Source organism: Doryrhamphus excisus, linkage group LG19 (assembly GCF_037039965.1).
Source record: "Doryrhamphus excisus strain RoL-2023G ecotype Guam linkage group LG19, RoL_Dexc_Guam_v1.1, whole genome shotgun sequence".
Classification (NCBI taxonomy): Eukaryota; Metazoa; Chordata; class Actinopteri; order Syngnathiformes; family Syngnathidae; genus Doryrhamphus; species Doryrhamphus excisus.
This window is the reverse complement of record NC_136375.1, coordinates 15,834,928-15,979,106: the sequence shown is the minus strand read 5'-3', so window position 1 is coordinate 15,979,106 and position 144,179 is coordinate 15,834,928. Positions and strand designations below refer to the sequence as shown.

The 144,179-nt window shown below is 39.4% G+C and overlaps 7 protein-coding genes across 11 annotated transcripts in view; 5 read left to right on the top strand and 2 right to left on the bottom strand.

Annotated features, from left to right (window-relative positions):
• Positions 1-2,420, top strand: part of flcn (folliculin) — a 10,098-nt gene extending 7,678 nt beyond the window's left edge. For both annotated transcript variants that reach the window (XM_058056278.2, XM_058056277.2), the window contains exons 9-12: positions 1-37; positions 98-220; positions 421-523; positions 1,887-2,420. The exon at positions 1-37 is cut by the window's left edge and continues 87 nt beyond it. In XM_058056278.2, coding sequence (XP_057912261.2) covers positions 1-37; positions 98-220; positions 421-523; positions 1,887-2,094 — 471 coding nt within the window. In that variant the 3' untranslated portion in view covers positions 2,095-2,420. The remainder of the gene's footprint in view (positions 38-97; positions 221-420; positions 524-1,886) is intronic.
• A 3,707-nt stretch (positions 2,421-6,127) lies between these two features.
• LOC131106836 (uncharacterized) lies at positions 6,128-13,482 on the top strand. Its single transcript, XM_058056287.2, has 5 exons — positions 6,128-6,484; positions 8,626-8,732; positions 8,839-8,910; positions 9,004-9,150; positions 11,601-13,482. The coding sequence occupies exons 1-5, from the start codon at positions 6,472-6,474 to the stop codon at positions 11,958-11,960; spliced, it is 699 nt and encodes a 232-aa protein (XP_057912270.2). The 5' UTR covers positions 6,128-6,471; the 3' UTR covers positions 11,961-13,482.
• Positions 13,483-18,164: 4,682 nt separating this feature from the next.
• grwd1 (glutamate-rich WD repeat containing 1) lies at positions 18,165-24,497 on the top strand. The gene is made up of 7 exons (XM_058056281.2): positions 18,165-18,415; positions 18,482-18,599; positions 20,049-20,223; positions 20,298-20,508; positions 21,605-21,750; positions 21,832-22,023; positions 23,271-24,497. The coding sequence occupies exons 1-7, from the start codon at positions 18,202-18,204 to the stop codon at positions 23,577-23,579; spliced, it is 1,365 nt and encodes a 454-aa protein (XP_057912264.2). The 5' UTR covers positions 18,165-18,201; the 3' UTR covers positions 23,580-24,497.
• Positions 23,653-27,017, bottom strand: cdc42ep5 (CDC42 effector protein (Rho GTPase binding) 5). Of its 2 annotated transcripts, none has more exons than XM_058056285.2 (2): positions 26,699-27,017; positions 23,653-25,939 (listed from the first exon to the last, which is right to left on the bottom strand). In XM_058056285.2, exon 2 carries the CDS (start codon positions 25,932-25,934, stop codon positions 25,113-25,115), a length of 822 nt encoding a protein of 273 aa, XP_057912268.2. In that variant the 5' UTR covers positions 25,935-25,939; positions 26,699-27,017; the 3' UTR covers positions 23,653-25,112. The 2 variants fall into 2 exon arrangements, with proteins under 2 accessions (XP_057912268.2, XP_057912269.2); XM_058056286.2 differs by having other exon boundaries at positions 23,653-25,936.
• Positions 27,018-47,515: 20,498 nt separating this feature from the next.
• LOC131106834 (T-cell leukemia homeobox protein 1-like) lies at positions 47,516-52,447 on the top strand. The gene is made up of 3 exons (XM_058056284.2): positions 47,516-47,918; positions 51,477-51,714; positions 52,179-52,447. The coding sequence occupies exons 1-3, from the start codon at positions 47,516-47,518 to the stop codon at positions 52,387-52,389; spliced, it is 852 nt and encodes a 283-aa protein (XP_057912267.2). The 3' UTR covers positions 52,390-52,447.
• A 1,678-nt stretch (positions 52,448-54,125) lies between these two features.
• gbf1 (golgi brefeldin A resistant guanine nucleotide exchange factor 1) lies at positions 54,126-121,001 on the bottom strand. 3 transcript variants are annotated; one of them, XM_058056269.2, is made up of 40 exons: positions 120,559-121,001; positions 118,442-118,545; positions 118,102-118,168; positions 91,674-91,805; positions 85,941-86,059; positions 85,724-85,832; positions 85,580-85,640; positions 84,401-84,455; positions 83,613-83,745; positions 82,651-82,850; positions 81,919-82,078; positions 81,571-81,782; positions 80,001-80,099; positions 79,731-79,925; positions 79,442-79,637; positions 78,462-78,599; positions 78,012-78,100; positions 77,376-77,578; positions 77,194-77,317; positions 74,994-75,119; positions 71,934-72,016; positions 70,557-70,793; positions 68,924-69,017; positions 67,912-68,088; positions 67,733-67,797; positions 66,511-66,634; positions 66,322-66,393; positions 66,162-66,256; positions 65,940-66,093; positions 63,743-63,968; positions 62,072-62,229; positions 61,725-61,974; positions 61,279-61,499; positions 58,469-58,619; positions 56,289-56,419; positions 56,111-56,212; positions 55,796-55,909; positions 55,528-55,705; positions 55,212-55,391; positions 54,126-55,102 (listed from the first exon to the last, which is right to left on the bottom strand). In XM_058056269.2, the coding sequence occupies exons 2-40, from the start codon at positions 118,535-118,537 to the stop codon at positions 54,825-54,827; spliced, it is 5,604 nt and encodes a 1,867-aa protein (XP_057912252.2). In that variant the 5' UTR covers positions 118,538-118,545; positions 120,559-121,001; the 3' UTR covers positions 54,126-54,824. The 3 variants fall into 3 exon arrangements, with proteins under 3 accessions (XP_057912252.2, XP_057912253.2, XP_078655021.1); XM_058056270.2 differs by having other exon boundaries at positions 61,291-61,499; positions 120,559-121,000; XM_078798895.1 differs by lacking the exon at positions 120,559-121,001 and adding an exon at positions 120,451-120,472.
• A 3,263-nt stretch (positions 121,002-124,264) lies between these two features.
• Positions 124,265-142,345, top strand: pitx3 (paired-like homeodomain 3). Its single transcript, XM_058056685.2, has 4 exons — positions 124,265-124,593; positions 134,612-134,729; positions 139,486-139,691; positions 141,037-142,345. Exons 2-4 carry the CDS (start codon positions 134,621-134,623, stop codon positions 141,589-141,591), a joined length of 870 nt encoding a protein of 289 aa, XP_057912668.2. The 5' UTR covers positions 124,265-124,593; positions 134,612-134,620; the 3' UTR covers positions 141,592-142,345.
• The last annotated feature ends 1,834 nt before the right edge of the window (positions 142,346-144,179 follow it).

The window sequence follows — 144,179 nt, the reverse complement described above, 5'->3', positions numbered from 1 at the left end:
CCAGACGTGGCCGTTCCACCCCACGTCAGCTCCTCGGGTAAGACGCCAGCACGGAGGTCCACACTGGGATCCATCTCATCGTCCTTTCGTGCCGCAGAGTTTTCGGTGCTGGTGGACGTCAGCTCGGAGCCGAGCGGTCAAAGTGCATCCTCGGAAGACAACATCTGCTCGCTTTATCAGTTCAGCATCAGCAGTGCCAACACACAACCCACGGACAGAGGTAAGCACAATTAGATATTCATAAAAATGTGCGATATATAAGATAAAAATGTGAGGAATGTACATTTGGCACTGTTGGATCTTCAGGAGGGGTCCCAAAACAAGAAATGGGAGTGAAACAAAACAAGGAATTCCTATTTCCTTTCAAGGCTTCTTTGTTTACTGTAAATGTCACATGATCATCTGGCCTTGCTCCTCCAGGTCCCACGTTACTCAACAAGCTGGAGGTGGCCCTGTCCAATGAGAACTTATCTGTGGATGTGGTGTCCCATTGTCTTCTGTGTTTGAAGGAGGAGTGGATGAAGTGAGCCATTTTTTTTTTTTTTTTAAGCAAAGGTGCCAAAGTGTGTCGTAGCTTTTACCTTATTGACGTTACATGTTACAGCATTTTTGCTGAATTCAAGACCTTTATTTTAAGATGTGTAGCAAAGCCTTTGTATGTGTGTAGCCCGAGCGATAGCAATAGAACTATTCATTTTCTACCACGGAGGGGGGGGGGGGGTGCTGGAGCCTATCCCAGCTGTCTTCGGGCACAAGAGGCGGGGTACACCCTGGACTGGTGGCCAGCCAATCACAGGGCACATATAGACAAACAACCATTCACACTCACATTCATACCTATGGACAATTTTGGAGTCGCTAATTAACCTAGCATGTTTTTTTTTTTTACTTCTAAGAGCCAGTGGCGTTATTAGGCCTATTTTAAAATATTCTTAAGCCCCCCCTAAATAATTTGATATTTTTTATTTTTTTTATTTTTTTTTAATATTTTTTTTACAAAAAAATATCTGACAAATTGTACATAATAGGGCAAAAGCAGGCTAATACTAGCCTACTACTAGTAGTAGTACTAATAATCATTCATTCATTTTCTACCGCTTGTCTTCGGGCACAAGAGGCGGGGTACACCCTGGACTGGTGGCCAGCCAATCACAGGGCACATATAGACAAACAACCATTCACACTCACATTCATACCTATGGACAATTTGGAGTGGCTAATTAACCTAGCATGTTTTTGGAATGTGGGAGGAAACCGGAGTACCCGGAGAAAACTCCCAAGAGAACATGCAAACTCCACACAGAGATGGCCGAGGGTGGGATTGAACTCGGGTCTCCTAGCTGCGCGAACCACTCATCCACCGTGCAGTGCAGGGAACTATGTTTATTATTATTTATGATTACAAAGGATGTTACAGATCTCAAAACAAATTCAATGTCGGCCATTTTGTTTTACACCGGCCATTTTAGAACCAAATCAGGGGTGGTCTAGGGACTTTGAAGACAAATGAAAGCGACGGATACTGGACGAATTGGGAAGCGTTAGCATTATGATGTGGGCGGGGCTTGGCCACACGCTCCACACGGGAACGGGTGGGTTCACCCTGAAGTTCTGTGCGGTTCCTCACAGCGCCATCCAGTGGGAGCTGAAGAAAAAGTTTAGTTTCATTTTTGTAGAAATGTGTCGACGTTTCAGAGGCGTTATCTCTCGTGGAGATAACGTTTCCAGAAGTGGGGGGCAGCGAGAGGGGGGGGGTGATAGATTTTAGTCATGTTTGGTGCTCATGAACAGTTTGGCTGTAGGGTCAACATATTAACCCTAATACGTACCTAATACTCCATACGTGTCTCTCCACCAACCTACACCACCTTCTCACCCTCTTGCAGTAAAGTCAAAGTGCTGTTCAAGTTCTCCAAAGTGGACGGGCGGGGCAGGGACGACACGCAGAAGGTCCTAGCATTGCTCGGCGCTACGGGGCCCGGCGAGGAGGACAACGTGCGGCTGCTCAAGTTCTGGATGACGGGACTCAGTAAAACCTACAAGAGCCATCTGATGAGTGCCCTGCGGGGGGGGGAGAGGAGTCCCAGCCAGTGACAAAGACCGAAAGGGAAAGTGAAAGCAGGAAAGCATGGGACTTTCTATCCAATTGAACGAAGGGATGACGCGAGTTGAAAGGACTTGAACACACGTCTTAAGATATAAAAAGACGCGACAAGGCAATGTCAGCTTGCATGTGAAGCACATTGTCGTTATTCTTATGAACACTGTTACGCCCAAGAACTACGTTACCGGGGTAGTGACACCTCGCCACAGGCTAGCCACTAGCTTCAGCACACACCGGCCCCCGATGCCTCATGCCAGTGTTCCTTTCTGTGTTGTTGTGTGAAACAAACGCACCCAGGAAGGAATTTCTAAAGTTAATTAATAAAGTATTCCTATGTTATTTTGTGAGGGTTTTTTTTATCACTAAAAATATCTCTTGCCAGAGTCCGGCAGAGTCATCCAGGATGCCCTGCCATTGTTAATTGGTCAACAACTCGAGCAGAAGAAATACGCTTGTTCATCTTACCGAAAAAAAACAAATTAGCCGCCGTCAATGGCGCAGGCGAATGCAACAAACGTGAAATGGACACCGTTAGTATCGTACTCGGCACACTTCTAGCATAATAGTTTTGATACGATATATCTCTGTGGCAATCACTGCCAGCAAAACATTCCGCTTTGCCCATCCATCCATCTTCTACTTAATATCATCTCCGACCCGGACTACATCCAACAGTAGAGTTCAAAAGTATTTTTCTTCTAAATGAATAATTAATTTCATTAATAAATGAATTCAATGTTATGTATTCCTGACGCTATTTTATTAAAGAAATTTACCACAAGACACATTAGGTGAATTTGCATAAAGTATTCGCTTGAGTTGTACTGAGTATACATGACTAGTTCCGGGTATGACGTCACAGCCAAGATGGCGACTGTTCAGAAAGTCGTCCAAATCGCCACTTCATTTACTAGTAGTTTATGTCTCTATGACATCAGGGTTTTATTAAAGTTAAATTTTATTAAGCTATCTTCTAAACTTGATTAAAATTTACATGAGTTAATGTATATTTTCTGTTGGAATTGAGGAATATATTAATTTTTATTCCACAACTAGTGCCCTCTTGTGGCGAGGAGGGGGAAGAGGAATGCACATCCCACTCATTTTTTGTAACCGTGATCAGGCCGAGATGAGAACAGAAAAACTTTTTGGAAACTTGCTTGGAAACATGTTTACTATTTCCTACACAATAACCCCCAGCAGCATGCGTGGGGGGGGGGGTGTCACATTAACGAGGCTTTTTATGCTGACGTTTGCGCATTCCGTCAATAAAAAATAAGTCAAAACATACGAGAGTAGAAAATAGAAGAGAATGTGTTTCTACTTAAGAGGAGGAAGTGCTGCGTGTTTGCACGCATGCTTTGAACGCAGCCAAGGTACAAAGGTCTCAATTCATCATTCCTCAGGGGAACTTTGCTTTGTGTTTTCATGTTCAGTAAATACACAGCCAGGATTGCGCAGACCCAATACTTGAACGTTTGGTTCATTGACGTGATAAATTAATTCCAACGACATATTCATCAATGCTAATAAATTGAATGTTTTTGTCGTTATAGCAGACACGTTTCTTAATACGCCTTTTAACATTACATGAGACATGAAACAACACGCCAATAGTCACTATTACACTCCCATTACCCTTTGTTTACATCACACTGTTCAGGCTACGGGAACACTGAAGGGACAAAACAAATAATAGTCGCTAGCATAGCGAGCCAACGAGCTAACTTATTAACAATGTACTTCTTGTAAAAATAAAGTGTTTCAAATTGAGCGGGGAATGATACGACACACTTACCACACAACAGTGCCTTTATTGTGAACGTATAAAAAAGCAGAAACAAAAATTGGGACGTTTTTATCACTCACTAACAACTCTTTCAACTTGCTGCGTTTATGTATGCTCGGAAATCCCGCAAAGTAGGTCTACACTCAAAACAGTCAAATCAACTTGACGAGGTGACTGTGAATGCAACCCTTCATGGCTCATAACAACGCAGATAAAGTTTGATTGAAAGGCTGTGCTACTATTAAAGACTGCATAGGCAAATACTATACGTGTTCAGACATGTGTGCTATTGATTTCTACTTCCTGTTTATTTGAAGCTATTCATATATTCAATTTTCAATATCAATTTTGTACATTTATGTCTTTATGCTTCGCTGATGATGCATTTTTGGTCAAGTGTTGAGTTTCCCCACTTTATTGGGCAAACTCCACACAGATGGCCGAGGGTGGAATTGAACCCTGGTCTCCTAGCTGTGTGGCCTAAATCTTTGTTCTACATTTATTTTATCTACAGTACATATTTAGATTGCTATTGTTAGAATGCTAACACCTAGCGTAGAAGTGATAAATCTAGCCATACAAACTGATAAAAATGCTACAATGTCAATGTTAACATTCTAGCAATGCTAACATGCTAATATTAGCATACCAACACCTTGCATGATAGTGCTAAATCTTTATATGTGCTTTGTATGTGTACCTATGAAAATGGCTAAAATACAACTATGCTAATGTCAACATGCTAGCAATGCTAACATGTTCTCATTGGCATAACACCTAGCATGATACTGTTTTTATATATGTGTCTCCCAATGAAAACACCTAAAAATGCTAGTAACGCTATCATGCTAATATTAGCATACCAACACTTAGCATGACAATGATGAATCTTTAGATGTCTACATATGAAAATGGCTAAAAATGCAACTATGCTAATGTTAACATGCTAACAATGCTAACATTGGCATACTAACGCCTAGCATGACAGTGCTAAGTGTTTATATGTGTCTCACCAAGAAAAATGGTGCTAGCATGCTAATATTAGCATACTAACACGTAGCATGATAGTGCTAAATCTTTATCTATCTACGAAAATGAATAAAAATGCAACTATGCTAATGCTAGCAAAAAACGCCTAGCATGATAGTGTTAAATCTTTATATGTCTACTTATAAAAAGTATGATAAAAAATATGATAAATAATAAAAATACAACTATGCTAATGTTAACATGCTAACAATGCTAACATCGGCATACTATCACCTAGCATGATAGTGTTTATATATGTCTCCCCCCCATGAAAAATGCTAGTCATGCTAACATGCTAATGTTAGCATGCTAACACCTAGGCTAAATGTCCGAAATGAGTTGAGAATTTGACCTTTATTTGCTGCATTTGCGCTTGTATTCGGAGCGCAAAGCTTGCTAACTATGCTATTGTTAGCATACCAACACCTAGCATGATAGTGTTAAATCTTTATATGTCTACTTATGAAAAGTATGATAAAATATATGATAAATAATAACCTAGCATGTTTTTGGAAAGTGGGAGGAAACCCGGAAAAAAACCCACGCATGCACGGGGAGAACATGCAAACTCCACACAGAGATTGCAGAGAGTGGAATCGAACCCTGGTCTCTTAGCTGTGAGGTCTGTGTGCTAACCACTCGATCACCATGCAGCCTTTAATGATAATGGCAATAATCATTTCTCTTATAATATTAGCAATTGATTGGGGATGCAAGGTTTTTTTTTTTTGGGAAGGGGTGGGGGTCACGTGACTTCCTGAAGGGTGTGAGACGAGTGCGTGTTTTTGGATAAATATCCAGGCTGAGATCAGCGGATCATGTGAGGATGATGAAGCAGGAAGACAGGCCTGGAAATGGTTGGAATGGTGGTGGTGTGGGGGGGGGGGGGGGGGGGGGTGAAGGGGGGGTCCAAATGAAAACCATACGCTCCAACAGTATGACTAAGCCTCACTGAGGATGGCGGGAGGGAGGGGGCCGGGGGAGGGGGGAGGGGGACCGGGTCAGTCAATAGCGAGGTAAAGCGTGCGGCGGCGGCGGCGGCGGCGGCAAGCAAGGGTGGGAGGGGCGGCCACTTAAAGGGAGCAGACAGCCAGCCCAGCGAAGCACTTTCACTTTTTGCCTTGTGTGAGGGAGGATGGCGCGAGGAGGCCTCGCTGTCATCCATTAAAAAAAAAAAAAAAAAAAAAAGGACACGCGCTCCACGCGCTCACGCTGGAAGCTTCTAGGTCAGCCCTTTCAAAACAAAAGCTTGTCTTGCAAGGTTTGTGGTGGTGGTGGTTGGGGGGGTGAGACCAAGCCAAGCCAAGCCAAGCCAAAGCAAAGCAAAGCAGGATGGCGTGAGAGAGGATCCACGCTGGAAAGTACCGCCACCAGGAACAGGCTTCTACTTTCCACTGGGAGGACGCCAGCAGCGCTCCGTGTGTCAAAGACCCCGGGAAGTTTGCCTCTCCCAGACTGACACAGACTGAAAGGCCTGTTGTCTGCGTGGACGCGGGATCGCTGGCAAGCACAGAAATGGAGACGTGTCCTTTTTTAGAAAGATAAAAGGATGTCACTGCCAGGTGAGGACATTTACGTCTTCTTCTTTCGCTAAGTTGCACAGTTAATAATCGTGGTCAACATTTCTTTAAACGACAACCTGCTAACTCATCACAACTCTAAACTTTCCACACATTAATACGTGCGTGGGTTTTCTCCAGGTACTCCGGTTTCCTCCCACATTCCAAAAGCATGCACGTTAGCTTCAATGCTTCAAACCCTAAATCATCCATAGCTGTGAGTGTGTTTGTCCATACCTGCCCTGTGATTGGCTGGCTGGCCACCAGGACAGGGCGGGCTCCGCCTCTCATCCAAGTCAGCTGGGATAGGCTCCAGCACCCCCCCCCCATAGTGAAAATAAGCCGCATAGAACCTACTGTTTCTTACTGTCAACAAGTGAAGTATTATTGTAGTATTATTGTAGTATTATGAGGGGAAACACCCCCCCAAAAAATATGAAGCAACGTCTGCGAAAATATTTCATATTCATTCATGGTCGTGTTCATCATCTTTGGTCATCATATCAGGTGTTTACAGGAACAGCCACCTTCAGGTCCTTCCGTCCTAACAACCCCCCCACCCCCCCCAAAAAATAAATAGGCAAAAAATACTCAGATAAATCATCCTGAAAATAAATACATCGATAAATAAATAAATCCTACCACTACTAAACTAAATAAAAAATAGACCGTCCCAAATTCTACCTCTTCTAAAAAAAATCTTGAACTTTCTAAATAAAAAACAATCAAATAAAAAATAAAAATGTCCTAATCCTCTTAATAAAAAAATGGAAACAATAAAATACAAATAAACCCTACACCTTTATAAATTAAAAAAATGAAAAAAATCTGACCATTTCTAAATAAAAATACATTAAAAAAATAAACCCATTTAAAAACTCCTACCCTTTCTAAATAAAATATAATACTATAAATACAAACAATAGAATAACACTTCTAACTTCTAAATAAAAACTAATAAAAATAAAAATACATTAAAAAATGTAAAAAAATTAAATACAAATACAAACAATAAAACAAACAAAAATAAATCCTGTTACCTTTAAATAAAAAATAAGTACATTTAACCTACCCCTTCTAAATAAAAAAAATACATGCAATAAAATAAATACTACTTCTAAATAAAAACAAATAAAAATAATAAATGTATTTAAAAACTCCTTTCTTTTCTAAATAAAAAAATACAAACAGTAAAATAAACAAAAATAAATCCTGCCACCTCAAAATAAAACATGACAAAAAATCCTACCCCTTCTAAATATGAAAATACAAGCAATAAAATAAATAAAACGTCTAACTTCTAAATAAAAACAAATAAAAAATAAATGTAAAAACTCCTACCCATTCTAAATAAAAAAATATTAATAACAAATAAAAATAAACGCTATATCTTCTTAAAAAAATCCTACCCCTTCTAAATGAGAAATACAAGCCATAAAATAAATAAATAAAAACAAATAAAAAATAAATGTAAAAACTCCTACCCATTCTAAATAAAATATATAAATAATAACATAAATAAAAATAAACCCTATATCTTCTAAAAAAATCCTACCCCTTCTAAATGAAAAATACAAGCCATAAAATAAATAAAAACAAATGAAAAATAAATGTAAAAACTCCTACCCATTCTAAATAAAAAATATAAATAATAACATAAATAAAAATAAACCCTATATCTTCTAAAAAAAATCCTACCCCTTCTAAATGAGAAATACAAGCCATAAAATAAATAAAAACAAATAAAAAATAAATGTAAAAACTCCTACCCATTCTAAATAAAAAATATAAATAATAACATAAATAAAAATAAACCCTATATCTTCTAAAAAAAATCCTACCCCTTCTAAATGAGAAATACAAGCCATAAAATAAATAAATAAAAACAAATACATAAAAAATGAATAAAAACATTCATAAAAAAGAAGAAAATAAGAAAAAAGTAGATCCTCCCCTTGTGCTTTCCTGAGAATGAATGACAGTCGGTGGGTTTGTCATAAATGGCGAGCTCATTGAATGAAGAAGTTGCAAATGAACGAATGAAGTGCAAACAAGCAAACCCAGATAAACAAACCAAATGACCAAAATGTGTTTTGCCAGCGGGTCAAAGCCCAGAAGAATGACTTTTTCTCTCCTTTGGCCAGTTTTGCTTTTGCTATCACTCTTGACTGTCCAATGCGGTGGATGTGACTTCGACTGGGAGGTGGTGAAGAACGTGAAAACGACCATTGACGCAAACCCGACCGGATTTGTGAGTTTGTTTGTGTGCGCCATGGGAGGAACGTGTCATCGATCGGCCGTGATGTAACCCACAGCAACACATGTCGCATGTTTGTGTCTCTCTTTCCTCTCTGCAGCGGACAGTGTTTCCCAAAAATTACTATGTGTCCCACCGCTACACAAAGAGCATGCTCTGTGACACGGACCCGGTGAGTGGAACGCGTCGCGTGCTACGTAGGATGGAATACAAGATGTACGTAGACTGTACGCGGGGCGTCATTTGTCTCCTTCCCCCCCCGCAGTGTTGTGTGTTCCCTGCTGCAATCATCCTCCTGGAGTCCTGGAATGTTCTTCTAAGCAACCTCTGGGACCAACACCTCAACCGCTCCTTGGTCTTTGACCTCAAGCACACACTGGAGAGAATCATCAGAAAGAATAAAAACACAGAGGCAAGACTCCATCTTCTTCTACGAGTGGGCAAGCTTTGCTCTCCGAATACAAACACAAATGCAGCAAATAAAGGTCAAATTCTCAACTCATTTCGGACATTTAGCCTAGGTGTTAGCATGCTAACGTTAGCATGTTAGCATGCTAACGTTAGCATGACTAGCATTTTTCATTGGGCGAGACATATATAAACACCAACATGCTAGGTGATAGTATGCCGATGTTAGCATGTTAACATTAGCATAGTTGCATTTTTATTAGATTTTCATCATACTTTTCATAAGTAGACATATAAAGATTTAGCACTATCATGCTAGGTGTCGGTATGCTAACATTAGCATAGTTAGCAAGCTTTGCTCTCCGAATACAAACACAAATGCAGCAAATAAAGGTCAAATTCTCAACTCATTTCGGACATTTAGCCTAGGTGTTAGCATGCTAACGTTAGCATGTTAGCATGCTAACGTTAGCATGACTAGCATTTTTCATTGGGCGAGACATATATAAACACCAACATGCTAGGTGATAGTATGCCGATGTTAGCATTGTTAGCATGTTAACATTAGCATAGTTGCATTTTTATTAGATTTTCATCATACTTTTCATAAGTAGACATATAAAGATTTAGCACTATCATGCTAGGTGTCGGTATGCTAACATTAGCATAGTTAGCAAGCTTTGCTCTCCGAATACAAACACAAATGCAGCAAATAAACGTCAAATTCTCAACTCATTTCGGACATTTAGCCTAGGTGTTAGTATGCTAATGTTAGCATGACTAGCATTTTTCATTGGGCGAGACATATATAAACACCAACATGCTAGGTGATAGTATGCCGATGTTAGCATTGTTAGCATGTTAACATTAGCATAGTTGCATTTTTATTAGATTTTCATCATACTTTTCATAAGTAGACATATAAAGATTTAGCACTATCATGCTAGGTGTCGGTATGCTAACATTAGCATAGTTAGCAAGCTTTGCTCTCCGAATACAAACACAAATGCAGCAAATAAACGTCAAATTCTCAACTCATTTCGGACATTTAGCCTAGGTGTTAGTATGCTAATGTTAGCATGACTAGCATTTTTCATTGGGCGAGACATATATAAACACCAACATGCTAGGTGATAGTATGCCGATGTTAGCATTGTTAGCATGTTAACATTAGCATAGTTGCATTTTTATTAGATTTTCATCATACTTTTCATAAGTAGACATATAAAGATTTAGCACTATCATGCTAGGTGTCGGTATGCTAACATTAGCATAGTTAGCAAGCTTTGCTCTCCGAATACAAACACAAATGCAGCAAATAAACGTCAAATTCTCAACTCATTTCGGACATTTAGCCTAGGTGTTAGTATGCTAATGTTAGCATGACTAGCATTTTTCATTGGGCGAGACATATATAAACACCAACATGCTAGGTGATAGTATGCCGATGTTAGCATGTTAACATTAGCATAGTTGCATTTTTATTAGATTTTCATCATATTTTTCATAAGTAGACATATAAAGATTTAGCATTATCATGCTAGGTGTCGGTATGCTAACATTAGCATAGTTGCATTTTTAGCCATTTTCATCGGTAGACATGTAAAGATTTAGCACTATCATGCTAGGTGTTAGTATGCTAATATTAGCATGCTAGCATTACTATAATTTTTCATGGTGAGACACTTAGCACTGTCATGCTAGGTGTTAGTATGCCAATGTTAGCATTGTTAGCATGTTAACATTAGCATAGTTGCATTTTTATTATATTTTTATCATACTTTTCATAAGTAGACATATAAAGATTTAGCACTATCATGCTAGGTGTCGGTATGCTAACATGAGCATAGTTGCATTTTTAGTCATTTTCATCAGTAGACATAAAGATTTAGCACTATCATGCTAGGTGTTAGTATGCTAATATTAGCATGCTAGCATTACTATAATTTTTCATGGTGAGACACTTAGCACTGTCATGCTAGGTGTTAGTATGCCAATGTTAGCATTGTTAGCATGTTAACATTAGCATAGTTGTATTTTTAGCCATTTTCATACGAGATAAGATAAGATTCATCATTGTCATGCTAAGTGTTGGTATGCTAATATTAGCATGATAGCGTTACTTGCATTTTTTGGTGTTTTCATGGGGAGACACATATATAAAAACAGTATCATGCTGGGTGTTGTGCCAATGAGAGAATGTTAGCATTGCTAGCATGTTGACATTAGCATAGTTGTATTTTAGCCATTTTCATAGGTACACATACAAAGCACATATAAAGATTTAGCACTATCAAGGTGTTGGTATGCTAATATTAGCATGTTAGCATTGCTAGGATGTTAACATTAGCATTGTAGCATTTTTATCAGTTTGTATGGCTAGACTTATCACTTCTACGCTAAAATGAATGAATGATTTGATAATAATGCGACGACTTGTGTGTGACGTTGCAGAGGTTCCAGGAGGAGATGGACGCGTCCCAGCTCTCCCCGCTGTTGTCATCCCCAGAGGATCTGCTGAAGCTGACGTCGGAGGTGTTCCAGCGTTGGTTGGAGGTGGGATGCTCGCCGTCCATCCAAGTGTGCGACATCCCCACCCTGCCACCCCCCATGGAGAGGGCATTGCTGCGTCCGGCCAGGGCGAGGCTGATCACCACGCGAGCCATCAGCAGCAGCATGGAGGAGGGCGAGCGGGCCTCCATGATCGATGTTACGCCGCCTTCGTCCGGTGGCGCGGCCGCCTCGCTTTCGGTGCGTCCTGCCTCCGCAAGGAGCCTCATTCTGCTGGGACTCTACTGGTGGTTGTTGCCATAGCAACCTGAAAAGGATGCGAGACATTTGCTGGCACTGAATGTTTTCTTGATTTGTCTTGTTGATATGAAGTGACATGCGCAGGTTGCATTTAAATTGTTGTTGTGCTGCTGTTAGCCTCTGACACCACACTTGCTAGCATAGTCTACTCATAGCCTTCCTCAGCTAGCTTGACATGCTAGCATAGTCCACTCATAGCCTTCCCTGGCTAGCTCAACATGCTAGCATAGTCCACTCATAGCCTTCCTCAGCTAGCTCGACACGCTAGCATAGTCCACTCATAACCTTCTTCAGCTAGCTCAACATGCTAGCATAGTCCACTCATAGCCTTCCTCGGCTAGCTCAACGTGCTAGCATAGTCCACTCATAGCCTTCCTCGGCTAGCTCAACATGCTAGCATAGTCCACTTATAGCCTTCCTCGGCTAGCTCAACATGCTAGCATAGTCCACTCATAGCCTTCCTCGTCTAGCTCAACATGCTAGCATAGTTTACTCATAGCCTTCCTCGGCTAGCTCAACATGCTAGCATAGTCCACTCATAGCCTTCCTCGGCTAGCTCAACATGCTAGCATAGTCCACTCATAACCTTCCTCAGCTAGCTCAACATGCTAGCATAGTCCACTCATAGCCTTCCTCGGCTAGCTCAACGTGCTAGCATAGTCCACTCATAACCTTCCCCCGCTAGCTCAACATGCTAGCATAGTTTACTCATAGCCTTCCTCCGCTAGCGCAATGTGCTAGCATAGTCCACTCATAGTCTTCCTCAGCTAGCTCGACACGCTAGCATAGTCCACTCATAGCCTTCCTCGGCTAGCTCAACATGCTAGCATAGTCCACTTATAGCCTTCCTTTGCTAGCTCAACATGCTAGCAAAGCCACTCATAGCCTTCCTCCGCTAGCTCAACGTGCTAGCATAGTCCACTCATAACCTTCCTCAGATAGCTCGACACGCTAGCATAGTCCACTCATAACCTTCCTCAGCTAGCTCAACGTGCTAGCATAGTCCACTCATAGCCTTCCTCGGCTAGCTCAACATGCTAGCATAGTCCACTCATAACCTTCCTCCGCTAGCTCAACATGCTAGCATAGTTTACTCATAGCCTTCCTCCGCTAGCGCAATGTGCTAGCATAGTCCACTCATAGTCTTCCTCAGCTAGCTCGACACGCTAGCATAGTCCACTCATAGCCTTCCTCGGCTAGCTCAACGTGCTAGCATAGTCCACTCATAGCCTTCCTCGGCTAGCTCAACGTGCTAGCATAGTCCACTCATAACCTTCCCCCGCTAGCTCAACATGCTAGCATAGTTTACTCATAGCCTTCCTCCGCTAGCGCAATGTGCTAGCATAGTCCACTCATAGTCTTCCTCAGCTAGCTCGACACGCTAGCATAGTCCACTCATAGCCTTCCTCAGCTAGCTCAACGTGCTAGCATAGTCCACTCATAGCCTTCCTCGGCTAGCTCAACGTGCTAGCATAGCCCACTCATAGCCTTCCTCGGCTAGCTCAACGTGCTAGCATAGTCCACTCATAGCCTTCCTCAGCCAGCTCAACGTGCAAGCATAGTCCACTCATAGCCTTCCTCAGCTAGCTCAACATGCTAGCATAGCCCACTCATAACCTTCCTCGGCTAGCTCAACGTGCTAGCATAGCCCACTCATAGCCTTCCTCCGCTAGCTCAACGTGCTAGCATAGTTTACTCATAGCCTTTCTCCGCTAGATCAACATGCTAGCATAGTCCACTTATAGCCTTCCTTCGCTAGCTCAACATGCTAGCATAGTCCACTCAACCTTCCTCAGCTAGCTCGACACGCTAGCATAGTCCACTCATAGCCTTCCTCCGCTAGCGCAATGTGCTAGCATAGTCCACTCATAGTCTTCCTCAGCTAGCTCGACACGCTAGCATAGTCCACTCATAGCCTTCCTCGGCTAGCTCAACGTGCTAGCATAGTCCACTCATAGCCTTCCTCGGCTAGCTCAACATGCTAGCATAGTCCACTCATAGCCTTCCTCCGCTAGCGCAATGTGCTAGCATAGTCCACTCATAGCCTTCCTCAGCTAGCTAAGCTCTCTTCCTGCTAACACCAGTACACACAAACTAAATCATTCTTTTCCTAATCTTACTTTTGGATGAAAATGGAAATTAAATACAATTAGACACATTTGCTCCACTTGTTTTAGCAGGTGAATGTTCCTCATTTTATGCACTTATACCTTGGTTAGCGTACGCCCTGCTTAGCGTTTTGTCTGGTTTGCATACATTGTCATTTAGACTGAACTTCCCAGGCACACGGAATATTGTGTTCTACGGCTAAATAAGCACGGAACGTACCAAGAGAAAGATGAAAATATTGTCTACCTTTTCCTGTTCTTCAGTAATCAGCAGTAAAACATAGGTAAGTTTCAGGAAAATATCAGTTCCCCACTAAAAGAAATATTTGTGAAAAGGCTAAATGCATGAACTATGATTCCTTTGGGGGACCTTAGCACTGATTTGGTCCCACATGATAAGCATAGCGTATTTTCCATACACATTATGGAAATTATGCCTTTCCTATGAATACTTGGTAAACCATGCATGTATGTAGATATGAATCATAGATCATAAGGATCAACAATTATGACAGCAGCTTTGTTGTTTCCATTTCTGGTTGATTTGTATGCCGGCTATGATTAAATGTTCCTTTGTTGCTTCACGGAGGAATTCATAAAGACAGCAGGTGGAATACAGGAAGTGCATACCGCCACCTAGCGGTGGGAATCATTCATGGACAAAAACACTGACTGGCCCACTTCCCTTCTCCACAAAACAATCAATACTTGTTCAAAATCATACCCACCTTTATGAAATATGACATAGGTTGAAAAAATCCTAAAAAAAAATTAAATAAATATACAAAATAAATAAATAAAAATACACCTAAGTAAAAAATAGCATTAAAAAAGTAAAAATAAATATAAAAATATAATAAATAATAATAAATAAAAAGAAGAAACAAACCTCTTCTAAAAAAAAAATATTGAAAAATACTAATCAAATAATAAATACAAATTCCCACACCTTCAAAGTAAAAACAAATCTGTAAAGAAATAAAAAAAATACTTCTAAATAAAAAAACTGAAATTGGAAAAAATACTTAACTACTTAAAATGAAACGATGAATAATGAATAGAAACATAAACGTACATTGAAAAAAATAAATAAAGTGTAAAAAGAAAATAATAATTAATGATAAATAAAAATATACCTCTTCTAAATATAAAAAACATACATTGAAAAATATCCTTAAAAAATAAATAATAATGAATAAAACTGCCTACACTTTCTCAGTAAAAATAAAAAATAATTACAAAAATAATCACAAAATCCTACTGCTGAATAAAAATTAAAATACATTGAAAATATGTCAAAAAAGGAAAAAAATAAAATAAAATAAATAAAAATTCCTACACATTCTAAATGAAAATAAATAAAATAAATAAATACAGGTCCTTCTCAATAAATAACAAAAAAATATATATTTCTTCTCAATAAACAAATTGCAAAAAATAAGGAAATAATAAAATAATGATGAAATAATAATAATGAAAAAATAGGTCTCCTCAAAATAAAAACAAAATAAATAAAAACAATCCATAATAAAACTTATTGAATGAACAATCCCAGCCCTGATGAGCATGTTATGTTTTACACACTGAGATCTTCCACATCCACTCGTGTCCAAGATGCCAAGATGTCTGCTTTTATTACCCAGAAGTCACCACCAGCAGGGAGGAATGTGCTCTTGTCTTCTCGCCGGCGTCCTGATGTTGACGTGAGCGCTGCTGCTCGCAAACGCCCACGCGTGTCCTCTGCACGGTTTTGTCCTAGCAAGACCCTTCCTGTTGTTTGGCTGAGACACAACACGCGTTGCCATGGCAGCAACCTTCCAAGACTTTCACCATGCAACGAGGACGACCGTCTTGGAAGCGTTGGACCCAACAAAGCGGACACAAGTTGGAGAAACCAGAAGATGAGGATTTGCCTTGGCATCCACGGGCTCCGGGACCGGCTGACTTCCCGTAAAGGAGGGTTGGGGGAGGGGGGCAAGAAAGAGTGGGTGTGAAACCCAAAGGGGGGGGGGGGGTACTTTTTCTTTTTCCAAGCTTCTGCTCTTTTGTCTCATATTCTACATCTGGCAAAGCTGATGTACTACTTTCACGCGTGCTCATGTGTACTTGTTGGGTATACTCTATATCAGGGGTCTCAAACACGCGGCCCGCAGGACACTAGTTTGAGGCCCACTAGTTTGTGGCTCAAAAAACTTTGAAAAACACTACATTAGGCAACACGCTCATCCCTCCTTAATCGCCCATAATTGCTTCCACATCTTGTCCTTATTGACAGATGGAATACTTTCATACTTAGGCCATACAGAGCCTCTTTACCACACGTGAAATAACACCCCTACAGTCACATGTACACTCCTATTACCCAATATAGTAGACATAATAAAAGAAACTTAATAACAGAAAGTAAGACGTATGTATAAGACATGAAATGAGAAAAAAAGACATGAAATACTTGTTTGCCACCTTCTAATTATGCTTTTTAACACAATTAGAGCCCTCTAGACATAAAATAATACCCCTATAGTCACATTTACCATTGTATTACCCAATATAATAGACATCATAAGAGAAAATTAGACAAATAAAACATAAAAAACCTGAGTACACTTTCTAACATGATTAGAGCTCTCTAGACATGGAATAACACCCCTATAGTCACATTTACAGCCCTATTACGCAGTATAGTAGACATAATAAGAGAAAATAAGATATGAAATACTTGTTTACCACCTTTTATGTATGCTTTTTAACAAGATTAGAGGCCTCTACATATGAGGTAACACCCCTATAGTCACCTTTACACTTGCATTACCCAACATACTAGACATAATAAGAAAAAGTAAGACATATGTATAAGACATATGTTTGCCACCTTCTAATTATGCTTTTTTAAACACAATTAGAGCCCTCTTGACGTGAAATAACACCCCTATAGTCACATTTACAACTCCTATTACCCAATATAGTAGACATAAGTAAAAATTAGACAAATAAGACATAAAAAACCTGTTTAACACCATCTGAGTACACTTTCTAACATGATTAGAGCTCTCTAGACATGAAATAACACCCCTATAGTCACCTTTACAGCCCTGTTACTCAGTATAGTAGACATAATAAGAGAAAATAAGATGTGAAATACTTGAGAAAGTAAGACATATGCATAAGACATGAAATACCCGTTTTAAGTATGCTTTTTAACACAATTAGAGCCCTCTTGATGTGAAATAACACCCCTATAGTCACATTTACAACTCCTATTACCCAATATAATATACATCATAAGAAAAAATTTGACAAATAAGTCATAAAAACCTGTTTAACACCGTCTGAGTACACTTTCTAACATGATTAGAGCTCTCTAGACATGAAATAACACCCCTATAGTCACCTTTACAGCCCTATTACTCAGTATAGTAGACATAATAAGAGAAAATAAGATGTGAAATACTTGAGAAAGTAAGACATATGCATAAGACATGAAATACCCGTTCTAAGTATGCTTTTTAACACAATTAGAGCCCTCTTGATGTGAAATAACACCCCTATAGTCATATTTACAACTGCTATTACCCAATATGTTAAACATCACAAGAGAACATTTCTGTACAGTACTTCCTGTGGTGTTTATTACCTCATCCATGTACTGTAACATTAGTGACATCTAGTGAGCAGTGAAGAAACTACAGCTGATTAGTAATCTATGATTGCCATATGGTATTTTTTTAATGTATATTTATATTTATATATTTAAGCACTTTATGTTGATGCTAAATACAAGGAAGAATAGCCTTGAACATGTCATATTATGTTCATCACTATTATTATTATTATTCATAACTATACTGTCTTATTGTTCCTACTATATTGGGTAATAGCAGCATGAAAAAGTGACCATAGGGATGTTATTCCATGTCTAAATGACTCTAATCATGTTTTAGATGGTTTTATAAAGTTGGAGTTTGTAAAGAATATAAAAATAAAACAATTTCAACAACGTGACATCAAGAAAACATACCGAAGTGTGCAATATCAATCTTATAGAGGCCTCGGTATCGACATAGCTGATATTTGGATCAACCCGCCCACTCGCTTCCTTTCAAACACGTGACCGGAAGTATAGCTCCTCCACCAAGATGTCCGCCTCCGATGAAGACACGTTTGCGGAGCACGACGACGGCATGGAGGAGCAAGAAGATGACGACGAGGGAGTCGAGATGGAAGCCGAGGAAGGTGCAGACGAAGACGGGGACAAGGAGGTGTACGTGCCCGGGATGGAGCCGCTTAAGCCGGGGGAACAGCTGGAGATGGACCACTCCGCCTACCGCATGTATCACGAGTGTCAAACAGGCGAGTGGCGGCTAAACTCCACTGTCACGTGCTCGAGCTTGTAGTTACATGGTGGTTTATGTGTAGGTGCGCCATGTTTGAGCTTCGACGTCCTGACGGACAACAATGGCGACGACAGGAATGACTTTCCTCTCTCTATGTTGTTATGCGCGGGCACACAGGCGGACAGGGCGATGGCTAACAGGTTGGTCTTTTCCTCTCCACAAACACATAAACACACGCTCACACCGGAAGCAATATGGCTGACCGCTTCCGGCTATGGTGCGATGATCCAATGTTATCATCATTGGCGGCAACATGTTAGCAGTATGTCAAAAACTCGAAACGGCAAATAAATATCCCTAAAAGTACAATTGAAATATAATTTCAATGATTTCACATCATTCACAAGGCTGGTTTGAATCCTGGAGAGTCTGGTAAGAGGAGTGATAGATATTACACCACATTTCCTCCATTAAACTGCTCCTTTTCTTATTTCAGTTATGCAGTGCAGTCATCTCTTGTGATATCAAAATTATGATATCGCTCCCTGAAATCATAATTCATGAATAAATGATGGCTGTTTGGTTTTTGACTCGACACAATCTTAGATTACATTACCTTTCATGCTGCATGGAGACCAGCTGACATGCCGTGGCCCGGGGCGGGCGTGCCGTGGCCCGGGGCGGGCATATCATGCTTAATGATTCAGCTAATAACTATTTAACTAATCATCAACTGAGAAGAACCATGCAGAATTCTATGCAATTCCCAAAAGATTCCCAGTGAAATGCATGGCATTTTCATGCATGGAGCCCAGCTGACATGCCGTGGCCCGGGGCGGGCATGCCGTGGCCCGAGGCGGGCATGCCGTGGCCCGGGGCGGGCATGGCATGCTTAATGATTCAGCTAATAACTATTTAACTAATCATCAACTGAGAAGAACCATGCAGAATTCTATGTCATTCCCTAAAGATTCCCATTGAAATGAATGGCATTTTCATGCATGGAGCCCAGCTGACGTGCCGTGGCCCGGGGCGGGCATGCCGTGGCCCGAGGCGGGCATGGCATGCTTAATGATTCAGCTAATAACTATTTAACTAATCATCAACTGAGAAGAACCACGCAGAATTCTATGTCATTCCCAAAAGATTCCCATTGAAATGAGCCCAGCTGACATGCCGTGGCTTGGGGCGGGCGTGCCCTTGCCCCGGGACAGGCATGGCATGCTTAACGATTCAGCTAATAACTGAGAAGAACCACGCAGAATTCTTTGTCATTCCCTAAAGATTCCCATTGAAATGAATGGCATTTTCCCGCATGATTGGAAACATTTGGACTAACAACATTCCAAATGTCCACTTTTCCAGAAATTGCACATTACAGGTAAAACTTACCAACACTATTTGACATTTCAAAGATTCCTGGAATTCCATATTTTTGGCACCAAAATTCCCTTTCAAATGATGGGTGGGTCCATTTCTCAACTCGTTATCAAAACATTCAGGCTCGAGTTTTCCCGGAATTTGCCAGTTTCCGTAGTTCCTTCTAGTTGTGCTCGTCATCCCTCCTGGCTTGGCGAGGAAGGAAAGGCAGGAAAGGACACCAAGGTGGTTTGCAACGTTGTCCAACCGGCTTGCTGACCTGCTTGCAGGCTGCTCCTCCTGCGCATGCACAACCTTCACGGAACACGGACAGGAAAGGAGGAAGAGGAGGACAGCAGCGATGAAGACAGTGAGGAGGAGGAAGAGAAGGAGGAGGATGAGGATAGGAAACCGCAGATGGAGCTGGCCATGATGCCTCATTTCGGAGCCATTAACAGAGTCCGAGTACGTTGACTCTTCTCCGCCACGGAGCTCGTCTGTGGCGGAAAGCGTCTGATGTTTTGCTTTTCGTCTGGCAGGTGACGCGATGCGATGATCGTACGCTGGCCGCCGTCTGGTCGGAGAAGGGGCAGGTTGAGATATTCGACCTGCGACCCCAGCTGGAGGCCGTGCACAGTTCCACCGCCATGGCGGCTTTTGTGCGGCAGCAGAAGGAAGCGGCCGCGCTCTTCAGCTTCTCGGGTCACATGACTGAAGGCTACGCCATTGATTGGTCGCCTGTGGTACCTGGTAGGTGATTGGGTAACAGTGTGACCGATGGCACACATTTTTCCTCTCACAGGAAGTGGAAATTGTCTGTTTGTACGACCAGCTAATGTGGCTATCAGTGAAAACCAATGTAAAATGGGTTTAATCCAAATCTGATTCAAATTGTGCATTTGGCACTAGTTGAACGTACTAAAATAAAATCCAGCGATCTTGTTCAAAGTCCGGAACAGAATCGGTTGTCTGTATGCAAGGTGTAATGTTGTAACATCAAACCAGATTTACTCCAGATCTGATCCAGATTGTGTCTGCGAGTGGAATTGAATGGTCAAATATTTGAACGCTCCTGATGTGTACACAGGGACAGATGATGTAATGTCTAACCAAGTTGAATCCAGATCTTGTTTAAAGTCTGGAACAGAATCGGTTGTCGGTATGCAAGGTGTAGTGTTGTAACGTCAAACCAGATTTACTCCAGATCTGATCCAGATTGTGTCTGCGAGTGGAATTGAATGGTCAAATATTTGAACGCTCCTGATGTGTACACAGGGACAGATGATGTAATGTCTAACCAAGTTGAATCCAGATCGGATCCAGATTGAGCCTGTGACTCAAATTCAATGTTTGTACGTATGTATGCGGGGACTGCCGTGATTCAAGTTCAATTCCGATCTGATCTAGATGGAACATTTGCTGGTAATGCGGAACTATTGTATGCAAGGTTTAAAGTTGGAATGTCAAATCAGGTTCAATCCAGATTGAGTCGTGGACTGGAATTGAACGTTGAAACGCTTGAATAGAATTTTATAGTGTGGGTTCAGGGACTGAAGTTGTAATGTCAAACCAACTTTAATCTAGATCTGATCCAGATGAACATAGGAACTATTGTATGAGGTTTCCATATGTGTCAAACCAGGTTTGCTCCAGATTTAGCCTTAGGCTTCAGTTTAACCTAGAAAATGTCATTTGTTGTGCCCAATGCATATGAAGGGACAGAAGCCGCCACGTCAAACTGAATTCAATCTAGATTTGATCCAAAATCTGCATCTGGCGGCAACTAAGCAATGAGAATCCACTTAAACTCGGCGTTAGACTTAGCATGTTCCACTGGTGCTCGCAGGTCGTCTTGTCAGCGGCGACTGCAAGAAGAACATCCACGTGTGGGAGCCTCAGGAGGGCGGAGCTTCGTGGCGCATAGACCAGCGGCCATTCAGCTCTCACGGCAAATCCGTGGAGGACCTGCAGTGGTCGCCCACTGAAGCTACGGTGCTTTTTCCCCTTCACATCGCGTCAGCGCCGGCACGTCGTCCCCGATGTAACGCTCAGCCTCGGTGCCTTTTGTTCCAGGTTTTTGCATCGTGCTCGGTCGATCAGTCCATCCGCGTTTGGGACATCCGGGCCCCGCCCGCCTCCATGCTGTCGGCCGACCAAGCGCACGCGTCGGACATCAACGTCATCAGCTGGAACAGAACCGAACCGTTCCTCCTGTCTGGTGGGGATGACGGCCTCCTCAAAGTGTGGGACCTGCGACAGTTTAAGGTAACGGCACACTTCCCTCCGGTTTCAATCCAGTTTTCATCTGGATTTACACACGGCAGCAGTTTCACACCGAAAATCCTATTCAACATATACTCAGACGCCTGGACAATGTGTGTATACCTGGTTCTAAACTGTCATGTGAAATCACATTTAATCCAGATCGGATCCAGATTGTACATTGGACAGTCATGTAACAAGGCTGACTTGATGACTCAACAACTTGAATGAAATGTTTGCTCAAACGGAACCTGCTATGTCAACGCACATTTAATCCAGATTTAATCCAGACTACACATTTGGCAGTAATGTGCAAAGACAACCTGATTTTAACACGTTCAACGAACCTGAGCAAAATTTGCTGTTTTTGCACAAACTCGATTAAATTATTTAAAAAATTAAATCCAGATCTGATCCAGATTACATTTGGCCTGTCATGTATCGAGGACGACTCGATTTGAAAATATTCAACCACCTGAATGAAATTTGTTGTTTGCTCAAGCCGAACCTGTAATGTCAAAGCACATTTAATCTAGATCTGATCCAGATTATACATCTGGCCTGTCATGTATCGAGGACGACTCAATTTGAAAGTATTCAACTACCTGAACAAAATTTGCTGTGTTAGCACAAGTGGGAACTGTATCTCAAAGCATATTAAATCCAGATCTGATCCAGATTATACATTTGGCCTGTCGTGTATCGAGGACGACTCGATTTGAAAATATTCAACTACCTGAACGGAATTTGTTGTTTGCTCAAGCCGAACCTGTAATGTCAAAGCACATTTGATCCAGATCTGATCCAGATTATACATTGGACAGTCATGTAACAAGGATGACTTGATGACTCAACAACTTGAATGAAATGTTTGCTCAAACGGAACCTGCTATGTCAACGCACATTTAATCCAGATTGAATCCAGACTACACATTTGGCAGTCATGTGCAAAGACAACCTGATTTGAACACGTTCAACTAACCTGAGCAAAATTTGCTGTGTTTGCACAAACGTCAAAAACATTTGTGTCAAAACATATTAAATCCAGATCGGATCCAGATTATACATTTGGCCTGTCATTTCGTTCATGTACCTGAAGGAAATTTGTTGTTTGCTCAAGCCGAACCTGTAATGTCAAAGCACATTTAATCCAGATGTGATCCAGATTTGTCAGTCAACTGGATTAAAGATGTTCGAGTCCCTGATGATATCTGATGCCTGTACGCCGATGCCGTGTTTATTCCGAGCAGACGGGTCGTCCTGTGGCCAACTTCAAACAGCACAGCGCCCCCATCACCTCGGTGGAGTGGAACCCGGCGGACTCGAGCGTGTTCGCCGCGTCGGGGGCGGACGACGTGGTCAGCCAGTGGGATCTTTCCGTGGAGTCGTGCGACGCGGGCGCCAGGGCGGAGGCCGTGAAGGACCTGCCCCCCCAGCTGCTCTTCCTTCACCAGGGCCAGTCGGAAATCAAGGAGATCCACTGGCACCCGCAAATTCCCGGCGTCTTGATCTCCACGGCGCTGTCGGGATTCAACGTGTTCAGGACGATATCCGTGTAGCCCTGCTCGCTTCGGAGTATCGTAACGGTTTTTGACCTTTTCTGACTAATGAAACCAAAACTTGGATTATCCCAAACAGCTTTTTTTTTTTTATTGACTGTAAACCACAGGACAGTAACTGCATTCAACCCAGCAAGTTCAACATTGATATTTCATTGTCTCAGCATTTGTAGTACTTTTCCCAGCCAAAAAAAAGCTTTGGTAGTGTATGAAAAACATGCAAAACAATAAAAACAATAATAATAATAATAATACAAAGTGGATCCGATCCAGAGAAGCTCACATTGTCAAGACATGGAATGAGACAGGATGGAGATGTAAACATGCAATACGAGAAGGTCCAAAATATTCCAATAATAATCATTCATGTACATAAGGCACTTAAAATAGTGGAATGATGCAGTTAGGAATGAATGAGAAAAATACGCTCTTTTGCGTCAACGACCTGTTTATGCCCACGCACCCTGGGACGACACAATTGGCCGTCGACAGCATCGGAACTGAAACTGGGCAGAATGGGTTCACGATCAACGGCGTTTTTATTTTTCCATTGTAATTATTTTATTTTATACCAGAGGTGTTCAAAGTGCGGCCTGGGGCACATAAGTAGAAATACAACCCAGCAAAAATGGAACAACAGGGCTGTCAACATAAGCGGGTTCCACTGTAAAAGGTACAGCGCCAGGGGTGTCACCGGACACTTGAGATTTTTGAACATTACTTAAAAAAAATATGACTGCATATAGTATTAATATATTGCAATCTATTTGTTTCATTTCTCCTAAAGACTGTATGACTATACAAAAGGGCTCACTCCCACCTTGCCGTTGTTCTATGGAACCAACACTACAATACATTGACTTTTAAACATTCATATTGTATTTTGTTACCAATTAAAGGCCAGCATGTAAGAAAAATCATACTCATAAAAAATATTTTAAAAAGTATTTGCAATGTGTATGATTAGGGCTTGAGATGGCTACCCATTTTTCTTTATATTAGCAATGTAACGTTAGGATTGTTATTTAATGCTAAAGGACACTTAGCTTTCCAGGTAGATAGCGCTATCATGCTAAGCATAGTAGCCTTTTAGACGTTTTTACAGTACAAACTTACAGAAAGTTTAGTGCTATCGTGTAAAGTGTTAGCATAGTGACATTTTAGCTCTTTTCATGAGTAAAACCCTACATAAACGCTAAGTGCTGTTCTGTTAGCATGTTAGCTACATTGGAATTGTAGCATTTTTGGTGAAATTTGATACACATGCACATGGCAATATATTGAGCCCGGCAAAATGATCCATTTAATTCTCACTGTGATTAATTAATAAGTGTAATATGGTCCCAGGCCTCCTGGCCACCAGAGGGTTTATTTCCGAATGAGACCTTGTGACACCCCTATGCAGTGGCATATCTGTCACCATTGTCGATAAAACAGTGTTTTTTCCCCCAGCAGAAGCAACGTGGTCTTCACATGTTACAGCAAGTTTGGATCCGGTCACGTGACTGTTTGAAAGCATCCGCGCCGCCGCCCTTAGAGGCCAATCTCATCGTCAAACTCGTCTTCAAACGTGTAGCCCCGCCCTACTTCCTCCTCTTCTTCCGAGTCAGTCTCCGAGTGGCTGTTGCCCACCCTCCTCCTGTCCAGGGCGCTCACACCTTCAAAGTCGGAGCTATGGGACGAGGCGGGGCTGGGTGGCAGATCCCTATGGGTGGAGGCAGACTCCCCTCTCGTCGGAGTCTCCATCGGGTCCTCCTCTTGGAAGTCAAACCCTTGCCCCTCTTCCTCCTCGGAAGCCTGGCGGATGATCTCCTCCCGTTTGTCGCTGAATCTCACCTTGGGTCGCACCCCCTTGGGCTTGGGCCCATCTGAGATTCTGCCGTCTCCCATCTGGTTCCCGTCCAGCCCGGCCGAGGTCTTCCCATTCAGCATATTCCCTTGCTTTGTGTCCACTGGGGACACGCCTCCTTTAGGCCCAAATGCGTCTTCCACATTGGAGTCTAGTCCCAATCCGTCCATCACGCCGAGAACGTCCCCCAGCATGGAAGGACCCAGATCTAGATCCAAGTCCAAGGTGAACGACGACACCGACTCAGAGTGCTCCGGCTCGTGGTTTTGTGGGGGTTCTTGATAGAGATCGTTGTGGTTTACCGACGCCTGATAGTCCACCGACGACGACCCTGGACTCCCCGGGTCCGAGCCGGGCGGGCTGGGACCCAGCGTGGACAGAAAGGAGGTGTCCCCGAAGGCATCGCCTCCTCTGCCGATGTGCATCGTGTGACGGAAGTCGCCCAGAGGGGCTGAGATCATGGTGGGGTCCAAGCGAGACGCCCGGGTGGATTTGTGGAGCGGCATGACTGCTAAAAACATCAGTAAAAAAATGGCAGTCAGGATTTAACACGGAAAAACACTCGTAGGACCAAATATGTAAAATATATATATATTGTAATATTTGAAAACATTTCCACTTGAAAACATCTTGCATGTTGCTTAACTTTAAATTATTTGTACAAATTACTGTTTACGCTGTACATTGTTGTTCATATTTGCTAACAGATCAATGATCAATCAATTATCTATCTTCTTACTATTTGAAATACACTTTAGCATTGCTAACATTAGCACAGTAGCATTAGCAGTACTAGCATTAACACTTTGCTATCATATCATGCGTCATCGTTATTGCTTTTCCTCGTCATTTCACGACGTTCAATATTCAAATTGCAACTTTTTCTCACTCAACAAATGACTTTATTCAACAAGTTTTCCGGTGAAATGATGTTTTTAGACGGGGGTTCAAAAAGGCGTGTGAACGCCATGATGAGATAGAGCAGAAGAAGAAGAAGTCGTGCTGGGGCTTGTAGTCCTACCTTGCAATGCCAGCACATACTTTTGTCAGCCCTGGGGGGGGTGGGGGGGGGGCATGTGGATAAAAACAAGTAACTCAAATGTAATAAAGTTTTTTCCCCGTTCCTGGTCACTTATGTGTGCCCACATGAAGAAGTAAATGAGTTCCAACTTTATTAACAGTGAAAGATGTATCATGTTTACCGTGTTAGCCCCTAGCAACTTCACTTTCCATGCCCGTGTGTGTGTAAGCGAACGCAACATAAACTTACTTGAAGGGATATTATTCTTCTGTGTGGCTCTCTTTCGTCCGTATATTCCACTTTTACATCTGGATCATTGCTTATGGACTTTTCCCTCCGTTCTTTTTCCTCCGTGGACTTTTTTTTTCTTCCAAAGGGATGGGCGCGATCCGAGGAAGTGACGCGACGTGCGGAGTTGGATATCTACTTAAAAAGAAAAATAATAAACTTCCACGAGTATGATTTAAACACGTTTCACTTGACGGATCTCCCGTTTCACGCAGGATAAAAAAAATAATGTACATTTATGTCGCTTCGCGTTCCTTTATGGAATGATGTCACTCATCCTGGCTCGAGGAGTGGGCGGATCGATTCCAAGATCGATTGTGTCGATACCAACGGCAGTTGCGAGGGTTGTTGAATAGATTGTACAGGCATGCACCCAGTATCGCGAGACTAGCAACTGCTTAAACAACGCCAGAGCCTGGGCTGCCCGCCAATTGATTAGCATTACAGCATAAGCAGAGCATTAGCAATGCTAGTTAGCTAGTTACCAGGAAAGATTTTCAACACACCAGCAAAACATACGTAAGTTTTTGCCATCTCTTTGATCTTATTTATGATATATTGTGTAAAACTAAGACAGAAACAACATCAACCTAAAAAAAAAAGAGAAAAGGCTACAAACGTAGCATAGTTGTTTATCTGTGCAGTCTGAGACAGCTTACATGGTGCCTTCAGGGCATCCATTGAGCATTGAGCATCCGAAAAGTGTGATTTGTGTGTATTATTTTTTGAAAAAAATAATGACATTCATAATTATCTACGTAAAATTTAATATAGTATTTTCAGTTCTGTTGATTGAGGGCTGTATAAATAAACTTGACCTTTCTACTATAATATATATTGCAAACATTATGTATGTATTTACAACTGTGATAGTCATATAAAGTGACTATTTAGAATATTAGAATAGAATAATAGAATAGTGAAGGTTTTAAAACAACATATAGACATAGGACGGTTAACAAGAGGAAGGGAGGGTTATATTATATTATATATATAGATATATATAATATATATATATACATACATTGCAAAATATCATATATATATTATATATAATGTATACATATGTATATATTGCAATGTACACATTTTTGCTACATTGCAAAATATTATATATGTACATGTATAATATTTTGCAATGTAAAATAAGGACTTGAAAACATTAATATTGCAAAATATTATATATTAATATATGTATAAATATATTAATAATATATATTAATATATATATATTAGTAATATATATATAAATATATATAATATTTTGCAATGTAGTGGAAAATATATATATATATATTTTGCAATGTAGCGAAAATGCGACAAAACATGGCAAAATGTTGGGAGAAACAGCTACAAGATACCCAGCATGCCTTGTGGCGGGGATATATCTGGTGTTTTTTTTTTGGCATTGGTATTGCTCTTTAATATCTTTGATATCTCGTATGAGTCGTGGCAATGACGATGTAAGTGAAAGGTATCTTTGAGGTCTTGGAATGACTTTGTGACATAAATACGACACGTTTGCTAACAAGCTGTGCTTGGAGCGTCCATTTTGAGTGCTGCTCGTTACTCGTACGCCACTTTGGACACAACAGGTAAGAACTCCGAGCTCTTATGAATATATATATACTCTTAGTCGCTTTTTCATTCACAACTCAACATGCTTGTGGGTGTGACATGCTAAAATGTGTGAGATGTCCAAGTACTCCCCATGCTTATTGGATTATTTTTGGTATGTGCTTTGTTTGTTTGCTTGCTGTGTGTCACTACATGATCCATACCGGAAACACCATGGGCTCCATGCATGCGCTGTTTGATGTTGTTTATTGATATTATACATGGCCAGATGTGTCACATGTACGCCTGCTTTATGTAACATGGCTTACATAAAGAACTCATATTGCTTCTAAGGGAGATGTCAAGGGACACAAACATTGATATTTTGTAATATGCTTGAAAGTTATTTATTCATTCATTCATCCTCACGAGGATCGCTGGAGTCTATCCCAGCTGTTTTGGGGCGAGAGGCGGGGTACACCCCGGACTGGTGGCCAGCCAATCACAGGGCACATATAGACAAACAACCATTCACACTCACATTCATACCTATGGACAATTTGGAGTGGCTAATTAACCTAGCATGTTTTTTTTGGAATGTGGGAGGAAACCGGAGTACCCGGAGAAAACCCACGCATGCACGGGGAGAACATGGAAACTCCACACAGAGATGACTGAGGGTGGAATTGAACTCGGGTCTCCTAGCTGTGAGGCCTCGTCAACCGCGCAGCCCCGAAGTTATTTATATTCATTCATTTTCTACTGCTTATCCTCACTAGGGTCGCGGGGGGGGTGCTGGAGCCTATCCCAGCTGTCTTGGGGCGAGAGGCGGGGTACACCCCGGACTGGTGGCCAGCCAATCACAGGGCACATATAGACAACCAACCATTCACACTCACATTCATACCTATGGACAATTTTTTTTTTCCGATTGTAATGTTTTCATATAATTTATACCAGAGGTGTCCAAAGTGCGGCCTGGGGCACATAAGTAGAAATACAACCTAGCAAAAATGGAACAACAGGGCTGTCAATGCAAACTCCACACAGAGATGGCCATGGGTGGAATTGAACTTGTGTCTCCTAGCTGTGAGGCCTGTGTGAAAACAAATTTAAAAGGAGAAAACGTCAAATTAAATATGAAGAAATGTTGAGGAAGCTAAGCTGACATGCTTAAGAATTGAACCCGGGTCTCCTAGCTGTGAGGCCTGCGTGAAAACCACTTGCCAACCGCGCAGTTATTTATATTTTAAGAAATAAAAATGTATCTCATGTTTCATGAAAGCGAATTTAAAAGGAGAAAACGTCAAATTAAATATGAAGAAATGTTGAGGAAGCTAAGCTAACCAAGTGTCCTCCTCCATCTTCTCAAGTACAGGCAGACTCCCATCACACAAGAACTTGCAACATGCAGAGCAAGATAGACATACCGGGCAACATGCAGAGCAAGGTAGACATCCCGGCCAAGAAGCCTTCAAAGACCTTCATCCTCCTGGTGGCCGTCATGCTCTTGGTCTTCATCATTGGACTCGTCTTCATCTTCATGACATCAGCGGGACCAGTGAACATCGAGGTAAAAGCGAATGTAATGTTAATGCTGATGTACTTGTTCCTGATCCTATCCATCCTGGTCACTCCTAATGAGAACCTCATTTTGGTCCGCTGCCCTCTGCTGTCTCCTCGCAGAGCTGCTGAGGACTCCTCCAGCCGGGTGTGGGGGGTCATCTGGCCAGCACACCTGGAGCCGATCTTCAATCAGGCTAACTTAGCCTTAGCCTCTGTCAGATGGTCCTCTCAACTTCCCTGCAGAGTAACATAGTACGTAATAAAAGTCTTACTGTATGTACTATTTATAAAATCATGGCGACTTATGGTGTGCATCATCACCACCTTTCTGGTAAGGAGTGTGGCTCAAGATGCTAATGAAACAAGAATCAAAAATTATTTCAGGGCTGCACAGCGATCGTGTGGTTAGCGCGCAGACCTCACAGCTGGGAGACCCAGGTTCAATTCCACCCTCGGCTGTCTCTGTGTGGAGTTTGCATGTTCTCCCCGTGCATGCGTGGGTTTTCTCCGGGTACTCCGGTTAGAGAGCTAGCGACCTAAACGGTAGCCTTTCAAGTTATTTCCTTTAAACTTAAATAGCCAAACACTTACCACTTCCACACGGATAGGGAGGATAACTATTAAGTTATTTAACCTTTAATATGAACATTAATCAAACGTAATAATTTTTTCTGGGTACATGATACCATACAGCATCCATATAAACTTTCATATCAAGGCGGGGGCCTCAAACTAGTGTCCTGCGGGCCACATTTGGCCCGCGGGCCGTGTGTTTGAGACCCCTGCTGTATATAAAATCATAATATCAATAATGTCCAGTAAGGGCAGGTGGTGAAAAATAGGAAGATATAAAATATTAACATAAGGCACATATAGACAAACAACCTAATGGTAGAATGTATAGTGAAAATAAGGTAGGTCTAAGGATGGAACCTTGGGGCACACCAGAACAGAGGGGAGCGGTTTTGGAGGAAACATTATTGATCATTATGAAAAACCCTGTTAGTGAACCATTGGAGTACAAAGCAGCGTAGACCAACGCAGTATCCAAGACAGGAGATGAGTACTGAGTGGTCCACGGTATCGCCGGAAGACAGCTAGGATAGGCTCCGGCACCCCCCCCCCCCCCCCCCCAGACTCGGGCACTTACCCGTCAGTGTGCCAGAACACGTGATGGAGAAGAAGTTAAACAACATCTCGAGGCGATGCTGTGTAGACTTTGAGGCACTACCCGAAATAAAAATTCAAATGGTTTCATTCTGATGACGTTCCTTCTGTTTGCTTAGTTGGCATTCTTGTTTACACACTCAAACCTCCAATTCCACGGTAGTTTTGGGAGACATCCACCCTTTTTCCTGCAGCGCTTTATCACAATGTGTCCAACCAGACCCTAGTCTGCATGCAACGCAGTGATTAATCTAACAACATGATTAATACGTAAACGGGAATTGAACCAAGTACCTCTGGGTTGGAAAGCACATACTTTATCAATCCATGCCATCACTGTTGAAGCCACAAAGTGATTCAGTAATACAAAATACAAGTGACTTACAAGGACGCCATTTAAATTAGCCATTCATTTCTAATGGGAACATTTTCACAGGAAATATGAAATTACACTAAATGTGGTAATATTTTTTTTAATTTGAATAGGTGCCACAAATGGCCTGAGTGAGCTGAATATTTTGAAATTGGATTTGTCTGAATTGGTTAAGAAATGGAGTAGTTAATGAGGTTAGCAACACAATGAAGAAAGGTGTAGTATAACATTTGGTCGCTAGATGGCAGCATAAGACAACAAATCGTAAAGGCAACGGCAACGCGTTCTGTGCGTGTTATTCAGCTAATACTTCCTAGCACCCTATATAACGCGATTTGGACTGCGTGCGTGATTGTGTGTGACACTTTCACTTTCATCATCTTAGGCTACAATATAATAGTCACACAACGGTAAGCATGCAGAAATATTGTGGTAAAATCATGAATGTATTCATTTTATCAATCGTGTTTGTGTGTGTGCTAGCATGAGTGTATTTAGCACTGTACTGTACTGTACTGTGTACAAAACTACAGTAATACATGTCATAGATTGTTACAGTTCAGATGAAACGATCATATGACAATAATTTCTAGAGTTTATGGCTTTATCAGATATCAGATTTCTGTTTCACATCTGTTTTTTCTCTGTCAAACTACAACAGCCCGCTCATAACGTTCTATTCTTTAACCACCAGAGGGCGCCATTTTACTGTGTTCAGGGGCATGGCGCATTTTCTTGTACTTCACCTGGAAAGATGCTGAGTCTCACTGATATTGTACAAGTAAGTCCAAAACTTCATTTAGCTCAGTGAATACTTAAAGAAAAATACTTTTGTCCCATCAACAACACACACGTTTTCTGTTTTCTGTGTGTTCTAAACATTAGAGATGTCAGATATTGCTAGCAGATATGCCGATATTGTATAACTGTCAATTTTAAATTCCGATATCAATCGATACAGATGTGTAACATCACATATATTTTTCTTTGGTAAAATTGTTGTAAAGCAGTGTTTTCAATTTTCTGGTGGTGAAATATAACATGGATGTATAAATGACAACTAGCATGATAGCATTAAGTGTTAATAAAAGATTATGCTTGTGAAAACTGCTAAAATGCTATTACGCTAACATTAGCATTCTAACAATGCTACCTGGAATGGCAAAAAATGGCAAAAAAAACCCGCTATGCTAATGTTAGCATGCTAACGATGCTACCATGCCGACTGCTTGCATGTTGACATGGAGCATGTTAGCAAAAGATTATGCTTGTGAAAACAACTAAAATGCTACTATGCTAACATTAGCATTCTAACAATGCTACCTGGAATAGGAAAAAAATGGCAAGAATAATACTACTATGCTAATGTTAGCATGCTAGCAATGCTACCATATTGACTGCTTGCATGTTGACATGGAGTATGTTTACAAAACATTATGCTTGTGAAAACAGCTAAAATGCTATTACGCTAACATTAGCATTCTAACAATGCTACCTGGAATGGGGAAAAAAATGGCAAAAAGAATACCGAGATGCTAATGTTAGCATGCTAGCGATGCTACCATACCGACTGCTTGCATGTTGACATGTAGCATGATAGCACAGTGTATCAGGAATGTTAAAAACAGGAAGCCTGTATGTGTTGAACACGTTGGAATGGCTCGAATGGAGTTGGGAAATTTAGCAGTAAAAACATTTGATATGTTTAAAGTTATTAATTATTAATCCTGTTTGATTTGCCAAAGAAAATTGATGTATGGATTTATGCAGTGATATCTTGGCATACGAGTGTCCCGACTTTTTTTGTCTTCTTCATTAAAATGTTTTGCGCTCCAAAATGAGCTTACTGACTATTTGATTATTATCCGATAATATTATCCAATAATAATTATCCAGCATCGTGATAATTCAATAATAATCCAAAATGGATGGGTCACAGGTCCCTGACCCCGGCGCCCAACTGAAGCTATTCCTTATTAGGAATATTATTGCAAAGCAGTAGTGCTTCTAGGAATGTATGTTGGCTTTACGTTTACCAACCCAAATATGCCGACATGATTTATTGTCCACTCCAGATGGATGTATGCGCTGCCTGTTTGGGTGGAACACTCGTGTACACTTACCGTGGAATAAACTCAACTCCACATGCGGTCTGATTTATTGGCTTTTATCCAAACCATGGCTGTATTTACTCGGACTGTGTACACTGTGTACACTGTAACCATGGAAGTACGCTAAGCTAAGCTAAGCTATGGCTTACGTGGTGAATGCCGGTGTGCGTATTCAAAACTCACTCTGAGACTGACGTCCGTCTTGTTTCTTTGCAGGACAAGAGCCATAAATAAATGTCTTGGGGGAAGCTATGTGTAGTATTTTTTTTTTTACAAATGGTTGTGATTGGCTGGCCACCAGTCCTGGGTGTACCCCGCCTCTCGCCCCAAGACAGCCGGGATAGGCTCCAGCACCCCCTGCGAACCTCGTGAGGATAAGCGGTAGAAAATGAATGAATGATTATTAGTACTACAAGTAGTAGTAGGCTAGTATTAGCCTGCTTATTAGCCTGCTTTTTCCCTATTATATAACATTTGTCAGACATTTTTTTGTAAAGAAAAATATATATTTTTTTAAATCAATAAAAAATATCAAATTATTTAGTGGGGCTTAAGAACATTTTAAAATAGGCCTAATGACGCCACTGGCTCTTAGAAGTAAAAAAAAAAACAAAACGCTAGGTTAATTAGTGACTCCAAATTGTCCATAGGTATGAATGTGAGTGTGAATGGTTGTTTGTCTATATGTGCCCTGTGATTGGCTGGCCACCAGTCCAGGGTGTACCCCGCCTCTCGCCCCAAGACAGCTGGGATAGGCTCCAGCACCCCCTTCGACCCTCGTGAGGACAAGCGGTAGAAAATGAATGAATGATTATTATTATTTCTACTAGTAGTAGTAGGTTAGTATTAGCCTGCTTATTAGCTTGCTTATTAGCCTGCTTTTGCCCTATTATATGAAATTTGTCAGAGATTTTTTTTTGTAAAAAAAAAAAATTAAATTAAATTAAAAAAAATCAATAAAAATTATTAAATTATTTTGGGGGGTCTTAAGAATATTTTAAAATAGGCCTAAAGACGCCACTGGCTCTTAGAAGTGAAAAAAAAAACATGCTAGGTTAATTCGCCAGTCCAAATTGTCCATAGGTATGAATGTGAGTGTGAATGGTTGTTTGTCTATATGTGCCCTGTGATTGGCTGGCCACCAGTCCAGGGTGTACCCCACCCCGCCTCTCGCCTGAAGACAGCTGGGATAGGCTCCAGCACCCCATATGACCCTTGTGAGGATGAGCGGTAGAAAATGAAAAAGTTGCTTTTGTAACAATACTCATGCTACTTCCTGTAGTTTTTTTTTTTTGTATATTATTGATAGTTTACATGATTATGATACTAGTTATGATATTAAGAAGAAGATCGGATCGCTTAAATTGCCCCTCCACTGGAGGTCCGGGCAGCAATAGAAGCCCATGATTGCTGCTCACTAAAGAAAACTAATGATCATAACGAACATAAGAAAGATGTTTTATTAAGTTTCCAGTAATGGTCCAGAAACAAACACAGCCATTATGAGATTAAAAACTAAAAGTACTCGTAAAAGCGAGTGTGTGTGTGTGTGTGTGTGTGTGTGTGTGTGTGGTGGGGCCCGCTGGTGAGAGTGTCCAGCTTGAGAGGGTAATCCATCTCCATCACTTAAATGATTATCCCCATTAATCTGCTGTAAACTAATAAAGTAAACATCATTCCCTCCTCCTGGTTGCTCCGGCGTGGGAGCCGCATCATTAAGTCTTTAGTGCATGAATTTGTCTTCATGCCCCCACCAGCCCTCTCACAAGGGGCCCGGGCTCCCCCGAGGCCGCGTTTAGTCCCAATGCTGCTTTTGGATTGTAAAGGGAAGAATGATGAAGATGTGTGTGTGTGTGTGTTTATGTGTGTGTGTTGACGTGAAAGAAAGAGGAAGCGTGTCACTTCATGGAGGATTTAATTTTGCGTGTGGGGCCTCAGATGGCCCGGGCGGTTGGCACGGTAATTTGCCTGATCAGGTTAGAGAGACGGTGCCTGTTGGTGATCAATCATCCAGATTGTCACGGCAACCGGGGGCTGGTCGGCATGGGGCCTTTTGTAATTGGTGTTAGATTGATGCGTCAATGTTTCCCTCGCTTGTTGACGGAAAGTTTGGACAATTAGATGGTGACATTATAACACTTTCAACACACACACACACACACACACACACACACACACACAGCGCTGACATCTATATGTGTGTATGCTGACTGACAGGGACCACATATTAATATACTACCTGCAGTATATATATTAGTATTAGGGATGCTCCCATGAGAGGTTTATTCTGACGATTCCGATACCGATCATCCATGCGTGAGATGGGCTGATCCAGATACCGATCACATGAATAGTGATAACGTATTTATGACGAGCGATACAGGCCAGGGCTTATTATTAAAAATAAGTACTACCAAAAATGAGTACTACCAATACGTGGTGTATCCATTTTACAATCATTTCCTTCTGAGTTCAATATCACCAATATCAATATCAAAACCAATATCAATATCACCTTGTACTTTGGTAAATAAAAATAAATAAATAAATAAATAAATAAAATGAATAAATAAATAAAAACTTCAATTTTATTAGGAAAGCAGGAAGTGAACAAATGTAACAGTTACTGATTGTAAAAGTACCAGATGGAGGGGTAGGATTTAATATATCCTTATTATATATGATTATTATTATATATTTTTTAAATTATAATAAAATAAATAAATAAATAACCTATACTATGAAAGCAGGAAGTGAACAACTTTAACAGTTACTGATTGTAAAAGAACCAGATGGAGGGGAACTGATTATGAGATGCACTCAATTGTAATCTGATAAAAAAATAAAAAAATAAAAATAAAAATAAAAATAAAAATAAAAATAAAAATAAAAATAAAAATAAAAATAAAAATAAAAATAAAAATAAAAATAAAAATAAAAATAAAAATAAATAAAAATACATTCAAACAAAAAACAAAACTTAATTATATTATGGAAAGCAGGAAGTGAACAAATGTAAGAATATAAGAGTTAGTGATTGTAAAAGTACCAGATGGAGGGGTAGGATTTAATAAGCTTTGCTTCTTCCTACTCCTTTTGGACATGTGGAACTGGGAACTGATTATGGGATGCACTCAATTGGAATCTGATGCATGTTCAAATGAAATGAAACCATTACCATTACCAATATAGAATCAATGAATGTAAATACATGAAAGCTGTCAATCAATTAAAATATTTAATCGTGGTGAATCACATTCATCCACAGTTAACTCAGAATTAATGGCAGATTAAAACACGTTTTTATTAAACGCTGTCAACTGATTAAAATATTTGATTGCAATTAAATCGCATTTTGTTCATGGTTAACTCACAATTAATCACATTTAATCACAGATCTTATCATAAGTAGGGTCAATTTATTTGTGGTAAACAATGATATGTAATTACATCAAATTTTATGTAAAAGGATATCAATTTGGGAATAATTTAAATTTAAAACAATACAGTCAGCAAGCATATTTTTGAATGAGTATTTTTCTTTAAGCTGAGGAACGTAAACATCCTGTGCATTTTAAGTTTGTCGTGAAAAAGGTATAGCCGCTCATAAATAAAGGTAGGTGTGGCAGGCTTTAGAGGCAGGGAGTCAAGAGCTTTCGAGCAGCTCCAGGAAGCTGCAAAGGAACACTCAAGCAGGAGTTATGAAGCTTTCTAACCCCCACGTTGACCTGGAAATGACCCTCAACAAACGTTCATCTTTGCCTTACTGATCACCTCCAAACACGTACTGTATCTGTCCGCTGGAGGAAGAAGCACCAAGTACCAAGTATGGGACTATAGTCTTCAAAGGTTTCTTTAAAGGGGACCTATTATGCTTTTTCCACTTTTCTGACCTATAAACGTTGTTGGAATATTGTATTCACGTGTTAAAGTTTCAGATGATGAGGTTTGCAAGTATTTGGAAATGGGCCTTGAAAACGTTTTTGATGGCTTTGCATGCTCGGTTTCAGAGAGTTTCTTCTAACTCCGGCTCTTTGTGATGTCACTGAGCACAACCTGTAGGCCCCGCCCCCCACTGAAACACCCGTGTAGTCACATTTACACACTTATTAGCCAATATAGTAGACATAATAACAGAAAATAAGACATAAAAACTGTTTACCACCTTCTAAATATACCTTTTAACAGGATTAGAGCCCTCTAGACATGAAATAACACCCCTATAGTCACCTTTACACTCCTATTACCCAATATAGTGGACATAATAAGAGAAAATAAGACATAAAAACAGTTTACCACCTTCTAAATACACTTTAACATGATTAGAGCCCTCCAGGCATGAAATAACACCCCTATAGTCACATTTACACTCTTATTACCCAATCTGGAAGATATAATAAGAGAAAATAAGACATAGAAAAACTTGTTTACCACCTTCTAAATACACTTTTTAACCTGAATAGAGCCCTCTATAGATGGAATAACACCCCTATATTCTCCTTTACACTCATGTTACCCAACATAGTAGACATAATAAGAGGAAAATAAGACATTGAAAACCTGTTTACCACCTGCTAAATACACTTTTTAACATGATTAGAGCCCTCCCGGCATGAAATAACACCCCTAGAGTCACCTTTAAACTATTACCCAATATAGTAGACATAATAAGAGAAAATAAGACATTGAAATCCTGTTTACCACCTGCTAAATACACTTTTTAACATTATTAGAGCCCTCCCGGCATGAAATAACACCCCTATAGTCACCTTTAAACTATTACCCAATATAATAGACAGACATAATAATAATAAGAGAAAATAAAACATAGAAAAACTTGTTTACCACCTTTTAGATACAGTTTTTAACATGATTAGAGTCATCTGGACATGAAATAACACCCCTATATCACTATAGTATCATCTTTTTATTGTTGCTATTTTTCTTGGATCACAGCAGCATTTTAGTATCTTTTCTGCGTGCACTACTGCAGGCACCACACACCGCTACACCTAGCCTCCACGTTTACGCAATGAAAACCACCAAGTAACGTTAGCTTATTTGATCATATACAGCATCTTCTCTTTTCTAGCACAGCAGGGTTTCCTAGGTTAGACGTAGCATTATTTGAAAGATGATCCTGAATGCTAAGATGTGTGGACCAGCTCCAACTATGTACACACACACACACACACTTTGTGTAGACCGTCTGGTGCCTATGAGGCCCCAGGGATTTGTGTTGCTTCGTAAAGACTAAACATGCTGCCCTCTCTTTACTGCTTTTCTTCTTATGCAGTACATTCTGATGTAGTACAGTACAAGTAAGCCTTATAGACAGAGTTTTCTTTATTGGTTGGCTGGCTGTTAAGTGGTAAGGGTTTCTACTCATGACAACAGCCAAAATGCTACTATGCTAATATTAGCATGTTAGCACTAATGTGACATGATAGCAGTAAGTGTTTCTACTCATCAAAACAGCCAAAATGCTACTATGCTAATATTAGCATTTTAGCACTAATGTGACATGATAGCAGTAAGTGTTTCTACTCATCAAAACAGCCGAAATGCTACTATGCTAATATTAGCATGTTAGCACTAATGTGACATGATAGCAGTAAGTGTTTCTACTCATCAAAACAGCCAAAATGCTACTATGTTAATATTAGCCCATTAGCACTAGCGTGACATTATAGCAGCAAGGGATTCTACTCACGACAACAGCCAAAATGCTACTATGCTAATATTAGCATGTTAGCACTAGCATGACATGATAGCAGTAAGTGTTTCTACTCATCAAAACAGCCAAAATGCTGCTATGCTAATATTAGCATGTTAGCACTAGCATGACATTATAGCAGCAAGGGATTCTACTCATGACAACAGCCAAAATGCTACTATGCTAATATTAGCATGTTAGCACTAATGTGACATGATAGCAGTAAGTGTTTCTACTCATCAAAACAGCCAAAATGCTACTATGCTAATATTAGCATTTTAGCACTAATGTGGCATGATAGCAGTAAGTGTTTCTACTCATCACAACAGCCAAAATGCTACTATGCTAATATTAGCATGTTAGCACTAATGTGACATGATAGTAGTAAGTGTTTCTACTCATCATAACAGTCAAAATGTATGCTAATAGTAGCATGTTAGCACTAATGTGACATGATAGCAGTGTTTCTACTCATCAAAACAGCCAAAATGCTACTATGCTAATATTAACATGTTAGCACTAGCGTGACATGATAGCGGTAAGTGTTGACAACAGCTAAAATGCTGCTATGCTAATATTAGCATGTTAGCACGAGCTGGACATGATAGCAGTAAGTGTTTCTACTCACGACAATGGTTAAAATGCTACTATGCTAATATTAGCATGTTAGCACTAGCGTGACATGATAGCAGTAAGTGTTTCTACTCATGACAAAAGCTAAAATGCTACTATGCTAATATTAGCATGTCTAGCTTGACATGATAGCAGCAAGGGATTCTACTCACGACAACAGCTGAAATGCTACTATGCTAATATTGGCATGTTAGCGCTAGCGTAACATTATAGCAGTGTTTATACTCACGACAACAGCTAAAATGCTACTATGCCGATAATAGCATGTTAGCACGAGTGTGACACGATAGCAGTAAGTGTTGACAACAGCTAAAATGCTACTATGCTAATATTAGCATGTTAGCACGAGTGTGACACGATAGCAGTAAGTGTTGACAACAGCTAAAATGCTACTATGCTAATATTAGCATGTTAGCACGAGTGTGACACGATAGCAGTAAGTGTTGACAACAGCTAAAATGCTACTATGCTAATATTAGCATGTTAGCACGAGTGTGACACGATAGCAGTAAGTGTTGACAACAGCTAAAATGCTACTATGCTAATATTAGCATGTTAGCACGAGTGTGACACGATAACAGTAAGTGTTGACAACAGCTAAAATGCTACTATGCTAATATTAGCATGTTAGCACGAGTGCGACACGATAGCAGTGTTGACAACAGCTAAAATGCTACTATGCTAATATTAGCATGTTAGCACGAGTGTGACACGATAGCAGTAAGTGTTGACAACAGCTAAAATGCTACTATGCTAATATTAGCATGTTAGCACGAGTGTGACACGATAGCAGTTAGTGTTGACAACAGCTAAAATGCTAGTATGCTAATATTAGCATGTTAGCACGAGTGTGACACGATAGCAGTAAGTGTTGACAACAGCTAAAATGCTACTATGCTAATATTAGCATGTTAGCACGAGTGTGACACGATAGCAGTAAGTGTTGACAACAGCTAAAATGCTACTATGCTAATATTAGCATGTTAGCACGAGTGTGACACGATAGCAGTTAGTGTTGACAACAGCTAAAATGCTACTATGCTAATATTAGCATGTTAGCACGAGTGTGACACGATAGCAGTAAGTGTTGACAACAGCTAAAATGCTACTATGCTAATATTAGCATGTTAGCACGAGTGTGACACGATAGCAGTAAGTGTTGACAACAGCAAAAATGCTACTATGCTAATATTAGCATGTTAGCACGAGTGTGACACGATAGCAGTAAGTGTTGACAACAGCTAAAATGCTACTATGCTAATATTAGCATGTTAGCACGAGTGTGACACGATAGCAGATAGTGTTGACAACAGCTAAAATGCTACTATGCTAATATTAGCATGTTAGCACGAGTGTGACACGATAGCAGTAAGTGTTGACAACAGCTAAAATGCTACTATGCTACTGTCAGAAGTTAATGTTGAAAATGAAGGAGTTGGGGGGAAAAAACACTTCCTGAAACACTTCCTGAAACACTTCTTCACTGACTTCTTCACTGACTCGAAAAAACAAGCATTACTGCCCTCTTGCTGCATGCACCCTGAATTACAGGCCAGGAGTCGCAACTGGGGGATTCTTCAAAGGAAATTCCCACGTGGTGCAGACCAAAAATGTTAGCAAAATGAATTGTAGCGTTCTGCCTGAATCAGTTGCGGAATGTGAGGAACACGGAACTTGGAAAAAAAAACATTCATTTCAACGGGAATAGCGTCTCACCAGCCATGATGCTGTATGTACGCTATACACACGTCCATTCTCTTTAAGTCTTAGACTCAGAAAGAAGAAACACACAACAACAGATTCAAAGAGGAGAATGTGTGTGTGTGTGTGTGTGTGTGTGTGCACAACTATAACATGTGTTTGTCTACTCTCATTTCTCAAAGGTGAAAGGTCAGCTCTAATTGGCTTAATGGATTGTGTCGAGCAACAACAAGCAGATCCCGAATCTGTCAAGATCTGACAGAAAGCCAAACAGATCAACAAGTCAGCCGAAGAACAGACAAGTACTAGACACAACACACACACACACACACACACACATGATCAAGTTTTGTGCAGTTGTGTGACCCATAGCCACCGTTTCAAGACACGTAGTTTGATGTTTACACTTTGGATGTGCGTTGATGCTGTGATATATGATGCTGCACCTGCATCATAACATCCATACCAGCCTGGTTATTATATTACTCGGCACGTAGATGAGGTGGCTAATAGCATAATAGCGTGGTGTTTACACAGACGCATGACTGCCGAGGCTTTTATTTTGACAGAGTAATGGATGGTCCAGAGATTGGTCTACAGTATCAGAGCACCGCTGTTGTGTCTACAAGGTCGTCTCTAACAGCACATGCTACTTTCATTGCTCAAGCCAACCGATGACAGACTGAGTGCTCACTTAGGTCTGATTTAGGGCCCCCGTGGTTTCCAACTCCACCCCATCACGGAATTGGACAATGAAAACTGAAATGGCTGCTAAATGTGAGAGGAATGAACTTCCGTCATCCCGTGGAAAAGGAACTCAAAGTCACTCGACTAAATATGTCAAAAAGTTGTCGAGAAACCTCGAACACACCTCTCTTAGGGTAGCTTAGTTTAGCAGAGCATGCTTGTACCACTCAGGTCACCAGACTAGTCAAGAGTTCTACTATTTGTGTGAATTACATCATCCATCCATCTGTTTTATGGCAGTTACAGATCCTAAACAATGTCTGCTACCCATTTAAAATATACATCACAAACCCCCACTCCCAAAAGATAAGATATCCCTCTATTAGTCCATCCCGCAGCAAAACTAAACAATGGTCATGGTAATGGTAATGGTAATGGTAATGGTAATGGTTTAATTTCATTTGAACATGCATCAGATTACAATTGAGTGCATCACATAATCAGTTCATACAATCCGTAACGGTTCCATTTGTTCACTTCCTGCTTTCCTAATATAATTTATTTTTATTTTTATTTTTGTTTTTGTTTTTGTTTTTTGTTTTTGTTTTCGTTTTCGTTTTCGTTTTCGTTTTCGTTTTCGTTTTTATTTTTATTTTTATTTTTATTTTTATTTTTATTTTTATTTTTATTTTTATTTTTATTTTTATTTTTATTTTTATTTTTATTTTTATTTTTATTTTTATTTTTATTTTTATTTTTATTTTTATTTTTTATCAGATTACAATTGAGTGCATCCCATAATCAGTTCCCCTCCATCTGGTACTTTTACAATCGGTAACTGTTAAATTTGTTCATTTCCTGCTTTCGTAGTATAGTTTATTTATTTATGTATTTATTTTATTATAATTAAAAAATATATAATAATTATATATAATAATAATAAAAAATAACTATTTAATTGATTTTTATTTTTATTTAAATCAATCCAATGCCATAATGGGTACCATAGTAAGTGTCAATATAGTGATATATACCCAGCATGCCTTGCAGGCATTTGGAAATCTATTGTATTGTGTATCAGAATAGAAGTTGGTGCTCGTGGTAGAGCAGGAACAGAAAGCACGCATGGAGGCGAGGGGTTTTTCATCCCACTCATTCTACCCCAACACCAAAGCCGTCACCAGCGACTAAAGTGCTCTCAGGTGCTGACAGGACTGGCGCCAGAGATACGGAGGTCAAGGGTCAAGTACCGCGCAGGTAGAAAGGCACACGCTCTTTCAGGAGAAGACCAAACAGGACCTAGACTCACTCCCAAAACATCTCTCAGTCCACTACACTGCCTGGTTATCACTGTCCATTTCATAGCAGCAGATCCTTTCACATGTTCAAGGATGCCATCTTTATCCTTTATGACGGTCTCCGCATTGCAGCGCTTTGGGGGGGGGGGGGGGGGGGGGGGGCATGACGTTCCTTTTCTTTGACGTGCTTCCATCACAACACTCATGCTTGGGATACCGCAAATTTTAGAAAACTTAATTTTTTTTAACATTTTAAATAATTTTTTTTAAAAAAGTTTGATTTTTTTACATTTAAAATAATTTTTTTTAGAAAAGTTTGATTTTTTTTACATTTTAAATAAACATTTTAGAAAAGTTTGATATTTTTTTACATTTTAAATATACATTTTAGAAAACTTATTTTTTTTTACATTTTAAATAAACATTTTAGAAAACTTTTTTTAATTTTAAATAAACATTTTAGAAAACTTTTTTAATTTTAAATAAACATTTTAGAAAACTTTTTTTAATTTTAAATAAACATTTTAGAAAACTTTGATTTTTTTATATTTTAACTAAACATTTTAGAAAACTTTGATTTTTTACATTTTAAATAAACATTTTAGAAAACTTTGATTTTTTTACATTTTAAATAAACATTTTAGAAAACTTTGATTTTTTTACATTTTAAATAAACATTTTAGAAAACTTTGATTTTTTACATTTTAAATAAACATTTTAGAAAACTTAGATTTTTTTACATTTTATATAAACATTTTAGAAAACTTTGATTTTTTTACATTTTATATAAACATTTTAGAAAACTTTGATTTTTTTACATTTTAAATACAAATTTTAGAAAACTTTGATTTTTTTACATTTTAAATAAACATTTTAGAAAACTTTGATTTTTTTACATTTTAAATAAACATTTTAGAAAACTTTAATTTTTTTTACATTTTTAATAAACAATTTTGAAAACTTTAATTTTTTTACATTTTAAATACAAATTTTAGAAAAAGTGATCTTGTTACTAGAATAACGTCAAAATATTATGGAAATAAAATCATAATTACTAGGAGAAAAATGACAGGATTTCGATTAGAAAAAACAGCAGAAATTCTTGCCACAAGAAAAAAAAACTATTATAAGACAAAAAAAAACCAAGAAAAAAACTCCTATCGTTATGAGAAATGATAAGTTTTGACCCCTAAAGCTAATAAGTGGTTGGGTCACCCTTAGCAACAACAAGTGTAACTTACAATGGCTCTCACTGTGGTTGGCTGGAGTCCTAAAGTTTCAGTAATGGCTTTACTTTTACTGATGGATCTCCTTTTCACACGGGGCCGTGTAGCGTTGAATTTTTGGAGTAATATTTTTCAAGTGGAGTAATATTTATATTTGTTTTGATGACCTTTATGATCATGAGGGACAACTGGACAACTGGACACCTCGGCAGCGTTGCTGGAGGTTTGGTGAAGGAAGCCATTTTGCTTTGTTGACACGGCACCGCTATCAGCTCCACACAATGAGCGTCGCGTTCACGTACGTCGGCTCATTCGGCCGCTAATCATCATTACGGGCCGCATTTGCCGGCGCTGCCGCAACGCTGTGGCATTAAAATTTGATGGCGGAGACTTGGCCAATGAGAAGGCTTGAAAAGACATGAAATATTAATCATGTAATAGTCTATGTTAAGTAATGAAGTCCCAGTGGAGGGTACCGCCAGACAAGATCAATGGGCGTGTGTTATTTCCTCTAGTACACTTCCATCATGGCTGTGGATGTACTCTATACATGTACTGCGTACTGGCTGCTTGAAAGTAACTCCGTGTTTCTATTCCTGAACTCCAATTCCTCCAAGACAGGAACATGAGGAGAACGTGTTTGATTCCCAGTTGGATACGGGCGCCATGCACTGGCCACCAGTTTGTGGGAGGGGCGTATACTTGCATATACTCTACCTATTATATACTCTACCTGTTATATACTACTGATTATACGGCGATACACACTCATATATACTCTACTCACTGGGCCAATGTTTTGACTGGCGGGCCGCATTGCTATCCCTAAAAGTACGAGGGTATATACGTATACTATATATTGTACACGGGACAGTCCATCTGGATTGGAAAAGTATTCTATCTGGAAAAGTGTTGTGTCCCTTTTTTCAAGAGCGCTGCCCTGGATGTGGCCCCCAGGCCGTAGTTTGCCCACCCCTGCTCTAGAGTATATCATAGTACTAGAGTATATAATAATAATAACAATAATAATGATTATTATATTTATATGTACTTGGGCAGTATTTGGTATGTAGTTAGGCAATATTTGGGATGTATTTAGGAAGTATTTGTAATGTCTTCAGGCAGTATTTGGTATGTATTTAGGCAGTATTTGGTATGTATTTAGGCAGTATTTGGTATGTATTTAGGCAGTATTTGTGATGTATTCAGGCAGTATTTGGTATGTATTTAGGCAGTATTTGTGATGTATTCAGGCAGTATTTGGTATGTATTTAGGCAATATTTGGTATGTATATAGGCAGTATTTGGTATGTATTTAGGCAATATTTGGTATGTATTTAGGAAGTATTTGTAATGTATTTAGGCAGTATTTGTGATGTATTCAGGCAGTATTTGGTATGTATTTAGGCAATATTTGGGATGTATTTAGGAAGTATTTGGTATGTATTTAGGCAATATTTGGGATGTATTTAGGAAGTATTTGGGATGTATTGAGGCAATATTTGTAATGTATTTAGGCAGTATTTGGCATGTACTTGGGCAATATTTGGTATGTAGTTAGGCAATATTTGGGATGTATTTAGGAAGTATTTGTAATGTATTTAGGCAGTATTTGGTATGTATTTAGGCAGTATTTGTAATGTCTTCAGGCAGTATTTGGTATGTATTTAGGCAGCATTTGGAATGTATTTTGGCAGTATTTGTGATGTAGTCAGGCAGTATTTGGTATGTATCCAGGCAGTATTTGTAATGTCTTTAGGCAGTATTTGGTATGTATTTAGGCAGTATTTGTAATGTGTTCAGGCAGTATTTGGTATGTATCCAGGCAGTATTTGTAATGTCTTTAGGCAGTATTTGGTATGTATTTAGGCAGTATTTGTAATGTGTTCAGGCAGTATTTGGTATGTATTTAGGCAGTATTTGTAATGTGTTCAGGCAGTATTTGGTATGTATTTAGGCAGTATTTGTAATGTGTTCAGGCAGTATTTGGTATGTATCCAGGCAGTATTTGTAATGTGTTCAGGCAGTATTTGGTATGTATTTAGGCAGTATTTGTGATGTATTTAGGCAGTATTTGGTATGTATTTAGGCAGTATTTGTAATGTGTTCAGGCAGCATTTGGTATGTATTTTGGCAGTATTTATGATGTAGTCAGGCAGTATTTGGTATGTATCCAGGCAGTATTTGTAATGTCTTTAGGCAGTATTTGGTATGTATTTAGGCAGTATTTGTAATGTGTTCAGGCAGTATTTGGTATGTATTTAGGCAGTATTTGTAATGTGTTCAGGCAGTATTTGGTATGTATCCAGGCAGTATTTGTAATGTCTTTAGGCAGTATTTGGTATGTATTTAGGCAGTATTTGTGATGTATTTCGGCAGTATTTGGTATGTATTTAGGCAGTATTTGTGATGTATTTCGGCAGTACTGATGGTATAGCAATGGTGTAGTTATTATGAGTTCTTATTAGAGGTTGGATGATACATGAAGGTGGTTATTGGGGGCCATCCTGATTGATGCCATGAAGAAGGGGGGGCGGGGGGGGGGCGTGTGGCGGGAAGGGGGTGTGTTGCCGGGTGAAGGCATCCAGGGCGGATGTCGCCGGCTCGCATCACGCCTCGCACGCTCACACGCTCACACGCTCACACGCACGGGCGGTTGATCACGGCGGGAGTGTTTTTTTTCCCGTCCTCCGGGATCCGCGCTCGGATGGACGCGTGTTCGTGGCGCGGGTGCGCGGAGGTCATGGACCACGCGGGGCACCTCCAGCAGCACACGCACACGCACGCGCAGGAGCCCATCACCTTCGGCATCGAGCACATCTTGAGCGCCGGCGAGCACATGCTGGGCACGAGGATGCACGAGCCGGATTACGCTCACCTGTACACGTGCGGCGGCGGCGGCGGCCTCGGCCTCGGCGACGCCGGCGGCGGCTTCCCGAGCGCTCACGGCAACCCTTACCACGTGGGCACGGGCGTCTGCGCCAACGGGGCCGACGTCAACCCCGCGGGGGTCATCCGCGTGCCCGCGCACAGACCCGTGAGCGGCGGGAGTTTGCCGCCCGTGACCGGAAGCGTCAACAACCTTGGCGCGCTCACCTTCCCGTGGATGGAAACCAACAGAAGATACACCAAAGACACCTTCACGGGTAGGAAAAATACACAGTACCTACAAGTACCTCCAAGTACACGCTACTCTACTTCATCTAGCCCTAGATGTACTATTTGCATGCAGTGATTAATATCAATGTCTTCAAATACAGAAATATTACTTCTTCATGTAGGATTTCTTAGGATGTAAAAATACTACCAGGAAATCTCATGTTACTATGAAATATTATTCATGTTCCTGCCCACCTTCAGCAAGTCACGTGTTTGCAATATTTTCACCTCATCATTTGACTAGTTTGGCAAAAGGTCAAATACATATTTCATATAAAAATACCCACAGACGTTTATTTGATATTTCACACCGTATGCCCAAATAATATTGCACTCCATATTCCTCCTCTTCCTCCTCCTCATCATCATCGGCCTCACACATCATCACAAGTTAGTATGTGGGTACTTGAATAAATATATAACATAAATATTCATAAATATCAACATAAAAGCAAACACGAGCGCCAATACAGACAGATCCCAACATAGAAGTACACCTCCTAGAGTGGACATGTCTGCTGGCACAAACAAAAAACACTAAAAACTCAAATACTGGACAAATACTGCCTATACACATAGCAAATACTTCCTAAATACATACCAAATACACAATTATTGCCTTAATACATCACAAATATTGCCTTAATACATCACAAATACTGCCTGAATACATACCAAAATTCTACCTAAATACATGACAAATACTGCCTAAATACATTAAAAATACTGCCTAAGTACATACCAAATACTGCCTAAATACATCACAAATACTGCCTGAATACATAGCAAAATTCTACCTAAATACATGATAAATACTGCCTAAGTACATACCAAATATTGCCTTAATACATCACAAATACTGCCTGAATACATACCAAAATTCTACCTAAATACATGACAAATACTGCCTAAATACATTAAAAATACTGCCTAAGTACATACCAAATACTGCCTAAATACATCACAAATACTGCCTGAATACATAGCAAAATTCTACCTAAATACATGATAAATACTGCCTAAGTACATACCAAATATTGCCTTAATACATCACAAATACTGCCTGAATACATAGCAAAATTCTACCTAAATACATGACAAATACTGCCTAAGTACATACCAAATATTGCCTTAATACATCACAAATACTGCCTGAATACATACCAAAATTCTACCTAAATACATGACAAATACTGCCTAAATACATTAAAAATACTGCCTAAGTACATACCAAATACTGCCTAAATACATCACAAATACTGCCTGAATACATAGCAAAATTCTACCTAAATACATGACAAATACTGCCTAAGTACATACCAAATACTGCCCAAATACATCACAAATACTGCCTGAATACATACCAAACACTGCATATACATACCAAATAGAGTATATCATAGGTATATCATTAGTAGAGTATATAATCAGTAGAGTATATAAAGGTATACATACCAAATACTGCCTGAATACATACCAAACATTGCCTAAATACATCACAAATACTGCCTGAATACATAGCAAAATTCCACTTAAATACATGACAAATACTGCCTAAATACATTACAAATACTGCCTAAGTACATACCAAATACTGCCTAAACACATCACAAATACTGCCTGAATACATACCAAAATTCTGCCTAAATACATTACAAATACTGCCTAAGTACATACCAAATACTGCCTAAATACATCACAAATACTGCCTGAATACATATCAAACACTGCATATACATACCAAATAGAGTATATCATAGGTATATCATTAGTAGAGTATACTCTACCTGTTATATACTCTACTGATTACATACTCTACTTATGATATACTGTACTTATGATATACTCTACTTACTATATACGTATGTATACCCTAGAGCAGGGGTGGGCCAATGTTTTGACTGGCGGGCCGCATTGCTTTCCCAAAAAGTATGGGGGTATATACGTATACTATATATTGTACACGGAACAGTCCATCTGGATTGGAAAAGTATTCTATCTGGAAAAGTGTTGTGTCCCTTTTTTTCAGGAGTACTTAGTAAAGAGCAGAGCATGTACACCAAAGAAGGACCTTGATGAAGCAGATACTTCATCCATATATGAAGATACTTCATCCATCTAAGGTTGGCCAAGCCATGACGCCATCCATAGGTTCACTTCAAATACAACGAAATACTGGGGAAACAACACTTGGCCGGCTGGATGTGGCCCCCAGGCCGTAGTTTGCCCACCCCTGCTCTAGAGTAGAGTATATAATATTCATATTCAGGCAGTATCTCTGATGTATTCAGGCAGTATTTGGTATGTATTCAGGCAGTATTTGTGATGCATTTAGGCAATATTTGGGATGTATTCAGGCAGTATTTGGTATGTATACCTTTATATACTCTACTGATTATAGTAGAGTATATAATTAGTAGAGTATATAAAGGTAGAGTATATCATAAGTAGAGTATATAATAGGTAGAGTATATAAATCATAAGTATATATCATAAGTAGAGTATATAATAGGTAGAATATATAAATCATAAGTAGAGTATATCATAAGTAGAGTATATAATAGGTAGAGTATATAAATCATACGTATATATCATAAGTATATATCATAAGTAGAGTATATAATAGGTAGAATATATAAAGGTAGAGTATATAAATCATAAGTATATCATAAGTAGAGTATATAATAGGTAGAGTATATAAATCATAGGTATATATCATAAGTAGAGTATATAATAGGTAGAGTATATAAATCATACGTATATATCATAAGTATATATCATAAGTAGAGTATATAATAGGTAGAATATATAAAGGTAGAGTATATAAATCATAAGTATATCATAAGTAGAGTATATAATAGGTAGAGTATATAAATCATAGGTATATATCATAAGTAGAGTATATAATAAGTAGAGTATATAAATCATAAGTAGAGTATATAATAGGTAGAGTATATAAATCATGAGTATATAATAAGTAGAGTATATAAATCATAAGTAGAGTATATCATAAGTAGAGTATATAATAGGTAGAGTATATAAATCATAAGTAGAGTATATAAATCATAAGTAGAGTATATCATAAGTAGAGTATATAATAGGTAGAGTATATAAATCATAAGTAGAGTATATAATAGGTAGAGTATATAAATCATAAGTAGAGTATATAATAAGTAGAGTATATAATCATAAGTAGAGTGTATATAATAGGTAGAGTATATAAATCATAAGTAGAGTATATAATAAGTAGAGTATATAAATCACAAGTAGAGTGTATATAATAGGTAGAGTATATAAATTATAAGTCGAGTATATAATAAATAAGGTAGAAGATATTTTGCTTTTAAGTGTTTGTGTTTTCTGGATTGTGGTTGTAAAATGAAAATATTCTTATCTATATTGGTATCTTCTTATCTATATCTACTTATTATCTATCTACACGAAAGTGTGAAAAGAAGCACGAGCCACTTATTTATGATTATGAAGGATGATCGCTTCCCTTGCAAGTCACGTGGTCATCGCTGTGTGTCGCGTGTCGTGTCCAGTGTGCGTGTCGCCTCGCGCGGCCCCGCGTCGCGTGGGCCATCCGTACCAGAACCGGACTCCGGCCAAGAAGAAGAAGCCTCGGACTTCGTTCAGTCGGCTGCAGATCTGCGAGCTGGAGAAACGCTTCCACCGCCAGAAGTACCTGTCCTCCGCCGAGAGGAGCGTCCTGGCCAAAGCCCTCAAGATGAGCGACGCTCAGGTCAAGACCTGGTTCCAGAACAGACGCACCAAGTGGAGGTCGGCTCACGATGATTATTATTATTCATTATTATTATTATTATTGGAATATTTTAACTTCATTTTTTCGCTAAGAAATTCTTCAATGAACATCTTAATATTCACCTTCATTTCATCCAACTGTACTCATCATACCATAAATATTATACACAATAATAATAATAATAATTACATCAAATAATGCCAAATCCACCATTAACCCAAAATAACAACAACAACAATATCAATGCCATAAAAACAAATACGATAAATATTATCAAAATTATATAAGAAATATGATGAATGTTTCAATTAGAACTGGGAATTCCCGGAGAACGTGAATGTGTCAAAAACACAATTGAGAGGTTAAGATGCTGCAGAACACACCCGAATAGAATAATAACATTAAAAAAAAATTATTATATTATAATAACGTTATTGTGATTGAAGGAATGCTCCATATTTTGTTGTTACCGTGCGTGTAGGAGGCAGACGGCGGAGGAGAGAGAGGCCGAGAGGCAGCAGGCCAACCGCATCCTGATGCAGCTTCAGCAGGAAGCCTTCCAGAAGTCCGTCAAGCAGCCGCTGACCCCAGATCGGCTGTGCCTGCAGAACACGTCCCTGTTCGCCCTGCACAACCTGCAGCCTTGGAGCGAAAGCACCGGCAAGATGAGCGGCGTGTCGGCCTGCGAGTAGCGACACAAACGCGGCCTGCTCGGCCGGTACCGGCTCATCTGGCTCGGAAGGCCGTCCGCTACGCTCCGCTACGCTCCGCTACGCTCCGGTACGCTGCGGTCCTTCTTATGTTGGTCGAGTCGTGGACTTGTAGATAGTTTGTCATTCCAAACGCGAACAAATGACGTTTGGATAAAAAAAATATCCGACAAAACAAGGAAGATGACATCCCAACTTTCACCTGTCAGCATATTGGCAGACTAAAATGAATAATATGGTTATTATATTTACCATTTGGCTTTTACCATGTTTCCGATTCAAAAATAATAAATCTATAATAACCATAACAGTCTTTTTTTTTAACCATGAATTGTATTTTAAGCATTCAAACTACATTTATTGAAGAGCTGATTTTTTTAAATAAAAAAACATCCATTTGTTATGTACAGGCGACAGTAGGTTGCTGTATTATTATGATGTGTAAAAATGACAGGTGTTACACAGTGTATGATATACAGTATAAATAAATGAGTGGTCAAGTTTATTTTCATTTCTGGGTCTTTGTCGACATCTAGTGGATAATTGATGGAACTACAAGTCAGTAATGTCCGGCTACCGAGAGACAAATAACTCTCTCCTTACTTCAAAAATACATGAAATGAAAATGATTGAATGCAGCTTGGTATTGGTCAGAAATATGCATATTCAAGTACAAATTGTCGTCATTCAAGTATTATTTGTACTTTGTCAGCAATATGTACTTTGCCTAAATTCAAGCATAAAAATGTCTATAAAACAAAAGGCATCCACAAGACTCATTGAAAGAGGTTGTGATGATGTGCAGTATTGTACACTGGCCACTAGGTGGCAGTTGTGTTACTGTCATGTTGGCTGAGACACACAAGCACCAGACTTGATGTTTTTTTTTTTTTTTTTTATCGCAGCTTTGAATCATCTCACAACAGACACGATCGTGCCTAACATGGCCTACGTAGGGGCTGTAACCCCCACCTAGCTAAAATTACACTTTGATCCCCCCCCCCCCGCCCCCCACTTAGCTCCTCTTGCACTGGAACAAATTTACAGCAACACACATGTTATGTCATGTGTAGAGGTCTCTAATAGTGTATTTAGAAGGTGGCAAATAGGTTTTCTGTCTTATTTGATCTTACTGTGTATACTGGTTTTCTGTCTTATTTTCTCTTATGTCTACTATATTGGCTAAAAGGGTTGTAGGAGTGACTGTAGGGTTGTTATTTCACATGTAGAGGTCTCTAATAGTGTATTTAGAAGGTGGCAAATAGGTTTTTTTGTCTTATTTGATCTTACTGTGTATACTGGTTTTCTGTCTTATTTTCTCTTATGTCTACTATATTGGCTAAAAGGGTTGTAGGGGTGACTGTACGGTTGTTATTTCACGTGTAGAGGTCTCTAATAGTGTATTTAGAAGGTGGCAAATAGGTTTTCTGTCTTATTTGATCTTACTGTGTATACTGGTTTTCTGTCTTATTTTCTCTTATGTCTACTATATTGGCTAAAAGGATTGTAGGGGTGACTGTAGGGTTGTTATTTCATGTGTAGACGTCTCTAATAGTGTATTTAGAAGGTGGTAAATAGGTTTTCTGTCTTATTTTATCTTACTGTGTATACTATATTGGCTAATAGGAGTGTAAAAGTGACTAACGGGTGTTATTTCCCATTATTATGATTAAGATTATTTGGATTCAAAGTTAGCTTACCAGCAATAAGACAAGACAAAGCTGCTTTAGGTGATATTTATTACACTGTAAAAAGTACACCTTTCATTTCTATATTATGTACACAAGACATAAATCTGACTTCCTGCTGAAGCTACGCTCATCTCCCCATCCACGGCAAAATGAAGCGGTTTGCGGTGTGAGGGAGACTTTGGTCATAAGAATAAATAAAATAAAAGCAGCCAACAAGCAAGCGGTCGTTCCTGGGATGCAACACGTCTCCAAAAGCCTCGGAAGCTGATGATAGCAACCTACGCTAGGTGTCCACTTCTTTCTATGTTTGGGAGGAAAGGGAAAGGAAGCATGCTTTTGCAAACAGACAAGTTAAGATGGGGGGGGGGGGGGGGGGGGTAAGGCATCAAACCCATGAAAAGAACATTGGATGCACGCTGTACACTTCATCGAATTCATCCCTGGAATGTTTTTAACTTTTTTTTTTTCTTTCACGCTCCATGGCCTCCATAAATTCATAGACTGCATGTTGGACGTGGTTGAGGTTTTTGATGATTGGAAGGTGAACATCTCCATGCGGGGGATGAAGGGGACGATGATGATGGGGGGGGGTGGGGGGGTATGTTTGACCCAATTGGTAGATGAATATATGCCAACAAAACAGCTTGACAAGACTCAAGTGTATTCATACGTCATGTACTCTATGTAATATGATTACTCTGAATTAGTGTGGAAGTGGATGCGCTGCTAAGGTGACGACAGGAGGCGGTCCGACTGGACTTGGTCAGAGGGGCTCGTAGGTCTAGGACTCGGGAGCAGTGGTACCGGAGACGTGGCCTCAATGAGGGCGGGGTTGAGGATGATTGGCAGGGACATGGGCGGCACCCCCACCTGCAGAGGCGAGGCCAGGGGTTGGATGATGAGAGGAGACTGGCTCAGTGGCGAAGGACCTTGGCATTCCGACGCTGGTAGCGGCACCGGCATGGGAAGCATCGGCGTGGCGACAGGAGACGATCGCTCTGCTCCTGGAAGACAACATGTCTTATCATTACTTCGCTCGGTAAAATACTACATTAGTGTACTACATGTGTACTAGTACTAGGAGATAGCAGGTGTATGTTTTGGGTGTGCTACCGTTGGCTGCTTGGTTCTCCTGAGGTGATGCAGGCCTGCTGGGAATTTGGGTCTCAGGAGTTCCGGACACCGGACAAGATGGCTGCTGCGGGGTCGGACCCAGAGGCGCCTGTGGGGGGGGAAGCTGGCCCGATGACGAATTGGGATGCACAGGCTCTGACGGAGGGCTGGGTACCGGATCTGAAATGGTTATTGTTGGCATTATGAATATGATATACTTACATATACATATATGGTATACTTATATATATGTAGTATACTTACATATATATGGTATACTAACATATATACACTATATATATGTATAAGGGCATACCTGGTAAAACAGTTTGTTTAAAGAGTTCCTCCCTCAGGTGAGGCAGGAAGCAGTCGATTCGTTCCCATGTTATTTCCCACAAGTCCGAGTATCTGGTCTTGGAATCAGCACCACGAAAGATCTCCGCCGTGTCCATCACCAGCAGCATGTTCTTCAGGGATTCTGGGATGGCCTCCAGCTGGACACAACAGAGGTACCACGTGGGTCATACATGGGTTCTTCCTGCAGACACCAGCTTAGTTACGTCTTATAGTCCGTCTGTCCTCACCAGTAAGTCACTGGATCCGGCATGCATGTACTTGTCCATGAAATCCAAAATGGTGAGCCACAGGGCGGCAAAGGTAGGCAGGGACAACAACGGCAGGAGGTGCTGCAGGAAAACCTGAAAAAAAAACAAAAAATAGCTCCTTCATACGTACCCCAACACAATTCCAGTCAATAGAAATATCACATCATGTGTTCCGATCTGGTTCCTGGAACCTAGTCTGTGGTTCAGGACCGGGGGCTGGCGTGAGGGGTGTCAAAATCACCACCTAGTAAGCATTGTGACCCACACACAGAGAGGCACTCCTACGCTACGAACCTTTGACAGGAGGGTGCAGGCCCTCATTCTGGTCTCTTCCATCCCCCCCACATCAGCCGGACTGATGTTGTCCAGCAACTTGGTCAGCAACGGGAAGAGAACCTGCGAGGAGGAGATAACAAGGACTTTTTCATGTACTCTAAATACCCGTGGGCGTGTCTTCTTTCTCCTTATTGACCTTATTGAAGCAAGACTCCCACTCGGTGGCGTGGAGTGTCTGCAGATCGTGAACCAGCAGGGCCCTCTGGAGGTAGGTGAGAGCCTGCATACGCACCTGACGTCTGGCGTCACAGCACAGCCAAGCGATGCCTGCGCAGGTAAACAACGCAGCAACGTGAACTTGAACCTGAACTCACCTCAAACTCTCAACTGTCTTTGACAGATGGACATGACTCAAGTCGTTTTTTTACACGAGTATGAGGTTTTTATGAGTATTGTGGCCCAGCATTTACGCTTGTATCTATCTACGCATTTACGCATCTATATTGGGACATAGGGGTGTTATATCATGTCTAGAGGGCTCTAATCACGTTAAAAGTGTATTTAGAAGGTGGCAAAGATGCTTTCTCTGTCTTATTTTTCTCTTATGTTTATATTGTGTAATAGGAGTGTAAAGGTGACTATAGGGGTGTTATGTCGCATTTAGAGGGCTCTAATCATGTTAAAATGTGCATTTACAAGGTGGCAAAGATGCTTTCCCTGTCTTATTTTTCTCTTATTGTGTAATAGGTGTGTAAAGGTGACTATAGGGGTGTTATGTCACATTTAGATGGCACTAATCATGTTAAGTGTATTTAGAAGGTGGCAAAGATGCTTTCTCTGTCTTATTTTTCTCTTATTATGTCTATATTGTGTAATAGGAGTGTAAAGGTGACTATAGGGGTGTTATGTCGCATTTAGAGGGCTCTAATCATGTTAAAATGTGCATTTACAAGGTGGCAAAGATGCTTTCTCTGTCTTATTTTTCTCTTATTGTGTAATAGGTGTGTAAAGGTGACTATAGGGGTGTTATGTCACATTTAGAGGGCACTAATCATGTTAAAAGTGTATTTAGAAGGTAGCAAAGATGCTTTCTCTGTCTTATTTTTCTCTTATTATGTCTATATTGTGTAATAGAAGTGTAAAGGTGACTATAGGGGTGTTATGTCGCATTTAGAGGGCTCTAATCATGTTAAAATGTGCATTTACAAGGTGGCAAAGATGCTTTCCCTGTCTTATTTTTCTCTTATTGTGTAATAGGTGTGTAAAGGTGACTATAGGGGTGTTATGTCACATTTAGATGGCACTAATCATGTTAAAAGTGTATTTAGAAGGTGGCAAAGATGCTTTCTCTGTCTTATTTTTCTCTTATTATGTCTATATTGTGTAATAGGAGTGTAAAGGTGACTATAGGGGTGTTATGTCGCATTTAGAGGGCTCTAATCATGTTAAAATGTGCATTTACAAGGTGGCAAAGATGCTTTCTCCGTCTTATTTTTCTCTTATTGTGTAATAGGTGTGTAAAGGTGACTATAGGGGTGTTATGTCACATTTAGAGGGCACTAATCATGTTAAAAGTGTATTTAGAAGGTAGCAAAGATGCTTTCTCTGTCTTATTTTTCTCTTATTATGTCTATATTGTGTAATAGAAGTGTAAAGGTGACTATAGGGGTGTTATGTCAAGTTTAGAGGGCTCTAATCATGTTAAAAGTGTATTTAGAAGGTGGCAAAGACGGTTTTGCTGTCTTATTTTTCTCTTATTGTGTAATAGGTGTGTAAAGGTGACTATAGGGGTGTTATGTCAAGTTTAGAGGGCTCTAATCATGTTAAAATGTGTATTTAGAAGGTGGCAAAGATGCTTTCTCTGTCTTATTTTTCTCTTATGTCTATATTGTGTAATAGAAGTGTAAAGGTGACTATACAGGTGACTAAAGGTTTTTATGAGTATTGTGGCCCAGCATTTACGCTTGTTGGGGTAACCAAATGATACAAACAACTAGACCCGCCCCGCATACTAATAAGACTAACAATAATACACTTTTTCAATATGATTAGAGCCCTCCAGACAAGGAATAACACCCCTATAGTGACCGATACACTCCTATTACCCAATATAGTATAGACATCATAAGAGAAAATAAGACCTGCTTGTGTGTGTTGCAATAAATGTCATCCAGATGTGCGGACAGGAAGTGATGTTGGGGATTCAGAGTTGCGTTTTAGCTGCAGCCCGTGTTATTATTGAGGTTGTTGTAAAATAAATATTTAAAAAAACACCAAGAGCCTGTGGTAGGTGATTGTCTGGTGTGTAAAAAGCGTGACTAATAGGAGAAGATAACGCTGATGAATAATGCCGAGTCATCGTGGTCCCGTACGCACCTTGCAGCAGGGGGCACCAGCAGCTTGTCCACAGAGTCTGCGAGTCGGCTTCAATCTTCTTCCCAGCCGCCTCCACATGCTGCTCTTCCTTTGCCCAAGAGCTGTAAATGCTGGCAGCCCGCGTGTGCAACGTGTGCATCAGGTCCAAGAGCTGCACAGAGACAGGCGCTTGGTCAGCACATCACTCGAAATCCAACAAACACAGCATGTCCGCATACTAACTCTCACATATTACACGCATACGAGTGTGAGTGTTAACAGCGGTGCCTCGGTTAACAGCGGCGCGAACAGCGGCGCCTCGGTTAACAGCGCGCGCCTCGGTTAACAACAGCGGCGCCTCGGTTAACAACAGCGGCGCCTCGGTTAACAACAGCGGCGCCTCGGTTAACAACAGCGGCGCCTCGGTTAACAACAGCGGCGCCTCGGTTAACAGCGGCTCCTCGGTTAACAGCGGCAGGGTACCTCGGTTAACAGCGGCACCTCGGTTAACAGCGGCACCCCGGCTAACAGCGGCACCTCGGTTGTTAAATTTAAATATATATTCATTATATATGAATAATATATATTAATATTATTATATATTAATTATATATTATACATTAATATAACTATATATTAATTTAAACTAGATCTAAAAAAGCTGCTATGAGAAACAGATTTGGCCGCCAAAGACCAAGTCGGATTTATATTATTTTCCAATGGGAAACTTTGTTTTGGTTAGAGTCCATTTTGGTTTGAGTGGGACCTTCTGGAATGCATTCACGATGTTAACCAAGGCGCTGCTGTAATCAGCTTTCTTGAGGTTGTGTACGGTTGATAAATATTAATAACCTCAGCTTTTAAAAGGAAAAGTGCAACTTTTTTGATATTGTGCCCATCGTCCAAAATCCTTGTGAAACATGAGCAGATAGAAAAAAAAACAAGCATAGTCCAGTAGTAGTGAAAACAGGCGTGCGCATTGTTAGCTCCCACATGCTAGCTGCTTTTATATCTTTACAGCACACGCACAAAGAAAAGACATGTCTTCATATTTCACATTAGGATAGTGGATGATGGGCAAAATTAAAAAATGTCTTTCCTTTTAGGTACGTCAGATTTTTTTTTCTGACTTTTTGGGAAAAAAGGGAAAAGTTTAAAAAAAACATCTCAGTTGAAAGGTCATTTTGTCAGTGAAACAATACAGTCGTCCCTCGCTGCTTCGCACTTCCACATTCATAGTTTTTCCAAATATATTCAAGACAGAATCCCATCACTGTTCCTACCACAGCCTATTAGTCCTCCAAAATAGAAAAATATTACAGCTAATTTGAACTCATTCATAGGATGTCGTATTTTCTCTTATTATGTCTTATCTATATTGGGACATAGGGGTGTTATATCATGTCTAGAGGGCTCTAATCACGTTAAAAGTGTATTTAGAAGGTGGCAAAGATGCTTTCTCTGTCTTATTTTTCTGTCTTATTTTTGTCTTATTGTGTAATAGGTGTGTAAAGGTGACTATAGGTGTGTTATGTCAAGTTTAGAGGGCTCTAATCATGTTAAAATGTGTATTTAGAAGGTGGCAAAGACGGTTTCGCTATCTTATTTTTCTCTGATTGTGTAATAGGTGTGTAAAGGTGACTATAGGGGTGTTATTTCAAGTTTAGAGGGCTCTAATCATGTTAAAAGTGTATTTAGAAGGTGGCAAAGATGCTTTCTCTGTCTTATTTTTCTCTTATTATGTCTATATTGTGTAATAGGAGTGTAAAGGTGACTATAGGGGTGTTATGTCGCATTTAGAGGGCTCTAATCATGTTAAAATGTGCATTTACGAGGTTGCAAAGATGCTTTTTCTGTCTTATTTTTCTCTTATTGTGTAATAGGTGTGTAAAGGTGACTATAGGGGTGTTATGTCAAGTTTAGAGGGCTCTAATCATGTTAAAATGTGTATTTAGAAGGTGGCAAAAACGGTTTCGCTGTCTTATTTTTCTCTGATTGTGTAATAGGTGTGTAAAGGTGACTATAGGGGTGTTATGTCAAGTTTAGAGGGCTCTAATCATGTTAAAATGTGTATTTAGAAGGTGGCAAAAACGGTTTCGCTGTTTTATTTTTCTCTGATTGTGTAATAGGTGTGTAAAGGTGACTATAGGGGTGTTATTTCAAGTTTAGAGGGCTCTAATCATGTTAAAAGTGTATTTAGAAGGTAGCGAAGATGCTTTCTCTGTCTTATTTTTCTCGTATTATGTCTATATTGTGTAATAGAAGTGTAAAGGTGCCTATAGGGGTGTTATGTCGCATTTAGAGGGCTCTAATCATGTTAAAATGTGCATTTACGAGGTTGCAAAGATGCTTTTTCTGTCTTATTTTTGTCTTATTGTGTAATAGGTGTGTAAAGGTGACTATAGGGGTGTTATGTCAAGTTTAGAGGGCTCTAATCATGTTAAAATGTGTATTTAGAAGGTGGCAAAGACGGTTTCGCTGTCTTATTTTTCTCTGATTGTGTAATAGGTGTGTAAAGGTGACTATAGGGGTGTTACTTCAAGTTTAGAGGGCTCTAATCATGTTAAAAGTGTATTTAGAAGGTAGCAAAGATGCTTTCTCTGTCTTATTTTTCTCTGATTGTGTAATAGGTGTGTAAAGGTGACTATAGGGGTGTTATGTCAAGTTTAGAGGGCTCTAATCATGGTAAAATGTGTATTTAGAAGGTGGTAAAGAGGTTTTGTATTTTGGGTGGGGATACAGTGAAGTGCCATACACGAGGGAGGACTGTACGTTTTAGGTACAACGGGGCTGACAAAAGGTAGAAGGGAAAAAAGGGATCCTGTACTTACATCCTGACTAACCTGTAATGACACCGTGTGGTAACTTGCCGGGACACCCTCGTCCTCCTCATCATCGCTATGGGAACGTGACGGACGGTGGCTGGAAGCCCGGCTTCCGCCTCGTCTTGCGCCATTGCCCGCCTCCTTCTCCTTCCCTCCAGCCTTTTTCCTCAAACGGGACTTGGCAGAGTCATACTTGTGGCTCTTTTTCTTATCATGGTTGCGGTAACCTGGGGAAGGAAGGTGACGCTGTACAGTGGATTCTCACATATTTGAAAGCAGTCAGAGGCAAAGTGCTTGAGGATGTGTTCTTTATATACAATTAATCAGCTTGATTGAGGGTCAAATTAATAATTTTCTTCGCCATTACTGCTGGTTTCTGGCTATCGGTCGGTGCTGTGGTAGCATATGAAGAAGTAGACGACCGTTCTACACAGCAGATGAAACCAACTCACCTCCATTGAGACTAGCCTCCACAAACACCCTGATGGCTCGGACACACAGCTCAAAGTTGTCTGGTGTGATGTGGGCAGCATCTCGGACAATGAACGACAGCGTTTCCACACACTTGAGGAGAGACTTGGTGTCGTGTTGGCCAAGGTCCTGACCCAGCGTTAAACTGTACTGGTTGACCAGGGGGTGATTGACTTGACATTTGGAGCCAAGTGGCGGACCCTTACTGCTTTCCAGGTCCTCTTTTCCAACCTGAAAGAAGAAATACAACGTTTGGAGAAGAGAGCAGAGATTAAGGTGAAGTCCCTGAAAGGAGGAACCCTCCTTGGAGTGAAGAGAAGGTACCGACCACCAGCCAGCCGCTGCTTGCTACATCAACGTCTGTTGTGGAGCGAGGGATTCTGGTCTTGTTGTGGTCTGTGTAGACCTCCGAGTCTGACGTGTAGCCACGATCTAAGCTCACCGGACTCGGTTGGTGGGACGGCAGCTCACTGTCCGACTGGGCACCTGAACACACACAGTATACCTACGCTTGATATAGTTCTTTTTAGCATTTAATCATGTTAAAAGTGTATTTAGAAGGTGGCAAAGATGCTTTCTCTGTCTTATTTTTCTCTTATTATGTCTATATTGTGTAATAGAAGTGTAAAGGTGACTATAGGGGTGTTATGTCACGTTTAGAGGGCACGAATCATGTTAAAAGTGTATTTAGAAGGTGGCAAAGACGCTTTCTCTGTCTTATTTTTCTCTTATTATGTCTATATTGTGTAATAGAAGTGTAAAGGTGACTATAGGGGTGTTATGTCACGTTTAGAGGGCACTAATCATGTTAAAAGTGTATTTAGAAGGTGGCAAAGACGCTTTCTCTGTCTTATTTTTCTCTTATTATGTCTATATTGTGTAATAGGAGTGTAGAGGTGACTATAGGGGTGTTATGTCGCATTTAGAGGGCTCTAATCATGTTAAAATGTGCATTTACGAGGTTGCAAAGATGCTTTTTCTGTCTTATTTTTCTCTTATTGTGTAATAGGTGTGTAAAGGTGACTATAGGGGTGTTATGTCAAGTTTAGAGGGCTCTAATCATGTTAAAATGTGTATTTAGAAGGTGGCAAAGACGGTTTCGCTGTCTTATTTTTCTCTGATTGTGTAATAGGAGTGTAAAGGTGACTATAGGGGTGTTATGTCGCATTTAGAGGGCTCTAATCATGTTAAAATGTGCATTTACAAGGTTGCAAAGATGCTTTTTCTGTCTTATTTTTCTCTTATTGTGTAATAGGTGTGTAAAGGTGACTATAGGGGTGTTATGTCAAGTTTGGAGGGCTCTAATCATGTTAAAATGTGTATTTAGAAGGTGGCAAAGATGCTTTCTCTGTCTAGCAATAAAACACATGTTTAGCAATAAAAAAAGTACACATGAACACAAGTCTCTCTTTTCTGTCCCTTTTAAAGACATAAAAACAAACAAAAAAAGATATAAAAACAGATGAGACAGCTAAGAATGCACGTAATGGAACGCACCCCAAAGAAAAGACATTATGACGCTCAAGAACTACAATACTGTCGCAGTGACACATCACGGCTAGCGACTAGCTTCAGCACACACACACGGTCCCTACGCTTCAGGCCACTAGCCAAAGCTAACGCTACATATTGGAGCTTTTTGTTTTCAAGGCTAGGTGTAGCGATTCTTTCTATGTTGCTATGTGAAATCAATGCACACAGGAAGGAACACAGAGTACAATTATGAACTGTTGTAACTGTTATTGCATGCTTTGGGCGTGGGACCAATTACAGCCGAGTGGGCGTGCCCAGAGGCGGGCGTATTTGCAGATATGGTGACTTTGGCGCCTTCAGAGTTAACCAGTAGTACATGTATTATCACTATCAATAGCAATTATTGCCAACTTTAATGTGTTTTTTGCTGAAAAAAAAATCTAAATTTGCAGTGTAGTGAATGGTGCATGTGGAGGTGATGGTACAATTCCCCACACTAAGAAATTACTAGGTAGAAGTACTGCACCTGTTTCCAAGTCGGTGCTGGCAGAGGTAAACTGAAAGGCGGCAGGAGGCTGGACTCCGGCGCCGACACATTCCAGCAGGGAGAAGAGCGTGTACCAGTGGTCCGTGCTGTGGATGTTGGCTGCGTTGGTTTTAAGCAGCTCGTGAAGACCATAAGCCACCTCCCTGCTGACCCGGAACAGAACATGCGGCTTCATCATCAGCAGGAGACGCAGGGAGAGGAGCACCTAGAAAAAAAGAGACGACAGCGTTGACTCCACCTGGTGGCATGGTGAAGTATTGCAGTATAAACACCTTTACATTCCTATTATTCTATGGAGGACCAAAACTGCCAAAATAATAAATAAATAAAAGTGGAAATAAAAACAAAAATGAAAAAAATGAAAAAATTAAATACAAAAAAATAAATATAAATGGAAATAAAAACAAAAATATATATATTTTTAATTTTTGAATCTTGTTTTTTATTTTTGTATTTATTTTTGCTTTTATTTATTTATTTACTTATGTATATATTTTTTTATTTTTGTTTTGATTTCCATTTATATTTATTTTTTGTATTTAATTTTTTGATTTTTTTTCATTTTTGTTTTTATTTTCACTTTTTATTTATTTATTTATTTATTTATTTATTATTTTGGCAGTTTTGGTCCTCAGAAATGCAGAAGGGAAAACTATTCAAATGAGGGGGCGGTACTAAGTGTGTCTTGGGTTGAACTGTTCGCCTATTGGTTGATCGACATGTGAGTGCTAAAATCGACTAGGTATGCCTGCAAACGGCCTATGCTACCTTGCTTAAGACACACTTAAGACACACTTAGGACCTCCCCCTCATTTGAATAGTTTTTCCTTCTGCATTTCTGAGGACCAAAACTGCCAAAATAATAAATAAATAAATAAATAAAAGTGAAAATAAAAACAAAAATGAAAAAAAAATCAAAAAATTAAATACAAAAAATAAATATGAATGGAAATAAAAACAAAAATAGAAAAATATATACATAAATAAATAAATAAATAAATAAAAGCAAAAATAAATACAAAAATAAAAAACAAGATTCAAAAATTAAAAAAATATATTTTTGTTTTTATTTCCATTTATATTTATTGTTTTGTATTTAATTTTTTCTTTTTTTTTCATTTTTGTTTTTATTTCCACTTTTATTTATTTATTATTTTGGCAGTTTTGGTCCTCCATATTATTCAACATAGTGGACATAATGAAAAAAAGATATAGAAAACCCAGTTGAACACCTTCTAAAGATACTTTGTAAGATGATTAGACGTGCAATAACACCCCTACAGTCACATTGACGCTCTTATTTCCCAATATAATAGACATAATAATATAAAATAAGATATAATATAGACTCATGTTAGTAATGGGAGAGGTACCTGTGGTAGTTCCAGTTTCTGGATACTAGTACCTCCTGCAATGGCTCCCGTCTCATCATTGTAACATTACATTAACATTAGTGACACCTAGTGACCAGTGAAGAATACTACAATGTTTTTTTCTGAATGCTGTATATTTGCATACTTCCTAAATCTAACCTTTTTATCTGAATAAGGGAAAGGGTGGAAAAAAAGGTACTCCTTTCATTTCATTTGGAAGTGTTGAAAGTTTTTGGCTTCCTACTTTGTCTTTCTTCTCCGGTCTATTCTCTAAAAGATTCTTAAGTTTAGAAAAAATAAATCTCAGCATGACTGGTGAAAACAATGAATAATAAGAGTGTAAAGGTGACTATAGGGGTGTTATTTGATGTTTAGAGGGCTCTAACCATGTTAATAAGTAGGAAAATATATCATTTATTAACTCATTCAATACCACAGACATCTAAACGCTCGCTCCCAAAGATACATTTATATGGATTTTAGGTTTTTTTGTGGCAAAAAAAGGTGATGACGCAAGAATATAACAAAAGAAGTCACATTTCAAGCAGTTTTAAGCTATAAAACCGAGATTAAAGACGAGACTCTAATCTTTCTTTTGGTCGGTTCCATGTTTATTTAGCCACAAAAGACAAGATGTTGCACACAATAATCTGTGTGCCTTGAAAGATCATTCAAAAGTTGTAAAATGGCTGCTACCTATTCCTTTACCACGGTCGGGTCTGGAAGCAATGAACGACCACAAACGAGGGACGACTGTACACCGTGTCTTCCACCGTATCTCACAGGAAAAAAGGCCACCGTACCTGGGAACTAATATCTTCTCGCCGTAGCAAGCGAATGGCGAGTCGAAGGAGTCCCACCACGGCTCGCTCCACCAGGAAGCAGCTGTCGTTGGCATGGACGCAGAGGTGACAGAGGTGGTCACGCACGCTTTGCCACACACATGATACGCGGTCGCTGTAAACACAAAAGGAAGCTTAGAGCGCCGAAAGCGGAGACAAGCGACGCTCGGAGTGGACTCCTACCGGTTCTCCATCACCATACGGAGTAACATCTCCAAGCAGAAGGCGGCATCTTCTTCGTCGTACGTCTCTTCGTCAGGAGTGACCGATATCAAGGCCTGTAGAAATCAAGTTGCTTTTTCTCTGCCGCTACAACAAATCCACTCCACTTCATCATGTTTACCTTCATCAGTTCTTGTAGTGACTCCAGCTGGAGGAACTTGCTCTCTGTGATCATCTTCTCCGGGTCGCATTGCTGCAAAGACATATTCCATTCATTAGGGGAATATGCTGGCTCTACTTTATCCCGTATCAACAAGAACAATGCAAAAAAAAGAGGAGATTAAACGACGGTATGAGATGTATCGAGAACCTTGATGCAGTGGATGGCTGCCTGTTTGGCTTCCTGGTTTTCCATCGATGGTCCCCTCAGTCCCGACTGCTCCGCTCCACTCAACGTCAGCCAGTTGACGAAACTCAACACTGCCGACTCCCCGCTGACATGAAAGGGACGAGAAACTCTTATGTTTTTTTTGTTTTTTGCAATGCGGCATCACTTTCGAACCGGACACACAATCGATCTGTGGCAGTGCAGTGCTTACAAAAAGCACAACAAATTACACAAAAAAAAACCTTTACAATGCTAACATGCTAATTTAAAGTACTCCCCGGCTGTTCATTCTTCTACACTCCACCCACATTTCCCCCCACAAAGTAGAAATAAATCAGAGATTTACTTGGTTACGGTATAGAAAATCTACTTACCACTTTCTAAATACACTTTAACATGATTAGAGCCCTCTAGACATGAAATAACACCCCTATAGCAGTCATCCTTGCAATTACATACATGATATGCGGCCCGCGCAAGTTTGATATGGATGCTGTATGGTATCATGTACCCAGAAAAAATTATTAAGTTTGATTCATGTTCATGTTAAAGGTTAAATAACTGTTAATAGTTATCCTCCCGATCCGTGTGGAAGTGGTAAGTTTTTGGCTATTTAAGTTGAAAGGAAATAACTTGGAGGCTACCGTTTAGGTCGCTAGCTCTCTAGTTTGCGAGTTAGCGTGTGTCTCAAGACCCTGCAGTTGCGCAATATGTTGTAAATAAAAATAAAATTAAAAATAAAAATTAAAAAAAAAAACAAATTTTGTCATGTCTACAGGGCTCTAATAATGCTTTGTTCATTATAATCTGAAAAAAAATAATTTGTCTATCCGCCAACTATATGTGGTTTCTTAAGTTTTTATTATTATTATTATATTAATTTATTACTGATTGATTGATTTTCTTTATTCTTGATTTGTTTATTTATTTTTCATCTTATGTTGTGTAGAAAAATAAAAAGTAAGATATTTTAGAACAGTGGAATGTTTTATCAGAGATTTTCTTGTAGAAAATCGGAACCAAAGCAAAGTTTATTCATTTTTCTGTTTTTAATAAATGTGTTTTTTGTTTTTTTTTGGGAAAACCTGATGCGGCCCAGTCTCACCCAGACCCTAGCTCCAGTGGCCCCCAAGTAAATTGAGTTTGAGACCCCTGATGTAAATGAATTAAATGGCAGCTGTAAAAAGAAAGTGGTTGTACGTACCGATTGGAAGGGGTTTCCTCTCTTTGAAGAGAAATCTTGCCGTTTGGCTCAACAAAGTCTTCCACCTGATGTGAGAGAAGGATTGAGGACGGGTACAAGAGTGGTTCAAATGCATTTCAAGCGGACTCAAACATCTTGTGAGTGGGTGTGAAGTAAGGCATGAATGTCGTGGAACTGACCTCCAGCATGGCTTTGGGCAGGAGCTCTGCCCTGAAGAGCTGCAGCATGGACTCCATGATGTTCTTCCAGCCTTCTCGCAGGATGTTGCCGTGCTGATGGGCCAGATCAAACACCGTCTTGGCCGCTGTTTGCGCCTTGGCGTTGCTGCCAAACACAGTGGGGAGGTTCTCCACGGACTGCAAAGCAAAGACATCGCACCGGGGTTTTTTTTTTTTTTTTTTGGGCCACATGAGATGCATCCACCTGGAAACCCCTGACCTCACTTCCTGTCCGCCACTCGCTCAGCTCCCCCATTCGGATCATCACACACCAGCGTGAGTCTCATTTATGTCTTACTCACTCTTATTACATCTACTATGTTGGGTAATAAGAGTGTAACATTGACTATAGGGGTGTTATTTCATGCCTAGAGGTCTCTAATTGTGTTAAAAAGCCTATTTTCATTCATTATTTATTATTAGCCTAGTGTCATGACTCCTATTGTTCACACTTTTTACACACTAGACAATCCCCTCCCACAGGCTTTTAGTATTGTATAACTATTTATTTTACAATAGACACAATAATACCATAATAGCCATCATCATCATCATCATCATCATTATAACATGGGCTGCAGCTCACAACTGTGAACCCCCACAATCACTTCCTGTCCACACATGAGCAGGAGTCTTTTTTATGTCTTATTTTCTCTTATTATGTCTACTATATTGTGTAATATGACCATAAAGGTAAACTATAGGGGTGTTATTTCAAGTGTAGAGGGCTCGAATCATGTTAAAAAGCCCGCTTAGAAGCCGGTAAACATGAACGTCTTATGTGTGATTTTCTCTTATGTCTACTATACACTTTAATAGGAGTGTAAAGGTGACTTATAGGCGTGTGAGTAATAAAATAATAATAATAATAATGTTAAAAAGTATACTGTATATTCAGTGACAAGGGAGATACAGTCCAGAGTGCTACTTTGATGTGGCGGCGATGAGTGATGTAACTTGTGTGTTTTCGTACCTCGCTGCTGAGGGTGGTAAACTTGCACAGTGAGATGATCAAGTTGTCAAAGACGTCATTAAATCCGTAGTGAGCAGCTACTTTGGCACATTTCCTGCAAAGACACAAACATTTCAGCATGGCCTCCTGTCTCTTCTCTTTGCATTTCTTTACTATCCTAAATACTAAGTACGTTCCTTCTTTTACATGAGAAAAATCTTAGTAATCGTAGTATTAGAATAAATACTGTACATTTGACTTTGACTAAAGTGCCAAATGTATATTAACTTAAGGGATTCCATAGGCTTTCATATGATGTTGGCAGCTTCAACTCTTCCGGGAACTTTAGAGTCCTGAGCTCAGAGAATTAGAGAGGAGACCGTGAGCCCGATGAAGCCTTGTCAGCGTCTGAGCTGACAAGTCGGCTTGTGGGAGCTTTGAGGAAGCCTTAGCAGAAGACCTGAAGCCCTTCTGGCTGCAAGAGGTCATGTTCATGTTCAAGCCTGTGGAATAAGAATGGGGTGGAACGTACTGTTAAGTTCACGTGTGTGTAAGGCTAGATGAGCCCAGGTACAGTACATAGTGTGTCTACTACATCTATACCATTTTCCTTATCACTATATTGACAGTTACTATGGTACCCATTATGTCATTGGATGCTCATATCACCGAGTACTTTGGTACAGGGTACGTTATCAAAAAAAAAACAAAAAAAAAAAACCTTAAACTGTATTATTGAAAGCAGGAAGTGAACAAATGTAACAGTTAGTGATTGTAAAAGTACCAGATGGAGGGGTAGGATTTAATAAGCTTTGCTTCTTCCTACTCCTTTTGGACATGTGGAACTGGGAACTGATTATATATTAACACGCGGCCCGCGGGCCAAATGTGGCCCGCAGGACGCTAGTTTGAGGCCCCCGCCTTGATATGAAAGTTTAATTTTAGTGCGGCCCGCGCAAGTTTGACATGGATGCTGTATGGTATCATGTACCCAGAAAAAATTATTCCGTTTGATTCATGTTCATGTTAAAGGTTAAATAACTGTTAATCGTTATCCTCCCTATCCGTGTGGAAGTGGTAAGTTTTTGGCTATTTAAGTTGAAAGGAAATAACTTGAAGGCTACCGTTTAGGTGGCTAGCTCTCTAGTTTGTGAGTTAGCATGTGTCTCAAGACCCTGCAGTTGCGCAATATGTTGTAAATAAAAAGAGTATAAATGTGACTATAGTCGTGTTTTGTCATGTCTACAGGGCTCTAATAATGCTTTGTTCATTTTAATATGAAAAAAATCATTTGTCTATTCACCAACTATATGTGGTTTCTTAAGTTTTTATTATTATTATTATATTTATTTATTACTGATTGATTTTCTTTATTCTTGATTTGTTTATTTATTTTTCATCTTATTTTGTGTAGAAAAATAAAAAGTAAGATATTTGAGAACAGTGGAATGTTTTATCAGAGATTTTCTTGTAGAAAATTGGAACCAAAGCAAAGTTTTTAACATTTTTTTGTTTTTAATAAATACGTTTTTTTTTTTTTTTGGAAAACCTGATGCGGCCTAGTCTCACCCAGACCCGAGCTCCAGTGGCCCCCAAGTAAATTGAGTTTGAGACCCCTGCGCTACAGTGTCTGACACAAGTCAAGGTAAGATACCTGAAGCCAGTGATGGCCTTCTGGATGATGTTGTCATCCAGACTCTTGTCAAAGACGTAGGAGAGGGCTGCAATCGTGGGACCCCAGGTCATGGTGTACAGGTCGTGGTCGTAGGTGCCAGGGGGCAGGTGAAGGAAGACGCCCTCAGATGTGGCACCACGGTGCAGCAACACACTCCACACGTAGTTCTCCTTCACTAAACCCGTCTGCTCATCTGGCATCACGATCTCATCATTCCTACAAAAGGAAGAATGTACCATTGGATGAGAAGCAACAAACAGGAAGTTACTCCTGCTTGTCAAGGTGAAAACACCGTGGAAGCTGGAATACTGGACCTTTTCCCTTTTTGGGACGTCATCATAGCGTATTGTAAAATTCTAATTATTGTAATTAACTCGTTCAATTCCAAAGCCCTTTTTTGCACGCTACTTCTAATGACACACTTATAATAATATTGATACATGTCACTCTCGCTGCCACAAGGTGGCAGAAGTGCATCTTTTATGGGTACTTACACAATCCACAGCAAGGAGCGGAAGAGCATGGAATGCAACCAGGAGGTTAGCAACACATGATGTGAACATTAGAAATAGCTGATGGTGTTACCTTTGGAAATAAATGCTTGTTTGGATGTGTTTTGTGTTTTTATGTTTGGTATAGTTTTGTAGTATAATGTGAAAGTTATCTTTTCACAAAAAGCTGCTTTTCTCCTTTTCACTGATATTTTGCTGTAACTTACTTAAGTTCTGTTATTGTAATGTTTGTATAGCCATAGAACCCAATAATCTGTGTGCCTTGGAAGATCAGTCGATATGGTGCAAAATGGCCGCTACTGAAGGGGATTTGAAAAATGTCTGGGATTGATTGAGTTAATAAGATAGTATGAGAGACAGTATATTGCTATATTATTAGCGATGACTGATAATATCGCCCACCGGTAATTATCGGCCCGATACCAGCCTAAAAAGCTGATACCAGGTGATATCAGGTATATGGTATCGGGATATTCCCTGTAACGAGACCTGATAGAGAGCAAGAAGACACAAACATTGTATTTGTGGACGTTGCAGCAAAATGCAGTCAGTACTGTAATGTGATAAGTAGACAACAGACAATACAGTACCAACGGATAATACAGAATAACCAAGAACTGTGTAAGCTCTAAACATGTAACCTGTAACAGTACAGCAAAGCACACTGGGAAACAGGAAGAGAGCCCGTATCGATCGCATATAATACATGAACTCATTGACTGACAGCCATTTTCTGAGAAGAGAGATCCATGTACTCCAAGCATGTACATATATACAGTATTTAAACACAATTGCATACTGTACATGTAATGAATACGGTTTATTAGTAAATAAGATGGCATACTTGATAGCATTGTAGATATCCTCCAACATGTCCTGGTTGAAGTCTTTGTTTCCATTCACGCCCTTTAGATTCTTCTTGAATTGCTGTTGAAGGAAACACAAATCCATTTCCTTTCTATACTTGACAGCAGACGTCATCTCAAGAGACATAGACAGGATATACGCGGAGCAGGTCTACAAGCCACTCTCCACATGACACGGAGCAGGTCTACAAGACACATTACACACAACGCGGCGCAGGTCTATAAGGTACATTCCACACGACGCGGAGCAGGTCTACAAGCCACTCTCCACACGACACGGAGCAGGTCTACAAGACACATTACACACAATGCGGAGCAGGTCTACTAGCCACTCTCCACACGACACGGAGCAGGTCTACTAGCCACTCTCCACACGACACGGAGCAGGTCTACTAGCCACTCTCCACACGACACGGAGCAGGTCTACTAGACACATTACACACAACACAGCGCAGGTCTATAAGGTACTTTCCACACGACGCGGAGCAGGTCTACAAGCCACTCTCCACACGACGCAGAGCAGGTCTACAAGGTACTTTCCACACAATGCGGAGCAGGTCTACAAGCCACTTTCCACACGACGCGGAGCAGGTCTACAAGCCACTTTCCACACGACGCGGAGCAGGTCTACAAGCACTCTCCACACGATGCAGAGCAGGTCTACAAGCCACTCTCCACACGACGTGGAGCAGGTCTACAAGCCACTCTCCACACGATGCGGAGAGGTCTACAAGCCACTTTCCACACGACGCGGAGCAGGTCTACAAGACACATTACACACGATGCGGAGGTCTACAAGCCACTTTCCACACGATGCAGAGCAGGTCTACAAGGTACTTTCCACACGATGCAGAGCAGGTCTACAAGGTACTTTCCACACGATGCGGAGCAGGTCTACAAGCCACTCTCCACACGACGCGGAGCAGGTCTACAAGCCACTCTCCACACGACGCGGAGCAGGTCTACAAGCCACTCTCCACACGAGGCGGAGCAGGTCTACAAGCCACACTACACATGACGCGGAGCAGGTCTACAAGCCACTCTTCACACGACGCGGAGCAGGTCCACACGATGTGGAGCAGGTCTACAAGCCAATTTACATACGGAGCAGGTCTACAAAGCACCTTCCTCACAACACTGAGCAGGTCTACAAGCCACTTTACACATGGAGCAGGTCTACAAGCCACTCTTCACACGACGCGGAGCAGGTCTATAAGCCACTTTACAAACGGAGCAGGTCTACAAGGCACCTTCCTCACAACACGGAGCAGGTCTACAAGCCACTTCACACATGGAGCAGGTCTACAAGCATGCTCCTTATACTTTGAAGACCACCAAGTGAAGCCCATGTAGGTAAGGACAGGTGAGCAGTGGAGCCAGGTGGTGTGAGATAGCGCCACCAGAGTAGAGGGACAGATGGCAGATAGAAGACACAAGATGGAAGGGTTGAGAGATTGTTTACAAGTTCCTGAGGTTGTGAATGGTAGCATGGAGCTAGCTTCTTTTGGAAGCTGCAAGCCAATGAAGAGTTGCTCTATTCCATGAATCTATTCCAGCGGGACTGCGCAAAGACAGACTACTTGCAAAAGGTCCATTCAGGATTTGTGCTGGAGTGGAAATGTAAAGTGAAAGCTGAGCATTGACCAAACAGCCCAGGTTATGTGTCACTTAATATCTCCAGGTCTCCACATGAGGAAACATGGGATTAGGGCCAGCATCCTCCTGTAAATAAACATAAGCACCGAGTGATAACTGACAGCCTCAAGGCTCACGCTGCTAGGCTGCTAGGCTGCTAGGCTGCTAGGCTGCTAGGCTGCTAGGAGACGGCCTTGCAACAACTAACTTTAGCTTCGACGCTGAAAAACTGGTCAACACAATCAATATTTGGTACTTTGTCATTTCAATATTCAGTTGAATATATTAGTAAGTATTTTTATGAATTGTTCTTCATTTATTTTGAGGATTTATATTTTTTTTATTTAAAAAGTGTGTTTGGATAATGATATGATATTGTATATAATGAATTCTAAAAACCAGATCAAAGCCGCTTTCCACACGACGTGGAGCAGGTCTACAAGGTACTTTCCACACGACGCGCAGCAGGTCTACAAACCACGTTACACACGACACGGAGCAGGTCTACAAGCCACTCTCCACACGACACGGAGCAGGTCTACAAGACACATTACACACAATGCGGAGCAGGTCTACAAGACACATTACACACAATGCGGAGCAGGTCTACAAGACACATTACACACAATGCGGAGCAGGTCTACAAGCCACTCTCCACACAACGCGGAGCAGGTCTACAAGACACATTACACACAACGCGGAGCAGGTCTACAAGCCACTTTCCACACGACGTGGAGCAGGTCTACAAGGTACTTTCCACAAGACGCGGAGCAGGTCTACAAGGTACTTTCCACACGACGACGCGGAGCAGGTCTACAAGGTACTTTCCACAAGACGCGGAGCAGGTCTACAAGGTACTTTCCACACGACGCGGAGCAGGTCTACAAGGTACTTTCCACACGACGCGGAGCAGGTCTGCAAGCCACTCTCCACACGACACGGAGCAGGTCTACAAGACACATTACACACAACGCGGAGCAGGTCTACAAGGTACATTCCACACAACACGGAGCAGGTCTACAAGCCGCTTTCCACACGACGCGGAGCAGGTCTACAAGCCACATTACACACAACGCGAAGCAGGTCTACAAGACACATTACACACAACACGGAGCAGGTCTACAAGCTGCTTTCCACACGACGCAGAGCAGGTCTACAAGGTACTTTCCACACGACACGGAGCAGGTCTACAAGGTACTTTCCACACGACACGGATTTTTGAGGCTAGGTGTAGCGTTCAATTTCTATGTTGCTGTGTGACATCAATATACTACAAGTATGACATGTTATCATCAATGTACCTGTTACTGCATGTTTTAAATGTCACACAGGGGCATGGGTAGGCAACCATCATGTTCAGACGGGGCAAAATGAAATAGTGTACTTTGTGTGTGGTCACTCACCTCCACAGTCATGGGAATATTCTGCTTCCGGACGTTATGGTTATGCTGGTCAGTGTTCAGCATGATAACAGCGTAGGCCAAGGCAAATCCTGCATCATTGGTCATGAAGGGAGAGCCATTCACTTTCTGCAAAGACACAAACACAGTCATGGTGTGACCGATTCCCGTCATCCCGATACGGATCACATGGATCAAGTGTGGATTTTCCAATGTGATGTTCATGTTCATGAAACAAAAGAGTGTTTGGAGGACGAGCCGTCATTAGAAAAAGGTACTAGGTACCCCATCAATGTGACAGCCACTTCCCTGTGGGACAAAAATGAGCTCCCAACTAACAGCGTTGCTTGTTGGTCAAAAAAAACAAGCTTTATATATCACTATATTGACACTTACTATGGTACTCATTATGTCATTGGATAGTCATCACCTTGTACTTCGGTACAAGGTACATTATTAAAAAAAAAACAAAAAACCCTTAAACTCTATTATGGAAAGCAGGAAGTGAACAAATGTTAACAGTTAGTGATTCTGTTCCAGAAGGTCCGACTACTATGGTACCCATTATGTCATTGGATGCTCATATCACCTCCTATTTCGGTACGTGACAATTTTTTTTTTTTTTATTAAATAAAATTAAAATAAATAAATAAAAAATTAATAAAAATTAAAAATCAAAACTTAAACATATTAGAAAGGAATATATCTATGTTATAATATATATATATATTATACAAAAAAATGTAAACCATATTAGGAAAGCAGGAAGTGAACAAATGTCCTTTTGAACATGTGGAACTGGGAACTGATTATGAGATGCATTCAATTGTAATCTGATGCATGTTCATATGAAATTAAACCATTAGCATTACCAAAAACAAAATGTCATCGCGCTAAAAAGTCATATTTGAACAACAACACTCTTGTTCAAATCAACAAGATTGTTAATTTGGACAGCGTGTATCAGCATATGCAGAAATCGTCCCATATCGATGCAATGGTGAACTGGGTCTCGGCGAAAGGAAACGGATACGAGTGTGGCGAATGTCACATCGTCAACTCATCCTCACCTCATATCATGGCATCCCACGGGGTGGAAAACCCATTCTCACCCAGTCACCCCATCAAATGACTCATCCACTCTTTTAGGAAGACTATTTTTGTATGAAAGGGTTCAGTCCACAAAAAGGTCACTACTGGGAATAGTTTCCAGGTCACATGGCTTCCCGTGCTATTTTTGGAGTGTCAGCTACTCTCACACGGGAGCGTTGGGCTTTTTACTCAGACTGATGTCATCCAACAAGTATAACACGGACGCTTGAGTCATGTGACCTCCGTTTTCACCATCCCCACCACCTTGACACCATCTCAAATAAGCCGCTGATGGAAAAAATGAGAAGAATAAGCAGCTGAATGCGTTTAGATGGTGGAGACGGCCGTGCCATTGATAGCAAGGACTAAACACAAGTATCCAGTGGCATTGAACAACTAGCTAATATTGCAAATATGTATATATATATATATATATATATATAGTTCCACACCCGACCCTGATAAGTCCAGTCCACTTCCAGAAAGTAGTAGTCAATATTAATACATGGAATAATTATGTAGTTAGAGCTCAGAAAATAACAGGCTCATATGCAGCTCAGCTTAAATACAGCCGCTTCATCGTCAAAATACCATCCGTTTGTTCACTTCCTGTATTGCGAGTGTACTACTACTTTGCCCGGGTTATGTTAAATACATAGAAAAATGGTCAGGCCGTATACAATCCAACGCCAAAGGTTTTTGGAGCACCTGCAGTTTAAAAGGTGACTATAGGGGTGTTAGTTTATGTTTGGAGGGCTCTAATGATTGTTAAAAACCAGTTATAAAGAGGCTGTCTATGCTTTAACTACCAAAATATTCAATTTATTTAGCAAGCGGAGGTTAGCGTGCTGATCTCACAGCTAGGAGACCAGGGTTCAATTCCACCCTCGGCAATCTCTGTGTGGAGTTTGCATGTTCTCCCCCGTGCATGCTCTTCCAAAAACATGCTAGGTTAATTAGCCACTCCAAATTGTCCATAGGTATGAATGTGAGTGTGAATGGTTGTTTGTCTATATGTGCCCTGGGATTGGCTGGCCACCAGTCCAGGCTGTACCCTACTAAAATAGAAGTGCTGAATAAATGGAATAAAGCACGGGAAGCTATGCCTTACATGCCAGTTGTCGGTGAAGGTTTCCAGAAGCCTCTGGATGACCGGAGCCTCTCCAGGTAACCTGAAGGCCTCCAGGTAAAGCCTCAGGGCCTCATCGATGCGAAGCCCCTGAAAAGCGAAGGTGCTGCAACAAGACTTTGTGTTACTTACACAGCATGGAAGAGATGGAGATGAAGTCTTACTTGACAAAGCTGTCCAGGAGCTCCATATTCTTGCGATCACTGATGTATTCGCCTATCATCTTTTTGTCTAATCGGGGGTTTTCTCGAAGCCACTGGGCCACCTGGTTGTTGTCCAGTGGATTACTGAGAAGGCCTTTCTCCTGAAGGAACTGGATTCCTTTCTTTGGCTTCAGGTTAAACTGCTCGGTTCCTGTGATCAGCAGCTACGGAGACAATAGGACAGTCGTTCATTGGGTTCACGACATCGCTGTTCAAACATCGCTCCCTGGCTCTATCAAAAACAAACTAATGAATAAATGATGGCGCTTTTGAGGTTGACTACGGTCTATTATTCTTACTTTGTCGTTCTTCACCATTGCATTTCAAACACTTAAATTTGGATTTAAAGTAAATTGGAGAGGCTAACTAGTTAGCATGCTATACTTGTGACGGCCTGCAGTGATCCTGTAGACTGCACATTAGTAATGTGGTGTGACATAGGGGTGTTATTTCATGTCTACAGGGCTCTAATAATGTTTTCTATGCTTTTTAACACAAAAACTAAACAAAAAAAATATTCCATTGAACCCTACTTTACACTTATCGTGGTTGGGTCTGCTACGTCATAAAGAGGGGACGACTGTATGTACACATCACCTTCTTCTTTGTTCTGATGTCCAGCAACTCTTGGGAATCAGGTGTACACGAGGAGAACCTGTGAGGTTTTTTCTTACTTTTCTTCTCAACTGCAAGAAAGGAATGATCCGTAAAATAAAAATCCCCAATCGCAAAGGTTTAAAAAAACAGGAGGTCAGCTCATTTGCCAAAAAGTGTCTGGGACTCCTTAGATGTTTCAGCAACATCGGGCTGTATGGAAGCGGCATCCTGGAACTTCCTGTTAGTAAGTAAAGTTGGAAAAGACATTGGCGATGTCTCGTGACCTAAGTGTGTCCCAAACAGCTCGCACCTTGGTGACCGGAAGGACATGGACCCCCATCTGGAGCTACTCGGCAGGCAAACTTACACTAAAACTCCAAAACTTCCATATCAGCACTGTGGGAGCGGACCTGGTACGAAGAGCGAGGACCTCCTGTACAAACGTCTTACTTGTGTCATTGTCTCCTTGATCCTGTCTGCCCAGTCTCATCTTTTCCGCCATCAGATGTCCACTCGTTGGCGGGTAGCCTGGAGTGCCGTCAGCTTGTGGAAAAGTCAAACCATTGGTGACGCTGTCTTTAATGACGTCTGAGGAGAAATGAGAGAAGGTGTACTTTTACAAACATTAAATTTGATAAAAATGATAATGACAATTCTAATTCTAATGTAATGTAATGTAATGTAATGTAATGTAATGTAATGTATTTTAATTTTTTTTAATTTTAACTTAATTTTAACTTAATTTTAACTTAATTTTAATTTAATTTAATTTAATTTAATTTAATTTAATTTAATTTAATTTAATTTAATTTAATTTAATTTAATTTAATTTTAATTTAATTTTAATTTTAATTTTATTTTAATTTTAATTTAATTTTAATTTAATTTTAATTTAATTTTAATTTTAATTTAATTTTAATTTAATTTTAATTTAATTTTAATTTAATTTTAATTTAATTTTAATTTAATTTTAATTTAATTTTAATTTAATTTTAATTTAATTTTAATTTAATTTTAATTTAATTTTAATTTAATTTTAATTTAATTTTAATTTAATTTTAATTTAATTTTAATTTAATTTTAATTTAATTTTAATTTAATTTTAATTTAATTATCATATTATATATTATTATTAGAATTATTATGTGCAACTGTGCTAATGTACTGCATTTAGTAGAAAAGTAACAGTGGAAAAATATATAGATTGCCGAAACAATGGTAATCATATAGAGCACATGATACCAATAAAAAAAACTTCTGGTTCACCCTGTAAGATGGAAACATGGACCAAATAAGAGCATAATAAAACGTCTTTCTGTGCCACACAGGCTGGATGACAAGAGGGTTCACCCTGCATGTGTGAATGCTCAGAGTGCTAGAAGTAAGCTAGCATGCTCACAGACAGCATCGCTCGCTACATTGAAGTTTACCGACTGGAGCGTCCGTTCCATTTGTGAGTGAACCTTCCCCAACCATTGGTAGGCTATCTGGTGCTGGTTCTTGTAGAGCAGCGTTGTCCAGCACCTTGGCTTGGCAGTGGGCCTCGGTGCTGTCAATCACAGTCAACAGAGCTTCCAGTGACAAGAGGTGGGTGGTGTACAGCTGCCCCGACACCGGGAAGGCATTCTGCGGGATTCAAAATCAGATCGCTACACTGTTGGCTACTCCGTGAATGACATTTAATAAAAGCCCCGTCAATGAACTGGAGCGGCCGCACACCTTTGACAGCAGCTTGGTGAGGTCTTCAAACAGATTGGAGCAGTAGAAGTCACAGTCGTAGTTGATGTAAAGCTCCGTGACAAAGCTGGGGATCCTCCACAGCTGAACCAGTGCCTCGAGAGCCAGTTCCTTCATTTCATAGGGCATCTTCACATTCTCCGATGTGATGATATCCATCAGTTTCTTAAGATACATCTGACAGATGAATAAAAGAGACGTTAGTACTTATCTGCTCTCACATCACCGCTGGACAAATAATTGATGGAGTACCTCCAGTTGAAACTTCAGATGAACTCTCATGCTTTCAAACAGCAAGAAGCAAACTCGTATGGACGAAGCGTAGAGGTTCATGCGCTCCACCTTCAGCAGCTACAAAAAAAAAAGGCAAAGACTATGAAGTTATTCTATGGAAATGGTGCCGTCGCATTTGAAAATGGCAAATCTGCAAACTTCTGATCTCAACAACACAAAAATGATAAATATGATACAATGTCATTGTATGGTCCATATCACCTCGTACTTCGGTATGTGACAAAAATAATAACAATAAAAATATATCAAAATAAAAAACAAACTATATTAGGAAAGCAGGAAGTGAACAAATGTAACAGTGATTGTAAAAGTACCAGATGGAGGGGTAGGATTTAATAAGCTTATGATAATCCAAGGATGAAGAGTCTTGAACCAGTCATGATGTGCTATATATATCACTATATTGACACTTACTATGGTACACATTATCGCATTGTAAAAAAAAATAAAATAAAAATAAAATTAATCAAAATTACTCAAATAAAAATAATTTAAAAAAAAATTATATTAGGAAAGCAGGAAGTGAACAAATGTAACAGTGATTGTAAAAGTACCAGATGGAGGGGTAGGATTTAATAAGCTTATGATAATCCAAGGATGAAGAGTCTTGAACCAGTCATGATGTGCTATATATATCACTATATTGACACTTACTATGGTACACATTATCGCATTGTAAAAAAAATAAAATAAAAATAAAATTAATCAAAATTAATCAAATAAAAAAATTAAAAAAAATTTAAATTATATTATGAAAGCAGGAAGTGAACAAATGTAACAGTGATTGTAAAAGTACCAGATGGAGGGGTAGGATTTAATAAGCTTATGATAATACAAGGATGAAGAGTCTTGAACCAGTCATGATGTGCTATATATATCACTATATTGACACTTACTATGCTACACATTATCGCATTGTAAAAAAAATAAAATAAAAATAAAATTAATCAAAATTAATCAAATAAAAAAATTAAAAAAAAATTAAATTATATTATGAAAGCAGGAAGTGAACAAATGTAACAGTGATTGTAAAAGTACCAGATGGAGGGGTAGGATTTAATAAGCTTATGATAATACAAGGATGAAGAGTCTTGAACCAGTCATGATGTGCTACATATATTACTATATTGACACTTACTACGGTACCCATTATGGCATTGTAAAAAAAAAATAAAATAATAATAATAAATAATTTTTTTTAAAATTATATTAGGAGAGATGTCGTTAAAGGGGTGACAGCAGGTCATTATTCAATATAACAGTATAACAACATAACAGTCTGACTCATGGTGTCATCTTACAAAGAACACTAAACCCATCACACAGGAACTTAACACTAAAAAAGTACACCTAACAAATATACAAATATGTTGTTTTAAATGAAAAAAAGACAACTCTTTTTCCCATAATGCACTGCACTTGCTGTGTTCCCATGTGTCGTCACGCTAAGATGATGCTAACAGGGACACTGTGTGACCAGTGGAACAACAACCAGAAGAACGCAGAGAGAAGTGTACGACGACCTCACCTGGAAAAGATGCCGACACAGCTCATCTTTGACCAGTCCCAGCAAAGACTGGTAGTTGGCAAAGTGGGCAGACTCCAGCGCGACAGTGAGCAGCTGCAGACCCATGTGCATCATGGCGTCGGTGTTGTGGCGGTCGTGGGGGTTGGTCAGCGAGATTAAAAAGCGGAAGAGCTCCCTGAGACATGGCAGACCGTAAGGGATGAGGGATGCTCCTAAGTGGCAGACAAAAGGGAGGAAGGACGCTGGTTAGGTCGCATGCAACGTCACAACTATTGAATTTTTAGACATATTAAGTTTTTTCCCCCAAAGTTCAGTTCTCTTCCGTGTAGATTTTAGGCAAATGCTTACCATCTCTTTGGGTGGACTGTGTGAAACGGACTCCTCTGGGGTTGACATAGTCCATGTCATGGACAGAGGTGCTATCTGATGGTTCCGTCATGGACTCTTTATCCTCAAGAACCTCTGGGATGGACTCCACCGACGTTGATTGAACTGCTCTACGCTCAGTCTGCATACAAAACGCAAAAGGAAACATTCATTTATTGAACTGCGGCGGTGCCCAAACTGACGTGCAACCACCGTGGAGTCACATGTCATCCATAGCCGAACACAACAAAAGTTCCTCCTGCACTAAGTGTGCTACATAGTGCCTGCATGCTCCCACATCCGTACTGAGGCGGTACTACAATTGTTAACCACCGGACAGATGATCACATCATGAGCCTCCAAACCTTAGCATACTCCGTCAAGTGTTTGCTCTTCAAATGCTGCGTTAAATTAAAGTTTGTTAATGTCAAATAAAAATAGCTTTCATGGCACGTGCTGGTAGTTACCTTTCACATGCCAGACTTGACGTTTTTGTTTCCGCGTGAAAGAAAGTGGGATGTTAGCAAGGGTAAGACGCCATACTGAATGCATGGATTGGCTGCAGGTCGGAGCCACAGTAGGAGCCACAGGTGAAAATGTCTGTTTACGGCTAAGTTACAAATTGTAAAAGCTTCCTAACACAAAAGCCCTCAAATACAACTTACTGAAAATAAGACAGAATCTTTCACACACATGCTAAACTTAAAGTAATACCTGTGCGTTTGGAGAGCCAGGTTCAGTTCCTAGGAGCGTCTCCGCATTGCTACACTGATCCAGGTCGGAGAGGTCTTCCCGAGACGTAGTTTTAGAGCAGGAGTCCAGGCCGCTGTCTGTCGCCGAGGGACTAGAGATGGATGATCCGGCACTGTCTGAGGCTGGGAGTGAAGCGCCCTGCTCCATGAAGGCAACACCGCCTAAACACAAGTACAGTATACATTCAGTACAGTAAAGTCTCGTTATATCGATATCGGTTAAAACGAATTACTACTTATTACGATACTATTTTCATTTCCTGGCAAATTTCTAGTCTTTTATGATATAATTAGCTCCGTTAGTACGATACCCGGTTATTATGATAATCCGGTTACTACGATGCCCTTTTCATCTCCCGCCAGCCAATTTGGTCTGCTTATATCGATACAAAAGCAGCTTAAATCAATCTTTGCTTAAGGAGTTCAATACCAAAAAAGAACACGGCGAACGGCTGCTTCCAGTCAACTTTATTTTTCACACTTCCACCACCAGAGTGCAGCACACACAGCGGAAAACACCCGTCCCTCGCGCCTACCCCTCCGGGTGGCAACACCTTCCCTATCGATAGTTCCGGGGTGAATTATGTCCCGGTAACCGGTAATCACTACAGCGTAAGTTTATTTTTATTTACTGTAGTACAAAATGTATTGTAGTACAAAAGCATGCTAGATACGCAATCCATGAACTCAAGGAGAAAATTACATGCCATATCAAAGATCTGCCCACTTTTAATGCAGTTCGGCACAGGATCGGATATATGGATAGTCCGGTTATATCGGTATTTTTTCCAACTCCCGAGAATATTGATATAACGAGACTTTACTGTACTTCACACATCAATGTCTAACATTCATCATATTTGTACTTCACAAAAAGTGGTATAAGAATGGTGAGTTGTATAGTTAACATGACGATATGTTTACCAGAGAGGTTGGCGGACTGAGGAGGCTCCAGCTGAGCAGAGGAACTCGGGACCATGTGGTGAGTTGGCCTCGGCGAACGTTTCTGCTTTTTCCACTTGGATGACTCGCTCATTCCACCCGCACGCATCTTCAACTGGATGAAAGACGCATTATTCAGCTTCTTGAATATCAAGCAACGATGGAGCAGTTTGTGAGAAAACAATCATGAAAACAACGGGCGCTTGAGCTTCTGTAGGGTCTTGTGTTTACGTTTAGTACCGCACTGTCGTCTGCATCTTCTTCTTCGCTTTGGATGACTTTGTATGATTTTTTTCTTTACAACGGATCCCCGATTTTTACAGGGGTTACCTTGTGGGACCAGCAGCATACTATGGTTATACATTTTCCTGTGACATGATGGTATGGTTCCCCGTTTATCCACTGAGGAACGGGAGCAGTTGAGTGAATGGCTAACAGGTAGCGCCCCGGATGCTAAGTCAGAGCGGCAGACAAACAAGAGCCTGAGGAAAGCTTGAAGGAGGTGTGGCTGGTAGGGTATGTCAAGAATTAATTAAAAATAATTGATTTTCTCGAAATCAGTCAAAATGGATTTAGCGCCTTTTGGTTGCAAGCTCTTCAAATGATGTCATCCTGGTCATGTCAACGTTTGATGCAGCATTTTTTTAAAATATCACTTTTCATTATTGTATTGGTGGGCCGATATGATGAGACACCCCTAGTATACTTATGTACAGTCAGAGCGGTTTGACAAGTTGTCATCAAGCATACATAGAATATGTGATAAATACCTTCTTCATGTTGGCACCAGCATAACTCTTGGCCTCCTCCTTAAACTGGGGTAATCTGTGAGACATTGAAACAAATACACACAGTATGTGCACTGGGGAGGGGGGGGCGATACAGTGCGTCCAGTGGTGCCTTGGTCAACCTCATCCATCATCTGTTCCAGAAGGTCCGACTACTATGGTACCCATTATGTCATTAGAAGGTGCTCATATCACCTTCTACTTCGGTACGTGACAAAAATAAAATATTTTTTTTTATTAAATAAAATTAAAATAAATAATAAATAAATAAATAAAAATTAAAAAGAAAAACTTAAACTATATTAGAAAGGAATATATCTATATAATATCAATATTATATATAATATAATTCATAAAAAACTTAAACTATATTAGGAAAGCAGGAAGTGAACAAATGTAACAGTTAGTGATTGTAAAAGTACCAGATGGAGGGGTAGGATTTAATAAGCTTTGCTTCTTCCTACTCCTTTTGGACATGTGGAACTGGGAACTGATTATGGGATGCACTCAATTGGAATCTGATAAAAATAAAAATAAAAATAAAAATAAAAATAAAAATAAAAATAAAAATAAAAATAAAAATAAAAATAAAAATAAAAATAAAAATAAAAATAAAAATAAAAATAAAAATAAAAATAAAAATAAAAACAAAAATAAAAAAAAACTTAAACTATATTAGGAAAGCAGGAAGTGAACAAATGTAACAGTTAGTGATGGTAAAAGTACCAGATGGAGGGGTAGGATTTAATAAGCTTTGCTTCTTCCTACTCCTTTTTGACATGTGGAACTGGGAACTGATTATGGGATGCACTCAATTGGAATCTGATGCATGTTCAAATGAAATTAAATACCAATTACCATTACCATAAACACGCAATGTTGTCCTAAAATGGCGCTCGCAGTGCACAACGCCCACACACGCTCAAGCATCCCAGGATGATCCAAGATGGTGACGTAAACAAACCGACCACTACGTAGGTGAACGCAAGCTAAAGTAAAATGTATGTGATCCAAAAAATGTGCTAACTGGCGTGAATGTTAACCAAGGCACGACTGTAATGCAAAAGGAGAAATGATGTTATGGCATTGCTGGCCATTGAGCCGGCAGCGATCATGTGACGTAGCAACAAGGAAGTTGAAAAACGTAAGGCAAGATCTTACCTGGAGAACAATAACTGCACCATATCAACAAGGGTGTGTTCAGCCGATTTTCTGAGGAGCTCTGTGAGGAACAAAGCCAAAAAAAAAACATAAGATCTGATCTTTCACGGGAAGCTCCTTGTGAACATGAAAAAGGCCACTAACCACTTAAGCGCATCTCAAAGCAGATACGGAAGCAGGACTGCATGATCTCGCAAACCGACTCATTTGTTAGATGGGCTCCGACCGGTGTCAGCAGCAGAGTCCTCAACACCTGGAAGAGGGGTGGAGAGGGCCATGATTCCAGAAGCGTTTGAAGCTACAACCAGAATGAACGTCGTCTCCGAGCGAAGATCACGCTCCGCCGAATGGCGGCAAGCACCTGGAGGATTTTCATCAGCACCACTTCATCGCTTGCAGGGTCTGTTCCCACAAATCTGGCGTGGGTTACGGCATCTGCCATGTTCTCTATAGCCTCAGCTGCACCTTCATGGCCCGCATCTGCAAGTACAACATGGCAGACATGAGACGTGACTATTCTGTGTGCCTTGAGAGATCAGGCAAAACCCTCGAAAATGGCTGTTCAAGACAAAATATTAGGCAAATAAAGTCATAACATGAAAAGAAAAAATAAAGGAAACAAGTTTTTAAATGAAAAAGTTATGATATTATAATAAAGTAAAATATTATATGATTGTTGCATGTGTGAATATGATCAGTGTCACAATACAAGCAGTTGATGTTTGCTAAATACAAGGATGAAGAGTCTTGAACCAGTCATGATGTGCTATACATATCACTATATTGACGGTTACTATGGTAACCATGATGTCATTGGATGCTCATATCACCTCGTACTTCGGTACGGGACAAAAAAATAAAAAATAAAAAAAATAAATAATAAAAAATTAAACTATATTAGGAAAGCAGGAAGTGAACAAATGTAATAATCAAAAATAAAAAAATAAAATAAACACATTATTACAAGTACATTACAAGTATACATACATTAAAATGTATAAAATTTAAAAAATATGATTAAAAAAACAAAAATAAAATAAAATAAAACAAAAACCCTTAAACTATATTAGGAAAGCAGGAAGTGAACAAATGTAACAGTTACTGATTGTAGTACCAGATGGAGGGGTAGGATTTAATAAGCTTTTTAATAAGCTTATTTAAAGCAGGAAGTGAACAAATGTAACAGTTAGTGATTGTAAAAGTACCAAATGGAGGGGTAGGATTTAATAAGCTTTGTTTCTTCCTACTTCTTTTGGATAATAATAAAATACTACATTTTAATATTAAAATAATAAAATACAATTTTTAATAATTAAAAAATAAATAATTAAAATAAATACATTATTACAAGTACTTTACAAGTATAAATACATCAGAATGTATACATTAAAAAAAATATGATTAAAAAACAAAAAGAAAAGAAAATAAAACAAAAAAAACCTTAAACTATATTAGGAAAGCAGGAAGTGAACAAATGTAAGAGTTAGTGATTGTAAAAGTACCAGATGGAGGGGTAGGATTTAATAAGCTTTGCTTCTTCCTACTCCTTTTGGACATGTGGAACAGGGAAAGAAGAACAGTTATTACTGGATCAGCTTTGACGGTGGGAAACACTGACGGACATGCCGGTAGTGTCAATAGCTTGTGTTGTTCTAGTCTTACATACGTGTATGTATGTATGTATGTAGCATTGTGGCTACATGGGTACAAGTAAATTGCACACAAGTGAGCTCAGCCTGCCAGAAGTACTATTTGCTATTTATTGTGTTTCCACGGCGGGACTCCTGAGTTACTGGCGCCCCGACTGGTCTTTTTGTTCTTCCAAACCCTGGGAGCAGATGGGGCCTTCTGTTAGGGGGAGACTTGGACAAATTGGCTGTCAGATGAACATGATCCGGTGTTTTTGAAATAGGAGCGGCAGGAAAGCTCCCTGCCAGCTTGTTTCTCATCACATCACCTCGGAAAGGAGCAATTCAGGGTCATGAGAGGGTGGAGGAGATGCACGGATGGAAAGGTTGACAAACATGGCACCAGTCACCACGTAAACAGTACCAAGCCCACCAAAACTAAGTGACTGCTAGAGGTATGGATAGTTACTATAAAGCACAGCTGTCCAAACCTTTTTTTTTCCTCCTTCCAGGGTCATGGAGCCAAAAAGGAAAGGATGAAACTTGGAAACTTTCATATATTAGTAAAATAGGATGAGAGGTGAAATATACATATAAAAAAAAAGAGGAAAAAATCTTTACATAATGGTACCCATTATGTCTTTGTATGGTCATATCACCTTGTACTTCGGTACATGACAAATAAAATAATAAACAATAATATAAATATAATATATAAATATATAATAATAATAATAATAATAAATAAAAACAAATCAAAACAAATTAATAAAATGAAGTAAAAACTTCAATTATATTAGGAAAGCAGGAAGTGAACAAATGTAACAGTTAGTGATTGTAAAAGTACCAGATGGAGGGGTAGGATTTAATAAGTTTTGCTTCTTCCTACTCCTTTTGGACATGTGGAACTGGGGACTGATTATGGGATGCACTCATTTGTAATCTGATGCATGTTCAAATGAAATTAAACCATTACCATGTTCTTCTAATACGATAACTTTATTCCTATGTTTTCACTTGATTATCAAAATACTGTATACAACTTAAATATGTTGAATGTTCTCAAATATCTTACTTTTTATTTTTCTACACAAAATAAGATGAAAAATAAATAAACAAATCAAGAATAAAGAAAATCAATCAGTAATAAATAAATATAATAATAATAAAACGGCAAATAATAAAAACTTATAGACATACAACATATAGTTGGTGGGTAGACAAATGATTTTTTTCAGATTAAAATAAACAAAGCATTATTAGAGCCCTGTAGACATGACAAAACACGACTATAGTCACATTTATACTCTTTTTATTTACAACATATTGCGCAACTGCAGGGTCTCGAGACACATGCTAACTCGCAAACTCGAGAGCTGGCAACCTAAACGGTAGCCTTCAAGTAATTTCCTTTAAACTTAAATAGCCAAAAACTTACCACTTCCACACGGATAGGGAGGATAACTATTAACAGTTACAGTGAAGAAAATAAGTATTTGAACACCCTGCTATTTTGCTATTTCTCCCACTTAGAAATCATGGAGGGGTCTGAAATTTTCATCGTAGGTGCATGTCCACTGTGAGAGAGATAAACTAAAAAGAAAAATCCAGAAATCACAATGCATGATTTTTTAACAATTTATTTGTGTGATACAGCTGCAAATAAGTATTTGAACACCTGTGTATCATCTAGAATTCTGACCCTGAAAGACCTGTTAGTCTGCCCATTAGAAGTCCACCTGCACTCCATGTATCATCCTGAATCAGATGCACCTGTTTGAGGTCGTTAGCTGCATAAAGACACCTGTCCACCCCATACAATCAGTAAGACTTTAACTTGTAACATGGCGAAGACCAAAGAGCTGTCCAAAGACACCAGAGACAAAATTGTACACCTCCACAAGGCTGGAAAGGGCTACGGAGCAATTACCAAGCAGCTTGGTGAAAAAAGGTCCACTGTTGGAGCTATCATTAGAAAATGGAAGAAGCTAAACATGACGGTCAATCTCAATCGGAGTGGAGCCCCATGCAAGATATCACCTCGTGGGGTCTCAATGATTCTAAGAAAGGTGAGGAATCAGCCCAGAACTACACGACAGGACTTGGTTAATGACCTGAAAAGAGCTGGGACCACCGTTTCCAAGGTTACTGTAGGTAATACACTAAGACGTCATGATGTGAAATCATGCATGGCACGAAAGGTTCCCCTGCTTAAACCAGCACATGTCAAGGCCCGTCTTAAGTTTGCATATGACCATTTGGATGATACAGAGGAGTCATGGGAGAAAGTTTTATGGTCAGATGAGACCAAAATAGAACTTTTTGGTCATAATTCCAATAAGCGTGTTTGGAGGAAGAAGAATGAAGAGTACAATCCGAAGAACACCATCCCTACTGTGAAGCATGGGGGTGGTAGCATCATGCTTTGGGGGTGTTTTTCTGCACATGGGACAGGACGAGTGCACTGCATTAAAGAGAGGATGACTGGGGCCGTGTATTGTGAGATTTTGGGGAACAACCTCCTTCCCTCTGTCAGAGCATTGAAGATGGGTCGTGGCTGGGTCTTCCAACACGACAACGACCCGAAGCACACAGCCAGGAAAACCAAGGAGTGGCTCCGTAAGAAGCATATCAAGGTTCTAGCATGGCCCAGCCAGTCTCCAGACCTGAACCCAATCGAAAATCTTTGGAGGGAGCTCAAACTCCGTGTTTCTCAGCGACAGCCCAGAAACCTGACTGATCTAGAGAAGATCTGTGTGGAGGAGTGGGCCAAGATCCCTCCTGCAGTGTGTGCAAACCTGGTGAAAAACTACAGGAAACGTTTGACCTCTGTAATAGCAAACAAAGGCTACTGTACCAAATATTAACATTCATTTTCTCAGGTGTTCAAATACTTATTTGCAGCTGTATCACACAAATAAATTGTTAAAAAATCATGCATTGTGATTTCTGGATTTTTCTTTTTAGTTTATCTCTCTCACAGTGGACATGCACCTACGATGAAAATTTCAGACCCCTCCATGATTTCTAAGTGGGAGAAATAGCAAAATAGCACGGTGTTCAAATACTTATTTTCTTCACTGTATTTAACCTTTAACATGAACATTAATCAAATGTAATAATTTTTTCTGGGTACATGATACCATACAGCAGTGGTCCCCAAACTAAGGCCCGGGGGCCGGACACGGCCCACTTCCACATTTGACCCGGCCCCTTGAACAATAAAGCATGTACATTTTTCTGTCATAGAACTGGAAATGGTAACCTATTGTGAGCAGCGTGACTACAACCACACCATGCCCCAGTCATAGAACATAAACAAACAAACGACCCTGACCCTGGCCCCCCTTCAGAGGAGGGAAAAGTCATGTGGCCCTCACTGGAAAAAGTTTGGGGACCCCTGCCATACAGCATCCATATCAAACTTGCGCGGGCCGCACTAACATTAAACTTTCATATCAAGGCAGGGGGCCTCAAACTAGTGTCCTGTGGGCCACGTGTTTGAGACCCCTGTCATAGATGGTTATCTATGACAGCAGCAAAAACACAAATGTTTATTAAGCACTTTAAAAGGAAAAGGCTTCTTCGACTTTTCACCTGATGCATGCGTTGTGTTTGAAGATTTATTTTCTTCTCCGGTAGAACTTGTGGTTGTTTAAGAAGAATAAAAGCAGCCAAAAGGACTGATACCTTTATATAATGATCTTCCTGTATAGACTCGTGACGGCAGCACCCTGATTAGCACAAGAAGCTTTTGGATCCACGGCCAGGAGATGGCAGTGCTTGACAACAGATGTTGAACTTGTACTGATGCCTCCACTGCAGCTCTTATTAACTCTTTCAATGCCGGCCATTTTTCACCATTTTCATTGATTTTCCCAGGCACACAGAATATTGTCCTTCGGGGGGCTATATTGAGATGGTACATACCAAAAGATTAATTACAATCTATTTATCTATGTGTGTGCATGTGTTTAAGTGTCCCTTCAACGGGTAACCTTGTGTATGCTACTGCATCTATGACTTGGGAGAATGCACCTCTGCCCCCTTGTGGCCGTTTTTAAAGCTTCATACTGCACCGAACACCAGCTCTAATATTAAGCAGTTGCATCGTCACCTCTTTATGTCTTTTGCACACACAAAAACCCTAAAAGATTTATAAATACGTGTTTGGGATCGTGTTTCGGGGGTTGAAAAGAATGTCCCCTGGTGCGCATACGGCTGATATCACTCCATGCTACTTTGCTAGCATGTTAGCACACACTCTGTAATCACATGGGCTATAAACAGTAACAGTCTGGAATGGACTCTTTATATAGGAGTGCAGTGTTGTCGTTGGCCAATCATTTTCCAGGATGTCTTTAACACGAATGAACCACGAATCATGTACTTCCTGTGTACAGTAAGTGATGAAATGGCTAATACGGCGAGGAATTTGTAAGAAGCAGGATAGCCAAACAGCTTACCGATTAGGCCGTACGATAGGAACTTGTTGACAGACGTCAAGGCGAGACCCGTTATTGGTCCCGTGGTGTCCTCCGATCGCACAACCTCTAGGAAGGGTCTTAGAAAGACATTGGGTTCCACATCTGACAGCTCTGTCAATGAAGGAAGCAGAGGGACATATCAGATATGTAGTCATACATCATGGCATAAAAAATATGAATTATATACACGTACACACACTTTGCACTGTTGGATCATTAGGAGGTCTTAAGGACCACAGGTTAAAACCCCCCTAAAACCTCATTACATTTGTTCACTTCCTGCCTTTCTAATAAGATAAAGTTTTTTTTTTTAATTATTATTATTTTGTATTTTTATTTATTTTTTGTCACATACTGAAGTAGGAGGTGATATGAGCATCCAATGCCATAATGGGTACCATGGTAACTGTCAATATAGTGATATATATATAGCACTTCATGTCCAAAAGGAGTAGGAAGAAGCAAAGCTTATTAAATCCTACCCAACTATTTGGTACTTTTACAATCACTAACTCTTACATTTGTTCACTTCCTGCTTTCCTAATATAATTGAAGTTTTAAATTTTTTTTACTTTATTTTATTAATTTTTTTGTATTTGTTTTTTATTTTAATTTTTTTTTAATTAAATTTTTTTGTCACGTACTGAAGTACTCTGTGATATGAGCATCCAATGCCATAATGTGTACCATAGTAAGTGTCAATATAGTGATATATATAGCACATCATGACTGGTTCTAGACTCTTCATCCTTGGATTTAGCAAACATCGACTGCTTGTATTGTTTCTTGAATTGGCTCATCATTGTGCAGTGTTTGATTTCCTTACTCAATCCCATAGTTTGATTCCACATACTGAAATGCTATGGCTTTTTAACATAGTCCTAGCATAGAAGTGTTTTAAATTGTGAATTTAGAAATAAGTAGTTAGTATGTTCTCTGTAGGCGGCATTATGAATTATCCTTACTGGCCTTTTTTGCAGTACATTTAACGAGTGAAGATTGCTTTTATAGTTATTAGCCCATATTTCCACACAATAAGAAAGATATGGTAGAACAAGAGAGCAATAAAGAGGTGATGACAGTGTGAATACCTGACAATAAATCACATTCAATACACATTTTCACAAAGACGTTGCCGCTTAAAGGTTGTGCTCTTCAACCTCTCATCAACATCTTGATCAGGAGTGTATATATTTATTGTATATATTTACAGTTCAAAGAGTCCAAAATAGAGTATGGTTGGTTTAGCACTGACATGTCAAGCACGGGTAAATGAAAGTTAAAGTCAAGGACAGAGCTCAATGCGGCATATATCTTCTCATGTCATCATTTCATTGCCATCTTCAACCTTTCATGACTTCAACAACCTCTCTTTCTCAGCTATCTTCCAAGAGTGAACGAGGGTCATGAGGCCATGGCAAAAAAAAAAACAAACAAACAGAAAGAGCCAAGTAAAAAAACGACTGGGACATTTCACGGTGAAATGTGGCGTACATGTCACAGCGATGGCGTGGACTTGCTCCACTCAACATCGTACCAGCTGGGCTTCTAAAATGTCCGGTCTATTCTTATTCCAACGTACTGCATCGGGCTCTCTTTTCACCTTGGCTTCGATGTACTTTGTGTTAAAGGTGACACACGGATTCATCCATATGAAGTACTTCATGTTGTCATAACACTACTACATACTGTTAAAAAAAACTACATTACTAGATTCAAAGATAAAGGAATAAAAAGGCAATTTATTGTCCCACGACTTTCAGTGGTCAACAACAACAACAACAACAACAACAACAAGTTAGTATCGGTGGAAGCCGGGCGCTCTAATCAATCCGTCAATAGATCCTGATGAAGACTTGATCAGACGTGATCACGCTGTAAGTACTCCGCCTGCTTTGCCAAAGCCCAGAGAGATTGTGGTATTGATCTGGCTGGCCGTCACCTTAAATAAAGCCTCAATGGGGCTCACTTTTCCACTCAAGCCCTGGTCACGGTGAGGCAATCATTCCACACTGATAGACCAATCCAGACCACGAGAAAAGAGCATTGGAAGGTTTTGTATCTGTATCTTGGAGAAATGTTTCTTTTGTAAAAAGGCTACAAAATCATGGTCATGTCAGTACAAAAGCTTTGTCTGCCTTTGCTCGATTTTTACCAATTGTTTTTATTAACATTTGATTGAGGGCGGCACAGTGGTCTAGTGGTTAGCGCACAGACCTCACAGCTAGGAGACCAGAGTTCACTTCCACACTCGGCCATCTCTGTGTGGAGTTTGCATGTTCTCCCCGTGCATGCGTGGGTTTTCTCCGGTTTCCTCCCACATTCCAAAAACATGCTAGGTTAATTAGCCACTCCATATTGTCCATAGGTATGAATGTGAGTGTGAATTGTCTATATTTGCCCTGTGATTGGCTGGCGACCAGTCCAGGGTGTACAAAACACTATAGTCACTTTTTTTTTTTTTTTACAACATATTGCGCAACTGCAGGGTCTTGAGACACATGCTAACTCGCAAACTAGAGAGCTAGCGACCTAAACGGTAGCCTCCAAGTTATTTCCTTTAAACTTAAAAAGCCAAAAACATACCACTTCCACACGGATAGGGAGGATAACTATTAACAGTTATTTAACCTTTAACATGAACATGAATCAAACGTAATAATTTTTTCTGGGTACATGATACCATACTTGCGCGGGCCACACTAACATTAAACTTTCATATCAAGGCGGGGGCCTCAAACTCATGTCCTGCGGGCCACATTTGGGCTGCATTTTGGTATTGAAATCCTTAAGCAAAGATTGATTTAAGCTGCTTTTGTATCGATATAAGCAGACCAAATTGGCTGGCGGGAGATGAAAAGGGCATCGTAGTAACCGGATTATCATAATAACCAGGTATCGTACTAACAGAGCTAATTATATCATAAAAGACTAGAAATTTGCCAGGAAATGAAAATAGTATCGTAATAAGTAGTAATTCGTTTTAACCGATATCGATATAACGAGACTTTACTGTATTAAACATATGGAACATATAACATATTTAAGTCATAGTGACGACTCATATAAAAGTAACTTCTGTGCAAGGCCAAGATGAGCATAATTTCTGAAATCTAGCCGTGTGCCAATAGCGAGCGACCGCGGGCCCGAGCCCGTCTTTCTGCTTGACGAGGTAGCGAGAGCGTCCTGCCCTGTGTGGATTAGCATTCCAAGTGAACTCAGCAAAAAGAGAAAAAAGAGGGGGAGTTTGGGAGGTTGGGGGTGGGGGGGGTGAACCTTTGCCCCCGTGAGAGCAGCTCAGGATGAAGCTGGCTTACTGCAGAAACAGGAGCCATCTTTAACACATGCACATCTATTGGCAGTGAAGCAGAAAGGGCTTACAATGAAAGCGAGCTTGCAGACAGACATTATTATGCAGACAACGAAATACAAACAATGCCCACATTGTAGCAAAACCTGAGCATAAAACACATCTGGAGCCCACAGGATGATCGGAAGGCTATCTAAGCAGAGTCAGGAGTTATCCAAACAGGACAGTCTTGGTGCTGAGGAGGGCAGCCAGTACATCAAAAGCAGAGGAGGATTATACTTCAACTCTACTCTTCAATTTAGGCAGGCTTTACATTTCACAGTAAATCCATTCAAGTATGTGGTGCGGGGCTATTTATTTAACCTTGAATACATGTGTAGTGTCTTCATATTTTTATTAGGTGTAGTGTTCCTGCTAGCTTTACGGCTATTGATAGAATCCCATAACGTCAAAAAGGCGGCTAGTCCACAATGACGTCTTGTTGTGTTAAACTCATATTGGGACATGTTTGTATAGCATATCTATATACTGTGCATCTTTTTGGTTGGTTAAGTTACTGTGTGATGAATTGACTGTTTTTGGTAAAGTGTTTGACAGATGACTCCATGGGTCAGATGGTTTATGTTGAGTTTATGAGTTAGACTTTAGCTGCTCTGCCGTACGTATATATATATTTTTTTAAGTTGCTGCTTCTGCACCAGAATTGATGGTATTTACCAATCAGGCACAGTATGGATGCTAATCAAAATATCCTAAGAACGTTCCCGTGTGGACAGGGCCTTGTTTCAACACTTTCCTATGGACTGAAGATTTGGCTGATCGGACATGATGACAAACGGCTAAGCCAGGGGTGGGCAAACTACGGCCCGGGGGCCACATCCGGCCCGCCAAGTGTTTGAATACGGCCCGCCCAATCTTTCCAAAGTATTTCATTTAAACTCAACATACAACCTGGCATCATGGCCTGAGCCAACCTTTTGATGGTTTTATCAATTTCGTTTTTTGACATGGTCTGTTGTTTACAAAGTGCTCCTGAAAAAAGGGACACAAGCACATAATAATAATAATTATTATTACATTATTATAATTATTATTAGAACTATGATTATTATAATTATTATATTAATGCTAATTATTATATTAATTATATATAATATTATTGTTATATTTGCATATTTTACATAATAATAATATAATAATTATTATTGTAATTTTATTGTAATTATTATAATATTTTATTATTTTTTAAATATTTAAATATAAATATAAAATCATAAATACTAATAGCAGATTGCTTGACAATTTTACAGATACAATAATACCAGGTGGACTGTTACATGTAAAATATATAGTCTGCCCCTCCGAGTCAAAAAGGGCCCATGTCCCATCATGGCTCCCGTACGTACCCGTGTATATGTAAGGCAGTAAGTAGCCCAAAACCAAACAATGATGGTTATTGATTTATTTTTTGCCTAAAATGAAACCAGGCCATCAGTTGCAGTGCCGTGCTTCCTGATAGGACATACGCCGCATCAACAAAGCTTATCAATGACAACACCTCCCTCTAACTTTAGTCTAAGGCTGGGGTGTCCAAAGTGTAGCCCTTGGCCCATTTGAGACATGCAACTGTTATTTTATTGCCCCCGCAGCACACTCTCAATATATAATTTAGCAAGAAACTACAAAAATTGGAACATCAGTTTGTGGTTTTACAAGAATAAAGTGAAAATATTGAAATCAAAGTTTGGACATCGCTGGACTCAGTAAGGTCTTGAACTACTAAATCCAAATGCAAGGTTTCTCATGCCTTCACAAATACATTTGGATTTAGTTTTGGCATCATGCCCTTCATAATGGGACTGTGTGTGTGTCTTGTTGTTCCAATGCCGTACAGTAGATGGCGGCGGAACTCTGCTCTTTAACACACCACACGGGATGAGCACAAAGCTCAATTAACTCGCCGTAATGCATCTGTTCATCAGCGCATGTGCAATAATGATGTTTACGCTAACTTTAAAATCCCCACACACACTTCCACGGAGCACAGGAAACATGGTGAGTGCTTTTTTTCCATTTGTGTTGTACAGTACATGCATGTGTGCTTACTGCTACACCAAATAAAAGCAACACTTGGACGTCGAGTTCATGTTGTGTTGGAAATAATTCAAAAAGATATGAGATACCAAACAAAAAAGCTCAGATTGACCCGTCCACAAACAAATGCAGATTAAATATGATCATTTATAGCAATCTACTCATTTCATGTCTACTATGTTACACTCTTCCGCACGCTGTGTGTATGCTAGCGGCCCCGCCTCCACCCACGGAGACATAAGGTTCTCAACCCGTTTAAGTCGTACTTCTATGGAACAATTGTGCTTCAATGTTCTCTTTGGAGGTGGGAGATTTGGAGACGTACATTTTCATTCATTTTTTATTATTATTATTATACAGTAAAGTCTCGTTATATCGATATTCTCGGGAGTCGGAAAAAATACCGATATAACCGGACTATCCATATATCCGATCCTGCGCCGAACTGCATTAAAAGTGGGCGGATCTTTGATATGGCATGTAATTTTCTCCTTGAGTTCATGGATTGCGTATCTAGCATGCGTTTGTACTACTACCGGTTACCGGGACATAATTCACCCCGGAACTATCGATAGGGAAGGTGTTGCCACCCGGAGGGGTAGGCGCGAGGGACGGGTGTTTTCCGCTGTGTGTGCTGCACTCTGGTGGTGGAAGTGTGAAAAGTTGACTGGAAGCAGCCGTTCGCCGTGTTCTTTTTTGGTATTGAAATCCTTAAGCAAAGATTGACTTAAGCTGCTTTTGTATCGATATAAGCAGACCAAATTGGCTGGCAGGAGATGAAAAGGGCATCGTAGTAACCGGATTATCATAATAACCGTGTATCGTACTAACAGAGCTAATTATATCATAAAAGACTAGAAATTTGCCGGGAAATGAAAATAGTATCGTAATAAGTAGTAATTCGTTATAACCGATATCGATATAACGAGACTTTACTGTATTATGATTATTGTTACAGACCTATTACAACCAGCCCTATTTAACACACATGACTCCATTTTCACTGCTTGCCTGTCTTGGAGCCTGGCTGGCACTGTGTTGCTCTGCAGCTGTTATCCTGCACATAAAATGTATTTTCTATGCTGCATCGTTCACACACAGGCCATATTATTTCAGCACACAACTGGCCAACCTCCAAAAGCTATTCAGTGTGTCTGTGATCAAAAAAAAAGTAGGTTTTATCATTTAATCCATGCATGCGTACACTCATTCACAATGCAGTATGTACTGTACTGCATGCTAGTTCTAGTATCTTCCGTCGTGTTTATGTCGCAGAGGTAAAATCCATAGTCACCCAAATAAAGCAACATGGCTGTCAAAAGGAAATACAGAAATCAATTGTAATCATTGTAAACTATACTTCATGTAAAAGTAGTGCTTGAAACAATACAAGGGTATAAGAGCTCGGGAAATGCGGAAAATCCATCCAAGTGTGTGTGTGTGTGTGTGTGTGTGTGTGTGTGTGTGTGTGAGATCCTTGTTTGTTTCACCTGTTGCACTCCTTCAATTCTCCGCTAATGGCATTCCCATGAGGTTGGAGATTCCAGACAGCACACACTGTAAAGACAGACTCCACTGTGCTCTCATAAGACACAATATCCAACACTTTCATCACAACAGTGTTGGAATACCGGCAATCACTCCTTGCCTCCGCCAGATGCATTCAGGAACAATCCCATCACAACAACGTCTTTATTATTGCGTGTATGCGTCGATATCATCGACTGTACATATATGCACTGTGTATGTATATGTATAATGTAAATTAGGGCTGTCAATTGAGTTAAATATTAGATCGTGATTAATCACATTTTGGGGCCATAGTTAACTCATAATTACATTTAATCGCATACGGAAATACGTTTTTATCGATAATAAGTAGGGGAAATATCTTTGTGGTAAACGAACAAAAATTACATCAATTTGGGAACGTTGGGGGCGGCACGGCGGTATAGTGGTTAGCGCGCAGACCTCACAGCTAGGAGACCAGGGTTCAATTCCACCCTCGGCCATCTCTGTGTGGAGTTTGCATGTGTGGGTTTTCTCTGGGTACTCCGGTTTCCTCCCACATTCCAAAAAAAAACATGCTAGGTTAATTAGCCACTCCAAATTGTCCATAGGTATGAATGTGAGTGTGAATGGTTGTTTGTCTATATGTGCCCTGGGATTGGCTGGGCCATTATTTATAAAAAAAAATACAGTCAGCAAGCATATGTTTGTATTACGATGTTTCTTTATTATTTGCACATTAGCTCTTAAACGCGCCCACAAACATTCCGCAAATACCGGATGTGAGCAAGTGAGACCTCTCACACTAACTATGTTTTTGTTTATTTGTGTCAGCTCAAAATAAGATTTGTTTATTTATGTTACTGGTTTTAAATTCTAAATGTTTGTAAGTAAAAAAATCCTATTTAGGAACATTCAGAAAGGATTATTATTAAAGAATTGCTTGAATGCACCTTTCCTTCATGAAATGTACAAATGAATAGTCATAAAACATTTAATCACAATTGCAAACCTAATCGGTGATAAGTCAAACACAGCGACAGTAGATGCAAATAACTTTGGTCTTGCTACAAGAGCCAGAAAAAGTTGCCGCCGTTAAAGGAACATTAACGCGTTAACTTTGACAGCGCTAATAAATATAATGTTTAAAGATGGGCTGTAAAGTTCATATGGTGATTAATGATGGTGATGCTTTTGACCTGCCTTGAAAAAAAAATGTCTTTTCTTCTGCACAAATGAGCCTAAAGTGAAGAACTCGAGAAAGAACTCCAACTTGGACGGTGCAGCAATAAAGAGTTGGGTCTGCTGGATTCGGATCTCACTAAGCATTGACAGCAAGTCCTCTGTGTGTGTTTAATAAATCGCTGTCGTTAGGTGGGATGGCTTAGTCTCCAGTCACCTACTGACTATATTATGAGCCACGGCATTAAGAGGGATTCATTTTAATCTAGGCTGTTTCGCTTTGCTCTGAAGGGAAGGCTTGTTGAAGGGATGTGTTCCCCTGGCTAACAGACTACCCTGGCACTGCAAAAACCAAAGGAATCATTGATCAATCTACATTGCAACTTGTTTTATAGCATGTTGAGGGAATACATAGCAAGTTTTTTGTTGGGAACATTCCCGACCATTACTCGCGTCAGCACCTCCAATTTCTCCGCTGAGAACTCTGTGGCAACTCTGTCTTAATTCAATTCGATTCTATTCTTAATTCTGTAAGGAGTCGACAGCCGTTACAAGGCTAGCTAGCTAGCTGGTGGCTGCTTTTAGCCTCCATAACCTCCATAACATCTCGGAACCTTCGTGGGGACATTCCGGGCTGTAACATGGAGTGGTGAGAGACCATATTCGCTATAACAACAAACACTAAATATCGAAGACAGTCGTAAAAGCAAGCTAACAGGCTAACAACGGTCGCTGTTGACAAGGTGTTGCTTGGCAACCGCAACTATGCAGAGATCCAAAGGGAAGGGTTCACCTCGCGGACAAAAAATAGTGAACCTCCCAGTCCAAGTACCTCGGATCCAAGTGTACCTGGCACTCCGGACATAATTATAGACACGGAGAAAGTCTCCAAAGATCCGCTGCCGATATCAGATGAATGTAAAATGGTAGTCTAAGGAAATATCACATGTGGCATGGAGTTGTGGGGGGGGGGTGATGAATAGTATAGTAGTAATAGTAATATCAGTAATGAGGGTGAGATTCCACTGGCCATGGCAACAGCTAGCCACTTTCAAACAACAAAGGCTTACTTCCAATGGACATTTCAAAGCACTGATGCCACACAGGCTCCATGGAAAGCATATCAGGTTTCACCCCAATGGGGTACTGAACTGCCCTGTTCTTAGAGGTTGGACTGGTCCCGGACTGGCTTAGGAGACCGAGGCGACAACTGTCATAAATGATTCCCTGGTGGATCCACATGTCTGGCATACTAGGACCAGCTTTAGCCCAAGCCAGAAGAAGCCACTCAGAAAAGAACATAAACAATAGTCAGGGCTCGACAATAACGATGTTGCGGTTCTTGTTGGGTGTTGGTAAAACACGGACTGCGTAATTCCGGTGGTAATTTGCAAACCAATCCTTGCAAATCCTGAAATGGACCAATCAGAATCGTTTATTTAGACCGCAGTCTGCATTACTGTCACATTACTGTGACAATTTGAAGTGGTCACAATGAAACACCACCCATTAGATCCAATACCAAGTGCTGATTTTGCACAAGCTACAAAATCTAGCGCTTCCATTTCTCTGTGGATTTTTCTCACCTTTGCTTCACAAATTGGGGCAAATTCGGGGAAGTAGTTCGCACCTTAAGGATTCCCCATGGGCAAGTCATTTATGTTTTTAATGTAGAGCCCTGTGAAACACTTCTATGCTAGGACTACGTTATGCTAGCCATAGCATTTCAGTATGTGGAATCAAACTATGGAATGGATTGAGTAAGGAAGCCAATCAATGCACAACGATGAGCCAATTCAAGAAACAATACAAGCAGTTGATGTTTGCTAAATCCAAGGATGAAGAGTCTTGAACCAGTCATGATGTGCTATATATATCACTATATTGACACTTACTATGGTACACATTATGGCATTGTAAAAAAATAAAAATAAAAATTTAAAATTAAATTATGAAAGCAGGAAGTGAACAAATGTAAGAGTTACTGTAAAAGTACCAGATGGAGGGGTAGGATTTAATAAGCTTTGCTTCTTTCTACTCCTTTTGGACTGGGAACTGATTATGGGATGCATTAAATTGTAATCTGATGCAGGTTTAAATGAAATTAAACCATTACCATTGGGTCATAGGAGTGTAAAGGTGATTACAGGGTGTTACATCATGTCAAGAGGACTCCAGTAATGTTTAAAAAGTGTATTTAGAAAGTGGTAAACAAGTTTCATTTCTACTATTATGGGTAATAAGAGTGTAAAGGTGACTATAGGGGTGTTAATGGGTGTCTAGAGGGCTCTAATGATGTTAAAAACTAACGTAGAAGCAACTGCTGTAAAAACATAGTAAAATTTATCAAACCTTTATTTATCAAACCGACAGGCGATGGGTCATATCACGAGAATCAAAACAACACATAAAGTCGCAATCTTTGCAAAATTAGGCTGATGAAAAAGTTGAAATGTCACAAGAATAAAGTCATCATTACCAGAAGGAAATTTACAAAAAGAGCTAAAACATAACAAGAAAAAAAAATTGGTATTCTTATGAGACCAGAGTCCAAATTTGACCAGAATTTGAAATACAGTAAAGTCTCGTTATATCGATATTCTCGGGAGTCGGAAAAAATAGCGATATAACCGGACTATCCATATATCCGATCCTGCGCCGAACTGCATTAAAAGTGGGCGGATCTTTGATATGGCATGTAATTTTCTCCTTGAGTTCATGGATTGCGTATCTAGCATGCTTTTGTACTACAATACATTTTGTACTACAGTAAATAAAAATAAACTTACGTTGTAGTGATTACCGGTTACCGGGACATAATTCACCCCGGAATATAATTCACCCCGGAACTATCGATAGGGAAGGTGTTGCCACCTGGAGGGGTAGGCGCGAGGGACGGGTGTTTTCCGCTGTGTGTGCTGCACTCTGGTGGTGGAAGTGTGAAAAATAAAGTTGACTGGAAGCAGCCGTTGGCCGTGTTCTTTTTTGGTATTGAAATCCTTAAGCAAAGATTGATTTAAGCTGCTTTTGTATCGATATAAGCAGACCAAATTGGCTGGCGGGAGATGAAAAGGGCATCGTAGTAACCGGATTATCATAATAACCGTGTATCGTACTAACGGAGCTAATTATATCATAAAAGACTAGAAATTTGCCGGGAAATGAAAATAGTATCGTAATAAGTAGTAATTCGTTTTAACCGATATCGATATAACGAGACTTTACTGTATTATCAGATAGAAATGTCATTTGAATAATACAAATCATGTTATTTTTGAAAACAAAACAGAATAAAGTTGCAATAATTGGAAAATGAGGTTATGAAAAAGTTCCAATATTATGAGAATACATTGAAAAGATGATGAGAATAAAGTCAAAACATGAAAAATCCCATGAGTATGATGAGAAATAAATAGGAGAAAAAAAAAGTCTGGATGCTGGAAAAGCCTCCGATGTGGCTGAATAACAACAATGGAGACTCATTGCAGTTTGCTCCAAATCAATAAGAGCAACATTTGCAAAAGTACTGTACAGCACTTTGCGACTTGAACGTAACGAAGGTGCCATGGTACTGTTGGGTCGAAACCTCCACCTAAGCAAAGCTTCCCTAATAGTGCTTCCCTTTTAGCGCTGGTTGCCATCTCTTCCTGTGACTACGATGTGAGCCCTTTGAAAACATGTAGACAAACTCTTTCCCATGAAGTTTGTTTCTGCAGTGTAATGTGTCTCCTAACACCGAGCATGCTGTGTGCACGCAAGGCTGCGCCTATCCAATCTGACTGGCATCACGGCCATGGAATGCTGAAGTCCACATTTTTCCCATTCAGCAAGGAAAAGCAGCCTTTGAAAGCCAATCAGCTAGAAATGTTGCTTTGTTTTTATTTTGGACTGAACTTCCTGGAAGCTATTATAGAGCTGTCAGGGATGTATATTTAGCTATGGCAACACAGGGCCTCCTCGTCCCCTTGCGCCACTGCTCATGTCACCTCTTATAAACAGAAAAACAATTGCCTACTGCTTTTGTCACCTTTAAAGAAAATGCCACGTACTGTGGGAGTCATGGGTGGCGGTGGCAAATACAACTGAAACACCGATCCACAGCAGAGTCGTAGTCCGACACTAGTTTTCATTTGTTGTGGTCAAATCCCCCGAAAATTTTCATCATCTTCCACAAATTCGCCTTTTTTCCCGCAAAGTCCATAATACAGACACAGAATAAAAGCACAAGGACGGCTAGCGCATGTGTTTTGGTTAACATAAAAAATGTTGCCTTGGTTTCCGTACAACATGGCGTGTCTTCTTGTGTTAATTTATCACACTCCATCCTTGTTAGCTTGCCACTCCATGGAAACCGCCAGCTCCGCCGCCCATCTATGACGTCATCAAAAATATATCAATGATGAATACAATATGAAGAATATCATATACAGTAAAGTCTCGTTATATCGATATTCTCGGGAGTCGGAAAAAATACTGATATAACCGGACTATCCATATATCCGATCCTGCGCCGAACTGCATTAAAAGTGGGCGGATCTTTGATATGGCATGTAATTTTCTCCTTGAGTTCATGGATTGCGTATCTAGCATGCTTTTGTACTACAATACATTTTGTACTACAGTAAATAAAAATAAACTTACGCTGTAGTGATTACCGGTTACCGGGACATAATTCACCCGGGAACTATCGATAGGGAAGGTGTTGCCACCCGGAGGGGTAGGCGCGAGGGACTTTTCCGCTGTGTGTGCTGCACTCTGGTGGTGGAAGTGTGAAAAATAAAGTTGACTGGAAGCAGCCGTTCGCCGTGTTCTTTTTTGGTATTGAAATCCTTAAGCAAAGATTGATTTAAGCTGCTTTTGTATCGATATAAGCAGACCAAATTGGCTGGCGGGAGATGAAAAGGGCATCCTAGTAACCGGATTATCATAATAACCGGGTATCGTATTAACAGAGCTAATTATATCATAAAAGACTAGAAATTTGCCGGGAAATGAAAATAGTATCGTAATAAGTAGTAATTCGTTATAACCGATATCGATATAACGAGACTTTACTGTAATGTCACTTTTTGAGACCGACTCATTGGATTTACATTATTTTTTTTAATAGCAAAAGTCTATGAAGATACTAAGATAACTATACTCTGTGTGTATCCTAGCGGCCCCGCCTGCACCCGCCCAGACAAAGAGACTGCATGACTGACAAAAGGGCTCACTCCGTTCATGCCATTGTTCTGTGGAACAAAGAACCCTCTTCCTGCCAACACATGGCAATATATTATGAATTCTTCACTGTGTTTCTATGCATTGTGGGAATTATTGGATTTATTATTGTCCTCGGTCGTAGTGCCTACGACTGACGGAGAAATCTTGTCATGATTTAATCTTGCCAGATCTTGTGACACCCCCAGTATGACATGGCAGTTCTAGGCTTCGTTCCAGGATTAAACAGATTAAACACAGTCCATCCCCACATAATTCATAATTCAATGGATTATTTTCCCTCTGAAAGTCGGCAGACAGACACCACTGTTTAAATATGTTATGTCTTTATGATTCACCGATAATGTTTTAACTGAGATTTCCTACAATGGTCAGGCGTCCTTGAACGCATCATAGTTGGAAGTGAAACTCACACTGTGACTGGGATCATCTTACGTTCATTCATTAGCGGTGAGCAGACCAGTCACGAGAGCACATTTTGTTGGTCCAAATACTTTTAGTATTAGGCTAGTACTAATCATTTGATAAATGGATACATTTCCAACTCTCTTCAACGCAATAGTAATTTATTGACGCTCCCTTGTATAAACAGCCAGCGATTAGAGGCACACTTCCCGTGCAAGCTCCTCACACCAGTGAGAAGGAACTAGCATTGACCAATATCTAACCAACTTCACCACGGTGCACGGTGAACCGAGTCTGTGTGGCGATGAGGAGAGGGAGAGGAAACAAACACAAAATCAATTTTTCCCGCAGAATTTCATCGATTTATGTATTATTGTGACAGGCCTAGTGGCGAGTACCTATACATTTATACATATATGTAACATCAAACTGAGAAAAAACAACTTGGCCGTGTTGAGAGGAATTCATGCTGTGAACTCTTGGTTGGTTTGACCCTAAAGTCCACTTGTTCACAAGTTCATCGCCCTTTGACCCCTGCCTGCGGCTGGTCCTGGCCACCCTTCACCACCCCTCAATCCCTCCACAAGCCTTAAAAAAGGTGCTTCCAATTTGTAAAAGCAAGTATATTGGCAGGGAATTAAACAGGACAACAAAAATATTGTCTTACTCGTGTATCTAGGACTACTCGTCTTCTTGCTCTTAAGTCATTTGCTGCCCAGGACGTATTTATACGTTTTTTTGGTTGGGAGGCAAAAAGAGGTGATGATGCAAGTGCACAAAAAAAGAGATTATGTTTGGTGCAGTTTTAAGACATAAAAGCGTGGAAATTTTAATGTACACACACTGTAAATGCCGCTTTATCTTTTTAAAAATGTCCGCTTTTACCATACAGCCGTATGTGTTGGATCCCGAATTTGATCCAAAAGAAGAGAATGGCTAGCAAGTTTCTCAAGAGGAGAGGATGTGGCTCAATGGTAAGTAGCTTTAGCATTTTAGCGTTTAGGTTTTCTACAGCATCTGTAACATGTAATGTGGTCATTATACCTTTTTTACGGGACTACCAGTAAAAAAAAACTGGTGAGCTTGTATTTGCTCCCTGCATGCGCACTCTATAATGCTACACAGACAAGCGCTTTTGTTCCATTACTTCAGTGCGTCTCAATTATTTTCCTGCCCCACTATTTGAAAGGGACTGCATTACTTATAGAAAATAAACAGTTAGCGTATCAGGCCGACAGTGCACCCCCATATCAGGAAGCCTGGCGCTCTGTGACATCACAGAGAGCCAGTGCCGCCAAAGGTTGTACTTTGTTCATGTCATGTACGTTTCTTTTTTCAAAAATTTATTAGGTACGCCGCAACCCCCGTAATGATGATGATGATGATGACAACAGTCCCAAATTTTATGTTGGAATTATTATTATATAATAATAATTATTATATAATTATTATATAATAATAATAATAATTCTTATAATTATTATTATTTCTGAAAGTTTTTATTCCAGAATAACACTCAGCTGAATACTGGACTCATCCGTCAGTCCCTCATGGTGGGGCATGCCAACTGCATTCAGATCTTGCACCCCGGATCCCGCACCAGCATGGGGGCTAAACTTAGAGGCATGCTCATTAACACGCTGAAACTTAAACTAGTCGTCTGCGGATATTGTCAATACCATCATGAATAGTCCGTTTTCTAAATGCTGTCCAGCCGGTCCGAGTGTCATCACTTGCCGAGCACAAGTCTGTTTTTAGAGCAGACCCGTGGTGACAAAAGGCTGCTGAGACATACCAAAGCAAACCTTCACAAATGCTAGCAGCTAGCACTCATTAGTTGGGGGTTTATGTGAGCTGGGTGACGGGGGTCTGATGCTTAGCCGCTAATGAACATGTGCGTTACGAAACATTCAAATATCATCCATCTGACACATGTGTCCCAATAACAAGGCTTCGATAAGACTACATTTGGTCCTTAAGAGTCCAAAACACGCAGACACTAGTTTGAGGCCCCCGCCTTGATATGAAAGTTTAATGTTAGTGCGGCCCGCGCAAGTTTGATATGGATGCTGTATGGTATCATGTACCCAGAAAAAATTATTACGTTTGATTCATGTTCATGTTAAAGGTTAAATAACTGTTAATAGTTATCCTCCCTATCCGTGTGGAAGTGGTATGTTTTTGGCTATTTAAGTTGAAAGGAAATAACTTGAAGGCTACCGTTTAGGTCGCTAGCTCTCTAGTTAGCATGTGTCTCAAGACCCTGCAGTTGCGCAATATGTTGTAAATAAAAAGAGTATAAATGTGACTATAGTCGTGTTTTGTCATGTCTACAGGGCTCTAATAATGCTTTGTTCATTTTAATCTGAAAAAAATTATTTGTCTACCCACCAACTATATGTGGTTTCTTAAGTTTTTATTATTTGCTGTTTTATTATTATTATTATTATATTTATTTATTACTGATTGATTGATTTTCTTTATTCTTGATTTGTTTATTTATTTTTCATCTTATTTTGTGCAGAAATATAAAAGATATTTTAAGAACAGTGGAATGTTTTATCAGAGCTTTTATTGTAGAAAATCGGAACCAAAGCACTGAAAAAGTTTGAATATTTTTCTGTTTTTAATAAATGCATTTTTTTTTTTTTTTTGGAAAACATGATGCGGCCCAGCCTTGCCCAGACTCTAGCTCCAGTGGCCCCCCTAGGTAAATTGAGTTTGAGACCCCTGCCCTAGGGGTTCGGTAATGTTACTGTAATGTTAGCTGAGACACACAAGCACCAGACTTTTATTGCAGCTTTGAACGGTCACACAACAGACCCGATCGTCTCTAATAAAAAACCCATCCTAAAAACACAAGATACTGATGTGGCAGCAATCCGAGTTAAAACGCAACTCTGAACCCCCAATGAACGCGACTTCCTGTCCGCTCGCCACTGTAATACATTTTTACTTCTTCATACTGTAAGTTTATGAAGTCAAATGCCTGATGAGGTATTTATTAGGCAATTATGAACTAACTAAAATAGGCTGTAGTGTTTTACATTGCGGCACCGGAACATATTTATAGCAACGCACACAAACACAAGTCTTATTTTCTAATGTAAAGGTGACTATAGGGGTGTTATTTCATGTCTAGAGGGCTTTAATCATGTTAAAAGCATATTTAGAAGATCATAAATAGGTTTTCTATTGTCTACTCTTATTTTGCCTGCTGTTTCTGTCAAGACATCAAGATCCATCACAGGACCCTCAACAAGCACTCGTTCCTCTAAAGCTCAGCCACTCCCCACCCCCATCCTGCAGACATCTAGGCATGCATGATTAATAGCCCTCTGCTGCTGCACTCCTTCCACTCAGCACATTGTTGACACAGGACAACAGTTGCATCCTTTTTTCACACCGGCCGTAAGCCCTGCTTGTCATTCTCTCGTTAGGACAACGTTAACTCTCCAAATTTACAGCAACTACCCAGCTAAAATGGCAACCTGTCTGTGATGGGCACAGCACTTGTGAGAAGGAGTTTTACTGCTACATAACCCACGACACCACAGTCAGCTATAAATCCACTGATTTCTATCTGATCAATCTCTGCTTCTGTCACGGCAACCATGATCTGACACCCTCTGCCAGAAGACATTCAACCGCAGGACTCATCTGGGGGGCCGACAATGGTGATTATTGCAATGCTAAACTTCACAGAGGGAGCGGAAGGAAATGTTGCAGTTATAGCAGGGGTCTCAAACATGCGGCCCGTGGGCCAAATGTGGCCCGCAGGACACTAGTTTGAGGCCCCCGCCTTGATATGAAAGTTTAATGTTTAAAGTTTGATATGGATGCTGTATGGTATCATGTACCCAGAAAAAATGATTACCTTTCATTCATGTTCATGTTAAAAGGTTAAATAACTGTTAATAGTTATCCTCCCTATCCGTGTGGAAGTGGTAAGTTTTTGGCTATTTAAGTTGAAAGGAAATAACTTGGAGGCTACCGTTTAGGTCGCTAGCTCTCTAGTTTGCGAGTTAGCATGTCTCTCAAGACCCTGCAGTTGCGCAATATGTTGTAAATAAAAAGAGTATAAATGTGACTATAGTCGTGTTTTGTCATGTCTACAGGGCTCTAATAATGCTTTGTTCATTTTAATCTGAAAAAAATCATTTGTCTACCCACCAACTATATGTTTTTATTATTATTATTATATTTATTTATTACTGATTGATTGATTTTCTTTATTCGTGATTTGTTTATTTATTTTTCATCTTATTTTGTGCAGAAAAATAAAAATTAAGATATTTGAGAACAGTGGAATGTTTTATCAGAGCTTTTCTTGTAGAAAATCGGAACCAAAGCACTGAAAAAGTTTGTATATTTTTCTGTTTTTAATAAATGCGTTTTTTGGTTTTTTTTTGGAAAACCTGATGCGGACCAGTCTTGCACAGACCCTAGCTCCAGTGGCCCCCAGGTAAATTGAGTTTAGATCCTTGATTCCCAAAGTGAAAATGTGAAAACAACTAGGGTGTCACAATTCCGAGTGCATCTGAATGCCTCACAGTGCCTGCACAGTGCAGAGAGCATCGAGCAGGAAGTATGACGTAACTCATTGCTGTGTGCGTTCTATCAACATATAAGTCGGTTTGATTGTACGTTATCTTCCTGCACTACGTGTGTGTGTATGTGTGTGTGCTTTCCCCTTCAATCTGGTAGCTAATGAATATGCGGACACGAGAGCGGACGCTCAAAAGGATCATCAGCCAACACAGCAACTCAGTGCGGATTTATGCATTGTCATAAAAATAACACACCCAGCAAGACTGAGCATCTCTTCCATGATCTCATACGTCAAGCCTACATGCGCCACGGCCGGGCGGGCAGACATGTAAAGAATTGGCACGAGGTGGACGCTGGGCTCTGAATGCCAGCAGCAGTAAACATATTTGCATAAGTGGCAGAGCCGCATGAACTATGCTAGCTCTTGGGCCGCAACGGCCAGCTGCCTGCCCTGCTTCAATTGGGAGTGATATATGTGCAAAGATCAGATGGCAGAGACAGGGGAGGGGGTGTTCCCAAGTGCTCAGACTGTGACCCCGGCGGGGCCCACCAGTGCCTGGTTGACCACAGCTGAGGTCTGACGCAACCCATACATGCGTGTGCGCACACAAAACGCGACCTTGAAAGGAGACCAAGACAGGCGTCGCGTAGGCATTATGTCTGATGACTGACAGGAGGATAAAACGCAACAAATGAGACAGCTTGTCTTAGCGAGGATTAGGTCATGGGAAAACATCAGGGCCCTGGATTCCCCTTATAAAACAGAATCACGGACAGAATTGGTCAATAAAAACTGAATCTTTGCCGTAATTGACCGTGTGAATGAAATGCCGTGACCGTGAAGCGAAGGAACACAGAGCACACAACCTATAATCAAAAATCATCGTCAACGGTAACAGAATTTTAAAGAAAATCAAAACGGGAAAAACAGAATTTAGGACAAAATAAAACAGATTTGATAGGACCCTAAAATCAGGTAATACACCAATTCACTTAGGAGAGAGGGGGGGCTCCCATGAACACGTTTCATTATGAACCTTTTAGCCAATACCTCTAGGTATTTGTTCAAGAAAATATTCCGTTTTGATACTACGACTTCAAAGGGGTCTGGTAGCTAGTTAGAAATAAATGTATACTGTAAATGGGAAAAGTCAGCAGTAGCCACGGTAAATGAGTTTTTCTTTTTCCGAATGGAATCTTTCCAAATGACCTTTCCGAAAACAATGGTATACATAGAAAGGAATATTCCGATCTCTTGTCTACATGCGGCGCTATAATCAACCAGAATAGTCAATGATGCATTCGCAGTAAAATGTAAACATCAACATCACGTGATACCGACTTCCTCGAGTTTTTCTTTCACTTGTTGGAATCACAACATCCAGTCTTGAAATTTAGTTTGGATTAATAACAAAGTTTCCGCAGCAGTCCAGTGCCGTCTCTTACGTCTAGCTTACGTCATATCGGAGCATGCGCTGAAAGAACGCACCCGGGATGAATTTAAACAGGAAAAGATCAAATTCAATCTTACTAATATTTTATCATTAAACTCGGGACATGTTTTATATAGATATGTATTTTCTTTTTGAATAAAACTGGACTTGTGAATAAAAGTATAGAAGGGTTTAGATAATGCACACCGAAAGCTGCTTGCTAACCGCTAATAAACAACAGAAGAAGAAAAACACCAGGAAGAAGAAGGCACCCTGACAACTTTCCGATTGAGCGGGTACAAGATACCTCAATCGGATTGGGGAAAGGAATATTCCACCCTCGTGAATCCGATTATATGTTTATTCGGATTGGCACTTTACTTTCGGAATGAGGCGTATACAAAGGTTTCATTGGGTCCATGTATACGTTTCTTCTGTGGCTACTTCTGTGTTGTTGTTTTTTCCCCCCTGTTGCTGCTTTTTACTTTTAATATTGGATTTCTACAATGTGCCACTACAAAGACCATATGTCCCCATTCCATATCGATACCACTTGGATATCAGGAAAAAACAAGTATGGCATTATATCAGCCTGCATCTAAAATGTCAGATAGCGGCACGCTGATATAGACGGTCCATTCCAGACTCCACAAGGGCACTTCTATCTGGGCGTGACCACAACAACGTGAGCTAACAATAGCAGGGAGTAGGAGTGATATCGGAAGCATTGCAGTATTGTTGGTTAAAGTCCACAAAAAAGAGACACAAAGGACTTTTCTTTGGAATAAAAGGGTGGCACAAAAAAAACCAAAATAAAAACCCAAAGAAAACTCCATCACCAAAAGATTTCCTCACTGATGCCTTTTCTTCAGCTGGAAATAAGACTTTAGCATCAATCTTTGTGTATATATACAGTAAAGTCTCGTTATATCGATATCGGTTAAAACGAATTACTACTTATTACGATACTATTTTCATTTCCTGGCAAATTTCTAGTCTTTTATGATATAATTAGCTCCATTAGTACGATACCCGGTTATTATGATAATCCGGTTACTACGATGCCCTTTTCATCTCCCGCCAGCCAATTTGGTCTGCTTATATCGATACAAAAGCAGCTTAAATCAATCTTTGCTTAAGGAGTTCAATACCAAAAAAGAACACGGCGAACGGCTGCTTCCAGTCAACTTTATTTTTCACACTTCCACCACCAGAGTGCAGCACACACAGCGGAAAACACCCGTCCCTCGCGCCTACCCCTCCGGGTGGCAACACCTTCCCTATCGATAGTTCCGGGGTGAATTATGTCCCGGTAACCGGTAATCACTACAGCGTAAGTTTATTTTTATTTACTGTAGTACAAAATTTATTGTAGTACAAAAGCATGCTAGATACGCAATCCATGAACTCAAGGAGAAAATTACATGCCATATCAAAGATCCGCCCACTTTTAATGCAGTTCAGCGCAGGATCGGATATATGGATAGTCCGGTTATATCGGTATTTTTTCAGACTCCCGAGAATATCAATATAACGAGACTTTACTGTACGTACCTATGCAACTTGTGTACAAATGTCAAGCAACTCCCAAGACAAGCAATGTCTGTGTCCATAATGAAATGCAGCGGTGTATCCTCATAGCCTCCTCTGCAGAAGAGCCCAGTCAATTAGGAAGAAGTGTGCTTGGGAAATTCTTCAGTGTTGGGATCAAATGGAGAAAAAAAAAGCTGTCAGTCAAAAGGCCACTCCGGCTTTGTACCACGGGGGCTCCTTTCAGCTCAAAAGCTACATTTGTATAAATAAGAATGAAGGGATTTATTGCCATATTGTTTCTGTGGCACTGTGGCAGAGAACTGGGAGGGGGGGTTAGGATTGGAGAGCTCACAAGGTGAGGCTCAGTGACCCCCATAGATTCCATAGAACATTGAGCAGTAAAGGAAAATGTATTTCAACTGTTGTATAGTGCCCATGCTGTTTCACAATAAAGATGAGAAACCCGTATATTGCCGAGCCCTTGACATCAACTCCATCAACGTCAATGAAAATATTTCTAATATATTGTATACTTTTCATAGTACCGTATCACAATAGATAGAAAGTGTCTATACCTTGCTATTTGCCTTCCTCCTTCTATTATACAAACAGTACTAAAATGTCAGCGTTTTCATCATTAAAAAATACTTCTATTAGTGTAATGGTATACTTCAAATAATTCTTCAACCGCAAGCACGTCTGAGCCGGGGTCCGTCTGCCCCCCACCCCACCCCACCATTCTTTCCATAAGCCTCGACTTGTTTGTAGCAAAGCACTCCCTGGTTCTTGGTATCGCAGTAACAAGCAATGAGCTCCCCAAGGTCCAGACATGGACAGACATGCGTGGTGTGGCAAACATGGTCACCGTGACCCCGAATAGAATATAGGTGGATGAAATGGCTCTATACAGTGGCTCGCCACACATTCACAGCTCCGTAAATTGCAGGAATTTGGGTTAAAATGCTCAGAAAATATATCTCATTCACCCCAACCTGGTAAGACAGTCATTCATCTGCACTTTAGACTTCAAATTAGCAATACTGTGCAATACTTTTACATTCAGTACAGTTACTGTGCAATATCTGATCAACCTCCATGTGCAATATTAAGGGCTCTAAATGCAATATACTAAGTTCTATGTGAAGTATTTCCATAATGCCTCATATTAACTCACTTTAAACTCACTTTAACTCAAAAGCTCAGTGCACGGGTGGGCCAACTTTTTGACTCGCGGGCCGCATTGATATGACAAAATTTACAGGGGGGGGGGGGGGGGGCAGACTATATATTTTACACGTAACAGTCCACCTGGTATTATTGTATCTGTAAAATTGTCATGCAATCTGCTATTATTATTTATTATTTTATACTTATATTTAAATATTTAAAAAATAATAAAATATTATAATAATTACAATAAAATTAAAATAATAATTATTATATTATTATTATGTAAAATATGCAAATATAACAATAATATTATATATAATTAATATAATAATTATAATAATCATAATAGTTCTAATAATAATAATAATTATTATTATTATTATTATTCTCAATGTTTCAGTCCACAGACAATCTTCACTCGATGGAAACCTTTTACTCCATTGAAAAAGAAAGGAACACTTTCCCAGAACAATTCATCTCTGTCCTTGACAAGATAATAATAATAATAATAATAATTATTATTATTATTATTATTATTATTATGTGCTTGTGTCCCTTTTTTCAGGAGCACTTTGTAAACAACAGACCATGTCAAAAAACAAAATTGATAAAACCATCAAAAGGTTGGCTCAGGCCATGATGCCAGGTTGTATGTTGAGTTTAAATGAAATACTTTGGAAAGATTGGGCGGGCCGTATTCAAACACTTGGCGGGCCGGATGTGGCCCCCGGGCCGTAGTTTGCCCACCCCTGGCTCAGTGTATAGACTGGTCATATATCTCATCTCGTTTCATATTATCTGCATACTGTATTTGTATATAACTCTGGGAAAAAAAACTGTTGATTTTGTTAATACTTGGGCTGTTTATATTGTTTATTTTTCTATATTGTGTATTTTGTACTGCTTAACTGATTCTGTACTCTTGCTGCTGTGCAATGCAAATTTCCCCACTGAGGGACGAATAAAGGCATATCTTATCTTATCTTATCTTCACTCTAGTTTTCACAAACATGTCAATCAATAAATGTTTTGTGGTAGAATAGTCCAATATTCATTTTCAAACATGCATAGTGAAGCAAATTTAATGTATTTTACACGCTAAACCAGAAATGCACTCGCAATCCTACATTTATTTCATCTGCATATTTATAATGCTATATCGGTAATTTTAGCATACGAGCAATAATAACATTAGCATGCTAACACATAGCATAAAATATATATGTTTACATACGTGTTTAGCTATGAAAAAAGTCTAAAAATGCTACTATGTTAGTGTGCCAACACCTAGCATGATAGCGCTAAGTGCTTATATATGGGTCTACCCACGAAAATCATTAGGATGTTGACATGCTAACGTGCTAGTGTTAGCAAGGTAACAACAAAAAGTTTGTCTCGCCACCAAAATTTGATCAGTTCCTCCACATCCCATTTCCCACAATTCCTGAAAATGTCATCCAAAACCATTCAGAACTTTTCAAGTACTTTTGAACTACAGATAACGGCTGGTAGCTAGCTAAATGAGCTTACATTTTACAGTGTACGGCATTGAAGAGATGGATGACATGTAGTCTGTAGTTTGTTACTGTGATGTTGGGGGAGAGAAACATAGATCTGACTTGGATGGCCAGAACAACATGCTGTTATTGCAGCTGTCAATTATCTCATGACAGACAATAGTCCCTAAAATAAACAAATAACTAAATAAATAAAAACCAAGGGCTACTGTTGCAGCCATAACACGTCTTACATGGCTTATTTTCTCTTATTATGTCCACTGCATTGGTTAATAAGAGTGTACAGGTGACTATAGGGGTGTTATTTCATGTCTGGCGGACTCTTCAACTCTAGCCCTCAACTAAATAAGCACCAGCGCCAAAGTTGGCTGCAGTGGAAAAGGGCTACGAGTGAGCGTGTGGAACTGAGGGATCACAGCACATGTTCCGTCGGTGACAGCCTCCCCAGCGGTCTTCTCAATGTTTCAGTCCACAGATAATCTTCACTCGATGGAAACCTTTTACTCCATTGAAAAAGAAAGGAACACTTTCCCAGAACAATTCATCTCTGTCCTTGACAAGAAAACCTGCAATATTTACCAGAGTAAAATCGGATGATATACTCCCAAGCTGCACTGCGCTCCACCTCTGTGGCACATGCTCCTGTCAATCAGTGCAAGTCCGACCCAACGGTCTTCCACCCGACACAAAAATGATCGAGAAACAACAGAGCAGAGACGCGGCTTGGAGGACAAATCTAGAGGACGCTAATGCGCATTTCCTTTGCTGTTTGTTACTGCGCCTCATAACTAGCAAAATACTGCGTGCTTCTCAAAGAGAAACAAGGAGCATGATGGGAAAAAGTCAGGATGCTAGGCGGACAACACACGACTGCTGTGGTTATTTGATCTGCCTTTGTCTTTCATCAGGATATGAATGGAACATTCAACCGAGCAGCATGTGAAATTGGTCTTAAGGCTGCGACAAGGTCTTCAAACATCCTTCACTCATTACGAGAGAGAAAAAAAAAAACGCAAACCAGTGGAAGTACATACATATGTTTTTGCCAATAAGCAGCGGAGAAAAGCAGCGGGTCAAACATCATTTCTGGGCCAGCAGTGCCTGTCCATCTCACAATGGCAGAGGCATACCCTGGAGACGGACCAAATCAGTGTGCCGCATGGACTCTCCAGTGGCCAACCACTGTTGCAACTGGAGCTGCCGGGCTCTCGTTGCAAAGGCGTGACCGCATAGCTTGACTTTATCAGCGTGTACACAGAAAATAAGAGACCCAAGTGCATGAAATATTCTGTTACTACAAGTACTGATAGCCACAGTTTGCATTGGGTAATCATGGGAATTAATCATTGGGAATTTTTGGGCCCTAAAATGATTCCTGGAAGCTTTTCTTGGGTATTATACAAGCTCCATCTACATTCATTTTTAATAACAGGAATTGAGTAGAACCTTCAGAAGTAGTAGGTACAAAAAACTCCAACAAGGTTTTCTATCCATGCTGTGAGCAGGTAGTTAAAAGGTACATGGATGCTAACTTGTCATACGTGGAGTATTTTAGCATAACCTCCTTCCTGGGCGCATTGACTTCACATAACAACATAGAAGGGAACGCTACATGAGCTAATGTGTGCTGAAGCTAGTCGCTAGCCTGCTAGTAGCTAGCTGATATAGTGTAGCCAGGTGGCATGAGGTGTCATGATGGACATGTACCCTCGTTGGAGCTTTTTGGAAGTGGAATAGGCGCGTCCCATGACGTGCATTCTTAGCTGTTTTTTTTACCTGTTTTTATATCTTTAGAAGGCACAAAAAAGAGAAAGCAATGTGTGTTGATGTCTCACATCAGCATCGTGGATGATGGACAACATTCCAAAAAAGATTTAAGGTTTTTTTTTTCTAGTAAGTGAAATAAATCTAAAAATATGTACTGTGTACATTGTTAAACATTAGCACAAGTTGTTCAGACCAGTATTTAATGGTTTATTTAAGTTGTATTAAAAAGTATTGTTGGTGAAAAAAAAAACAGTAAAAAAGTAAAAAAACATGGCAAACTGAGCCCAATCACAATTCCACTGCCTTGCTAAAGAAGCCGGGGTAAAGGTGATGGGCTTCATCTCAAGCATCTGTGGGACATCCTCAAACAGAGTAGCAGTGCAAGGTGTGCAAGGTGTCTCCATGACGTCGTGATGGGAGACCTGAACCGGGATTCCACAGGCAACATGGGATGTTCTCGTGAACTTCATGACCAAGATTATCAAGTTAGGAATTGGTTGGTTGTGTTAGAAATGGTTGTGATGTTTTGAGAGGACAGTAAATCTAAGCTGTACACTGACTACTTCATATTGCGTCAAAGTGTTTTAGTGTTGTGCCACTAAAAGACAGAACATATTTTTCTAATTTATATTTTTCAGTGGTCGTTTGAAAGAGAAGGCTAGGAAAAAGCGTCCATTTGCAGCCAACCTCTTAAAACCATGGTCACCACAAACCTTTGATGTTGCAGAGTATTTCCTTCAGGTGGCCAAAGCTGTTCAACAAGGGGTCCTGTTCTTCATCCTGGAAAAACCAAACAACAACATCTCAATCTTTGCCCTATAAAAAAAGTGACTCCGACGTTTGTAACATTTTCTTCGGTTAAAAAATTGCTGATCAAATATCCTGAAATATCCAAGTATCCTCTTGGAGATGTCAGCGTGATGCTACACAAACAGACTACAGTATTTCATAAAAATATTTCATTCATTCAGATCTACAATGTGTTGCTTTAGTGATCCCTTTTCATGCGGCTACATTGAAAAAAAAAAAAACAAACGCAGTGTGTTGTCTTACCAAGTGAGTATGGGTGTTCCATCTTGAGTTCCTCTTGATCGCCCCAACCACAGAAGTAATGTCCCCTTGGACAATGTAGATGCTTTTGTCCAACATGTTGACTTCTGATGGAGAAAGTGTCAATCAATGGTTTAAGAAGCACAAGCTTGATGTAGTTGAGGAGTTTGGACAAAGAGATCACAATGGCGTCTTCTAGAGCTTTCTTTTCTTGGTGGATGAATGTTGGAATGAATGGAGTCTGGGCTTAGCTTAGGTTCTCGACACAACGAATCAATATGACACAAACACAAAAAGGTCGGTGCTTCGGTTTAAAACATTCAGAAAAGTCCATCGGTGCTGTCCAAAGTCAAAGCTGATGTGTGATTAGTTAGCCGATAGCTTTACTTTTAGCTAAAAGACAAGCATGATAGCGCTCGTAATAGTTCCATGGATGATTGAGGAGAACAAATATTCACAGAAGAATAGAATACATAGGCAACTGACTTCATGAGAATGAAATGCAGTCATCATGAGAAGAAGGAGAAGTATTTCCCTCTTACTAGTCTCTTCCCATAGCGTAATGGAAGCTAGCAGGGTTAGCTTAGTTCAAGAGAGCGTGCTAGTGCGGCTGTATGAGTGTCTTTACACCCTGTTGGGTTTTTTTACAACAGGACGGCAGGCACGCTTATACTTGCGCCGGACGTGTCTTAACCGTCAACAAACATTCTCAACACACACATACACATACACATACATGATACCCGGCCTTCAAAATAAGAGCACTGTTCACCAGCATTACATTTTGAGTGTGAAAAAATAGTGAGTAAATTGGCCTATGTGCAAAGAAAATGCTGAAATGCTCTAAATTTGCGGCACGTATAATTTCTAATGCAATGTGAACGCACCGCAACCCATGTGCAAAAATGGGTGAATGAATGGGTTAACTTGACTGTTAAGTGATCAGAATGCCCAAATGGATGTCTTCTAGTCAGTAATTCCCTCTACCACACTGTCTCTGTCTCTTTATTTATCATTTATTTATATAGACTTAACTTTCTTAATTGGATGAGCTTCTTCTCTGGGGTTCAATATCTCACAAACAGAGCAATTCATGAAGCTAGAAGGGTGATGCCTGCTGGTGTGCGGTGAGTAAAAAGTAAAAGACATACATATACATTTTTGTTATTGGGCATTCATATAAATAAATCCTTACACCCATTCAATTCCAATTGCGTTATTAATATAAGATATTTTTATTTTGTTTACACAATCAGAGAGCACGTGGCAAACAGCACTCTTATTTTGAAGGCCAGGAGTGTGTCGAGAGTGTTGAAAATGTCTCTTGAAGTTTAGGATGTACTGGGTGCAAGAATAAACACTTCATAAACACAAATAAAATAATAAACACAACATCTTCTAACACTGGGTTACACAACAAGCGGTAGAACACAGCACCGTGTAAACACAAGCAAAGTCAGCTAGCTAGCTCCCTACAAGCGTGTCTCTTCCCCTCCTTGGAAACCACGGCAACCATGGCTGTTCATTTATGGCGGCTCCCCGCATAGAACTTTGAACCAGCACAAATAGATGCGGCACTACCTGTTCACCCTCGCTCATACACTCAGAATGACGTACTTGGCCTGCCAGAGAATAAGAAGATGTAGCAGGAGGAATCATTATTGCCAATGTAGCAACTTTGTGGCTATATTTAGCAAGTCATAACAGGCCATGTAACTCCAGGGACATGTCACCAATTTGTCGTTACATTTGATTAAGAATCACAGCTGAGGAGAAAATGAAGAAATATGAGCCATTTCATAAAGACGACTTGGTACAAAAGCATACATATCAGGTGCTAACGTGTTAGGTGGTTCATGTCAGTGCTGTCGACCCTTTGCAAGATAGTCACAAGTGATGTTCAGAGGAAAACCTGGAGTTAAATTCAATTCTGATCAACTATTTAATGAAACCAAGCAGCTATCGTGTTAGCTAGCTAGCTGGCTAGCTAGCTAGCTATCGTGTCAGCTCACTGAGGTAGGCTGCATCGTTCTGTCCTCCCTAATTTGCAAAGCACACAAAAGGACAAACATCTGAGTCAGTTCCACAGGCTGTCCCGAAATGAAGAGAACATTCTTTACCTGAGTGACCGCTTCTTCAAAGATGCAATCCCGGTTAAGCTAGCGACAAGCTAGCTTGGCAAGCTAGCAGCCTAGCCGGCTAACAGTGATGGGAGAGGAGTCGTTTGTTCAATTCACCGCCGCAAATTGATAAAGTACACCCTGGGGACATTTCAATGCATGGCTGCATACATTTTCCATGCAGGTAACCATTCGATCTTCACTAAGTGGGAAAACTATCCACCTATCCGTCCGTCTTGGTAAACACACTGACGTGGAAAAGCTGCGCTATCTCAACCGAGCTTGATGACAGTATTTTTGACTGACAGGGTCCTCAGGATCGTAAACAGAGCGTTTCATGAAAATGCTTTTTAAAAAAATTAAATTGAGACGGCGTATTTATTTGCCATATATTGCTTTCCGGGGTCTAGTACAGTACTTAAAACGAAATGAAGGTTAAAATCAATTGTATTTACGTAAAATAGGGGCGGGATCATTAGAGAAACTTGTTTCCCTGAGCGGATATGACGTCACCAACTCCAGCTGTGCACACGTCGTTATTCATTTATTAAATTACAGAAATTCTCATTCAATAATCGGGAAGTCACGCATTTTTTTATTGAATTGCTGTAATCAAAGTTGAAGTTCATTACATGAAGATACTTCACTGTGTCCCGTTGTGTATAAACGAATGAATGTTGTATTTTATTGTATCTTTTACTCTGTTTACTTGCTTTTATTCAACTCCATTCTTTTTCTGTAAAGCGTCTTTGAGTATTTTGAAAAGCGCTATACAAATAAAATTATTATTATTATTATTCAAAATGTATCTACTGACTCATGTAAATAAATCCAACTGCGGATGTCTAACTCAATATAAATTTAAAATTAGGAATTAATTAGAAACTAAACAAAAATTAGAAGTCATGGTTTCATAGTTAGCTGGAGCTGCGCATGCGCGACAGAGAAAGTCCCGGCTGTTGATGTACGTGTGTCTTAAAGAGAAAGTAAACCGGAAAGGGAGCATACAGTACATACAGTATATAGTACATAGAGATATAGATGCTGCCAACACTGTAATATGGGCAAATTAATCTACCAATGTTCTTTTTTTATTTTACGTATGATCCTAATGAGGGTATATTAGGAAGAATTGAATAGATAATTTTTTTCCCATTCAAAATTCTACCTAAAACACAACGTAACGACAATGGCAAGTATTATATATACATTGGCCAAGCCTATTACCTATTTACGTACTTACAAAAGTACTTACGTCACAGCCTAGTTGTGAAACATACAGAAAAAAACATTTATAATACATAATTATATAATATCACTATCCCGCATCATTTGGAGAGAACATCATTTACAATAAAATATCCCAAGAAGAAACATTTGTTGTTAGAAGTACTTATTGTATGGATGCAGCTCAGAAGAAGAAATACTTTGCAGTTCCATGTTTTCACTGCAAGTATGCGTCAGTATTACTCGAGTGAGTTGAGTTTATCAGTAGTGGCATGCGGCTCAAGACGGCAGGTGTTCCGGAGTCAAACACACCTGCATCGGTGGTACCTGTCCCGCTGCACAAGGTGATTTTACAAGCGACATCGGTAAAGGTCAAAGGAAAGATAAGCAATATTGTGTACTTTGTCATATCTCAGGGTCAGCAGCTGTGTTAAGAGAGTCTTTATACTCGTGGATATTCATTACATTTGAAGTCTACCTATCGTATATTCTGTATTTACATTACTTTCATGCGGTGTTGTTTTGGGCAGCCATTGTAGTTTTAGTCTTTTGGACTAAACATGCTTTGTTTACTTCAATAAATGAAGTTATGCATACTCAAAGTTCCATTTTGAGTACTTTGAACTAATATGTTTTGATTAAATTGAACTATGGCTATATTTAGTAAGATTAGGGGTGTTATGTCATGTATAGAGGGCTCTAATCATGTTAAAAAGTATATTTAAAAGGTGGCAGCCAAGTTTTCTATGTCTTATATGTCTTTTTGTCTCTTATTATGTCTACTATGTTGAGTAATATCAGTGTAAAGTTGACTATAGGGGTGTTATTTCACATCCAGAGGGCTCTAATCAGGTTAGAAAGGTAGTTAGAAGGTGGTAAATGGGTTTTCTATGTCTTATTTTCCCTTGTTATGTCTACAATATTGTGTAATAAGAGTGTAAATGTGACTATAGGGATGTTACTTCATGTCTAGAGGGCTCTAATTATGTTAAAAACGTGTATTTAGAAGGTGGTAAATATGTTTTCTATGTCTTATTTTCTTTTATTATGTCTACTATATTGGGTAACATGAGTGTGAAGGAGAATATAGGGGTGTTATGTCATGTCTAGAGGGCTCTAATTATGTTAAAAACGTGTATTTAGAAGGTGGTAAATAGGTTTTCTATGTCTTACTTTCTCTTATTGTGTCTACTATATTGTGTAATAGGATTGTAAACGTGACTATAGGGGTGTTATGTCATGTCTAGAGGTCTCTAATCATGTTAAAAATTATATTTAAAAGGTGGCAACCAAGTTTTCTATGTCTTATATGTCTTTTTGTCTCTTATTATGTATACTACCTTGAATAATATCAGAGTAAAGTTGAATATAGGGGTGTTATTTCATGTCCAGAGGGCTCTAATCAGGCTAGAAAGTGTATTTAGAAGGTGGTAAACATGTTTCCTATGTCTTATTGTCTATTATTATGTGTACAAAATTGTGTAGTAGGAGTGTAAATGTGACTATAGGGATGTTACTTCATGTCTAGAGGGCTCCAATTATGTTGAAAGTGCATTTTGAAGGTAGTAAACAGGTTTTTTATGTCTTATTTTCTCTTATTATGTCTACTAAATTGGCTAATATGAGTGTAAAGGTGACTATAGGGGTGTTATTTCATGTCGAGAGGGCTTTAATCATGTTAAAAAGTGTATTTAAAAAGGTGGCAACCAAGTTTTCTATATCTTATATGTCTTATTGTCTCTTATTATGTCTACTATCTTGAGTAATATCAGTGTAAAGTTGACTATAGGGGTGTTATTTCATGTCCAGAGAGCTCTAATCGAGTTAGAAAGTGTAGTTAGAAGGTGGTAAACATGTTTCCTGTGTCTTATTGTCTATTATTATGTGTACAAAATTGTGTAGCAGGAGTGTAAATGTGACTATAGGGATGTTACTTCATGTCTAGAGGGCTCCAATTATGTTAAAAGTGCATTTTGAAGGTGGTAAACAGGCAAGCAAAGTATTGCATTTATGAATAAGGCGGTGATGGAGTTCTCTGAGAGCGATAAAGGAGGGATTTTTGTATCTGATTTGATTTATGTTGAGTTTAGTTCCACACCTTGACTCCTGTTATTTGTAATTTGGTGCGTTAGTTGTACCTTGCTTTTGTGTTGAGATTTCCAATGAGCTTTTACTTAGCATCATCTAATGTTACTTTTAAATTTATACTTTACGTTTTTATTTTTAATCAAATCAAAACCACGTCGGCTTATTTATTGTTTATGAAAGACTCATCCTATCTTGGAGTTATGCGACACCGTTGGGCCACAAAGAGCCCTCAGGCCACACTTTGGATACCTCTGACCTATCCCATTGGTTGGTGGGAAAAAGAAGGAGCAGTGTGTGTGTGCGTGGGTGTGTGAGAGAGAGAGAATGGGGGCTGTCCTTTGGTGGAGCTGTCACACACACACACACACACACACATATGCACGCACACACACACACACACACACACGATATTTAGCATGAAGTCATCCTCCAGCATCTCCCCTCATACACTTCCACGGTGTGTGAGGATCTACACTAACACTACTACACTTACACCGCCTGTGTGTGTGGGTGTGTGAGGATCTTCTTCTTCTTCTTCTTCTTCTTCTTCTTCTTCTTTCTTCCATGACAACACGAAGACAAACTCTCCGCTTTTATGACTTTTTCTACTCACGGAGGAACTTTGTTTCATGTCAAACGTGAAACCAAGGAGATCACAGCAGAGCACAGCAAAGATCCTTCACATCTCCACGGATGATTTCACCCTGAGCGGGACTCGTAGTAAGTTGGCACAACCACACTCCGAAAGGCTCCTGAACGCAACTCCGAGTGCACTCACTTAGAAATTACACACACACACACATATATATATATATATATATATATATATTTATATATACTTTTAGTGTGAATTGAAATAACCTCCCTTGGCGCCAAGCCGTCACCATCATTTATGATGGCGGTGAAACGTTCAAATGCTTTTGTTGCTGACATGAAAAAGAACAATCGGAACACAAATACAAATTTTCTTTCTGGTTTTTTTTTTTTTGCCTTCTTTATGGAGTCATTCTTAAAACAGAACAGACGCAGACGGTGCGGAATTATTTGCACCTCCGAAATATTCGGGAAATTCATATTCATATGCGGGAAATTGATAGCTGACAGGTGTTTGTACGCGCACGCGCGGAACAGCGTATAGAACAATAGGCAGGTTGTACAAATATATATATTTTTTTCTTCAAAACTGTACTTTATATATGTACTAATATAAATATTAATGTGGCTAAGTATGGATTATTGCATTATATTTGCCCCCGCAAAAAAGATTAAAAAAATCAATTAGTTGATTGTTCGATAGCCTATAATTTCATATAATATTATCCTATCATTAAAATACACATTTAATTTACTCATCATCTTCTATTCTTCCATTCTTTAAGTTTCCGCTAATTTTCTATTTGAAACCATCATTTACAAAATCATCAACAGCAACTAAACATTCCCTAGCCGTCGCACAAGTACAATAAAGAAACTCTAATTATTTTAATTCAAGGTAAAACAAACATAGTCATCATTTTCATTCTTCTTTCAAATGTTTTTTTTTTTTTTTTTTTTACCCTTACGGAGGTGCGGCCCGCGGCCTGCAGCTTCCACGCCGTGTCACACTTTTGATTTTATTTCTATACACTACGTACGGAAAATATTTTTACCTTTTTTCCAATCAAATGAACAAAAATACATCCATTTATTTTAAAACACATTCATTGATTTATTATTCATCCGTTCCAGTCAGCTAAATCAATTCTAACTTTAAAATTCCAAACAGGCCGCAGAAGCATCATACAATACAATATAAGAATATAATGTAATATAATATCATATAATACAGTAGGATATAATGCCAATGATATAGCAAGTCATAATGCAGATTGAAAGTGAAGCCAGTGTGGATTTAGCAAGATGGAAGACATGAGTGATGTTGTCATGGATGATGATGATGATGATGATGATGATGATGTGGAAGATGTGTGATGGGACATCTATTCTTCGCTACACACTCACACACACACACACACACACTTTTGGTGTTTGTTTACTAGCACGGTAGTACTACCGTACTTTCATGGACACAAAGAAGGATGGAGGACAAAGCCGCATGATTGGCATTTCTGCTGTTGTGGTAAAATACATCACCTGTATGGCGTTGCCATAGCGATTCATCAAGTACAAATATATAGATTTATACTAGGAGTTCGACTGGTGGTATAAATGTAGTATGGAGGAGTAAAAATGATGGTATAAATATACTATGGATGAATAAAGTCATGGTATAAATGTAGTATGGAGGAGTAAAAATGATGGTATAAATATACTATGGATGGATAAAGTTATGGTATAAATGTAGTATGGAGGAGTAAAAATGATGGTATAAATATGTGGATGGATAAAGTTATGGTATAAATGTAATATGGAGGAGTAAAAATGATGGTATAAATATACGGATGAATAAAGTCATGGTATAAATATACGGATGAATAAAGTCATGGTATAAATGTAGTATGGAGGAGTTAAAATGATGGTATAAATATGTGGATGAATAAAGTCATGGTATAAATGTAGTATGGAGGAGTAAAAATGATGGTATAAATATAGTATGGATAGATTAAGTCATGGTATAAATGTAGTATGGAGGAGTAAAAATGATGGTATAAATATACTATGGATGGATAAAGTTATGGTATAAATGTAGTATGGAGGAGTAAAAATGATGGTATAAATGTAGTATGGATGGATAAAGTTATGGTATAAATGTAGTATGGAGGAGTAAAAATGATGGTATAAATGTAGTATGGATGAATAAAGTCATGGTATAAATGTAGTATGGAAGAGTAAAAATGATGGTATAAATATACTATGGATGGATAAAGTCATGGTATAAATGTAGTATGGAGGAGTAAAAATGATGGTATAAATATACTATGGATGAATAAAGTCATGGTATAAATGTAGTATGGAGGAGTAAAAATAATGGTATAAATATACCATGGATGAACAAAGTGATGGTATAAATGTAGTATGGAGGAGTAAAAATGATGGTATAAATGTAGTATGGAAGAGTAAAAATGATGGTATAAATATGTGGATGGATAAAGTTATGGTATAAATGTAGTATGGAGGAGTACAAGTGATGGTGTAAATATACTATGGATGAATAACAGTGATGGTATAAATGTAGTATGGGTGAGTAAAAATGATGGTTTAAATATACTATGGATGAATAAAAGTGATGGTATAAATATAGTATGGGAGAGTAAAAACGATGGTATAAATATATGGAGGGATAACGTTATGGTATAAATATACTATGGATGAATAAAAGTGATGGTATAAATATACAATGGATGAGTAAAAGTGTAGTAATGTATGGAGGATGTCTAAATACACTGTAGTATGGAAGAGTAAAATTGATGGTATAAATGTAGTACAGAGTACGTCTAAATCCACTGTAGTATAGAAGAGTAAAAGCGATGGTATAAATATACAAGGGAAGAGTAAAATTGAAGGTATAAATGTAGTACGGAGTACGTCTAAATCCACTGTAGTATGGACGAGTAAAAGTGATGGTATAAATGCAGTATGAGTATGTATAAATGTATTTGCATTGCTCTGTGCTACATGTGATAGCCTATAAGATTACAATGGGTCAAAGCCTATTTTAGGTTGGCCTCAGGTTGGGGGCGGAAGTGGTTATTACCCCTCGCCCCCTTTCTCACTCCCCCGACTTTGTATGTTTTCTTATTATTTATTGTGAGATGTTCACCACTTGGTGTGGTGTTCAAACGCTCTGAAGCAAGACCATCACACACACACACACACACACACACACACACACACCCCTGTTGAGGGTTTGATTTGGTCTAGGCGGGGGGGGGGGGGGGGGGGGTAGTTCAATAGTTGATTTGCTGCTGTTTTTAGTCCCGTACGTTAAGACGTTTGGACTGAATTTCTGAAGAAGCGTTGGAAGTGAAATTTGGTGCCAATATCATATTCATATCATATTCTTCACACTATATTGTGTAGTACTGTATAAATATGTATAAATAGTTAATAAAGTGGTGTATATAGTGTATAGTACTGTATAAATGTGTGTAAATAGTTAATAAAGTGATTGTGTATACTAGTACTGTATAAATATGTATAAACAGTTAATAAAGTGGTGTATATAGTGTATTGTAGTGTATAAATGTGTGTAAATAGTTAATAAAGTGGTGTATATAGTGTATAGTACTGTATAAATGTGTGTAAATAGTTAATAAAGTGGTGTATATAGTGTATTGTAGTGTATAAATGTGTGTAAATAGTTAATAAAGTGGTGTATATAGTGTATAGTACTGTATAAATATATCTAAATAGTTAATAAAGTGGTGTATATAACGTATAGTACTGTATAATTGTGTGTAAATAGTTAATAAAGTGGTGTATATAGTGTATAGTACTGTATAAATACTAGGTCCAGTGGTGTATATTGTGTATAATACTAAATAAATATGTATAAATAGTTGATAAAGTGGTATATATAGTGTACAATACTGTTTAATAATTGTGTGTAAATAGTTAATAAAGTGGTGTATATAGTGTATAGTACTGTATAAATATGTATAAATAGTTGATAAAGTGGTGTATATAGTGTATAGTACTGTATAATTGTACATAAATAGTTGATAAAATGGTGTATATCGTGTATAGTACTGTATAATTGTGTATAAATAGTTTATAAAGTGGTGTATATAGAGTATAGTACTATATAAATGTGTGTACATAGTTAATAAAGTGGTGTATATAGTGTATAGTATTGTATAAATATGTATAAATAGTTGATAAAGTGGTGTATATAGTGTATAGTACTATATAAATGTGTGTACATAGTTAATAAAGTGGTGTATATAGTGTATAGTATTGTATAAATATGTATAAATAGTTGATAAAGTGGTGTATATAGTGTACAGTAGTGTATAATAGCGTGTAAATAGTTAATCCAGTGGTGTATATAATGTATAGTACTGTATAAATGTGTGTATATAGTTGATAAAGTGGTGTATATAGTGTATAGTACTGTATAAATAATTGATCAAGTGGTGTATATAGTGTATAGTACTGTATAAATATGTATAAATAGTTGATAAAGTGGTGTATATAGTGTATAGTACTGTATAAATAATTGATCAAGTGGTGTATATAGTGTATAGTACTGTATAAATATGTATAAATAGTTGATAAAGTGGTGTATATAGTGTATAGTACCGTATAAATGTGTGTACATGGTTAATATAGCGGTGTATATAGAGTATAGTACCGTATAAATGTGTGTACATGGTTAATATAGCGGTGTATATAGAGTATAGTACCGTATAAATGTGTGTACATGGTTAATATAGCGGTGTATATAGAGTATAGTACCATATAAATTTGTGTACATGGTTAATATAGCGGTGTATATAGAGTATAGTACCATATAAATGTGTGTACATGGTTAATATAGCGGTGTATATAGAGTATAGTACCATATAAATGTGTGTACATGGTTAATATAGCGGTGTATATAATGTATAGTACCATATAAATGTGTGTACATGGTTAATATAGCGGTGTATATAGAGTATAGTACCGTATAAATGTGTGTAAACAGTAGGTCCAGTGATGTATATAGAGTATACGTATGTAAATGTGTGTACAGTATGTAGTGTATAAAAGCGGTAGATGAGGCATGGTGTGTGTGAGATGGTGTGTGATGGTGCGTGATGGTGTGTGACGGTGTGTGACGGTGTGTGAGTGCGTGTGACGGGGTCGGCCCGTGTGCCTCAATCAAATGCAAATGTGTGCGATGGGAGGGTAGAAATTAACATGTCCAAACATTGGAGTGAAATTCCATCTGCCGCCTCGTCAAGGAGGCCCTTAATAAGTTCTCAGGCAGCAAAGTGACACACATCTTAATCAAATCTTAATCCCGGGAATTAATTCTCCGGGCGTTTATGAATAATGCGTACAAAGGAGAGCGGTCCACGCCACGCCCACGCCCACGCCCACGCCACGCACCGCCAGATGGAGCCCACAATGGGCTGGAAAATGAGGGGCTTTTCCACGTGTTATTATCTTTTTGCTAATTATCAGCAGATATGGATTTGAATGAGGTTGATGCAAAGGGGGGGGGGTCGAGGGGTTGAGGGGGGGGGGGTCTGATCCTCCTTGTTAGGCAGCTTGTTGCTGCTGCTTATGTGCAAGCTTTTGAAATATCATCAGGCTGCTATGTGGATATGTGAAGGGGGGGGGGGGGTGTTGGGGGGGGCGTGAAGGTGCTGACACCTTGTTGTGGACAAAATGACTGGCTGGCATGAAGACCCTCGGTGCCAAGCAGGCCTCTCAGCGCCATCCATCACTGCCGCTACTCAGCACACGCTTGCTGACTCGGCTAAATAACAAAACCTTGACACAAAATATAGACGCTCCTTTTCTTGTGCTTGTTGTGTTGCTTGATCTTACACTATGCCGTATATAAAAGGCTTCACACACACACACACACACACGCCCCTGTTTCCAACTACAGCAGATCATTTGTGTAGAAACACCAGAGTGTCAATGCTGACTCGACTGTTACGCTGCACGCCGCCACTAGGTGTCACTAATCTTAAACAGGTAAACAGGTTTTCTATGTCTTATTTTCTATTATTATGTCTACTATATTGGGTAACATGAGTGTGAAGGCGAATATAGGGGTGTTATGTCATGTCTAGAGGGCTCTAATCATGTTAAAAAGTATGTCTAGAAGCCGGTAAACAAGTTTTCTATGTCTTATTTTCTATTATTATGTCTACTATATTGGGTAACATGAGTGTGAAGGAGAATATAGGGGTGTTATGTCATGTCTAGAGGGCTCTAATCATGTTAAAAAGTGTGTCTAAAAGGTGGTAAACAGGTTTTCTGTGTCTTATTTTCTATTATTATGTCTACTATATTGGGTAACATGAGTGTGCAGGAGAATATAGGGGTGTTATGTCATGTCTAGAGGGCTCTAATCATGTTAAAAAGTGTGTCTAGAAGGTGGTAAACAGGTTTTCTGTGTCTTATTTTCTATTATTATGTCTACTATATTGGGTAACATGAGTGTGAAGGAGAATATAGGGGTGTTATGTCATGTCTAGAGGGCTCTAATCATGTTAAAAAGTATGTCTAGAAGCTGGTAAACAGGTTTTCTATGTCTTATTTTCTATTATTATGTCTACTATATTGGGTAACATGAGTTTGAAGGCAAATATAGGGGTGTTATGTAATGTCTAGAGGGCTCTAATCATGGTAAAAAGTATGTCTAGAAGCTGGTAAACAGGTTTTCTATGTCTTATTTTCTATTATTATGTCTACTATATTGGGTAACATGAGTTTGAAGGCGAATATAGGGGTGTTATGTAATGTCTAGAGGGCTCTAATCATGGTAAAAAGTGTGTCTAGAAGGTGGTAAACAGGTTTTCTGTGTCTTATTTTCTATTATTATGTCTACTATATTGGGTAACATGAGTGTGAAGGAGAATATAGGGGTGTTATGTCACGTCTAGAGGGCTCTAATCATGCTAAAAAGTGTGTCTAGAAAGTGGTAAACAGGTTTTCTATGTCTTATTTTCTATTATTATGTCTACTATATTGGGTAACATGAGTGTGAAGGCGAATATAGGGGTGTTATGTCATGTCTATAGGGCTCTAATCATGTTAAAAAGTGTGTCTAGAAGGTGGTAAACAGGTTTTCTATGTCTTATATTCCGTAATTATGTCTACTATGTTTGGTAATGGAAACGTAAAGGCAATTATAGGGGTGTTAGTTCATGTCTAGAGAGCTCTAATCATATAAAAGGTGTATTTGGAAGGTGGTAAACAGGTTTTCTGTGTCTTATATTCCATAATTTTGTCTACTATGTTTGGTAATAGAAACATGAAGGCAACTGTAGGGGTGTTATGTCATGTCTAGAGGGCTCTAATCATGTTAAAAAGTGTGTTTACAAGGTGGTAAACAGGTTTTCTATGTCTTATCTTCTCTTATTATGTCTACTATATTGGGTACTAGGAGTGTAAATGTGACTATAGGGGTGTTATTTCATGTCTACATGGCTCTAATCATGTTAAAAAGTGTATTTAGAAGGTGGTAAACAGGTTTTCTATGTACTAACTATGAAGATATTCCATTTGTAAATGAGGAATCCGACTTGTTGGAAATGCGGTTATCAGCCTGAGGCTTGGAACCAATGAAGCACCAGAAAGGAGCGATTACTGTAGCCACAATTCTTCAGATCAAACGGGATGTTGGAAATAGGTAGCATGGATGGTGTGAATCGGGTCAAGAAAAGTGGAATGTGTCCATAAAGTTTTCCAGTGGGAATATTGTCACAGAAATTGTAGAATTAGGGAGAAGTTGGGAATGTTTTGGAATACGTGATTAAGCAGCAGGTGGTTTGCCAAAGGAGATGAACATGTTGGCGTTGCTTGAACGCTGCAGAAAGTGGAAGCCTGGTAGAATGAATAGAAGATGGTAGAAGAATAACAACATATTATTGATTATATTGATATTTATTGGCCCAATAAGGTGCACTGTATTCGGACACACGCTCCGAGCAGCCGGTGTGACACCAAGTGAGATCTGGGACGTTACCACAGGCTGTTAACGTGGCAGGCAGGAGGAAAAAAAGAGCACTTGACCCGCAAAGTAATCTCTCCTATTTGGATTGTTTTTTTTATGATCAGTTATTGGGGAATAGAATAGAATATAAGTTATGGGGGCTATTTTTAATGTTATTGGATTGATTGGTAAATGTAAATGTAAATGTAAATGTTTACACTCCTATTACCCAATATAGTAGGCATAATAAGAGAATAGAAAACCTGTTTACCACCTTCTAAACACACTTTTTTAACATTAGAGCCATCCACATATGAAATAACACCCCTATAGTAACCTTTACACTCCTATTAGCCAATATAGTAGACATAATAAGAGAAAATAAGACATAGAAAGCCTGTTGACCACCTTCTAAACACACTTTTTTACATGATTAGAGCCCTCTAGACATGGAATAACACCCCTATAGTCACCTTTACAGTCCTATTACCCAATATAGTAGACATAATGAGAAAAAATAAAGCATCGAAAAACTTGTTTACCACCTGCTAAATACAGCTTTTAACATGATTAGAGCCCTCTAGACATGAAATAACACCCCTATAGTCACCTTTACACTTCTATTAGCCAATATAGTAGACATAATTAGAGAAAATAAGACAAAGAAAAGCTGTTTACCACCTTCTAAATACACTTTTAAACATGATTAGAGCCCTCTAGACATGACATAACACCCCTACAGTTGCCTTTATGTTTCTATTCCCAAACATAGTAGACATAATTACGGAATATAAAGCACAGAAAACCTGTTTGCCACCTTCCAAATACACCTTTTATATGATTAGAGCTCTCTAGACATGAAATAACACCCCTATAGTCACCTTTACACTCATATTACCCAATATAGTAGACATAATTAGAGAAACTAAGACAAGGAAAATCTGTTTACCACCTTCTAAATACATGTTTTAACATGATTAGAGCCCTCTAGACATGACATAACACTCCTATAGTCACCTTTACACTCCTATTACCCAATATAGTAGACATAATTAGAGAAAATAAGACAAGGAAAATCTGTTTACCACCTTCTAAATACACTTTTTAACATGATTAGAGCCCTCTAGACATGACATAACACCCCTATAGTCACCTTTACACTCATATTACAAAATATAGTAGATATAATTTGAGAAAATAAGACAAGGAAAATCTGTTTACCACCTTCTAAATACATGTTTTAACATGATTAGAGCCCTCTAGACATGACATAACACCCCTATAGTCACCTTTACACTCCTATTACCCAATATAGTAGACATAATTAGAGAAAATAAGACAAGGAAAATCTGTTTACCACCTTCTAAATACACTTTTTAACATGATTAAAGCCCTCTAGACATGAAATAACACCCCTATAGTCACCTTTACCCTCATATTACCCAATATAGTAGACATAATTAGAGAAAATAAGACAAGGAAAATCTGTTTACCACCTTCTAAATACATGTTTTAACATGATTAGAGCCCTCTAGACATGGAATAACATCCCTATAGTCACCTTTACAATCCTGTTACCCAATATAGTAGACATAATTAGAGAAAATAAGACAAAGAAAAACTTGTTTACCACCTGCTAAATACACTTTTTAACATGATTAGAGCCCTGTAGACATGACATAACACCCCTATAGTCACCTTTACACTCATATTACAAAATATAGTAGACATAATTAGAGAAAATAAGACAAGGAAAATCTGTTTACCATCTTCTAAATACATGTTTTAACATGATTAGAGCCCTCTAGACATGACATAACACCCCTATAGTCACCTTTACACTCCTATTACCCAATATAGTAGACAAAATAAGACATAATGTAAACGTAAATGTAGGAAGGACCAAGTGTGTGTTCAAAGGTCAAAGGTTGAAATAATGTATCCAGTTTGAATGTAAATATGTGAAAAACGACACTCCAAAGACCCCCCCCCCCCCAGCAGAGTGAGGTCACAGGTTACGACACACACACACACACACACACACACACACAGCTGACACGGTGAGTGACAAGCACCGGCCAATGTTTTGGTAGGCGCCACTTCCTCTCTGCGCCACTGAAGGTGTATTTCTTGTGTTTGCAGAGCCTGGTTATGGATTTTAACCTCCTGACGGATAGCGATGCCCGCAGCCCGGTGCTGTCGCTGTCCGACTCCGGCACCCCCCATCACGACCAGAGCAGCAAAGGCCAAGAGAGCAGCGGTCAGTGGGCCGGCTTCCTTGTACGCTATTTCCACCCTGACACGTCCAATCACTGCACACCAGGAAACCATTTTTAAATCCCGAGTATTCTTGCGCCATATTTATTCAATCAATTCATCGAAAAAGAAGAACAAAAGATTGTTTTTAGCTTTGAAATCGCCATGGCGATACCGACATGATAAACAAGCTCAGAAGACGCGAGATAGAAATTCATCAATAGTCTAACAGAGAAGAACGTAACATACAGACAACACGTCTTTTCCGTGTGCTGCGCTTTATACACACAGTACACCCTCACCCTCTAATAGACAATCTTTGTCAAAGGATGAATTATCCATGAACATAACATCATCAGTATGCCTTCCGTTCATCATCCGTTCATCATCATGACACTCGCTTCTTACTTGATGTAGTATCCCTCCACATTATTGCAGTAGTGCAGTATGTACACAATATTGTGGCATATTCTTATACAAATATATATATAATATACGTATATATATAGCAATAAATACCTAAATGTTTCCAAATTCGGGCTGCACGGCGGTCGAGTGGTTAGCACTTACACCAGGGTTCAATTCCACCCTCGGCCATCTCTGTGCGGACTCCGCTGTCCTCCCACATTATTAGAAATATTAATAAATATTAATAATAAATATTAATAATAAATATTATAGAAATGTATCAGTCTGAGAGCTCTCTACAAATTTGGGACACCAGCCAACCACAGTGAGAGCCATTACCCGCAAATGGGGGGAAAAAAAAATGGAACAGCAGAGGCTGCACGGCGACCGAGTGGTTAGCGAGCAGGCCACACAGCTAGGAGACTCGGGTTCGATTCCACCCTCGGCCATCTCTGTGTGGAGTTTGCATGTTCTCCCCGTGCGTGCGTGGGTCTTTTCCGGGTACTCCGCTTTCCTCCCACATTCCAAAAACAGTTATTAGAAATATTAATAAATATTAATAATAAATATTATAGTTATTAGAAATGTATCGCTCTGAAAAAGGTTATACAGCTCTCTCTAAAACTTTGGGACACCAGCCAACCACAGTGAGAGCCATTATCCGCAACCGAGTGGTTAGCGCGCAGGTCACACAGCTAGGAGACTCGGGTTCGATTCCACCCACGGCCATCTCTGTGTGTTCTCCCCGTGCATGCGTGGGTTTTCTCCCTCCCACATTCCAAAAACATGCTAGGTTAATTAGCCACTCCAAATTGTCCATAGGTATGAATGTGAGTGTGAATGGTTGTTTGTCTATATGTGCCCTGTGATTGGCTGGCCACCATCCCGGGGTGTACCCCACCCCGCCTCTCGCCCCAAGACAGCTGGGATAGGCTCCAGCACATTCGCGACCCTCGTGAGGATAAGAAGTAGAAAATGAATGCATGATTATTAGTACTACTACTAGTAGTAGTAGGCTAGTATTAGCTTGCTTATTAGCCTGCTTTTGCCCTATTATATACAATTTGTCAGAGATTTTTTTTTTGTTAAAAAAAAAATCAATGAAAAAAAAATCAATAAAAAATATCAAATTATTTAGGGGGGGCTTAAGAATATTTTAAAATAGGCCTAATGACGTCACTGGCCCTTAGAAGTAAAAAAAAAAACATGCTAGGTTAATTAGCGACTCCAAATTGTCCATAGGTATGAATGTGAGTGTGAATGGTTGTTTGTCTATATGTGGCCTGTGATTGGCTGGCCACCAGTCCGGGGTGTACCCCACCCCGCCTCTCGCCCCAAGACAGCTGGGATAGGCTCCAGCACCCTCACGACCCTCGTGAGGATAAGCGGTAGAAAATGAATGAATGAATGAATGTTTTGTTATGGCAAAAATGGATTTGGTTAGAGTACGTTTTGGTTAGAGTTGGGCGAATTCATGATGCTAAGCGAGGTTGAGAATGAATGAATGAATGAATGTGCCCAAATTCCATATAAGAATATGAAAGCAATGAAATAAATGAATGAATTGTATAGTACGTGAAATAAAAATGAGCTATATCGGTTCCGTATGTTCCGTATTGTGATCAGCGGACCGCCAGCCTTGAGAAAGAAACGTGTGCTATTTGCCTTGTAAAGTGCAAGCAATGAAAGCCGCGCAGCAGACGCTCTAATCCTCAATCATCAGAGGCCGTCCGCGGGGGGCTCGGTGGCCTTGTGGAGGGGGGGGTACTGTCTAATAATGCCACGCTCATTTTTTTTCCCTGCTCTGAATATGATCATGAGTTAGCATTTGATTTCCTTTTTCCTGCTCGGCTAAATTTTCCTTTTATTGGCGGCCGTGTGGGAGGATTTCTACGTCGAGGTACGATCGCCTCGCGCCGGGATTTGACACCAAATAAGCGGTCGGTTATTTATGCAAATATATGCTATTACTATAATAAATATCATTTCTTTCACTTGAAGTCAAATTTTGAATTTGCAATAAGAATAAATGTTTTGCTATGCTCTGCTGCTATATATGGAATAATAATATAATCAGGAATAAAGATACATTTTGGTGTTGCTCATACACCCCTGAGAAGTAATAGGTTGTAATGGATAAAGACAAAATCCTTCATTTTTAGCAATATTATTAAGTATGTTGCATATTATTATTATTATTATTACATAATATTTTTTACATAAAATTCCCAAATGTACTTTTTTACCAGATAAATTGTACTGTATAATGATAGTATTTTTTATTTTATTTCTTTCATCGCCGATATTTTTAAATTCATTCTTTTTTTCTGGTTTCGTGCCACTTCCTTTTTATGAAAGGCTTGCATAGAACATGAAGCACGGACGGCTATATAACATACGTGTATGCGTGTAGATGTTATGAGTTGAAAGGCCTTGCATAATAATGTTCTCAGGGAAGCCGGCCTAGAAAAGATGTGTTTTGTCAGCACATTATCGGTCAGAGGGCTCTTATTGTGGCGAGCCCGTCGCTGCCCTTTCCTGTGTATTGTGTTTGATGCTTTGGCCTTAAGTGGCAGCTTAGCCAGTGTCAGTTTACTTGCAGATAACAGCCCGCTCGGCTCTTATTGGTTTTGCCGGTGGCCCCGTGGAGTCTCTTTGGAAGTCCTCCCACAGACTTAAACCCTCGCTAAACACAAGCCGCCCTGCCCCCGGACCACCGCCGCCCAAAACCTAATCCACAGGATTAGCTGCCGACTCATTTCACTTCTTTCTGTGAGGTCCTCTGCTTGCGGGCGTGTAAATGTGTCATCACGTGGACGTGGGCTCCGTCTGCAAGCGCACATCATGTTTCATCTAAATGCTAATCTGTGCCTCCGTTTTAGTGGGGAGCTGATATTTTCCTGAAACTTACCTATGTTCTACTGCTGATCACTAAAGAAGGCGAAAATGTAGAAAGAAACTTTTTATTGTGATGAAAGACGACCGTCTAACCGTTCCTTTGGTGGGTTCCATGTTCCCGTGTTCCTTGCTAGATGAGTCCAAATGGTGTCTAATGGCCGCTACTGATTGAAGGAGTTGAGTGTGTGTTTTATCGGCCATCGATGGTAATGGTTTTATTTCATTTGAACATGCATCAGATTCCAATTGAGTGCATCCCATAATCAGTTCCCAGTTCCACATGTCCGAAAGGAGTAGGAAGAAGCAAAGCTTATTAAATCCTACCCCTCCATCTGGTACTTTTACAATCAGTAACTGTTACATTTGTTCACTTCCTGCTTTCCTAATATAATTTAAGTTTAGTTTTTTGTTTTTTTAAATGTATGATGTATTTTTATTTTTATTTTTATTTTTATTTTTATTTTTATTTTTATTTTTACTTTTATTTTTATTTTTATTTTTATTTTTATTTTTATTTTTATTTTTATTTTTATTTTTATCAGATTCCAATTGAGTGCATCCCATAATCAGTTCCCAGTTCCACATGTCCAAAAGGAGTAGGAAGAAGTAAAGCTTATTAAATCCTACCCCTCCATCTGGTACTTTTACAATCACTAACTGTTACATTTGTTCACTTCCTGCTTTCCTAATATAATTTAAGTTTAGTTTTTTGTTTTTTAAAATGTATGATGTATTTTTATTTTTATTTTTATTTTTATTTTTATTTTTATTTTTATTTTTATTTTTATTTTTATTTTTATTTTTATTTTTATTTTTATTTTTATTTTTATTTTTATCAGATTCCAATTGAGTGCATCCCATAATCAGTTCCCAGTTCCACATGTCCAAAAGGAGTAGGAAGAAGCAAAGCTTATTAAATCCTACCCCTCCATCTGGTACTTACATTTGTTCACTTCCTGCTTTCATAATTTAATTAAATTTTTTTTTTAGCTGTTTGAAGATGAACTATATCAGTAAGTTGAAGTATTTGTCATTTTAGAAATAAGGAGTTAGTATGTTCTCTGTAGGCGGCATTATGAATTATCCTTACTGGCCTTTTTTGCAGTACATTCATGTCAAGGAGGTGACATAAAAATCACGCCAAAGATGACTTTATGGCCAAGGTTGAATGTATTGATGAGTTTGTGTGAACTTTCATCTTCACCATGCGTCTACCCACTATCACTAGAAATACTTCATGTGGGAAATCCACACGCCAAGGATACACACCCAAAAAAACCGGGTAGCATCACAGTCCTTTTGTGGTATCTTGTAAAAAGGAATCTTGAAAGGAATAAAAACTGCGGGTTTGTGCGCTCAGAAAAGACGAAGAAGACAAAGAATGTGAGTGCATGACCTGAATGGATGAATCCTGAAGAATAACTCCGCTGTTGGACCAACTGTGGTCTCCGCAGACACGGAGAAATCCCAGCAGAACCACTTGGATGAATCGGGGGCCGACGACGGCTCGCTGAAGAAGAAGCAGCGGCGGCAGAGGACTCACTTCACCAGCCAGCAGCTCCAGGAGCTGGAGGCCACCTTCCAGAGGAACCGCTACCCTGACATGAGCACCAGGGAGGAGATTGCCGTGTGGACCAATCTCACAGAAGCACGGGTCAGGGTAAGTCCACGTCGTGAAGGTCCGGAAGGTCTGCTTTGTCTGTAATGATAACATGGTATCTTCATAGTCTTACGGTAAAGATACAGTTACCAAAAATGTATCACGTTGAAGTCATTCCATCAAAGACAATTGGCGCTACGACACCTTGTGATAACCATGCATCACATTACAATTGAGTGCATCCCATAATCAGTTCACAGTTCCACATGTCCAAAAGGAGTAGGAAGAAGCAAAGCTTATTAAATCCTACCCCTCCATCTGGTACTTTTACATTTGTTACATTTGTTCACTTCCTGCTTTCCTAATATAATTTAAGTTTTGTTTTTTGTTTTTTTTTTATGTTTTTTTAATTTTAAATGTATTTTATAAATTTTAATTTTAATTTTAATTTTAATTTTAATTTTAATTTTAATTTTAATTTTAATTTTAATTTTAATTTTAATTTTAATTTTAATTTTATTCCAATTGAGTGCATCCCATAATCAGTTCCCAGTTCCACATGTCCAAAAGGAGTAGGAAGAGGCAAAGCTTATTAAATCCTACCCCTTCATCTGGTACTATTACATTTGTTACATTTGTTCACTTCCTGCTTTCCTAATATAATTTAAGTTTTGTTTTTTGTTTTTTTTTAATGTTTTTTTTAATTTTAAATGTATTTTATAAATTTTAATTTTAATTTTAATTTTAATTTTAATTTTAATTTTAATTTTAATTTTAATTTTAATTTTAATTTTAATTTTAATTTTAATTTTAATTTTAATTTTAATTTTAATTTTAATTTTAATTTTAATTTTAATTTTATTCCAATTGAGTGCATCCCATAATCAGTTCCCAGTTCCACATGTCCAAAAGGAGTAGGAAGAGGCAAAGCTTATTAAATCCTACCCCTTCATCTGGTACTATTACATTTGTTACATTTGTTCACTTCCTGCTTTCCTAATATAATTTAAGTTTTGTTTTTTGTTTTTTTTTAATGTTTTTTTTAATTTTAAATGTATTTTAATTTTAATTTTAATTTTAATTTTAATTTTAATTTTAATTTTAATTTTAATTTTAATTTTAATTTTAATTTTAATTTTAATTTTAATTTTAATTTTAATTTTAATTTTAATTTTAATTTTAATCAGATTCCAATTGAGTGCATCCCATAATCAGTTCCCAGTTCCACTTGTCCAAAAGGAGTAGGAAGAAGCAAAGCTTATTAAATCCTACCCCTCCATCTGGTACTTTTACAATCACTAACTGTTACATTTGTTCACTTCCTGCTTTCATAATTAAATTTTTAAAAAACTTGATTATTTTTATGTTGAAGATCTTAATATTTGACTTCTTGTGATTTGTGCAGGTGTGGTTCAAGAACCGGCGCGCCAAGTGGAGAAAGCGCGAGAGGAACCAGCAGGCGGAATTGTGTAAAAACGGCCTCGGTGCCCAGTTTAACGGACTGATGCAACCCTACGACGACATGTACGCCGGCTACTCGTACAACAACTGGGCCACCAAGAGCCTAGCGAGCAGCCCGCTTTCCGCCAAGAGCTTCCCGTTCTTCAATTCCATGAACGTCGGCCCCTTGTCGTCGCAGCCCATGTTCTCCGCCCCCAGCTCCATCCCCTCCATGAACATGGCCCCCGGCATGGTGCCCTCGGCGGTGCCCGGCGTTCCCAACAACCTGGGCGGCCTCAACAACCTCAACGGCCCGACGGCGGTGACGGCGGCCAACTGCCCGTACGCCGCCGCCGCCGCCGCCGCCGCCAGCCCCTACGTGTACAGAGACACCTGCAACTCCAGCCTGGCCAGCCTGAGACTGAAGGCCAAGCAGCACAGCAACTTCGCTTATCCCGCCGTGCAGAACCCCGTGTCCAACCTCAGCCCCTGCCAGTACGCCGTAGACCGCCCGGTATGAGGACTCCAGTTCCCGCGCGGAGGACGAGCGGAGCGACCCGCTGTTTGCAAGGATTTCTACACAATGTCCCTTTTTCTTAACTGCATGATTAGACGAAATAAATGTAGAACGCAAGGCCAAAGGAGGCGGGACTCACGGTGCAGGAAACTAACCTGTGATTGACAGGTGGGAGGGATCTCCGCTGTATATATATAAGACTTTTTTTTTTTTCTATGTGACAAAATACTACATAAGAACATTTGAGTCATGTCCACACTGAGGCGGATTGTTGAATGTCTGTCCACCTAAAAGACCCGGCCCTCATTTTCCTTTAGCCCAGGGGTGGGCAAACTACGGCGCGGGGGCCACATCCGGCCCGCCAAGTGTTTGAATATGGCCTGCATGCTCTTTCCAAAATATTTCATTGAAATGAATTCATTTATTAATTCTTCAATTTTGTTATTTGACGCGGTCTGTTGTTTACAAAATGCTCCTAAAAAAAGACACAAGCACATAATAATAATAATAATAATAATAATAATAATAACAAATGTAATTTATAACGCACTTTACATCAAATAAATGATCTCAAAGTACACAGAGGAGACTGCATGACACTTTTACGTGTAAAAATATATGTGTAAAATACTATGTAGTCTGCCCCCCCATGCGGCCCGCGAGTCAAAAAGTTTGCCCACCCCCGCTTGATACTATATTAAAATAAATAAATAAATAAATATTATTAAAAAATATATTTTATATTATTTATTATAATAAAAAAAAAATGTTTAAGACACATTGAAAGAGGTTGTGATATGTAGTACTGTACGCCGGACACTAGGTGTCAATCGCGTTGGCCCAGACACACAAGCACCAGACTTGATGGACGGAACAACAGGCACAATCATCCAGAATAAAAAAAAAACGGCTACTCTTGACCCTTGCCGAGCTACAACTCAAGTCTGAACCCCTGATGTCACTTCCTGTCCACTCCCGTTTACAGTAACACGCGTGAGCATGAGCCTCATTTATATCTATTACTTCTACTGATAGGAGTGTATACTGTAGGTGACTGTAGGGGTGTTATTTCATGTTTGGAGGGCTCTAAAATGATAATAAAATAATAATAATAATAATAAACAAATCAGAACAAAGCCCAAATATAATAATAAATAATAAATAATAAATAATAAATAATAAATAATAATAATAAATAATAAATAATAAATAATAAATAATAAATAATAAATAATAAATAATAAATAATAAATAATAAATAGGTTGAAAAATGAAAATACTCCATTTATAAATGATAAATGTTTGCATATACTAACGGCTCCAAATGAACAGAAAATCTAACTCAAGCTAAAAGATACCGGCAGATACCCCAAAAATACCGACAGGACATGTGACCATGTTATGAGCCATGAAGGGTTGCGTTCAAAGACACCACGTAATAAAAGATAAGCGTGTAATTTCCCACAGTACCTAAGAGTTACCGCACATTTCTTTTTATATTTACACCAGCCATACCGGCATAATAAAGAATAATACACTTTGGCGTGTCCCTGAATGCACCTCGCGGCGGTAGTTTCTGATCCTGAGAGGCGATCCTGTTACGGTGTTGATGTTGCGGTCAGGTCAGGTCTCGGATACACTCAAGATGCCATTCATGAAACGAACGTGAGTTGCCGCCGTTAATGAGCTATTTTTGACAGGCTAATGATGACACACGCTGAGGCGGCACTTTTGGGAAAGTAGAAGAATGGTCTTGGTGTCGGTGTGGACATGGCCTACGAATGTTCCTGGAAAACCAAAGGGCCCAGGGTTTCTGTACAAAGACATCCTTTGGGAAATTAATACTTTGTTGTGAATTCCTTTCCCCCCCGGGAAGGTCAAAGGTTAAAGGCCAATTTAGACAAGCAAGAAGAGGGCAGGACCGGCTTAGCGAAATATCCGACAATTGACTGAAAGTGGCGTGTATAGATTTGTGTGCTGTTATCCAAAAGGGAGTCTGTGACTGTAAAATATATCAAATGTACGAGTGCTCTTCTTACAAGCTTCTTTCCCCCATCTTGCCTGCTTTGTCTCATTAAAGAAACTATTCCGACATCCGCCTTGACTGGAAATGGGATCCCGGATTGCGTGGGAATTACGGGAATTGTGTATTGGCAGGAATCTGCCCATACGATACGTATCACGATACGAGGCTCACCATACGATATATATCACGATATTGTTAACAAGGTGATATTTTTGTTGTTTTTCTTGTAGTTAAAGATTATTTCCTGGTAAAACTGAGCAATATCCACTTATAAAACACATTTTTATTATACAGTATGTTATGCTGTATCACAAACTTAAAATGTAGCATTTGGATAAATAAAGCTTTAGCATCCAGCTTTAAATTAAACTTAAAAAACTTTCAACGATACTGTTAACAAGAAAATATTTTTGTTGGTTTTTTTGTAGTTAATTACTTCCTGGAAAAACTAAATGACACATTTTTATTACATTAAAACAGTATGTTATGCTGTATCACAAAAAAGTGTAGCATTTGGATAAATAAAGATTTAAATTTATGCAAAAAAAAAAACATAAAAAAACAA

Coding starts and splice junctions, on each gene's coding strand:
- cdc42ep5 (XM_058056285.2), bottom strand. CDS start 25,934: ATGCCGCTCCACAAATCCACCCGGGCGTCTCGCTTGGACCCCACCATG.
- gbf1 (XM_058056269.2), bottom strand. CDS start 118,537: ATGTTGGACAAAAGCATCTACATTGTCCAAGGGGACATTACTTCTGTG. Junction 118,169..118,441: donor GGAACACCCATACTCACTTG/GTAAGACAACAC, acceptor TGGTTTTTCCAG/GATGAAGAACAGGACCCCTT. Junction 55,706..55,795: donor CCGGATCCAGTGACTTACTG/GTGAGGACAGAC, acceptor TGTTGTGTCCAG/CTGGAGGCCATCCCAGAATC.
- LOC131106834 (XM_058056284.2), top strand. CDS start 47,516: ATGGACCACGCGGGGCACCTCCAGCAGCACACGCACACGCACGCGCAG. Junction 47,919..51,476: donor CACCAAAGACACCTTCACGG/GTAGGAAAAATA, acceptor TGTCGTGTCCAG/TGTGCGTGTCGCCTCGCGCG. Junction 51,715..52,178: donor AACAGACGCACCAAGTGGAG/GTCGGCTCACGA, acceptor CCGTGCGTGTAG/GAGGCAGACGGCGGAGGAGA.
- pitx3 (XM_058056685.2), top strand. CDS start 134,621: ATGGATTTTAACCTCCTGACGGATAGCGATGCCCGCAGCCCGGTGCTG. Junction 134,730..139,485: donor CAAAGGCCAAGAGAGCAGCG/GTCAGTGGGCCG, acceptor TGGTCTCCGCAG/ACACGGAGAAATCCCAGCAG. Junction 139,692..141,036: donor TCACAGAAGCACGGGTCAGG/GTAAGTCCACGT, acceptor TGATTTGTGCAG/GTGTGGTTCAAGAACCGGCG.
- LOC131106836 (XM_058056287.2), top strand. Junction 8,733..8,838: donor ACGCAAACCCGACCGGATTT/GTGAGTTTGTTT, acceptor TCCTCTCTGCAG/CGGACAGTGTTTCCCAAAAA. Junction 8,911..9,003: donor TGCTCTGTGACACGGACCCG/GTGAGTGGAACG, acceptor CCCCCCCCGCAG/TGTTGTGTGTTCCCTGCTGC.
- grwd1 (XM_058056281.2), top strand. CDS start 18,202: ATGTCCGCCTCCGATGAAGACACGTTTGCGGAGCACGACGACGGCATG. Junction 20,224..20,297: donor GAGCCATTAACAGAGTCCGA/GTACGTTGACTC, acceptor TTCGTCTGGCAG/GTGACGCGATGCGATGATCG. Junction 22,024..23,270: donor GGGACCTGCGACAGTTTAAG/GTAACGGCACAC, acceptor TATTCCGAGCAG/ACGGGTCGTCCTGTGGCCAA.